Source organism: Hemicordylus capensis, chromosome 3, assembly GCF_027244095.1.
Source record: "Hemicordylus capensis ecotype Gifberg chromosome 3, rHemCap1.1.pri, whole genome shotgun sequence".
NCBI classification, from domain to species: Eukaryota; Metazoa; Chordata; class Lepidosauria; order Squamata; family Cordylidae; genus Hemicordylus; species Hemicordylus capensis.
Genome location: NC_069659.1, coordinates 347,103,750 through 347,247,928, shown reverse-complemented (window position 1 = coordinate 347,247,928; position 144,179 = coordinate 347,103,750). Strand labels below are relative to the sequence as shown.

At 46.1% G+C, this 144,179-nt stretch overlaps 1 protein-coding gene across 1 annotated transcript; it reads right to left on the bottom strand.

Moving 5' to 3' along the window:
- Nucleotides 1–63,657: 63,657 nt before the first annotated feature.
- On the bottom strand, nucleotides 63,658–116,960 carry SENP5 (SUMO specific peptidase 5). Its single transcript, XM_053307332.1, has 9 exons — nucleotides 116,936–116,960; nucleotides 95,153–95,258; nucleotides 94,865–95,012; nucleotides 82,464–82,511; nucleotides 81,707–81,784; nucleotides 70,167–70,304; nucleotides 69,151–69,234; nucleotides 64,608–64,658; nucleotides 63,658–64,508 (listed from the first exon to the last, which is right to left on the bottom strand). Exons 2-9 carry the CDS (start codon nucleotides 95,239–95,241, stop codon nucleotides 64,398–64,400), a joined length of 747 nt encoding a protein of 248 aa, XP_053163307.1. The 5' UTR covers nucleotides 95,242–95,258; nucleotides 116,936–116,960; the 3' UTR covers nucleotides 63,658–64,397.
- Between the last annotated feature and the right edge of the window lie 27,219 nt (nucleotides 116,961–144,179).

The following is a 144,179-nucleotide window of genomic DNA, read 5'->3' as shown; positions in this document are numbered from 1 at the left end:
CTCCTGACCCAATGAATGAGTAGCCTGCATAGCACAAGTTAAATCCAGGACTCTGCACTTCTTAGCTGGCAGTCAGGGGCAGAGCCACCACTAAGTGGACGGGTTCAAAGAACCCGGGCCACCACCCCACAGGGGCCACACCAGGCACCCCAGACAGATACCCTGCATCTGATGTCAGACGTGGGGTGTGTGATTTAACTCCCAAACAAGACCAAGCGGCAGGGAGAGCCATTCCTGGCCATGTGGCAAATGCAGTGCTGGCCGATTTAGCTAAAAAATGGGGCTGTGCGACCCCATTTGGGAGCTAAACCATGTCCCTGCATCAGACGTCAGATGCGGGTGTGTGGCTAAATGCCCCCTGTGTGGGCGGGGCTAGGAGACCATGGCAGCGGCAGAATCTGGGCCGCTGCTGGCCTCCCTCCACCCCTGCTGGCAGTGTGAGTGTGTGTGTGTGTGTGTGTGTGTGTGTGTGTGTGTGTGTGAGTGTTTGTGTGTCCATGTGTGCCAAGCCCCTAGGGCCGGTCCTGCATGGTCATGTGCGATAGGGCCTTTTCCGAGTGTCCCCTTCCTGCTGGAACTTCCTACCTAGGGAGATGCAGTTGGCTCACACCCTCCTTTGTTTTAGAGACCTTCTGTGGACAGTCCTGTTCAATCAAGCTTCTAATCTGGTGGGTTGCCTGTTTCAATTTTATCTCTCAGGGATCTGGGGGGATTTTGTCTTTGTGTTGTTTATCAGAATTTGTAGATGTTTTAAAGAAATGTCAATATTGGCTGGCATGATATGCAGCCTACCGCCGCTGCAGCACTCTGCTCTGGGACTGCCGTGGACTCATCAGCCACCCCAACGTTGTCCAGAAGCAGCAGCTGCACAAGCAGCACAGCCACAGTCCCACCCCCACCCCCATGTGTCTGAAGGAAGGAAGCCGTGGCAACGCTGCTTGCACAACCATGCTTGTTTGAACAGGACTTTGCAGCCTGTGTTAGGAGGGGGGCATTCGAACCAACAGCCCCCTCAAGCTATGGAAGGATGGCCCTGCAGCATGAAGACATCTTTCAGTGACGCAGGGGTGGGTGCACTCTCAGCACCATTCTAACGTGCCATGGCAGGTCAGCAGCAAGAGTGAGGGCAGCCCGCCACAGTGAGAAAGCAAGCCGGTGCTCCCCATCCCTGTCACCCATCTCTTGCTCTCCTTGCTGTGATGGGCCACACACACACACACACACACACACACACACACACACACCCGCCACAACGCATTATAACAGGATGTGGCAGGCCTGCCAAGGAGAGGAGAGCAAGGGGCGGTCGGTAGGGATGGGGGGTACCCGCTCAATTAGTCCATCACATCCCCGCCCGCTCACTTGCCCCCACTGGCCATGGGGGCAACATGTGACCCGGGCTGTCGTCACCCCTCCTTGTTTTGCACCCAAGGCAACTGCCTTGGGCCCATTGTCTGAATAGGGCTTATGTTGTACCTACATACAGACGCCTGTATGTGTTGGAATGAATGGCTGTATATGCACGCACTTCAAAAGTGAACCTGGGTACAGGCCCCCTCAAATGCAGGGTGCAGACAGGAAGCGTACAACTGTATGGGCATTGAACATAATACGAATATGGCCAATATTTATATACTGCTTTTCATCAAAAGTTCCCAAAGCGGTTTACATAGATTTAAAGAAAGAAATAAAAGGGCTCCCTGTCTCCAGAGGGCTCACAGTCTAAAAAAAACACATAAGCTAGACACCAGCCACAGTCCCTGCTGGAGGTACTGTCCTGGGGATGGATAAGGCCTGTTGCTCTCCTCCTGCTTAATTAGGAGAATCCCCACTTTTAAAAGGTGCCTCTTTGCTCAGTTAGCAGGAGTTAACTGAACATAATGTGTGACTAACTCTGCGTGCGTACAGATCTGTACATGTGAACACTGTAAACAGATTTCATGTGTGTTGAACATTTTTCATCATGTCTGAATAGGGCTAAAATCTAGCAGTTCCTCAGACCTGTCTCTAGTACTAAGCAGAATGTGCAGGTCTCTTGGGAGACAGCACAGAAGCAAAGAGCAACATGGTAGCCTTTAGATTAGCAAAGCCGGAAACTAATTTTAGGTAGTGCCGCAGGTAAAGAATCAAACTGGGTAATTTCCAGACTTGGTTTCCTCCACACAAATCTAACCTCTCTCTCCAAGATAAGGGCCAGACACCCTCTAAAGCACTCTGGATAACAAACTTGACCAGCTGCAACAGACACCTTCTCTGTGGTGCCATCAAACTAGCCAGCCCAGGCGGAGACGATGAGGTCACTTGGACTCTGGTGTCACTTAGCAACCTGAACTTTTCCCCACTTCCACAGCTGTGGGGAATCGTAACTCACAGCGCTTCGTCATGCACAAGTATCTCTGGTAAATCGAAGAGATTTGCGGTGGAATTTATTAGCCACTGAAGATGGCAAAAGTGCAGCACTCTCTGGCTAGGCCATAATGTGTGCAAAGGGAACGTCGTTTAGCCACAGACACACTACGTTTTGCAAATCCCAAAGAGGGCAATTTAGGATGCTACCCTGACCCTGTGAGTTGACCTGTGATTAAAATAAAGCCTAGGAAATAACGGATAATATTTTAATAAAATAAAATTTGGCACATGTGCCTTTAGAATACTCAGAAGTGATGGCCTGATATTTACTTGGTCACCGCTTCTGATGTTCCTGATGAACAACAGGCAGAAGGGGAAGGGGAGGTTAAGGTATTTTCCTGTGTGTTTAAGTAAATGCATCTGTCTGCTTGCTTGTTGTTGGGAGGATGTACATGTGTTTTAAGGAAAAGGGGGGAAAGCCAGGGAAAATACATCCTGGGAAATGGCCGTAGCTCATTGGTAGAGCATCTGCTTTGCATGAAGAAAGTCCCATCTCCAGGGAGGAGGTTCCATCTTCAATCCCTGGCAGCATCTCCAGGTTGGGCTGGAAAAGACCCCAATCTCTGGAGAGCTCCTGCCACTCAAAGCGGACAATATTGAGCTAGATCATAGATTCTCAATGTTGGGTCCCCAGATGTTATTGGACTTCAACTCCCATAATCCCCAGCCCCAGTGGCCTTTGGTTGGGGATTATGGGAGTTAAAGTCCAATAACATCTGGGGACCCAACACTGAGAATCCCTGAGCTAGATGGACTTATTCTGTGATTCGGTAAAAGAGAGCTTCTAATGCTCCTATGCCTTTAACAGGTTTAATATGCAGAAGATAGCATGTGTAATTTTTCATGCCATAGGACGGAACACAATTGCCTGCTCATTGCTGCAGATCAAAGTGACTAGTCCCTTCTGTCAAAGGGACTAGTTCAATTGTTGGAAATCTGTGCGTGTATGTGTGTGTACACGTGCACGTGCATGTATACCTGCTTAAGAACATAACAGTGGCAGCCCTGCTAGATCAGGCCCAGGAAGGCCCATCTAGTCCAGCATCCTGTTTCACACAGTGGCCCACCAGATGCCTCTGGGAAGCTCACAGGCAGGAGACGAGGACATGCCATCTCTCCTGCTGTTATTCCCCTGCAACTGGGATTGAGTGGCATCTTGCCTCTGAGGATGAAGTTGGCCAATAGCTACCAGACTAGTACCCATCAATAGACCTGCCCTCCACGAATTGCCACTCCCTGCTGCCGTACCTGAGGTGTGTGTGTGTGCTCCCAGCTCCACAGACAGACGCAGGGGGCCGCCTGGCATGTGATTTGGGCCGGCCAATTAAACTGTTATCTGGTCACCCCATGCATGAGCGGCCGGCAAATGAGGAGCGGGCAGTGCCTGTATAAGCAGCAGGTTTTAGTAATGCCTGTCATTTGTTCTTGTGCACGTCACCAACCCGCTTGCCCCATTCCCATTGAGGGTTATCTGGTCACCATCTGGGACAAAGTGGGATTTTTTTGGGTCGCTCCTTATTGGCACTAGGTGCGGCCTTGTTTCGCCAACTTCTCACTGAGTTTGATTATCAAGGTTCCACCGGATTTAAGATCTTTGGTCACTTGGCAGGAGAGTGAGGGTTTGGGGTAGGTTGGGGTAGGACTGGAGGACCATTTAAGGCTGGAAGGGGCCGCGGAACAGCCACTCTGGGTTTTGCAAGAGTGCAAGATCCCATTTGGCTGAGATCCGCCCCAACTCAGAGGGTGAATTGGCTTCACCATTAAGAGTTTTGCGGCCTGGGTGGGGGTGGGTAGGGATGTGTGGACCGGTTTGGAGGTTCGGGGGTTCGGTCCAGAGGTTCAGGGATTTGAGATCGAACCGAACCCCACCCCGGTTCTGTCCGGACCAGAACCAAACCTCCAAACAAGTCCACAAATTTTTTTGGATTTTTTTAAAAATTAAAATAGTTTAAAAATTACCTCCAGCCACTTCGGGGGGCTTCCTGTAGCCGTGTGTGTGTGTGTGTTTTCCGCGAAGGTTTCCCCTCCCTCCGCCAGCCTTTTAAATCACTGCCACAGCTGGGTAAAATGACTCTTTTTGGCCCATTCAGGCCTCCGTAATTACATGCGGCAGCCATTTTGGCCACCACTGCGCATGCATAAATGGCCTCTGTGAGGCCTGAAATGGCCCATGGCCTCACAGAGGTCATTTGCGCATGTGCAGTGGCCATTTTGTTTTTTCTCTCCTGAGGGAGAGAAAGGAGAACGCTGCCTGAAAAAGATGGACAAGTGCTTGCTGGTTCCCAGTAGCCCAGGCAGTGGGGTCATTCGGGGCGCACGGGATGTCAGCAGAGGTGCCGCCGGGCGGGGCTGGACCCAGGCCGCCGCTTGGCTGGTTCCCCACCTGGTCCTCTTCTTCTCTTTCTTTCAACTTTTCCCAGCATTATAGACTTCTCAAGGGAGCTGGATCCTCACATAATGTGTCCAAAGTATGATAGTTTGAACCTGGTCATTTGGGACAATACATGCTCCCTATCACAAGACCAGCTCTATTCCCCCAGACCAGCTCTCCTCCCCTTTAATTTTGTCCATTAAAGTTAGCCATGGGCAGAAATGATTCTGCCCCTTAAAGTTAGATGCAAGCTCTTGCTGACATGAAAGACTGAGGGAACCATGCACCAGGAAACCTTTCCTGAAGTTGGGACCTGCAAAAAAGCTGCCTTTTCCTCCCACAGCCTCTCAAATCTGGGCAATCCTAGGAGCATCCTTAAGCTTAAAAACCATGCTTATACTTTTAACTTGCTAGACCTTTACATGCTCCTTCCTGCTCCTCGTGGTACAGAATGAAATGAAGTTGAGTTTCCTGGAAACCGAACTCACACATACACACACTCACACACGCACAGCAATTGAAGTGGCATCTCAGAAATGAGGCATATGTTTTGAATACATTTTCCATGCAATTTGGGGCTTTTGGAGGAGAGGTTCACTAGCTCAGCAGTTATTTTTGGGAGAGTGGAGTCTTTACAACACGTAGAAAAATAACTCTGGATTTGGCACAGTCTGTCATAGGTCCTCCTCAGCACCCAAATAGAGATCCAGAGTTCACAGCTCTCCCAATCCCAGGTTTAGATCCAGGATCCCACCTCCCTCATTTTTTGTTGAGTTGAGGGTGTCACATGATTGTCAGGCAGAAGGTCATCAGGGGCACCATCACTAAGAAAAGCATGGTTATATGCTGAAAGTCCAGTACCTAGTGCAGAGGGCTCTTCAGTGGCTCGACTTATAAGAACTGGAATTGTGACAAACTGTAGCCCGATTCAGACAATATGCTGTGCGAGTGTACAGATGTCTGTACACTTGTTCTTGTGTTTGTGTGAATGACTGTATTGTGTTCATTTTAAAAGTGAACCTGGGTACAGACCCTTCAAATGCATGGTACAGATGGGAAGTGTACTGCTGTACCTGTGTTCAACATAACATGTGAATGACTGTACCTGTGTACAGATCTGTACCTGTGTGCACTTTACAGTCGTTGTACAAGTGCTGAACATAACATATGAATGGGCCTTGTATGTTATGTTCTACCAGGGGTTTCCAACCTTGGGCACACAGATGTTCTTGGACTACACATCCCATCATCCACAGCCACAAGAAGGCAGCTTCCTATGTGCCTATGTATCACATTGCCCCCCGCACCCAGTTTTGTGAAGCAAGAGCCACTTCCAGGATTAAGTCCATCACTAAATAAGGAGCCAAATGTAATGGGTAGTTTGACCCAACGTTTCAGCAATATATCTAGCCACAAGCCAAACAGGAGAGTCAACACAGAATCACCATCACATCATCCCCACTTAATGCAATATTTAAATCATTGGGGTGCAAGCAAACATCCAGAATCATAGATGTAACTTCTGTGGGGAGAAAAGGACAGAAGACTCCCTCCACTCAGCAACCCACCCAGTTTTTGAAACAAGTTATATCTCCCCCAATGCAAGCTGCCTTACTATACAGTTCAACTTGCTTGGTCACAACATGCCACTGCTAGCCCGCCTCAGCAGCCCAGGTTGTTTTTGTTGAATCCACAGCACAATCATAGGAACATAAGAACATAAGAACAGCCCTGCTGGATCAGGCCCAATGACCATCTAGTCCAGCATCCTGTTTCACTCCGTGGCCCACCAGATGCCTCTGGGGAGACCACAGGCAAGAGGTATGTGCATGCCCTCTCTCCTGCTGCTGTTGCTTCCCTGCAACTGGGATTTAGAGGCATCTTGCCTCTGAGGCTGGAGGTGGCCTACAGCCACCAGACAAGAAGCTATCATTCAGCAGCTGCATGTTTTAGCTGTCATTCAGTAGCTTCATGTTTTCAGCATCCTGGCAAACAGCATGTTTGTATTCCCATGATAGTTTCCTGCTGTCCCGCCAAATTGTCTCTTCCAAGATCAGCTTACTCTATAATACCAGCTTTTGCATGACAATGAGAAATGTAGCTTCAAGACTGAAAATAATAACATGCTATGCTCACCCAAAACAATGTATAGGCAAACAAAACTCTTCAATTAAAGGAACCCATTGATAAAAGTATCAAGGAAAGAAAGCACAACTGGAGCTTGGGCAAACTTGAAGTGACCAACCAATTCTTTTTTTTTAATGCAAGTCCACTGCATGAGGCCAGGAAAACAAAAATTAGGAATGGAACTGCTCCTGCTGGTTCTGCACCACACAGTGCCACTTAATGAAGGTTTATCACAGACTACCAATTGTTTCTAGACCGAAACTTTGGAAACAGGCATTTATGGCCAAATGCAAACAGTCAAGAGCAAAATCTGACATCTGGAAAGCTGATCACAAAGCTAAGATTTGTGCCCTAGGGATGGTAATTCCAAAACTTATGTGTAAAATGCCAGCATCGTTTCAAAGAATACCAGTGTGAGAAGGGACAGGAAATGGAGGCCAAGGTGTATTACCTCAGAAACATCCCTAGACCTGCTGAGGTACCAGACACCAACATCCTCCAGGTTTTTTTGGAACAGAGCCTATTCCCTTTTGCTTTATTACTGAAGTGACACATGAGCCTTAATTGCCTCAGAAGCTGCTCTATTCTGCTCTCCTCACGCAGAGCTGGTAATGGAGCCTTTTGTAGCTCTTGGCAATGGAAAATAAAGTTTACTCATGGAGCAAAAATTTCTGCACGCTGTTAAGCGCCGAGAAATCAGCTCGCAATTAATCAGCTAATGTTTTCACAGTCCTTTTCTTCTTCGTTTTTTCTGAAGATATGAAGCATGATACGAGTGATAAGTGTTTTTTATGTTTAATTATTTTCTTATTTATGGTGTGAAAGTACATGGGGCTGCTGTCTGGCTGGTCACATGACATCACTAATTGGCCGTTCCAGGAGTCATGGTAGAGTGCCTCATGAATGGAATGGAATGGAATGGAATGGAATGGGAAGGTCCCAGAGATTCTGTGTTCCTCATATCAAGGATGATTTTTTTCTCCTCGGAGTAAAAAAAAAAAAAGACATTCTCCAACAAGCAAAAACTAACCGGTTATTGCAGTCCTGGTGAAAGCTATCAGTATGATGTCACAGGCTGAAATACAGGGCAAGGATGCACCAGTGCAGCAACAGAGCAGTTTGGCCCTCAAAACTTCCCCTCTAACTGTGTGGGACAGTTGGGACATGGCAATTTTTGACACATGGCAGTTTTGTGGTCCCTGGTGGACCGCGAAGTAGGAATGGCTCCCCTGCCCTGAAACTGGAAGTTGCCAGGCTACAGCTGGATGAACATATGTGATGCGATTCACGGTTACAAAAATTAACCTCAGGTTCATCTACCTGTGGTTTGTTGTTACTTGTGAATCCAGCCATAGTGTGAACTTAAGATGGAGCACTATTAGGGGTGACAAACAAACTTCATTTACCTAGATTACACATCTAGGTTTCCTGCCCTGAGGGAGCATGCAGTTTCTGCCATAGGGTAGGTTCACAGTGTCAGAATTTAATTGATCAGTTTAGGTGGTTCTCTCTGGGCTTGGCACAAGCCTCAGCAGAAACACCCAAGTTCAGAAGTCAGATTCTTCTCAGGCTAGTTACCACTTTGGTTCCCAAGGTAATAATCCAATCTCACTAGATTTACAAACATTTATTGAGAAACCCACCACAAATCCAGAATAGGAAGTAGCAAAACAGTATAATTGCTTATTCAACCAGCTGAGGGACCACTCAGACATCCAGTGAAGATCTTAAGAAGAACCCCTCACAATCTAATACAATTATTTTCATACCCCTCTGTGGTCATAGCTGTTTATTCCAATTTCAGGTATTTTGATAGGATTGTTTCTGGGTTCCCTTAATTTATTCCTTTCTCATTGGTCCTCTTACCTGATTACAAGCACCTTACATGACCAGCCCCAAGAATTTCCCCAGGTGTGTTATGTTCCACTACATTAACTTTGCAGGATATCTGTATCTATGTTCAAATTCCCCAGTCTTCAGCTATGAGGAGCTATGTTGTAAGCCTTCTTACTTCATTACCTGTTTCCTCTTACTTATGAAACTTCCTAGCATAGACAGCTTCTGACTCAAAAATTTCTGTAAGGTTACTTTTAAGGACAGAGTCCTACACCTCTGTTCAAAGCTATACAAAAGTTTGGTCAAGCCAAGGCTTTCCTTATCAGTAGCTATTGCTAATGCACTACTGACAAAAGAAATTATGCAATCAAAACTTCTTAAAACACAATCATGGACAACTAGGCAACCGAGATCAAAAGCAGGTTCCACATGATGTCTGAAGAACCCGCCCATTGAGTGGATACCCTCTTTGAACCATAACAGAAGGGATGGGTAGAATGTTTAAGAAAATATATAAATAGTTGTGTGAACTTTGGGGATCGTTGGGCCAGAAAACACCATTTAAAATGTGATTGATCCGTATTGGTAAAGCGAGGCATCTACATGCATGTTTGAACCAAGTTCAGAAGAGAGCATAGAATCTATAGCAAGTTTTTAAAAGGGCACAATTCGTAAAGTTGGTGAGATACTAGGCTGAAGTAATCATTGGCCGCATTCCTAAGAACATGCATTATGAGGCAAATCCCACTGAATTCAGTGGAACTTATTTCCAAGTAAACGTGCTTGGAGATCGGGCTGTGGACTCTCATTATTGAAGTATGCAATTATGCGCCTACTGCATTTCTTAATTAGCATTCTATAAAGGGTGTAAGTGAGGGGGGGGTTACAGTGGAAAGCATCTTCCAAGTGAACATGAGAGACAGTCTCTGTGGAATGGAGAAAGAGGGGGTGTCCGCTGCTCCCTGTGAAAATTTTGAAAGGCTTAAAAATAAACACCAGAGTGAAAAAGCTAAAAAACATTTTTCGGATGCCTGCCTGCCTCCTTCCCTCCCTGAAGAGTGATAAAGACCTCTTGACAGGGTGAGGTTCTGTTTATTTTGGTTTGTGTTGTGTTTGCTGCTTTGACCCCCTCAGCTGTTGGAAGGATGCCTTGACAGCCTGCTTGTTTTTACTGGACTCTCTACGAGTTTTTAGCATTGCCGGACCGATCTGGGAGCAGTTCTGGCTGATTGCAGCCGAGGGCTCAGCCTGGCTCACTCCGAACTCTCTCCCTTTTATTGTAGTCTAACTTTGGGCCTTGTAGGCCCCGGAATTGGGAATGCTGCCATGGCTCACAGCTGTTTTAAATCTCCACTTTCTCTTCATTTCACCACACAAAGGCAGGGCTTAGACATTTTTCTTTTCTTCTGCTGCTGAAATGTGAGTCTAATTAAATGATAACGAGGCTCTGACATTTTCTAATTGTAATCCAAGCCCAGGGAAGGCATCATTCTGAAAATGATGTGAGCTATCGATAAGGGAGAGGGAAATATATATGTTCTCTCCCAAGGACCCTGGTGTGCTTAGGCCCTGAGCTCAGGAGGGAAGTCAGGATGGTAGGCCTGACAGGTCCCCTCAGGTTACAGGACTAGTTTGGCATCTTCCAGGGACAGGCACATGAACGAGGACCTTTCCTGTGCACAAGCTCCTCGGTACTCTAATTACATTTGCATTTCCATCTTCAAACAAGTTTCTCAAGAACAAGCTTTTCCATGCAACACATGGTTCTTGCAAGGACGGTACGTCTGCACAGGAATTAACGTGAAACTACAACAGAGCCCCAAGGGTCCCCCCCCCCAGGATTTTAACAATTAAAAGTGGGGGCTCCAGTAGAGAGTGGAAAGTTTTGTGAAACCAGAGGTGGTCCTTTCATGAGGCCAGGTGAGGCAATTGCCTCAGCCAGCAGATTTTCGAGGAGGAGCCAGCAGGGCAGCAAGATCTTCCCCCTACTGACATTGGAGCAGCTCTTTGGGATCAGCCTGACCCTTACAAGTTTTGCAAGGAGCACAAAGAGAGAGGAGGAGGCTGCTGGCAACCTTCCCTCCTCCCTGCCCTCCCTGCCCTTTCAAAGCTTGCAAGCGTCAGTTGTGAAAGAGGGCTGGTCCCATCGGGGGTGCTGGGCAAGGCAATATTGGGCACCTCCGTCAGGCACTGCAATCCCTTGGGCTGCCACTGCACAAGAGTGCTCCCACCACAGCTGACCACATTTTATTCATCTGTCTGCCAATCAATCATATTTTTATGCTGCTAGATATGTACGTCTCTAGGCGGCACACAACATTTAAGAGACAAAAGTTTGGGCGGTACAGAAGTTTCATAAATAAATAAATTTAAAACACAATATAAAACAGAGTTAAAACAGTTAAAATTCCACAAAATTCAGTAATTACAGTCTGATGAAATGAAAACAAACAGTTTAAAATTAATTTGAGTTAGAAGCTTGCGAAAACAGGTGCATCTTGGGGGGTCTTCCTAAAAGCAAACAGAGGAAACTGCCATATACTGAGTCAGACCATTGGTCTATTTAGCTCAATATTGTCTTCACAGACTGGCAGCGGCTTCTCCAACGTGGCAGGCAGGAGTCTCTCTCAGCCCTATCTTGGAGATGCCCTTCTGCTCTTCCCAGACTGGCTTCATCCCCTGAGGGGAATATCTTGCAGTGCTCACACATCAAGTCTCCCATTCAGATGCAACCAGGGCAGACCCTGCTTAGCTATGGGGACAAGTCATGCTTGCTACCACAAGACCAGCTCTCCTCTCCTCGAAGGCCGAGCCCCGAGTCACCACCAAACAAGCCAACAGCAACCATAACTTGAACACTCCAGAAGATAGTAATAGGCAACAGGGTTCATGGCAAAGAAGGCAGTCTCTTAAATATGCTAGGTCCAAGCCATAAAGGGCTTTATAGGTAATTATCAGCACTTTGTATTTTGCCCAGAAACATATTGGCAGCCAGTGCGGTTCTTTTAAAATTAGTGTTATATTAAATTTCTGAATTCCCTTCCCCTGTAATGTCCTGCCAACCTACACATGCTATATCTTCGTCAATTCCCCATCTCCACTGGAATAGCTCTCCCATTGCCATCCCCCACCTCCCCATCTCTGGACAGCCCAAGACACATACCTGTACCAGGCCCAGCCAATTGCTAGGCAACAACAGTGTAGAGAGCAGGAGAGTAACAGAGTTGTAGAGCAGGAGAGCAGTAGAACATGTAGAGAACAACAATATGTTGGCCCCAGCCCTCAGTCCCACCTCCGAGGGCCTCCACCAAAGGCTGGCCCCCTTTGGCGGCTGGCTTCAGTGGCCACCTGCAGATGGCCTGCACAATGGCAGCTGTACCCCTGGTGCAGCTCACCTTTATATTGGTCCAGAGTTCAAAAGCCAACAAGTGCAGCTCTCACCCACCCAATCCGGCAAACTCATCCCAGGTGCAAAATATTACAACAAATATGAAAACAAACTCCTACCCCAGAGCATTTCTTCCAGTCACCTTTGGAGCTGACTGCCCAGTGCTGCTCGCCTTTGTAAGGGCCAAGAGTTCAAAAGCCAACCTCTCACCCAGCCCATCCAGCAAACTCAGCCCAGGTGCAAGATATTACAACAATTAAAGTGAGCAAAGACACCAGATAACAGCCAGCCAAGAGAGAAGCGCACAGAAGCCACAGCCAAGCTAAGGTCCTCCTTCCAATCCAGAAGGTGGATGTGGGGAAGACAGATGAAAACAAACTTCTATCCCACAGCTTCTCTTCCATGCACCTTTGAAGTCTGGGCAGCGGAAGTGAGCATGATTCCCACAGTTTCCACTGTGATGATAGGAAGCATCGTGTAGTGTCACTGTGGAGAAATCAGAATGAGGGCATAGCTTCCTGCCCTCACTCTGGCAAAAATGGCACCCAACAGCAACCAGGATCATGATTGCTGCTGGTCATTTCATCCCTCACTTGGCCCCTGTTTAATGGGTGGAGAGCTGGTTTTATGGTAGTAAGCATGAATTGTCCCCTTTGCTAAGCAGGGTCAACCCTGGTTTGCATTTGAATGGGAGACTACATATGTGAGCACTATAAAATAATCCCTTTAGGGGATGGGACCATTCTGGGAAGAGCACTTGCATGCAGAAGGTTCCAAGTTCCCTTTCTGGCATCTCCAAGATAGGGCTGTAAGAGACTCCTGCCTGCCACGTTGGAGAAGCCGCTGCCAGTCTGTGCAGACAATACTGAGCTAGATGGACCAATGGTCTGACTCAGTATAAGGCAGCTTCCTATGTTCCTGTGTTCCCTTGCACTCAACGCTGGCAAGAATCCTTTGCATCCAAACAGTGTGATAATGTTTGAGGGTAGCGTTTTGGCTCCGTCCTATGCAAAGCTGACATGATGACTGGAAGATTTGCTATCCACTATCCAGGTTGCACAGGTGCGATGCTTGCGCAAGGAGACAAAGACTGCAAGAGACTGTGCAACTTCGAGCATCCACTCCGCTACGCAACCTTCTTGCGTGCATGCATCTTTGTCCATTGTACAAGTGTGGCGTCAGTCTAGACGTAATAGGAGGGTGCTTCATCTGAAATGAAAACAGCATTTGGGAATTTGCAGTCGTTTTGTAACTCCATGAGGCATCGTATGCTTTGACTTACTGTGCACAATCCAGCCCTTTTGTGTGGGTGCCCAGCAGTGTGAGGTATGTACCTTTATGCCAGTTCTTGCCCTAGAGAGGGAACAGCAGGCACACCAAAAATGATGGGTTCCATACAGAATCCACTCTACCTACCAAACAAGGGCCAGCGCAGTGGTAGTCAGGGGCAGAACACTGACTTAGTGTGCAGATGTACCAGGTTCAATCCCCAATTTTACCCAGATAGGGCTGGAAAATGCCCCTGGCTGATAACCTAGAGCGCCAGGGACAACAATTGTGCCAAAAATACTAAGCTAGGTGGACCAGTGGTCTGACTCTGTATAAGGCAGCTTCCTATGTTCCTAGGAGAGGGAGAAAGCTCTAGAACAGGAGGTGGAACACATACCTTGCATGCAGAGAGTCCCGAGTGCTACCTCCAGCTCCAGCTGAAACAGCACAACCAGGAAAGTTCTTCGAGTAATAGACTAAGCAGATCAACAATCTGATTTAGTAAAAGGGCTTCTCCAGATGGCAATGAAGTCATCTTCTTCATAGTATTCTTCAGGATTCATAGTATTCCGAAAGCTTCTGCACAAACTCCAAATACTGTCTTACTCTTAGTCCACGTGCTCATATAGGTTCTCCGCTTTCCACACTTCTTCCTAGTGTGCTCTTATTCTCTGCCCTAGTGCTGAGCAGGGATCTCATGCATTTTTCACAGGGCCGCCTACTGGTCAGCTCTAGCATTCTGAAAAGAACTCACCCACTACCTTTTGGGCAATTGGGGAAAGGGATGGATTGTTCACAGAATGCAAGAGCTGGCCAGCAGGTGGCACTGCAAGAACCACATGTGGCCAAAGAATAAGATTGCCCTAGGGAGGAGGAGCATGGAAGCATCTGGACTGTGAGCAAGATGCTGTTTGGAGCTTTTATGGAAGCTCTCAAAATCCCACAATTTATTGCCATTTGGGGAAAGCCCAAAGACACCTAACTAGGCTTGGAAAGAAGCCAGCCAGGTTGCCACATTCTGGCTGCTCTAGATCCTGCTGAAATTTATTTACTTTGTAGGCTTTAATCCCGCTTTCCCCCAAAGCGTCCCCAAAGTAGCATACAATAATGACAAAAAGCAATAAAATACATTATAAAAATACATTAAACTAGCTGGGCCGGGCGCAGAGCATCTGCGTCTCTGACGGCCCGCCCGGCCCGCTTCTCCCTGCCCCCCGCCACGGTTTGTGGCTGGCTTTCCAGCCGACCCGTCCCCTCCTCCTGCTGCCGCCTCTTCATCCCAGCGGATCCTGCCGCATCCTCCTGGCAGCTGGGCTGGGCCTGCTCGCCCACCACTGCCTCCTTCTCCTGGCAGCCAGGCCAGGCCCACACGCCACTGCTGCCTCTTCATCCCAGTGGCCGGGCCCGCCCGCCGCCACCACCACTACCTCATCCTGGCGGCCGGGCCAGGCCCGCCACCGCCTCCTCATCCCAGCCACCGCCTCCTTATCCTGGCAGCCAAGCCAGGCCAGGCCCACTACCATCGCCTCCTCATGCCGGCGGCCATTTTCTCCCCGTCGCGTTGCTAGTCCAGCAGCTTCTCGCGAGAGCTGCCACGCATGGGATTAGCGAAGGGTACGCCTAGGAGAAATAAATATATAGATTTCCCTGCTGACAGAAGAGAGCAGCAGAACTAGTCCAGCTCCTGCATGGCACAGGGAGGGCCTAGGTGGCCCATGTTCAAGTTAGAAATGGGCACACACACACACCCAGCCCTCGCCCCCGGTGGCAGCATGCTGGCCACCACCTCACTGGTCCCTTCTCTTCCCTGCAGCTCACCACCATGGGCACCTGACACCCCACCTTAGGGCAGCAGCAGTGGCAGCAGCAGCGGCAGCCTCCTTCCTGACCCAGCAGGCCACAGAGAGGTTGCTGTGCCCCTGCCGCTCCGCTGGCCACTGCACACGTGTGAGTGCCATGCTGACCACTCCGCTGGCCCTCATGCATGCACTGCAGCCGGCTGAGCAGCCAGGGCAGGGCAACCTAGCCCAGGCTACTGAGTCAGGGAGGTTGCTGCCATTGCCCGGTGCCCCTGATAGGGAGGGAAGGGGCGAGCAAGGTGGCCCCAAAAGGACCCAGAGGGGGGCCCCCAAGGCAGCTCAGCACAGGTTCTTTGAACTCATGTGCACAATTACAGCTCCCTCATAGGGCAGTTGCTGTGAAGTGGGAGAGCAGACAGGCCAGTCGAAGGGAAAGAGGTACCTGACTTTTCCTGCCTTCTCTCTCTTCCTTTTCCTCTCTCATAGGACAGTTGGTGTTAAATGGTCTGTGAGCCGGGTGGGGAAGGGACAACCCAGCCGGAACAGAATTTCATTTATGTTATTCAGTCAATTTCCAGGTTTTCTAGATTATTATTATTCCAGATTGCTGAATTTCCAGATGTATACACAGGTTTTTATTTCACTCATTTACTTAACGGCACTATTTTATATACTAAATACCAGGTTCTTCCATACAAATAAAAAAAGCAAATGTTTAGATTTGATAAGCATTACATACATTCACAATTGGCTTTTTCTACTAAGTGCTGGGATTAAGGAAGCACTTTTTGTTACTGTTTCTTCTTATAAATTGTTATCTTGCCTGATTTTGCTTTATACCTTTTGTAAGCTACCTTATATTTCTATATGGAAATTCTTTTTTAAAATCATAATTTCTATTGTAGCAACAACAAAAATTATGCAAGTGAAAACAAGGAATATGGATAAATGTTATATTCCAATGGGCAGTAAACAAAATCCTTCTCTTAATACATTTGTTTGCATCCTCATTGTCTTCTGCACATCTAAAATAAGTCAATTTAGTAAGCAATGCAACATCCCAAACTACATCAAAACCAGTCTAGTAATGAGGGACCATGTGAAGATTTCCAATGGGAACTATATGGAATTGCTAAATAGAAAGAGACGATAACAATCTTGGAAATGAATAAATAACCATTTCCCCCTCCCACATGTGTTTGATTAAAAATAAATAGAGAAAAGGACCATTCTGCACCCATATCCACTGCTTTAGAATTTCCAGCAATTGTAACGTTTCTGCCCAGGAGGTAATAAGCTAGGCGAGAAGGTGGCTGGATGATCCTTGCATTTCCACACCTGTATCTGTTAATGCACAAGTCCCCGGGCAAACGTTAGCACTTCTCACTGTATGGACTTCAGACATGCCTTCTGGAAGGTTTTCATTCCACAGAAGAAAACGACCGTCCTGGGACAGCTATTCTCCTCACGATTCCGTTTTTGCACAATATTTAAAGGGAACCTTATGCCTTTTGACACGAGGCCAGCTGACATTGTTAAACCTGAGAGCCTTTCTGCCTGGGGAACCGTGAAAAAGGGATGGTAAACCATTTTGTTCTCACCCACCGGGGGCCTGAGGCTGTGGAATAGTTTCTCATGACTGGTTTTGATGGGTCCCCCTTGACCTAACCCAGAAGAAATGCTTCAGCATGGCTGCCTCATCTCGGTTATTTATCGATCACGGTGCGATTCTCCCTGGCAGTTACCTCAGATTGGTGAGGAAGAAGAGGTTGCTTATCTGGAAATGATGTCCTTTGAGTGGTCGTTTGTGCAGCCACAGTTGTGGGATCTGCACCTGCGCAGAGCCTCATTCAGAGTCTTCTAGCGCTCAGCCTCAAAAACTTTAGTACACCTCATGCCCTCAGTGTGGCATGCCTCTGCCACTAGGCCCAAGGCTTCCCAGCTGGCTGCAGAATCAATTACATTGGGAACAAATTGAGTTGTGTTGCAAAGAAATTTATGATGGCATGCCCCAGGCTTGAAGATAGGGCAAAGAAATGGAAAGGAAATTGTGGGAGAGAAGGGAGGGAGGGAGAGGCCTGCTCTGCATGACTGCAAGAGTGTGCAGAGTATTGTAAATGATGCACCAGTTCCAGAGGAGGAGGGAAAGGAAGGGCATGAAATCCCAAGCCTTGAGGGCACCTTTTTGGGTGGCTACATGCAATCTGCCTCTGACCGCTCCCCTTACACAAAAACCAAGCTACATATTCAAAACAATGTGGCTTTCGTTCAATTATTCAATTAAAAACCTGTTGAGCCATTAAAAACTGGCCCTGATTAGCTGGGCAGAAGCTTTTAATTTACATGATTGTAATCAAAGTCATTAAAAATGGCACAATCCACCTGGGAAGAGGCACTCCGCTTTTTCCTGCCCACACAGGAGGGAAAGCCTCTTCTCTGCTGATTAGGGTTGCCACATTTGTCAGAGATAATTCCTGGGCACAGCTGTCAAAAGTGTCTGTGTGTACAAATTTTAAACACTCCTTTTTTGACTACCTAGTAATAATCAGGTTCGAGGGAGGACTAGACCTCAATTAGAGTCACCGCTTAGAGGGTGGGCTTCTCCAAACAAGGAAGAAAACCCGGGAGAATCAAATCCCTGTGGCCCAATCCAGAGTGAGGGGCAGGGTTTACTGAACAACAGCCTATAGACAAGTAGGAGAGAGGGGTGTGGAGAGAGACGTTCTTCTCTGCAGGCCTCGGGAGGAGGTCTGAGTGCCAACTACTGCATGGAATAAGGGGAGACTAACAAGCTATGATTGGGAAAAGTGTTTGAAGTGGTGCATGGGGGGTTATTTCATGCATTTTCATCTATAGCATTCTTTGCACAGGAAAGTGTTAGGAGTCTTTCTCCTCAATAAGCCCAATCACATTTGCAAAATAAATATGATAGAAATCAAATAAATAATAACAATGCTGGTTACACAAGTGCAGGTGAAAAATGAAAGAAACCTGTATAGAGTGTTTACGTTGTTTAATAACAGTTTATAAAATGACTGTTGTGAGCATGAATGGCCCCCCTTTGCTAAGCAGGGTTTGCCTTGGTTTGCATTCAGATGAGTGACTGCATGTGAGCACTGTCTGCTGTAAGATATTCCCCTCAGGGATGGGTATGTAGTTTAATGGTAGAGCATCTGCTTTGCATGCAGAAGGCGCCAGGTTCAATCCCTGGCGGCATCTCCAGGTAGGGCTGGGAAAGATTCCTTCCTGAAATCATGGAGAGCAGCTGCCAGTCAGTGTAGACAATACTGAGCCAGATGGACCAAGGGCCTGACTCAATAATATAAGGCAGCTTCCTATGTTCTCTGAAAGTCTCCCTCCCATTTGTCTTCTACACCTGAAACCCATTGCCCAGCAATGTGGCCACATATTGGGTCTGATTTGGTACAGGGCAGCTTCCTAGGTTCCTAAATACAGTTAGACTTAGAAGATTTTATTGTTTTTCTTCTATACTTGGTGGCCCCTGTTGCTGACTTCAGCAGACCCTCACTAACTAGTGATGATCCATAAATTATGTATGTGTGTATGTATGTATTTAGTACATTTATATTCTGCCCCATACAAAAGAGTCCCTGAATGATTCACACTTTAAAACCAATTTAAACATTAACATAATTAAAACAATTTAGAATACAATAAAACTCTAAAACCGAAGCTTTAAAACTATAAACTAAAAGCCTGACTAAACAGGTATGTTTTTTTATTTATTGAAGAAAGGAAGGGAAGGGATTTATTGAGCCATACAGAGAGAACTAAACAAGTCTATCAGCAGCACTGGTGCCAGAATACGGGGCTTTAAATCGCTGATACCATGCAGCTATAATGCCTGCAGAGACTGATTGATTGATTGATTGAGAGCCGTCAAGTTGGTGTCAACTCTTAGCAACCACACAGATAGATTCTCTCCAGGATGATCTGTCTTCAACTTGGCCTTTAAAGTCTCTCAGTGGTGCATTCATTTGCTGTCGTAATCGAGTTCACCCACCTTGCTGCTAGTCATTCTCTTCTTCTCTTTCCTTCAGCTTTCCCCTGCATTATGGACTTCTCAAGGGAGCTGGATCTTCGCATAATGTGTCCAAAGTATGATAGTTTGAGCCTGGTCATTTGTGCCTCGAGTGAAAATTCTGGATTGATTTGTTCTATGACCCATTTGTTTGTTTGTTTTCCTGGCTGGGCATGATATCCTCAAAAGTCTTCTCTAGCACCAAAGTTCAAAAGCGTCAATACTTTTTCTATCTTGCTTCTTCCAAGTCCAGCTTTCACATCCATAGAGTGTCATGGGGAAAACCTTGTTCGAACGATTCTAATCTTTGTAAGTATAGACACATCACGGCATCTAAATAGCACCAGGATTATGGGCAAAACCCATTAAAGAAATATTTTTGCTCAAATTCCTGGACGTTTTATATCCAGGATCATACTTTTCTTACATCCTCGGTCAAGACATCCAGTTCCTGGACTGTCCGGGCCAATCCTGGACCTGTGGCAACCTTAGCTGGGAGACATGTGTCTTCGGAACACAAGGGATGCTTTTTGTTCTTTCGGCCAATTATTTTTACTCCTAAGCAAAGCTATGCAGATTGAATCAACGATTAATTCAGACCCATGCAATTAATCTGCTACAATCTCTTTCATCGAGAGGCTGCCCCAATGGAGATCTCTGGAGCTTCCACCACCACCATTTCGTCTCTTTAACGGTCTACAGTTATTCATGCTAACTCCACACACAACGACTCGCTGATGTAAATCACGGGAAAGGGACCTGTTTCAAGCTGTGTGCTGGCGCAGCCGGCTACTCCCATGCGAAGGTGAGCTGCCAAAGTATATAGTAGCTAAGATCTCCCTTGGTTGGGGCTGGTGTGGGTGGCCCTGCCACCAAGGCAGGAAGCCTTTAAAGAAGCCAAACCAGCTGTGACCAGCCCCTCTACCTGAGGCAGTGAGTTACGTTCTGTGGACAATTTATCCCCCATGCTGAGACCTGCCTCCAGGCCTTTTGCTCACGAATCGATCACGGCTCCCGTGGATTCTAGTCGGTTTGCTGGTTTAAGCAAATATTGCAGCCTGTCAGGGTATTTGCAGACGGTGTGCTGGCAGCCCTGTGCAGAGCATGGAGGATATATGTTTACTCTTTGAAGCATGAGTTGTTCAGATTTCTACAGAGAGCTACTTCTGGGGTAGAGTTACCATTCTTGGAAGTGAGTTGCCCCATTCAGAGGCTTATGTTCTGGTATCCAGGGAGCTCAGGTTCCATGTGAAGCTCGATGTCTACGCCATGCTGCTATGAACCAGGAACATGGCCAGCCCATGCACTAAGCAGACCAAGGCACTCACCTAGGGCACCAAATCTTGTGGGGGGGGGTGACACCACCCCCCGCTGTGGCTCCCAGTGGCAGCTGGAGCAGTGGGGAGCTGGTTTTGGAAGAGTGTTCTTTCTCTCAGAAATAAGAACAGTCCCTAACATATTTTTATACTGCCCAAAACGTACGTCTCTGGACTGTTTACAACAAAACACAGAAAAGTTAAAACATTAGTTAAAACAAATAAATGACAACAAAAATTAAAACATTGGTTAAAATAAATGACAGCAAAGAGTTAAAATATTACAACAATTTAAAATTGTAAAACAATATTTTAAAACAATGGTAAAACTATTAGATTAGTATTTAATTAAAAGCCTGGGTGAACAGATGTGTCTTTAAAGATTTTTTTTTAAGTGTCAGAGATGGGGAGGCTCTTATTTCAGCAGGGAGTGCATTCCAAAGCTTTGGGGCAGCAGCGGAGAAGGCCCGTCCCCGAGTAGCCACTAGACGAGCTGGTGGAAACTGCAGACGGACCTCTCCTGATGATCTCAAGGAGCCAGCGTGGTGTAGTGGTTAGAGTGCTGGACTAGGAGCGGGGAGACCCGAGTTCAAATCCCCATTCAGCCATGAGACTTGCTGGGTGACTCTGGACCAGTCACTTCTCTCTCAGCCTAACGTACTTCACAGTAGTGTTGTGAGGAGAAACTTAAGTATGTAGTACACCACTCTGGGCTCCTTGGAGGAAGAGCGGGATATAAAATGTAAATAAAATAAAATAAAATAAAATAATCTCAATGGGCAGTGGGGTTCATAATGAAGAAGACTTTCTCTTAAATACCCAGGGCCCAAGCCGTTTAGGGCTTCATAGGTTATAAACAGCACCTTGTATTTTGCCCGGAAACTTTTCGGCAGCCAGTGTAGCTCCTTCAATACAGGAGTAATATGGTCTCTCCGAGATGACCCAGAGACCAACTGGGCTGCCAGAGACCAATCTTGCTGCATTATGGCCATACCCTGTTTGTGATGCTGCTCTGTTGGCGTTTTCCCCCTCCTTTCCTTTAAAAAGATATGATAAACTGATTAATAAAAACTAGAACTGTAAAATGTCCCACTCTCTACCCCACCGGCTGGGGTGGACTCCATGCAGAGCCGAGCAGTGGCAGTGGGCAGCCCTGCTGGGCCATCTTATGGATTTCTAAAGGTATCATCTGCTGCCTCATTGACCCCTCTGCCCCAGCCAGCACCAGCTGTCAAGTAAAACTTTGGTGCCACCCACCTCCCCCACCACCACATTCAGTTAAAATCATATTCCACACAGTACTGAGGGTGGTTTTAACAGAATGGGGTGGTGGCAAAGTCATGCTTCTCCTAGGGCACCTAAAGAGCTAGGGCTGGCCTCATCTCTGCCATGATTTTGTTGGAGATGCAGTTCCAGTGCATCGACATTTTGCACCAACTATCCTAGTGACCACTAGGGGCTTTGGGAGTTGAGATAGTGAGTGAGGGTCTCCTTAACTGTTCTACCTGTCTCTACTCTATGATCCCTGATCTGACTCTTCCGCACTTCCTGTGCTGAGTCACAATCCTTCCTTTCCTCTTAGAAAGTAGATGGAAACATCTCTCTCCCTCTTTACCTATTCATTATGTAGTCCTTTAGATTAGGATTAGGTCTTTCCTATCCAAGTGTACTTAACCAACAAATACAGTGAACTCCTTGTGTTTTCTCTAAATAGCTGCAACAACGAAACCATCCTCTGCTACCTGTAACTGGAGTGTTCGCTCATTCCTTAGTGCTCTGCTGTTTTACTTACTGGGGGTAAAAATTTAACAACCCACAACAGATTTCACTAGGATAGGAGTCCCCGATTTTGGGTCCTCAGATGTTGTTGGGCTGAAACTCCCATCATTCCCAGTTGCAGTTAAAAGTCAGGTGACAGCAAAACCAACAGGATAAAACCAATCCATGACACCAGTGATGGTCCCTGAGCATTGTCGGGGGCTCATATAGTTGTGCCTTCAGGCGTCCTGAACACAAGGCTTTGTTTGTCTGACACACCAAATGAGCTGAATTCATCGATGTTTTGTGACAGCAAGCATTTAATGCTACAAAGGCTTAGTGGGGAAAGGACAAGTCTTAACCAACCTCTGTACAATCACCAGCACCCTGGCCTGACAGGACATCATAGGCAGAGACTTACAAAATGGGGGCCACCATGGACAAGGCCCCATTTAATCTTGTCACCTCCCTAATTTCAGTCCAACAATATCTCAGGATCCAAGTTTCAAAACCTTGGCATAAGATGGTTCCAAAAATCTGTCATGACTAACTTTTACACTCTTAAGCAGTTAGGTTCCAACCTTGGCTTCCCAGATGTTGTTGAACTAAAACTCCCATCATGCTCAGACACATTATGTCTGGGGATGATGGGAGTTGTAGTCCAACAACATTTGGGAAGTCAAGGTTGGGAACCTGTGACCTAGGTGGCCTTAGGTCAGTTGCTACTATGTCAGTACACACACACACACACACACATTGGGGGGCGGGCTGCATTCACATGTAACATGAAGGGAGCTCCGATTTCAGAAATGGTACATATGAAGGCGGGCAACTGCAGTCTTGTTAAAAAATGGACCTGAATTTTCCCTCCCTGAACTGTGTTTTGTAACTTTGGTTTGTAGTAAGGTCCACTGCCAGGACCTCCGGTTCTGCACTGCCAGCATTATGTCTGAACACTGGCACCACAGTCTCCCCCTTCTGCAACCAGAGTTGAGGGAGGAAGCTCCTCCCTTGCTCTGGCTGCTATTGGCTGCTGGGGCTGTCCATTAAAGAAAGAAGCCCCAGTAACCAGTTCCCCTTCCTCTCTGCAGTCAGTGAGATTGCAGAGACGGAGCTCTTTGTTTTGTCCGAATTCAGACAGGAGAGTGAGGGGATAGGCATGGAACCGTGGGACCACTGGATCTGTGGTTCCACGTTATCTCTGAAGGCTGACACACACACACACACACACACACACACACACACACACACACACACACTTCCCAATATACAGATAATAGTTCTGACCTAACTTACAGGGTCATTGATAAGATGACTATGATCATGTTTATAGAATGCTTTAAATTCTCTAGAGAAGAGAGAAGTAAAAAGCACTATGTTTATTTTATTGTTACAACAAACTTGCAAGGGAGGCTAGACAGAGAGAGGGTGACTTGGCAAGGTCTGTTGAGTGAGTTTCATTACTGCAGCGGTGGGGGGGGGCATAGCTCAGTGGCAGAGCATCTGCTTTGCATTCAGAAGGTTCCCTGTTCAGTCCCTGGCATCTCTAGGAAGAGCTGGGAAGGATCCTTGTCTAGAACCCTGGGATGCTGCTGCTAGTCAGGGTAGACAATACTGAGCTAGATGGACCAGTGGTCTGACTCAGTACAAGGCAGCTTCATTTGGGGTGATGGGGCTGTAGCTCAGTGGTAGAGTACCTGCTTTCTTTGCATAAAGAAGGTCTCAGGTATCAGGCCTTCTTAGATTTTTTTTTAAAGGTCTGTGAACCCCCCAAACAGTCGGGGTGGGTGGGTTTCAGTCTGGGGTCGGACCGAACAGGGGATGGTTCGGTTTGACCCTGCACCATCGAACCGAACCGACTTAACATCAAATCTGTTAAACGTCGAGCCAAATTGCACATCCCGAGTCAGTACTGAGCTAGATGGGCCAATGGCCTGACTTGGCATAAGGCAGCTTCCTATGTTCAATTTAAATCCAGATCTCTCAACTCCCACACAGATCCATCCCTCTTCTTCACACTCGCTTTCTTGCTGGTTATCTTAAAGCCTTTCCAGCAGAGAGGTATGGAAAACGTGAATCTGTTAATGTTGGTGCAAAGAGCCCAGATGTCTTCCCTTGATAACGTGCATCTGTTGTAGGAGAATTACATCTTCCTACTGCTTGGACTAAAATATTTTGTTCCTGGGAATTTATTTATTTATTTATGAGGTAGGTTAGGCTGAGAGATACATGACGGGCCCAGAGTCACCCAGTGAGTTTTACGGTTGAATAAGGATTCAAACTCGGGTCTTCCTGGTCCTAGTCCAACACTCTAACCACTATGCTATACAGCACATGCGCCTATAATGACAATCTGTGGGCTTTGGATTCCCTTGGAGACCTATTGGGTTGCAGATCATGTGTGTGTGTTTTGCAGGAATGGTGCCTACAGTTCTAAAGAGGTGTAGCATAGCCAGAATAGTAGGCCTGTGCATGAAGTGTAATATCGGATCCAATCCGAGAGGATCTGATACCAAAAATATTGAATTGGGATCTATAGACTCCTTCAAAATATCGGAGCCAGAGTCAGGTTTTCTGACTACCAATCCAATATTTAACAAGGTCAGGAGCAAGCTTGAAGACGCATGTGGTCTTCAAGCTTGCCCCAGACCCTGATGAAGTGCTGCACTCACAAAATTGCAGGGGGAAGGCAAGGTAACCCCACAGAAAGTACCCACTGCCCCAAGACTTCCCTATATTGGGTCGGAATTATATCCAATAGCAGGGATATCAGACAGGATCCAATATTCCCGATCCAATATTGCACAGGCCTACAAAATAACACCCAATCCTGGGCAGCTGACTTTCTAATGGCATTGGCTGACATGATGTGCAACCTTCTGTTGCCCAAATGCTCCACCCCAGGAACACTGCAGAGTCCCAAGTTTGGTTAAGACTCTCTTTTTTTTTTCCCCAGCCAGGCCTTTGCTGCATTAAATGCTTGCTGTCATGAGACATAAATTAGTTCAGCTCATCTGGTGTTTCAGACAAATGAAACTCTGTTCAGGGCATCTGAAGGAACATTTACCCCAATATATGCCCCGCTTCAATGCTCAGGGTTCATCACTGGTGTCATGGGTTGGTTTTACCCTGTTGTTTTTGCTGTTGTCTGACTTTTAATTGATATTATTTGTGTTTTAATCATATGGAAGCCTCCTTGAGAGCCCGTGCTATCAGCCAGAAAGTATATTTTAAAATGAATAAAATAAAATATATATCCAGGTGCAGAAAATGGGAAGTTCCAACACTTCCTCTGTCCATAACTACATTTTTTTTCTGTTATGTTTCCCGTGCCTTTTCAATATGTTTTCCATTTACAGCAACATTTCTGCCAGTAAGCGTGTTTGAATTGCTACAGAAAGGAAATACAAAAGGTTAAAGAAAACAAATTCACTTGAAAATTGGAACAAATAATGCAGTTTTTAAAAGCTGGAAGAGGTGGGTAGAGAGCGACACCTTTTCTGATCCCCCCCCCTGTCTTTTTATAATTTAATTTTTATTTTGTCATATGGTGAGTGTATGCTTACTCTGGTGTTTGCTAGGAGCAACTCAGTGCAGCGGGGAGCGATTAACCTCCCTCTCCCTACAGCATAGCCCTAATCCAAATTGTACCCCCTTCAGATCCCTTTGTAAAAGAAAAGAAAAAAGATGTTGGAATATCAATTCATGCATCTCCCACATCACATCTGGTTTGGCCCAGAGTACAATGCCAAATACAATGTTTCTTCATAGGTGGAGAAGGAGGTGAGGAGTTGGAAGGAAAGCCTAGGAGAAAAAAAATTGGGAAACATAGCTTCCTTCTATGTTAGGGGTTCCCAGCCTTGGTTTCCAGATATTATCAGACTACAGCTCCCATCATTCCTAGCCACAATAGACTGTGGCAGAGAATGATGGAAGTTGTAGTCCAACAGCTTCTGGGGACCCAAGCTTGAGAACTCCTGCTAGAGTGGATGTGGCTAAGTTCAAATCACCTGGACCAACCAGTTGGGTGACAACTCATTCTTCATCCACCACAAGCATTGCTTATATTCATACATGAGGCGACTGTAATAGGTAGAGATTTCAAAACTATTTCTGAAAATGTCTGTGTGCATGAGTAATGCATTTGCATAGGAGTGAGAGAAAAGGTGCACCTTGTTTTTTACCATATCCTTCCCGTTCTTCTGCAGCAAAGACACAGCAGGGGTGGCGGAGGAGGAGAAGGTAAGGGGCCCATTTTCACTTTCTGTCCCAGGGCCCACTTCAACCTTGCTATCCTGTGGAGCTTTCCCAGATGGGCAGTTTTACAGCATCAGGGCGTGCCTTCAGTTAAGACATTTGGAGCACTGCGCCAAAGCACTACTGTTTAAGGATTTATTTGTTTTTATTTATTTAAAACATTTGTACCCCACCCCTCCAGTACATTACTGCTCGGAGCAGCTCACAACATTTATAACAACAGTTACAATATAAAATCAGACTAATAAAATGAACCAAATTAAACAAGTTAAAAATCCGAGCTAAAACCACAATCAAAATTAGCTTTTAAAATTCCAAATTAAAATCTTGAAGCTAAAAACTAAGCATTATAAACACTAAAAACTAAAGAACCTACCAGATATACACGACAGGTGAAACATTAAGAAGGAGGCATATAATGCGCAGTAACTGTGAATCGTCAGGAGCAATGCTGAAAAATGCCACCATTGGCTGTATGAGCTGCACTTTCTGTCGCCGTCCTGATGTCGCCGTAAATTGTTCCCTCATATGAATTCTCCCCTGCACACATGTAACCAAGTTGCATTCAATCGCCTTTGGGGGAAGCTCCTGGGAAAGAACGCTAGTGTTTCTCGGGTCGTGTTTCTATGGCCACTGTCGCACATAACACCAAACCGTGGGTCCAACAGCCCTGCGGTTTGCCCCCATTCCTCCCAGACAATCCCAAACTGGAGTTTGGTAGCCTGGAAAGGGGGAGAAACTGACTGTGTGGGCTTCCTCCTCCTTATGAAGGACAGCCGCGGCAGCCAATTGGAGACGGAGAGAGGGAGAAGCTTCCTGCCCTCAATTCTGGTTCCAAAGATCCGCAGCCTTCAGAAGACACAGTGCTGCTTTCTGACTGGAGGTTCTGGTGGCCAAACCGAAGAGGAACCCAGGATACAAATTCCAGTTGGTGGTCAGAAACCTTGGGTCGCTTTCCCCACAGAACTGCGGTTTCCCACATTTGGACGACCACAAACCCGAACCTCTGGCATGGTTGCCTCTGGTCTGGCATGATGCCTGAAAGCAGCTAATGACTTCCCCCTCTCTCTTCCTCCTTGTCTCTTTCCCTGCTTCCTTGCTATACAATAGAACTGGAGTGCCACTCACTTTTCTCTCCCCTCCTGCTGCTCTATGCTGCTCCTTCCTATAAAATCCAAAATTTTACAGTGCTAAGCTATGGCATATAGAATGAAGTATGCAAATTGAGCAATTTTATGCAAGTGCACATTTGCATAAAGTATTTGATTTGCATAATTAATGCTGAGTGCATAATTTGAGCTCCCTAAGTGCAAAATGGGGAAGATCCCCCTTCCTTTCTTTCTCCTTCTGTTCCCCTTCTTCATATTGTGCTCAAGCATAATATTGCCAGCCATTCCCTGGATGCCTCTTTCAGAGTTGGATGTCCAATCAGAGTTGCAGGGAGCAGAGTGTGACCTTATTACAGGCCTTTGCAACTTCAAGCAGCTCATGTCTTGCTCTGGCGAAAGAGACGCCTTTGTGAATTACATAGGGAGACAGGCTGGTGGCTTCAGAAGCTCCCTCTCCTGAAAAGCATCTGACGGGGCCTATCAGTAGAGATTTGTAGGCATGTTATCCACAGCAATATCTAACTGCCAGCGGGGGAAAGAGGCCTATTCGGGATGCATTTATATAAGCAGCAGTTCCAAGCCATTCAACTACTACGGAAAATTGTGTTCAGTCATAGCTGGACGCCCTTCATTTCTGGGCACCACATTTTACAGGATTGGCAACTGCCTACTGTTTTACTGGTCCAACCAGTAAAATTGCATTCTGGTTGGGAAAGCAGCATCACGTTCTCCAACTGTCTCTTTTTATCAGGGACAAATTCTATTTTTTTGGTGCCTGTTACATAGGAAGCTGCCTTATGTCAAGTCTGACCATTTGTCCATCTAGCTCAATAATGTCTACAGCAGGCCTGCACAACATAAGGCCCGGGGGCCGGATCTGGCCCACAGGGACTTTTTTAGTGGCCCCCAGGGAGGACTATCCTGCAGTATCAATGGGGCTGGAAACTGCCTTATAGCATCACCTTATGCATGTTAACTCAGAAATCCGTCCCACGGTGTACCCTGTGAAGCTTACTCCCAAAGCATGACTAGGATTGCAACAGGAAAGTGGTAGTGGTTTAGGAAGAGGAGAGACCATTTATTTGGGGCTGGCATGCACTCCAGATTCTCCACTGACTCGACAGGGATAAGGCCTATTCTCTGCCCAATCTCCTTGGAAAGGATATTTTAAATAATATCTTAAATAATAATTTTAATGTAATCATGCGCTGGAAATTGACTTTGGCATCCATGCACTAAGTCATGGATGGTTCTGGCCCACAGGGGCATTTGAATTGTGCAGCTCTGGTCCAGACTGACTGGCAGTGGGTCTCCAAGGTTTCCAGCATGACTCTTTCCCAGTCCTACCGGCTGATGTCGGGGAGTGAACCTGGGACCTTCGGCAGGCAAGGCAAATGCTCGAGCACTCTGTTCCAGCCCCATTCCGGTAACTCTAGGCTTGGGTTAACCAAGTATGTTTACCTACCTGGATCTAACTACAAGAAAAGGTGGTAGCAGCTACCCTCAGTGAAGGATCAGTAGGAGAGCTGATGAACCTACTTGTGGTCTTGAACATTAAAATGCACTGCGGGACTGCATATTCAAGCTAAAGACATTGGCTACTCCAACAACATCGGACTCCAGATCTATCATTATGGGTCACTACTCCTTCTAATCCAGTCCACATCTTATTTATTTATTTATTTATTTATTTATTTATTTATTTAAAATATGTATACCCCGTCCCTCCAGTACACTGCTGCTTAGGATGGCTTACAACATTAATAAAATAGATGCAATGGAGAACAATAGAAAATAATAAAAGTTAAAAGACTGGACTAAAACCACACTCAAAAGTTACAAATTCTAAAAGTTTCAAATTAAAAGTTACAAGTGAAAAGCTAAAAACTAAGAAACCTACCAGATATAAGCAGCAGATACAATATTAAAAAGCCTCTCTAGAAAGATGTGTCTTCAATTGTTCCTAAAAACACTGAGGGAGAGAGCATGGCAGAGCTCTTCCAGGAGGGTGTTCCAAAGTTGAGAGGCCACAACTGAAAAGGCCCTGTCTCTAGTCTCCACCAGCAGGATCTCTGTTAGTGGCGGGGCCATGAGCAGGGCCCAAGATAACAAATGGAGGGCCCTGAAAGGTTCATATGGGCAAGGACCCATCTTATGGGCCAGTAGTAGCTTCTGTCTGAAATTAAATAAGAATTGCCTTATTAACTAAGGAAAACCACCTAGCCCTTCCATGCCTGCTTCTGTGAAAGACAGGAGGACCCTAAATGGAGGGCCAGCATTTGGATCTTCATGGAATTCTCTACGGAATAATGCACACTCTGCATGTTAATTATCTCTGGGCGGTTTCTTTTACTTCTCATCTCAGTCTGGGTAGCAGACCTGCTGAGCTTCACACTGAAAGCAAAAGTTTCAAAAGCATCCGATAATAATATGTGTGCTCTGCTTTATTGGGCGTGCTTTCTGAAATTGCACCATTTTCCTGTTTGACGTCCACACTGAAAGATTACGTGATTGACACAGCACTCCTACGACTAGAGAGCTGTCCATATCCATTCAAAGGTTCATTAGAAACTTTCCTCCCGCTTCCTCCCATGAAAGCAATTAAATGACAAAATTGTCATAACATGATGGTTTGAAGAGCAATGAACATTGAGTAGGGCTGCTAATGGAGAGCGCTCCATCACTAAATCTTAAACTAGAGTTGTCTTCACATCTATTGAAACACAGAACAGCTGCAGAGGGATGTTAACCGAGTATTTATTGCTTAATGCCTTCTCAGGAGGGCTCCAGCTCAAATCACTTTATTGTCTGGAAGTTGTTCTTGTCAATAAAAGAATACGCCACTCGTGGGTCAAAAGAACCAACAGGGAAGCAAAGCAGAGCTGCAATGAATGAGTTATTTGGATAACGGAGAAATGCAATGAAAGCAGTTAAGCTAACTGGGTGAATACTGCTGTTTAATAGATCAAGCAAACAAAAACATTAATAGGCAACATGCACTGGGTGCCATTATATAACATGAATAGCCGGTGCAGAATTCTCCATGTTGTTGGCCAGCGTCCAGCCCTGTAGCACTTCTGAACAAATGAAGCTGCCTTGTGAAGAGTCAGCTCTGTACAATATTCTCTGTGAAATATTCTTTGTTAGGCCTGCGCAGTTGTGTTGGCCCAACAGGCACGTCAGACCCGATATTCCCACTGCCGGGCATTATCGGAATGAGATCAGACATGACAGCAGGGAGCCCTAATGGTTTGCACCTCTGACTAAGCTCCCTGTTGTCGTGTCTAAACTTTGTCGGAGTTCCAACATTCCTGCCAGGCGCAAGTAAAATGGCCAGCCCAGTACCTCCCAGCTGCTAAGTGCCAGGCTAACCTTTTGATTTCTATTTTTTTATTATTATTTATTTATTTATTTAGTACATTTATATATTGTCCTATACAAAAAAGTCTCTGGGCAGTTCACAATATAAAACCGTTAAAAAATCAACATAATGAAAACAATTTAAAATACAATAAAATCTCTAAAACCAAAGCTTTAAAACTATGAACTAAAAGTCTGGCATTTTTAAATGGCCCATGTGGTGTCTCTAAGCTGAGAGGTGTTACGCTGGCCATTTTACTTTCAAATGGCCTGCATAGTGTCTTTGGTGTCTCCCTGGCCTCTTAACTGGAGTCCCACAGAAATGTCGGGCAATGTTGTTGTGTCGTGCCGATCCGACACGACACAACCATTTGAGAGGGCCGTTTTCAGCCTCCCAAAAATTTCTCAGCCAGGTAGGATCAGATCAGAGCCAACGTCTTTTAGGGTGCACAGGCCTATTGTCTATACTGACAACAACAACAACAACAACAACAACATTTATATACCGCCTTTCAACAAAAGTTTCCAAAGTGGTTTACACGGATAAATAATAAATAAATAAAATGGATCCCTGTCCCCAAAGGGCTCGCAATCGAAAAAGAAACATCAGATAGACACCAGCAACAGTCTCCGGAGGTACTACGCTGGGGGTGGATAAGGCCAGTTACTCTCACCTGCTAAATAAAGAGAATCACCATATTAAAAAGGTGTCTCTTTGCCCAGTTAGCAGGGGTAACAGATGGCAGCTCTCCAGGATTTCAGGCACGAGTCGTCCAACTCTTTCTGGAGATGTCAGAGACTGAAGCTGGGATCTCTCAAGTGTGCTCACCTGAGCTTTGGTCCCTCACCAGATTTATCTGTCATATTTAACCTTCACTATCTCCGCTTTGATCTGACATATAAAGGCTCTTGGATTGAGCATATATAAATTTAGGAAGCTGCCTTATATTGAGTTAGATAATTTGTCCATCCAACAATTTAATGTTGTTGGATTCAATATGGTTTACAGTGATTGGCAGTGGCTTTCCAGGGTTGCAGATGGGCATCTTTCTGAGCTCGACCTGGAGATGCCAGGGATTGAACCTGGGACCTTTTGCATGCAAAACCTGGGACCTTCTGCATGCACCACTGAGCTACAGCCCCATCAGCTAAATTCACTAAATTCCACTGCCTCGATCTCTGAACCTTCCAAGAAATCCACTTTAAAAACCCATGTAATCACCTCTGGTTAAACCCTATTTCTCTGCTGAGGACTGGTTCATATATGCAGGCACATCATTCTGTATCCTATAAAAATACTTAGCTTTAATATTGCACTTCCAGAGTGCTTTAGACACATTATCTCAGTCTGGGACTGGACATTATATCATGTATGCAGCTAAGGTAAAGTGTGCCATTGAGTCGATTTTGACTCCTGGTGCCCACAGAGCCCTGTGGTTGTCTTTGGTAGAATACAGGAGGAGTTTACCATTGCCTCCTCCTGTGCAAATATGAGATGATGCCTTTCAGCACCTTCCTATATCACTGCTGCCTGATATAGGTGTTTCCCATAGTCTGGGAAACATACCAGCCGGGATTCGAACCGGCAACCTCTGGCTTGTTAGTCAAGTCATTTTTCCCTGCTGCGCCACTTAAGGTGGCACTTGCAGCTGCTGCCCCCAAAATGGCAGCCACATGTCTAGTTCAGAGGTTCCCAGCCTGTGGTATTCCAAGATGCTGCTGAACTACAACTCCCATCATCCCCAGCTCCAATTTATGGTGGCTGGGGATTATGGTAGTTGCCATTCAGCAACAGCTGAAGCATCACCGGTTGGGAACCCCAGGTCTAGTTCTTTCTCACATGCTTAGTACAGCTGCTCTCATAAAACTAACCCACATTCTGATGTTTCAGTGTTGTGTGTTCCTGCCCGCTCCCAGCTGATGAGGTGAAACAAAGGTAGGGGAAGAAATGCAGTTTAGTCTTGGAATATATACAGAGGAGAGCTTTTAAAACTTGCTGGAAACCTTGTCCCTCCCACTGAAATCTGAAAGGGTACCTCTGCCTCTTTTCGTTGTTTTCCCCTGTCTTGATCTTGACATAGCTCTATGCTGTCAAAACCTCTTGAACAAGATGCAAAGATAAAACCAAGAGAGCCAGGGCTGGTATGGTAATCACTGAATTCACTCAAAGTAAGTTAATAGCAAAAATATCAAGATGCTTCATATTGCCATGAACTGAGGCTGGGGTTTTTTTTAGAATTAAGCCCTCCAATCTGCAACTTTTGAGCAACAAGGCGTCACTTTCAAGGTCTACTTGACAGATCTTATATCTCAGGGCCAAGTTAGGCACAATGCAGAAGTTCTTTGATGGTAGCACCCAATATCTTTTGCTTTTTCAAAAAAATAGCTGGGTCGGGGGGGACGGGACTGTGGCACAGGGAGCAGTGGCGTAGACACTCATGGGGCAAGGGTAGAGGACAAATGTTCCTGGGCCACTAGGGCCAGGGGAAATTCAGGGTGCCCCCTAATCCCTTCCCCAGGGCACTGTAATTGCCTGGGGGCAATTACAAACTTTTTAGCTTATACTTTAAAATCTGGTTTTATTAGAGTCTTGTTTTTAGAGAATTTCTATTACTTGTATTAGTTTTATATTGTTTTTACATTATATCTGTTTTGTGAGCTGCCCTCCTGAACAGTAGCATGCTGGAGGGATGAGGTATGAATATTTTAAATGGTGGTAGCAAGCATGAGTTGTCCCCTTAGCTAAGCAGGATCCGCCCTGGTTGCATATGAATGGGAGCCTAGAAGGGTGAGCACCGTAAGAGATTCCCCTCAGGGGATAGAGCCGCTCTGGGAAGAGCAGAAGGTTCCAAATTCCCTCCCTGGCAGCATCTCCAAGATAAGGCTGAGAGGGACTCCTGCCTGCAACCTTCGAGAAGATGCTGCCAGTTTTTGTAGGCAATACTGAGCTAGATGGACCAATGGTCTGACTCAGTATCTGGCAGCTTCCTATGTCCCTCGCTCCCATCACCCCCAGCACAATGGCCTTTGTGGCTGGGGATGATGGGCATTGTAGTCCAAAAACATCTGGGGACTCAAGTTTAGGAGCTTCTTACATAGAACAAGTGCCTTCTATCTGTTGTACTTCATCCTACAGCTCCACAGTATTCACGCCACTGACTTATGGGACTGCGAGACGGAGAACGCACCCTCCCAGCCTAGATTCTGGCAGGGCTGCCCACGTCTCCAGCCTCCTTTCAACAGCAAACGCGAATGCCAGAAGCTTTTTCTTTCTTTCTTTTAGAAAGGGACTGAAAGTCTTTCAAACTCAAGAAATATCTTGGCCACCCAGAAAAGGCTTTCAGCCATGCAGGGTGTCCGGGTGACAGGGTACTTGCAGGCCTAGACGAAAGATGACATCATGTGAAGAGCTGTCTCCAGGAGCTGGAAAGGCAGAGTCGGAAAGGGACCATTTGCACTGATAAGTATGGAGAAATCTCCACTCACTGGGGTGCCCCCCACCCCACCCACCGCTTTCATTTCTCCCCAAAGCTGCATGGCAAAACTTACTGATTTTTGTTGCTTTGTTTTATCTCAACAAAGCCAAGCTGCCTTCGTCTGGCATGGTTTGTTCTTTATCAAGCCATTCTGTTTATTGTCACTGCTCTACTTACGTTGCTCTGCCTGCTTTTTATGTCAAGATACCCTTGAGTGGTACGGGGATAACAAACAGCTGCTGGTATGACTACCAGACAACTCTTTATTTCAGGCTGCCACAGCTGCAGAGCGGGCTGCAGCAGCTTCCCTTTATGTTGTGGTAGGCAGCCACAGTTGGAAAGGCCAGAAATCTGGACGGCTTTTCTTGGGCCGCTGGAAGGCAGAATCTCACCTCTGAATCTCACACAGAACCCTAAAAGCCTAAACTAATACTTTCTAAGTCCGTGTTTTAAAAGAGTAAAGGAGAGAGAGAGAGACAGAGAGAGAGAGAGCAAACTCCTGTTTCTGGCAGAGACGACTCTCAAAAGCCAGCTCTGTGAATCTTCACTTGAAATCCTCATCCTTTATAGGCAGCCCTGTGTGTGCCCTCAGCATAATTTGCATTCTGTACGCTAGAAAGCAGAATTCTGTAACCTGCACACGGGAGTGGGATGGGGCCTTAGCTCAGTGGTAGAGAGCACATCTTCCCCATGCAGGAAGTCCAAGTCCAGACTCTGGAGTGCTTAGGTATGATGAAGATCAGGTAATCGGTCTTGGGAAGGACTTCTCTCTGCTTGAGACTTTGCCACTCCACACCAGAGCAGACAAATACAGAGCCGTATGAAGCTGTACTTTGGTGCTGGAGAAGACTTCTGAGGATATCATGGACAGCCATGAAAATAAACAAATGGATCATAGAACAGATCAATCCAGAATTTTCACTCGAGGCACAAATGACCAGGCTCAAACTATTCTACTTCGGACACATTATGCAAGACCCAGCTCCCTTGAGAAGTCCATAATGCTGGGAAAAGTTGAAGGAACAAGAAGAAGAGGACGACCAGCAGCAAGGTCTCGATTACAACAGCAATGAATGCACCACTGAAAGACCTTAAAGGCCAAGTTGAAGACAGATCATCCTGGAGAGAATCTATTTATCTATATGGTTGCTAAGAGTCGACACTGACTTGACATCACTTAATCAATCAACCAATCAATGGACCGATAATCTAGGAACATAGGGAGCTGCTTTATACTGACTCAGCCCATTAGTCCCTATAGCTCAGTATTGTCTACACTGACTGGCAGCAGCCCTCCAAGGTTTCAGACAGGAATTTTTCTCCGCCTGACCTGGAGAGATGTTGCCAGGGATTGAACCTGGGACCTTCTGCATGCAAAGCAGGTGCTCTGCCTTTGAGCTACAGCCCCATCCTCTCTGTCTTAGACTAAGGCAGCTTCATATCTTCATAGTGCTGAGTCAAAGTCCCCTCCTGCATTGTGCCACCTTGGTTCACAGGCTGTGAATTAGAGGGCATGGACGGGGCAAACTTACCAGTGGCAGCATTCATGCTCCCTGCTGCTGATGGGCACCATTTTCCTCCCATACAAGTTCAGCTTGCTAACTGGAAGACAGCAGAGTGAGGACCAGAAGGAATTGTTTCACAACACCACACGATGTCATCATGAAGCCAAATCAGAGTGAAGGCAGGAGGAGGAGGAGCCATTGTTTCCTTCCCTCACTCTGGTGGTCCTCTGGGTGGACAGTTGAGCTTGTGCTGAAGAAAAATAGCATCTGGCAGCAGCAGGATGTGTGATCAGTGCCATGCAAGCAGGTGGTACTCACAGCAAAAAGGGTGTGTAGGGAGGGTGCAGTTTCATGAAGGTTTTCCTGACTCCCGAGCCAAAGGATTTGAAAAAGAACGTTCAGCTCTAATCACATTGTGCAAAGGAAGAAAAATGCAGGGGTGTAGCAAGGTTGGAGTGGCCCTGGGATTTAAAGTGAAGATGGTCCCTTGGGCTCCTTTGGACCCGCTGCTTTCTCCCCCCAGCCCCGCTCCGGTCTTTGCTGCAGAAGAGCAAGCTACCATGCAGCCAGAAGCCCCTGCTCAAGGGTCCAGGGACATTTTCTGCCCTCCTGGGCGCTTTCCAGACTAGACCCTACAACGGGGTCAGGCCGAATCTCAGAAGTGTGCTTCCACACTTCCTGCCTTGTGACACCGCAGTCCCCACGCTGACTGCAGGGTGCTGTTCACATTGCCAATGCCTTGTCTCAAATTTAATCACTGCAATATAGAGCTAGGACGGCGTCTATCCGGCGTAAGGAAGTTGCTGTTTTTTTCAGGTTGTTAGTTGTTGCAAGACTGCTCCCTCTGCTGATTACATTCCGAATGTGACTTACCCGAACGGAGGCATGTTGCTGCTGCTGAGCAGCTAGTCTGGAAAGCACCCTGCTCAGATATAGCTACACGCCTGGGAAAACACCATCATTTCTCTTATTTTGCATTCATTTATTGTGGTTTTGCTAGACATAGGAGGAGAAAGGGCACTCTGCCCCTGATCTCTGAACCTCTTTGCGTCTAACTGGATGTTGGGTTGGACTCTATGCATTTCTTCTGCCCATGGAAGACACTTCCGTTCGTGCCAGGGGATAAATTTTTGCCAATCCTCTTTTCTTCTGCATTTCCCTGAAAACCTGCTCTTGAGGGTTGACCCACAGAGAGCTGCAGCAGAAAGGCGGATTGGCAGAAACTACCCCTACTCCTTAGGCCATTGGAAGTGCCTTCTGTTCACAGAAGGGACACTTGGGATCCACCCAATCGAGAGGTGCAGGATTTCTGCCGCTTTGGCTCTCTTGCTGCCACGGGATGTGGTGGGGGCCACTAACTTAGATGGCTTTAGAGGGGCATTAGACAGATTCACGGAGGACAAGCCAATCCATGGTCATTACTCCTCCTCCTGTTCTTCATTGACCTGCCGTTGTGGCTAGGAATGTGCATGAAGGGTTTTGTGCAGCCGTGGGGGTGGGGAGCGGCAGCTTTAAAGGGAGGCATGCCGGTCTTACCTGCTCCACCACCACCCCCTGCTGCCATATGCGCGCCAGCACCATGAGCGGGCTGCTGGGAGCAGCACTGCAGCCGTGCAGTGCAGCTTTTTAGAACCAACAGTGACTCAGCGGGGTGGGGGGGAGGAGCAGGTAAGACCTATGTGCCTCCTTTTAAAGCTACGGCTCATCCCCCACTGAAATGATTCGGCTGTAGCAGCTCGAATAGTTTCAGCACCTCTGGAATGAGGTGCTAAAACGATTCGGGCACATCCCTAATCGTGGCAGTCATCAAGGGGAGTCCTGTGCAGGGGGCAATGTGTTTCTGGGTGAGGAGAGACAGATTGCCTCACCCACCAGAGGCCCCTGCCCTATGCAGGCTCTTCTTCCTTACATTTCCTGCCTATCCAGAATAAGAAGAATTTTGCCCCAACAACAATTTACATACCCCATTTCAACCACAAGTTCTCAAAACAGAAATACATAGCATTTCTACAAAGCCATTGTGTTCTAAGCCCACCACCAGGGCCAGCTCCAGGCTTCAGGGGACTCTCAGCAAACTGCTCCCGTGCCTGCCCTCCACATCTGGGTGGGCCTCAAAAGAGGCACTCCAGCAGTACCACACAAAGGCTGTGGGTACAGAGGTGGTCTCCGACAGGTGTGGCCAGCCTGAAGCTCTCCAGGTGTGGTTGGGCTTGAACTCCCCTCAACTCCAGCCACATGTCCCCAGGGATGATGGGAGTTGTTTTCCATCATGTCACAGGGTGATGGGAGTTATAGTCCAACATCTCACCAGGGATGATGGGAGTTGTAGTCCAACAGGTGTAAAGCCTCCAGTTCACCACCCCTGGTCTCAAGGATCAGGAGGGAGCCCTTGGAAGATATCTAATAGGGCTGACCTCTAAACTGACAGCAGTCCTACTTATTGCATGCATTCTCCCAGTGATCCTACAACAGCCCTGTAAGATAGGCCAGTGCTGCGCCCATATGTGATCCAGTGTGCCCTCCAATTGGACTGATTATGTAAGTTTCCTTATTGAGTGCATTCATTCCTGGTGCACCACCAATTCACAGCTAAAAACTTCCAATGTATTTGAATGGTAGAAAAGCTGTGTTGTGGTATCAGGTCTGACAGCTTGGCTACTGCACTGACCACTGAATATATATAGCACCATAGCACACAGCAGTCTTATTCTCAGTTATTTATTACTAACAACTCTCTGGAAAAAGCCAGGGCATAAAACTTAGATTGCTTGAGTGGGGTGTGGGGAGCACAAGCGATCTGAGTCACTGTCTGTAGTTTCTAGTTCAAATAGGCCCAGAAGTCTTTAGGGCCTTGAGGGGATTATCCAGACCCAACCACTCACACAGGCCTCTGCTGCAAATTTCCCCTGGTTCACTCTGAGGCTCACGAAGCTTGCCTCTTAAAAGAGGCAATGCCCAACACAAGTTTTGACATTCTGAAAATATTGTTGTGAATATTAGAGTACTGGGAGGAAGCAGTGTTTCTAAAACATGGTGGAATACACACAGATTCAGGGTAATGAAATGCAAGGAATGGGTGCTTCCTAAGCAATGAGAAAATATTCTAAACATATGCACTGCCTTAGAGAAGAGTCAGACTATTGATTTCTCTTGGCCAATCTGTCTGCTCAGACGACCCGCACTCTAAGATCTCAGCACACTCTGGTATCTAAGATCCTTTTACACAGGAGAGTGACTCAGAAGCCTTCCACCTGCAAAAGATGTGTTCTCCCACTGAGTTATGGCCCCTTTATTTTTGAATCCACTCTTTTATTTTTCCTGGAGGGAGGGAAACCGATAGAAAAACTCAGGAAAATGTTCAGCTGATGTACCCTCCAAAGCTAATTTGCTATTTTCACAACATGTTTATATCTCAGAGTTTCCAAAACCTTGCTCTGCTGATAACAAAACGTCTTGAATTCCCTGGTACCTGAGATAAGAAGGCGAAGTTTTCTGGCAAGCCAAGAATGTGTTTAAAGCAGAAGCAGGAGGAACCTGAACGATTTAAAGGGGCACACACACCCACTATCTGCACTTCACTTACTGTCCACTATGTGGCAGTATGTTAATATGAAAGCACCTGTGCATGGCAGGTGGAGTTCAAGCGAGGCAACAGCGCCACCATGTGAATTGCAGCAGGACTGCAGCCAGATGCTTCAAGTATGCTTGCTACAGCTGCGGCTGTGCAGGGAGTTGAAAATGGATAGACTTACCAGCATTGCCCAAATAAGCTCAGGATGGGGGTGGGGTGGGGGGTGCTATAGGAGGAAGGAAATGTGAATAAAATTTGCATAAGTGTCAAGCTGAGAACCCTTCTCCTTAATCCCCTTTCCTACACTTGTCAGTTACACTCACGCTGGAGAGTTCAAAGATGTTTTAACGGATGAATAATTTACAGGAAAATGTGTTTTGTGTAATTCTTGAATTTCGCTTCACCTTCAAGGAACATGTGGGGTGTATTTACTAATTCAAGACAAGACAGGTGGCTTTCAGATGCCACGCAGCATCTGACCGGAATCCTGTGTTCTTGAGAGAGTGCAGGGCTGCTGTGCACATTGCAGACCCTGTTTCTGCACCCAGCTGGGCTGCTGCAGCACGGCATTTACTCCTGCCATTTTTGGAAGAGAGAGGAACACCACCACCACCACCACCACAGGAAGCTGCCTTCTACCGAGTCAGACCCTTGGCCCATCTAGCTCCGTATTGTCAAGCATGAATGGTCCCCTTTGCCAAGGAGGGTCCATCCTGATTTGCATTTGCATGGGAGACAGAGGCCCTCTTACCCCCTGGACTTTGGGGCCAAAGTCCAGGGCCCCCAAATTCTCTTTAGTCTGTCCTGGGTGGTGTGGTCACTGCCCCGCCAGCCATGCTGCACCAGGTGGCCGAGTGTGATTGGGACCTGTGCCGGGTGCTTTAGAGGCGGGGGGGGGGAGAAATATGTGGGAAGAACATGCTAAGTTGTGTGTTGAAAGGTTTCTGCTAATGCATATTTGCATACCTGTTTTATATGCTTACATTATTGTGAGTTCAGTTGCTGTTTGTGCCCTCAAAAACCCACGTGTTAAAAATACTGCGTGTGTGTCTGTCTGTGTGTGTGTGTGTGTGTGTGTGTGTGTGTGTGTGTGTGTGTGCATGTGTGTGCTTGTGTGCACTTATAGGGGGATAATGCTTAAGTTGAGAGCGGGGTTTTTCCCAAAAAAATTACCTAGGTGCACCACTGATTGGAGACATGTGTGAGCACGATAAGATATTCCCCTAAGGGGATGGGGCCACTCTAGGAAGAGCACCTTCATGCTTGCATCATGCAGAAGGCCCCAAGTTCCCTCCCTGGCAGCATTCCCAGATAGGGCTGAGAGAGACACCTACCTGCAACCTGGGAGAAGCCACTGCCAGTCTGGGTAGACAATACTGAGCTAGATAGATCAATGATCGGACTCAGTATATGGCAGCTTCCTATGTTCCTATGACTGGCAGTGGGTCTCCAAGGTTTCAGGCAGGAGTCTCTCTCAGCCCTACCTAGAGATGCTGCCAGGGATTTTACCTGGAGCTTTCTGCATGCCAAGCAGATGCTCTGCCACTGAGCTATGGCCCCATCCCTTTAAGGGGAATATCTTACAGCAGACAGTGCTCACATGTAGCCATCAATCCAAATGCAAACCAGAGTGGACCCTGCTTAGAAAAAGGATCTATTCAGACTTGCTTCTGCAAGGCCAGCTCTCCTCCCCAAACAGAGCTGATGTTTTAGGAATGGGTAACCAGAAGTCAAGGGGCTCAGTTGGAGCCCACAAGCTTCCCAGCTGCCCTGGGGCAAAGCAAGGTTAGAGTGGGCCCTGGGACAACCAGTGAAACTGGGCCCTGTGGGGTCCCACCTTTCTCTCCCTGCTTTGCTCCAGAAGAATAGTAAGGACATGGTGTTTAAAAGAAGAAGCATGCCCTTCCTCAGCATTCTCTCTCTCTCTCTCTCTCTCTCTCTCTCTCTCTCTCTCCCTCTCTCGTGCTCCTATGCACATCATATCACACACTCTCAATGCAGTGGGAGTTCTTTCCCTCAGGGTCTGGGGACATTGGTCCCATCTTCTTCCATTAGAGGTACACCTCAGCAGCAGCTCCACAGCACAGCCCCAGATCCTACGGAGTCCCTCCACATCATGCACCACTCTCTGCCCTCTGTGAGCTGAAACACACAAGGCTGATATGGACAATACCACCCACTCCAGCTCATGCCATGAGAAAGAGGGCGCTCCAAGAGCAGGGCCATCAGGATGACGTCTACAGCCATTCTGGTGACGCCCTGCCAGAACACCCCATTATTGTGAGGGGTGGAGCAGTTCAAGCAGCTGTCTCGGACATTGTGGATGGGGATGGTGGGAGGTGTAGTCCAACAATACCTGGGGACCCCAGGTTGGGAACCCCTGCTCCATTAAATCTCATTTGAGAAGATCAGTAAGGTATAAGACCACACATCAACTCCTGCTATGGCTGCCCTCTCTCCAAACATGCTGCAATTTTTAAAAAAAAAATCAGAGAAGTAACAGGCAATGCCCGCCCATGTCTGAAGCAGAGCCCTAGACGGCACCTTCCTTCCATGGGTGTCCTTCACAGTGTTCCCTGTAACAGGTAATCCCAGATGCTGCTGACTACAACCCCGCCCAAGAGAACTGGCCCACGACTGGCTGACTGAATCAGCCTGCTTCACTGTAGGGCCGGCCCTCTTTACAGAGAGAAATGATTTAACACAGTTCCTGTTCTGTAAGGCGGAAAAGCAGCAAGCGGGCACAGGGACAGGCAGTGATCCCCAAAGCTTGATGGATTCAGTTTTGAAATGTGGTCATTCAAGAGGGAGTCCTTTCTCATAGCTCAGGGACAGGACTCCTGGAGAAGGCCGCCCTAGCCCGCTTTCTATCGACCGTGGGAATAGCTTCAATATGTCTCCACTATACGACGTTTAACTCTGGTCTCACTTTAAATGCACACTTGTCTTTTTGAACCACGAATGAAATTTAAACATCACAAAATGAGTTATGAAGTGCACAGGATTTTCATGCAACTGAATCTCATCACATAAGCCAACAATATGCATTAGCTTAATTATTTGATTCATTCCTATTTCTAACCTATTCCATTTCCATGGCTTGGGCTGTGCATGAAGACTTAAATATCCAATCATTGCCTGATAAAACCAAGATAATATTCCTATTAAAATATATGCACAAAACTAATTAAGACCTCTGGACTGTTAAATTCTGGCCATTAAATGCAGAAGTATATATTATGCTTGACAGAGGCAATACCATTGAAAAAAGAAGCCCTGTATTCAAGTTCTATTTCTTTCATTCCCCATAATATAACATTCCCCATAAATATTTGCCTGTGTCATGATGTCATATATTATGATGTCATAATATTATGTATGATGGCACATATTGGATGTTCTTTTACCCCCTGCAGGCAGGGCAGGGAAACACAACACACAATGAAAAAGATAAGGAACTAACTCAGGGATGCTGGCTGACATGTGGGAAATCATTCTGCTGCTATGGCTGCAGAGGTTGGAAAGGGCCAGTACACCAAAGTTCTATAAAGTGGTTTTATAGAAAGAGACAATAACAAGGAGAAGATGGTTGGCTCCCCCAAAGGGCTCCCGGCCTAAAAAGAAAGACAAGGTCAACACCAGCAACAAACACTGAAAGGATGCTGGGCAGGGGTTGGAGAGATCCAGTTGCTCTCCTCCTACTTAATGTAAAGAGGGTCACCACTTAGAAAGGCACCTATTTACCCATTTAGCAGGGGGTGCTCAAAGTACAACAGAACATAACAGCCCTGCTGTATCAGGCCCAAGGCCCATCTAGTCCAGCATCCTCTTTCACACAGTGGCCCACCAGATGCCTCTGAGAAGCCCACAGGCAAGAGGTGAGGGCATGCCCTCTCTCCCTCTTGCTGTTGCTCCCCTGCAATTGGTATTGAGAGGCATCATGCCTCTGAGGCTGGAGGTGCCCCACAGCCACCAGACTAATAGCCATTGATAGACCTGTCCTCCATAAACGTGTCTAAGCCCCTTTTAAAGCCATCCTAGCTGGTGGCCATCACCACATCCCATGGCAAGGAATTCCATAAATTAGCAATAGCAATAGCACTTACATTTATATACCGCTCTATAGCCGGAGCTCTCTAAGCGGTTTACAATGATTTAGCATATTGCCCCCCAACATTCTGGGTACTCATTTTACCGACCTCGGAAGGATGGAAGGCTGAGTCAACCTTGAGCCCCTGGTCAGGATCGAACTTGTAACCTTTTGGTTACAGGGTGGCAGTTTTACCACTGCGCCACCAGGGGCTCTGTGCGCTGTGTGAAACAGTACTTCCTCTTGTCAGTCCTTAATTTCCCAACTGTCAGTTTCATGGGGTGACCCCTGGTTCTAGTGTTGTGAGAGAGGGAGAAGAATTTCTCTGACATTACAATGTACTGGCATTAAAAGGACAAGTTAGGCTTTGCCTTTTAATTTCGATGGGACTACTTTGAGAAATTGCCCTCATCATGCCAGCCATCATTTTTAGGGATGTGCAAACAGGTTTGGGGGTTTGCGGTTTTGGTTCAATGGTTTGAGGGTCAAACCAACCCCCCCCCCAGTTCTGTCGGGACCAAACCTCGGGGGTTCGCGGACCAAACTGGCCAGGTTGGGTTCAAGGCCGGTTCCAAACCGGGCCAGCCGGTTTTGTGCACACCCCTAATCGTTTTCAGCAGCAGGACCATGTGAAGTCCAATGTCTAGATAGCCCTGCGGCAGTCCGTACACAGAGAGCTTGCAACCCTTTTGTTAGCAACAGGGGGATGCTCAGGCTCAGACTTTGCTGCATCACCTGGAGAAAAGGCATTGCAAACACCCATGGTTTCCCTGCCCCATGCATGCACACAGAGGCGCACTAACCCCCAGACCTTGGGGACCCGGTCTGGTCCTCCATGGTCCGGGTGGGGGAGCCTCCAAATGGCCCGGAGGCCTCGGCAGCCACCCCACACCCACCCTGCCAAACCTCTGGTTTTTTGGTGGTGTTTCTTTTTTAAAAACTTGTTTTTCCCTTACTGCAGGTGAGGGGTGCCTGTGGTGGAGAGCGGAGCAGTTCGTCTCCCGGTTTGCGATGATCTCTAAACTGTGCAGGCGCGCTTGGCCCGAATCCTGGCCCAAATGGACGCGGCCAGCGTCCCTCCAGTCTCTCTGCCGCCATGGGAGGGGGGCAAAAGGGAGAAGGACTGCTCCACCCGCCCCCAGCAGGCATGTCTCGACCACGGTAAGGGGGGGGAGTTAAAAACCCACAAAAAACTGGAGGTTTGGTGGGGCGGGCCCCCCAAAAGAGGTTTCGGAGGGCTCGCAACTGGGGGGGGGGTGTCCAGGCACCCAGACCATCTTGGTGCGTCCATGCAGGCACACTCAGGATTATCAGCATTGAAAATGTTGCCATCCTTTGCCAAGAGTTCTCCTATTTGTAGAAACAATGCAGATCAATCACATTTGCAAATCCTCATTCACGGGGCAGAAGTTCGGCTTCAGCTAGTCATAGCTGCATTATACTAAACCAGATCTTTAGTCCATCTCTAGCCCGATCTGGTCTACTCTGACAAGCTGCCACTCTACAAGGTTGCAGCCTATGTGAGGCTCTGTATGTGAGGATGCTAGGGAGAGAAACTGGGACCTTTGGCATGTATGCTACATTCCTCCAGCACTGAGCTGGATTCCATTTCCAGAAGAAAAAGGAAGGAGCTACCTGGGATATTAAAGTCAGCCCCTCCTGCTAAGACATCTTGTTCACCACCATGTCTGGCTTGCAAGATTCCTCTCTGCAGAGCCACATGGACTAGAACCTTGCTTCTGCTTTTTTTTTTTTTTTTTTTAAAGAGCAGAAACAAGAAAGCTACTGAATTCTGCAGTCAGTCCAAAACGGTACGCTTGCAGGGCATTGCAGCACCCCCAGAGTCCTGCTCAAATCGGACAAAGAGTTAGCATGAACGAAACCAACAAAAGAAGAACTGCATTTGGGGTGTTTTTGCGTGGGGTGGAGAGCAGTTAATAACACAAGGCATGCAACTCTGGAATAGTTCTAGAAAAATCAAGCGGCTTTTTGTATTTTTAAGACAAAGGGCTGTTTGGTGGATTTGACAGATGGCAAGAGGCTTTTAAAAACAGACTTGCATATTTCAGATTTCCTGAGCGAACATACTGGTTACTAATATGACAGGTTACAACATCAGAAGGTTTTGCTGTTAATTAGCCATTTGACAAATACCACATCTCCGAAATCTCATTCAAAAGATTTTTAGCACTTGAGCACCACCTTGTGGCCGTGTCAGGTTTCCCCTTTGTCTGAGTGCGTTGATAAAATAATTTTAAATCTAGATAGATAGATAGATAGATAGATAGATAGATAGATAGATAGATACCCCAAGATGAAGATTTAGGGCCGAATCTTAAAGTAGGAGGATCTGCATGCATAGACCACTAAAGGTACAATCCATTAAAAAAAATTCCCGAGCAAATGCCACAGAAATGGGGGGGGGGGGCAGTTTTCCAGTCCAGAATACCAAAAGGAAGTTTCTGTGGTCCAAAGGTTAAACACTATGGCCGAAATCTAGCCTAATGCTGCATATGTGCAAAAATGTTGCACTAATGCAAAGAGCTTGTGCTAGTCAGTTGCACTAAGTTGAGAGCTTGTATTCCAGAGTAGTGTGGTGTTACTCGGACGGGTAGGCAACCTTGGCTCTCCAGCTGTTGTTGAACTACAACTCCCATCATCCCCGGCTGCAATTGCAACTGAGGCTGCAAACTTGTTCTAGGGCAACACTATTTGCATATTATTTGCACATCTGTATCAAAGAGTGCAACCTGTGGTACAGCTCCTGCTGTGAAACCTCTTCCTCATGTGGTTTATGGTCAACTTTGGCACAAGGGTGCAAGTGCACAATTTCAAGCATCCCCGTGACTTTGCACAGCTACGTGGACTTCTTTCACTAACACAACTTTGTTGCGCAAGTGCAGCGTTAGCCTGTAAGTTGGCCACTGATATGCAAAGGGTTCCAGGACACGCACTTTGTTTCCCGGCTGCCCTTCATGTGTCCTCCGGTTTCGGAGGCAGGACTCGGAATTAATGAGCACCAGAACACAAGTCTTGAAGCCACCTCCACTCAGCTTCTCCTCTGCTGGGAGAGGGCTCTACCTCAGTGGCAGAGCTTAGGTGCAGAAGGTTCTGCTTAGGTGCAGAAGGTTCCAAGTTCCCTCCTTGGCAGCATCTCCAAGATAGGGCAGAGAGAGACTCCTGCCTGCAACCTTGGAGAAGCTGCTGCCAGTCTGGGTAGGCAACATTGAGCTAGATAGACCAATGGTCTGACAATGTATGGCAGCTTCCGATGTTCCTACTTACTTTGCCTTCTCCAATGCAGGATGAAGTAGGATGGAGTTTTGCCTCTACAGGTTCCTGTACAGCTCCCGACAGGATCTTCTAGACCAGGGATTCTCAACGTTGGGTCCCCAGGTGTTATCGGACTTCAACTCCCATAATCCCCAGCCCCAGTGTCCTTTGTTTGGGGATTATGGGAGCTGAAGTCGAATAATATATGGGAACCCAAGGTTGAGAATCCTTGTTCTAGACCAAAAGGTGGAGTGGCTACAGTGGTAGACCACATGCTTTGCATGCAGAAGATTCCCGGTTCAATCTCTGGCATATTGTATAAACAGATGAAGCTGCCTTTTACAGAGTCAGATGTTGGTTCATCTAGGTCAGTGATGCCTACACTGACCAGCAACGTCCCCCAAGGTTTTAGGCAGGGGGCCGGATGGGGGAGGGGCTGCAGCTCAGTGTTCGAACATCTGCTCTGCATGCAGAAGCTTCCAGGTTCAATTGCTGATATCCTCACGCAGGCGTGGCGGGGGGGGGGATGCCTCCCTAAAACCATGGAGAGCTGCTTCCAGTCATGGTAGGCAATCCTGGACTAGAAGGACCAATGCATGAGACAACTTCCTATATGCCACAGGCATTTATTCCTCCCAGGCATCTCTGATTTCAGGTGACTCATCTCAGCTTTGTGGGGAAAGGGGGCACCTAACAGATCACTTCACACTTTTGTGTAGCTCTGAACTCCCATCCCTTCTCTTGTGGGTGGGCGAGAAAGGTGGCAAAGGAGGAAAACTACGATTAGTCTTTATTAGACCTGTGTGGTCACATACTTCCAACAGGCATCTCTGACCCGATAGTACTCATATCAGGGCTATCAGCCTTAGTTCGGCAACCAATAAGAGGGAGCTCCAACCATTGGAACTCCAACTAAGTTCCTTCCTTTTGGTGTGGAATTAGTCATGGTATGCCTATTGGAACTACCCCCTGCTGTTTCCCTGCCCTCCTTCCACACTTAACTTCAAAGCGTGGTGATGGTGATGGTGATGGAGGAGGAGGAGGAGGAGGAGATGGAAATGATGGAGGAGGAGGAGGAGGAGGAGGAGGAGGAGGATGCCTTGCTGGTGGGCTGCTGGCCCTCTGGTGCTGGCACTGCTGTTGGATAGAGGCCCAGTGGTGCAACTCAGCACTCTCTGATGGAGGCCCAGCAGTGGTAGTAGTGACCTAGAGCAGCAGAGGTGACTCTTAAAGCTTTAACAGTAAAGGTAGAGGGAGGGGGGGAATCCAAGAGAAATGGCAGTCAAGTTTCGGGTCAGAACTCCAATGGTGTTTGAAAGACCATGTACACCTCCCCAAGATTTTTTTTTGGGGGGTGGGGTTGTGGGTTGGAGTGGGTCAGCATTGATGTTGTTGGACTACAACTCCCATCATCCCCAAGCATTAACAGCCCCTCTGTTAATGTCTGGCAGCTCACAAGAACTTAGTTATTTCAGCAGGCCATCTCACCTTTTATGATCTGTTTATTGTTCACATTCTCCATTAATGTTCTGAGGCTTAATTTTAGTAATATTAGCTGATGAGGGAAATTATTCCAAGCAGTCACATTGAAATTAAGAGGGCAGGTCAGTCAGTGCCTAAGTTGTCCTTTTAATTCGAATGGGACTACTTTGAGTAATTTTCCTCATCGGCCATTAGGGGTGTGCAAGCCCTTTGGCTCGATGAGGTTCGGGTCATGCCGAACCGAGCCCGGTTCGGCTTGAACAGGCTTGGAACGTACTGGTAAAGGGCGGATCTGGTAATGATTCAAATTTACCAGTAAAAAGGTGTGTGTGTGCGTGCGTGCGTGCGTGCGTGTGTGTGTGTGACCAGGGGGTTAGCTAAAAAGAGTTGGGGCTGGAGAAGAGTTAAATTTTATATTAAGGTTGCTGGGCAACCACAGTAGTGGTGGTGATGGCGGGGACATCCCCCTACCCCACCAGAGCAAGCAGGCCCATTTTGGGCCTCTGCACGTGCATGGAGGTCAATACAACAGCCTCTGTGTATGTGTGGAGGCCATTTTATTGACCTCCATGCTTGTGTTTGGGCTCCAAATGGGCCTAAGCCAGGCCTGCCTGCCCCGGTAGGGGAGTTTCCTCCACTGCTATCAAGGCAAAATTTAACTCCCCTCCCACCCCAAATCTCTTTAGCTTAGCCTCCTGGTCCCCTTCCCCTTTTCCAGTATGGCTTCAAACCACCCTGAACCAGGCCTAGTTCAAGTGTGCACAAAACTGGATTGGACCCAGTTCAGCTTGAGTCCAGTTTGATTAGAGCTGAACTGGGTTTTCCGGTTTTGTCCACACCCCTATCACCCATTGTTTGAGATGTTGCCTAAGCTTTATTATGGTTTTGCTTTTAGCAATTCCATGATGGAGAAAGGGGTCATTTTTTTTTTTAACAAATACATTTCCTGGGCATCAAAACTGTAGGAAAATTTTTACGCAATACTTTACCAAGGGAAGCAGGCAGCAAAATATTGCTTTAGGGCTAGAAGAGAACCACAGGATGCTTGGTCAGTCCTGAATGACAGAAGATACTTTTAACCAGTGAAAAATCATTACAACTCCATTTCATTTCTCTTTCAGAAAGAGCCAACAATTTATATACAATACAGCCCACTGAAGGAGAAGACAGCAAATCTCCAGGATCAAATGGTGTTTCAATTAATATGTATTTCTGTAGTTCTGCTTTGCCTGTGAAAATGGCATTTGACTCCCCCCGCCAATACTAGAGAGAAAACCGATAAGATCTTGATTCCACACACCCCACCCTTTGTATTGACGGAAGCAAAGCCCTCAGATTAGTTTGAGAACTTGATTTGATACTATATAGATGCATTTTTAAAAAATTACTGTGGGTTTTTTTTAATCTGCAAGGTCTTACAAGCCTTCTGTTTGATATGTAAATTATATCTGCATTTGTCTTAACCTCTCTTTTTTATCATCTTCCTCCTCCCTTTATTTATTTATTTATTCATTCGATTTCTATACCACCCTTCCAAAAATGGCTCAGGGCGGTTTACAGAGAGAAATAACAAATAAATAAGATGGCTCCCTGTCCCCAAAGGGCTCACAATCTAAAAAGAAACATAAGAAAGACACCAGCAACAGCCACTGGAGGGATGCTGTGCTGGGGGTGGATAGGGCCAGTTACTCTCCCCCTGCTAAATAAAAGAGAATCACCACGTTAAAAGGTGCCTCTTTGCCAAGTTAGCAGGGGTTAACTACACATGCTGAAGGTTTGGTCAGCACGCCCGTACACAGCACCCTACGTATTAAGAATTCAAAGCAGCTGTTGGTACATTTGTACTTAAAAGAAGTCACACATCAGGGGCTCCATTTGTGTGTTACATAGTGCAGGCCTGCCGAACTTGCATGGCAGAACGCCCAGGTCGGCAGAAGCCAGGGCTGGAGGGAGACTTGAGTGCCTGGCAGAGTACAGAACAGGGCTGATGAAGTCACAAGCTGCTGGCCTGCATGACAGGCGTGGAAGCAAACACAGGTTCTTGTGAAGTTTGCCCAATTCCACCTGTGCCAGCAGAAAGTGTTTTTTGTTGTTTTTGCTCCAAGGACATGCAGCCAGAGATTTTGACTTTGGCTCACTTCAAACAGCTTCCCACCGAGAACAGAACGCAGCTTTGATATTCAAGTTCTCCTGCTTGTAAGGGAACTTCTGGTTCAAGCCATAAATGGAGGAAGAGAACAGGCACCATTTGATTCTCCTGAAACAGATTGTTGAAATAAGTGTCAATGAGCTACACAGGTCTTCCATGTCCTGTGTGCTTCCCGTTCCTGTCAATGCAGAGATTGGTCCCAGCTCTCTAGACTTGTTTCCATGATCCTAGCCAGGGTGAAAAGAGTGCTCAGCTCGGGTAGAGTCATCCTGTCCTAGCTGGGCACTCCAGCAACTTGGTTTAGGGTTACGTGGACCAAATGGATGCGAGGGAACTTGCTTAGGAAAATTGGGGCAGCTTGGTCAAACAATACAATGTAGGTTGTGATTATTTTTAAAAGGGGCCAATATTCAGACCCGAGATGCAAGCCCTATGCGACCATTTCTCATGGGATTCCACGCCACAGTAATAGGGGAATGTATTGCACCGGTGTGAAATTACTGATAATCACATCTTTAAAAGGGAAAGAGTTCCCAGCTATGTTGTGGAGACATACTTAAAAAGCAGTGAGTAATGCCTGCCGATATGGAATTAGCCAGAGAGAGACCAAAGATAGGAACATAGGAAACTGCCATATACTGAGTCACACCATTGGTCTATCTAGCTCAGTATTGTCTTCACAGACTGGCAGCGGCTTCTCCAAGGTTGCAGGCAGGAATCTCTCTCAGCCCTATCTTGGAGATGCTGCCAGGGAGGGAACTTGAAACCTTCTGCTCTTCCCAGAGCGGCTCCATCCCCTGAGGGGAATATCTTCCAGTGCTCACACATCAAGTCTCCCATTCAGATGCAACCAGGGCAGACCCTGCTTAGCTATGGGGACAAGTCATGCTTGCTACCACAAGACCAGCTCTCCTCTGGATAGATGTCAGGCTCCCCTATTAGCTCCTTTCTCCTCCCCATGATTAGCAAAAAATCAGCATTGTGCACACAGTAAGAATTGCAAATACATTAGGCAATGCAAGAGAAAGCATGGCTACTTGCCAGGTTTGCATGAAGCATGTATAGGTTGCAAAATGTGGCTTTTCTTGGCACAGCATTTGGACTGCCTGGGAAGAGAATTAACAGAGGACACCCTAGCCCCAGCTATACTGATGTCTGTGTTATATGGGTTAACTCAGGGGTTCTGAACCTTGGGACCCCCAGATATTGCTGTACTACAACTCCCTTCATCCTTTGGCCCTTGTCACGGGGGATCATGGGACTTGTGCTCCAACAGCATCTGGGAACTCAAGTTTGAGAATCTTGTGTTAACCAGAAAGGGGGTGGGTTGATATGCAGATCAGGCTGGGATAGGGGCCAAGCACTGATCTCCTGATCCCTGCCTATGACTGTTCCAACAGCCTCATTTCTACAAGCTACATTTTCCCTACACTTTACACTTTAGAAACAAATCGTTTCTGCCCCTAGCCCAATGAAGCTCCCTTCCCACCCCCCCACCCCCATTAAATTTGGCACCAAACTAAGTGCTGTATGGGATGCAGAAGTGAAACGATCACTCGATTCTGCCCCCTACCACCACCCACGTGCAAGAGTCCAGCAAGGTATTACTTTGGCCAACACGTAGAGGCCCCTTAGGCAGGCAAGGCTGTTGTGGCATGTTCCAAGAGGCATGCATAAAAGAATGTCTAGATACCAGCTTAGAGTGCTTTTATTTTTTGTAAAGGGAAGGTAGTCAAATTCATCAGGATTAGGTTTAGCATCAGGTATTAGCTATGACAAGTCAATGGAATCCCATGTTCAGAAACAGTATGTCTGAGTACCAAATGCCAGAGGTGTAGCTACAAATGGATGAAGGGGAAAGATGTCCCCGAGCCCCTGAAGAAGGGGGGGGCACTCTGGCTGGGTGACAGCTTGCCCTTTGCTCTCTCCCACCCCAGCACATCTCTGAATGAGAGGGGGACAGAGGCCCATCTTCAACTTTTGCCCCAGGACCCACTGCAAACATGCTATTGCCCCTGCCAAATGCTCCAGGTAAACAGAGGAAGGAGGGTCTCTCAAGTAGGGCATATGAGGTCAGCACGCAAAGGTTTCTCACCAGAGCAAAGAGGGGATGCTGGAGGAGATGGGCCCTATTCTGCTCAAGCAAAGTAATGATTGTTCTGCCCATAACTTTAGACAGCAGGCCACCACCCCACAAGATAAAAGTGTAATTTTTAGCAAGCTTCACAAAATTAGCAGCAAATATTTTAGTTCAAGCTGCTGTTCTTTATTTGAAATATTATTAAAACAATTTCATTATACACCACTATGGAAGATTATAGCAATCAGGAAGTGGGGTTCAACAGGTTTAAAGTAAGTTCAAATGGTAAATCTCTCCCCCCCCCCCACCTTCCTTGCTATTCTCTGTGAGCAGAATTAGGTAGCACACTTAAGTTCTATAATGCATAGAACATTGAGAATTACTTTCTAGTTCAAAACTAATTAGCACACCTAGTTAGGGGAGCAGGGAAGAGATGACAGCCACATGAAAGCTCAATTTAGAGAAGGCCTAGATCACATTTTGGAAGTCCGGCTCTTAAGCTCTTGCCTCTTCTAGTTAAAGTGAGGATATTCCGTATGAAATTGTCACGTATGTTGCTCATTGCAATGCTGGGGGATTGCATTCCAACTTCCAAGCAGGAGCCATTACCTCTTCCCAGGGTCTGTGCTTCAAATAAGGCAGGCAAGAGATCTCCACCCAAAGACAGAAGGGCATGCAAGATTGGCAGGAGGGCACCAGTTAATGGCAACAGTTTGCTCTGAAATCGATTGCCGTCAATGCCTCTGAGCACTTGAAAGAAGCATTGCTTGGGGAATTCTAGGATTCTTCAGCCAACAATCAAAGCTCACCTATGATTTCCCCTGAGCGAGTGTCCAAATTGCTCCAAATGATGAAGAGATGGTAAGTAAAATAGTTCCAGTAAACAAGCTGCCGTGACCGATCAGGAAAGATGAGGGCAGAGCAGATGGCTCAACTAACCAGTATGCTGCTATGAAGGAAGGGCTCGGTGTCAGCTTCAAGGATGGATCTGCAGCCACAGTAGCATTGACTATTCCACAATCTCAATAAAAGCACAGGGTATGGCGCTGTGTGCAGAATTCAGCATCCCAAGAAGCAATTTTTTAAAAGCCAAGTTTTTAGCTCTTGCAACCACATAAATATTCTTTAAAAGGATCCTCAACGCTGGGCCCCCAGATGTTCTTGGACTTCAACTCCCATAATCCCCAGGCCCAGTGGCCTTTGGCTGGGGATTATGGGAGTTGAAGTCCAAGAACATCTGGGGGCCCAACGTTGAGGATCCCTGCTTTAAAGGATGCAGTGCATCTCAAAAATTAGCTAAGGAACTACAGTATTTCTGTAGCCAAGAACAGGTGCTTCAGTTCGTAATTTATCATTTACATCAGTTGCAAAATTGTCTTTTCCTGGCAATGCGCACATAAAGGTAAAATTGTGCCGTCGAGTCAGTGTCGACTCCTGGTGACCACAGAACCATGTAGATATGCTTATATTGCTGGTGTCATGGGAACTTAAGTCGCCTTGGTCAACAGGCAGAGCTTGCTTCGGACAACCCAGTGTATAGAGACTGCACTTACATACCAATTCATATTACAATCAGTCTAGAAGAAAATTTAAAGTCCCTTTAGGCTTCTCCAACTTGGATCCCCAGATGTTTGATTAGAGCTCCAATCATCCCCAGGCTCTACCAACTGAGCTAATAACTTCTCCACAGCACTACTAATGTGGTGTAGTGGTTAAAGCACTGAACTAAGACCAGAAGGGGTTATGTTGAATTCCCTACTCACTCATAAAATTGGGCAAAGTTGGCCAAACTGCTCTCTCAGCCTAAATCTCCCTTGTGTTGTTGGGAAGAAGAGAACTCACCAGTGTGCATAATTCCAAGCCTCCTGGAAGAACTATGGTATAAATATACTTTTCTAGAAACCTCTTAACTTTTTATCATTTTCTCGAGAAGGCAGATCTGGCCACTGTTACCCACGAATTAGTCACACCACAGCTGGATTACTGTAACACACTCTACATGGGGCTGCCCTTGAAGATCACATTACCCCCCATTTTGAAAGAGCTACACTGGCTACTAATCTGTTTCCAGGTCCAATTCAAGGTGCTGGTTTTGACCTTTAAAGCCCTAAAGAGTTTGGGCCCTGGATACCTGAGGGATCGTCTGCTCCCAAGGGTTTCTGCCCATGCAATGAGGTCATGAGAGTGGGCCCTGCTTCATGTGCCAACAATGAGGAAGCTCACCTGTTGTGTATGGCACAGGGCCTTCTCAATCATCACCCTCAGTCTTTAGAATGTTCTCCCGGTTGGCCTCCACTCCCCAGTCTCCATCACAGTTTTTAGAAAGCAAGTAAAATCTTGACTTTTTAACCAGGCTTTTAAATGAGCATCCTGTTTGCTGCTGCTTTGTATCCTATGGTTGTACCTGTTTTAAAACGTTTAAATTTGATTTATATTTTTATATTCAGTTTGAGTTCTTATTGTGTAGTTTTTTCATGGTTTTATATTGGTTTTAAAATGTTTTGTAAACTGCCTTCAGATTTTAATGAAGGGCAGTATAAAAATTTAATAAAAATAAATAAAGTTGCACAGATATGTATGGGCCAGATACTGCCAGGTTTTCAGAAGAACACAGCAAGATTGTTTATAACAAAAAAGCATTGTGCTCAGACCTCAGAGGGCTTCCCCCACCCCCCAAACTATAGTGCTACAAATTCAGATGATGACAGTCAAGGCCAAGATTCTTCTAGGCCACTGCCTGCAAAATCCATTAATCTTCGGCACAATCAAACACAACTCGTCTCTTTCACTGCCGATTGCCATTACACATAAATAGCAATTATTTTTCCTGGCAGACTTGAATTGTGCCTTTACAATTTTGTATTTTAATCATCTGGTTTCTTAGAGCTCATCCACTGTAAGAAAAATTTAACAAGCGCTCACTGTTTCCCCTTCTACAACAGGTTTTTTTTTTTTTTAAATGTAATAAAGACGCACATGGGTGTTGCTAGTCAGAGACTGACATGATGAATAGCCTAAAGGCAATCAGGATGGGATCTTCATTTTGCCAAAGGTTTGCAAACCCTTGTGTATTTAAGAATGATGTTGAGCAAGTGACATGTTAAAAACCCTAGATACACACCACTTAAAGAAGTTTTTTAAAAAATACTCTAATTGAAGAAATTCCATGTCTTCATAGCTTTGTGCATTGTTAGCAACTACAACTGCACAGACTGCTGAGAAACGACAGGTTCTTCTAGTAGTGATTTGTGCTATTACACGAATGGGCTTTGTGCCTGTACAGAGACCTCAGAGTTATCTCCAAGCTAAATGTCTCTCCAACATTTGGGCAGTAGCCCCGCCTCCTTTGTTACTATGTGTACGGGGTCCCTCCTTCAGTCACTGAGTCTGTCGACCTAAAGAACTAGAGAGAGGAGGTTGGGTGAGCATATAAGAGCACAGATGGCCCATTGAAGAACCCAAATTACAGGTATACAACCTGTCTTTTGACACAATCTCTGTGCTTTACATGAATGGGAGCATACCAACCTGCACCCTGTGCATTCTTTACCTGGAGGCGGGAAGTACAGCAAAGAGCGACTGTAGAACTGCAGTAGTAAAGGCAACAATTCTACAGGAACAAACATCCAAGGCATAGTGCTGCATAAAGGAATGAGGAGACGTCTACATTGCAGCTTGGCAGATGTCTGGTGAGATCACCTTGTCGAGGGTGGTGGAGGTTGCCACAGCTCTGGAGCAATGTGCCTTTGGAGATGTAGGCAAGTCAGTTTTTGCAATCCGATAACATAGAGAAATGGTCTTGACCACCCAATGCGAGATAGTCCAAGAGGAGACTTGTATGCCTCTATGTGAGCCTGTGTGAGCGAGAAAAAGGGACTTTGAGGGGCGCCATGCAGAAGTCTGGTGAACAAGAATCCAAGTGCCCCATGGACATCTAGAGAGTGGAGGAGCCTGGGCGTTATCCATATTATTAGGAAAGAACACCAGTAAAGTAAGGCATTGGGAAGGGTGAAAAGAGGAAACAACTTTAGGCAGGAAGGAGACATCCGGGCAGAGGACTACTTTGTCTTTGTGAAAAGTGAGGTATGGGGAAGTCCACACAGAGTGCCCCGAGTTCGCTGACATGTCTGACAGAGGCAACAAGGAAAGCCACTTTACAGGAGATGAGATCTAGAGAGATGGACGCCATGGGGCCCTTAAGAGAGCCCTAAAAACTTGTTTGGCCTAGACTCCCAAGGTTTGTAAAGTGTTTTAAAGTATTTTAAATGGTTTTGTTTTTGAATTGTTTTTATATTGTTTTTAGCACTGTGTTTTGAAATATGTGTTATGTCTTCTTAAAGTTGTTGTACACCGCCCAGAGCCTTTGGATGGGGCGGCTTATAAATATAATACATAAATGGTCTAAAACAGCACTCGTGTGACATGTACGCAGGCACATCAAATACTGCTGCTTACTTCCAGTAAAGGGGGCAGGGAGGTATGCTGCCACCCCAATGGACTTTGAGAAAACCAAGCGCTGACAAGGTGGGAAAGTGGAGGAAGGGAGGGAGGGAGGGAGGGAAATATGGGAAGAGCTGTAAACCTTGTTGCTGGAGGAATGCCACCAAGAGGGACATGCATTTTGTGAAAACCCTTTGTGCTGAGGCCAGGCCAAAGGGTAGAGATTTTAACTGGCAGGTGTGGTCTATCTTGAAGCGGAGAAAACAACATGGTGAGGTGAGAGAACACGTCCTTGAGGTCCAGAGCAGTTCCCTCTCTCATTCTTATCATCAGTGAGCAGAAAGAGTTTTGTTCTGGGTGGCAGTATCAAGGCTTAGAGGGAATAGTAGTTGCCTGTGCAATGCATATACATATTTAACTAGAAACATTTCTGTAGTGCCCTCCCATCCTGGTGTTTCTACATGTACTTCTCGTTTGTTGAACGACAGCCCCTTCTAAGTCAGAATGCAGCAGGCAAGCCAACATCAACAACAAAAGTGAAAACACACCTCGTAAACTGAAGGGAAAAGGGAGGAGAGAAACACCCTTGCGCCCAATCACCAGCATCTCTTCCGGCTGCAACGGATTCAGAACAGGGTGGCAGCCAAAATGCTTAGGGCAGGCTTCACAGGCCATTATTGGCCAGGCCGGGGGAAGGGAGGGAGGGAGCTGAAAGAAATGCAATCCCTTTGCTGTCATGACTGAAGTGCCAAAAGAAAGAAAGGCCCAGCATGTGCTTGTGGCAACCATAGCTCCTTTAAAGAAACAGTGTGCCTCCCCTCCCTACTCAGAGGATGTGTGTTATTATTGGGATGCCAGGGCTGGGCAATTAAAATGGAATCAACGGCAGAGCACAAAGGGAGATGTTGAGCAGCATATTAAGCACAAGGAAAGAAGTAGCAGGTCTCTTTTCCCTTTGTGCGATTGTGAGGCTGTGCTGGGCCTTGGAGAGCTGGGCAACAGCAAAATATTTGGGCTGCGGGGTGGGGGCTGCTGTCACTGCCCCCCACCCTCCCCTCTGTCTCCACTGTCGGGGGGGAGCTGCCAGGAGGAGCCACTGCCGCCTCCCATAGTGCTCCCTCCGCCCTCCTCTGTCTCTGTCTCCAGATCTCGAAGCCTCACGAGATCTGCAGCTGGAATTGGAGGAGGCCTGGTGTGTGTGTGGGGAGGGGGGCGGCCCAGCCAGGGAGGGGGAAACAGGGTGTCAGGCAGTTGGGGGGGGGTGGCAGGCGCAGCAGAGACCGTGTGCCCGCCAGAAACTGCTGTGCAGGGGCCTAGGGGTTTGTGCGAGTGCACACACGCCTTAGAGGAAACAGTGGTTCAGAGAGAACCACATGCCCTTTTGAAGGAGAGTGAAGATGGCAGGAATGGTGACCATGCAAAAGCGTTGACAGCTGACGCAACGGTTGCAGTCGCAAAGATAGAGGCTGGGACAGAGACCCTCTGCATGCTTTGGGACGGTGAAGAAAGTGGAATGGAAAACCTGCGAGGATGGGTTGTGGACGATTTCTATGGCTTGCTTGTTGAGTAGTCTGTCGAGGCCACTTCTGCTAGCAGGACAGGGGTGGCCCTGGTGGAAATGAGAGGGTTGAGTGGGGGTAGACAGGAACATTCCAGTGTGTATCCAATGCTTATAAGCACGAGGACCCACAAATCTGATGTAATGTGCTCCCAAGTGGAGAGATAATGTGATAAATGGGCCCCCAGTCTGCACTGGAAGAAGGAGTCGCTGTTTTAGGAGAAAGGTGCTGTGAGGCCTGCATTTAGAGGTTGGTGGGCAATGGGTGGTGTAGGAGGGGCATTTCCCATATGGCCGATATCGAGGCATACAAAAGGAGCGGTTGCCGTGTTGCTACTGCATGCAAGAATGCTGGTGTGGGCTGCGGGTCCACTTAGTAGGCTTGTATGGCTTATATTAGGAGAACTAATAGCTCATAGAGTGAGCTGTATTGAGGCGGCATTGGACCTTTTGTCAAGTCCCATCAGTCTTTTCCCAAAAAAGGGCCTTGCCCTCCAAGGGTAAATCCTTTATGCAGGAGCGGGCATCAAAGGCTAACCTAGAGGAGTGGAGCAAAAGGATAGAGAGGTGGCCATGACCTTGGAGGCACATTCTGTAGAGTGTCTAGTCGAATAGAGTTCTTTTTTGGCCATATGTGCTACTTCCCTGAGGAAAGCTTTAGCAGCCCCTTCTTGTCTGGAGGGAGATGTTCTAGGAATGCTGCTAGGCATTCCCACAAGGAGTGGTTGTAGCAAGCATTATAGGCCTAGTAACTGACAATCTTAAGGTGCAAGGCGAAGATGGAATAAATCTACCTGCCAAAGGTGGCTAACGCCCTGCCCTCTTTATCTGGTGGCATAGAAGCACCTCAGTAAGACTAAAGAGAGGATTGGTGTCAGATTTATTCTGTTGAACCAACTATGTGCCTAGGGATGAAGCCACACAAGATATATAATCTGCATTATATGGTTTGGGATCAGCAAGGAGATCAGGCGGAGATGAACCTAAAGCTGTCAGGTTAGAGAGAGATGACTGGCCACCTGGGTCTTCGAATTCAGATTCTTGATCACAAGTGTCATCCCCTCTGTTGTCTAAGGGAGGGTCCAGAGGGTCTTCCATGGTCTTGCCATCCTGTGGCATGGGAGGTTTGGCAAGTATTGGTTGCTGAGGTTGGGAAAGTGAAGCTGAAACAAAGCAGGAAGGCAGAAGAGAAGTCCCCCTGGGTGGTGGAAGAGGAGGTTCCTGGGGCTGGGGATTATGGGAGTTGGTTCAATAACATCAGGTTCAATAACATCTGGGGACCCAACGTTGAGAATCCCTGGTCTAGACTGGAACACGTTGTGGGAAACGAGACCTGTCTCTAGAAGACCTCCTGTAGTCCCACTGGTCCAGCTGGGAATGATAATCAAGTTGGTCCAGGTCTCTCGTGTCAGGGTGCTGTGAAGAAAGAACAATAAAGGTCCCATTCCCTGGGGTGGTAGGTCTTTGGAGTAGGATCTATAAGCAGGGAGCTTATCCCAACTAGAACGCTGGTCAGTGTAAGCAGGCCGATTCTGGTGAAGAAAAGCATAAGGACAAGAGTGGCAAAACTGACTACAATTTGGTTTAGGAGCGACCTTCAAGTTCAGGATGGAAGTCGGAAGTAGGTTTGGGATCACACTGGTGCTGAGGATGTTCTGCATCTGGATCCGAGTGGCTGAGTTAGTAGGCATGGCCTTCCGCCTTGGAGTGAGGGTACTGCTCGTCCTTAGGATCAATTGCATCATTGGGATTAAGCTGGCGGTCCTGATTGGGTTCAAAAGCCGGGTTGTGATCCTGCACAGGATCGACGACTCACTGAGCAGTTTTTGTAGGTGGTGACTCAAACCCAAGGGAGCAGCAGGTTTATACTTTTTCTTAGGTTTGGACGTAGTGTCCTTAGGTGGGTTAGAGAGCTTGCATTTTGCTAGTTTGGCAGCAGTAGATGCAAAGGGAAATAGAAGAGCATCAGATAGGCACTGCTTCTTTTTCACCTGCAAGGTAGAGGTTGAACTTGACTGCAGTGTTGAAGACATGAGTGGAGCCGAGTTGATAGCAATCAGTGCAAAAGCACACTGTACCGAAGGTAGTGGAGCATGAGCTGCAGGTCTGAGAGCAGACTTAGATGAATCTGCCGGGCGGTGGGGGGGCGGTCAACTGGCCGAGAGGGAAGAGAGGGCTGTGAGCCTGAGGGTGGCAAGGAACTCTTGGTTGTAGTCTGCATAAAGGCAGGGGTAGAGGCTGCCTGCTAGGATTTCAGACCCTGTTACTAGAGCCAGGATCTAAGATGCTACGCCCAGTTCTTCTTGGCCTGCTTAGTAAACTTGGCACAATGCAAGCAAGCGTCCACCTTATGAGCCTCTCCGAGGCAAAAGAGGCAGCCGCTGTGCCCGTCCGTAGAGGGGAGTCTGGCCCTACAACAGGCACAGAATTTAAATGTGACCTTGCTAAGGCAGCAACAAGGCCAAAAGAAAAATGCTGACCCCTGGGAGGGGGTGTGTGTCATGGGTAGAAACAAACATGCTGACAGACAGATGAACAAATAGTAATGGAAGAAGAAATAAGGATAGAGTAAGAAGGCTCTTTTCTTCTAATTTAGTTCAGAGCAACTCACAGAAAATGTCAATCAGTTGGCAGATGAAGACAGACTGAAGGAGGGAGGCCGCACACATGTGCATACTACCAGAAGGGGTGAGGCTATCACACAAATGGAGATTAGTAACTGTAATGAGGTCTTTGCACAAATTTATTTATTTATTTATTTATTTATTTGGACCCAAAGCCCATTAGTAGTGTAAAGCACAGAGAACACGTTGAACTAAATTATGCTTTCACAGCAGCCGGAGCAGAGCTATGAAGGAAACAGAATTATGCCTGCATTGTATAAGCCAAGGGTTCCCAAACCTGGGCCCCCAGATGTTGCTGGACTTTGTTGTTCGACAAAGAATGGCCTTTGACCATTGTGACTGGATTATGGGAGTTAAAGTCCAAAAACATCTGGGGATCCAAGTTCGCGAACCCCTGGTATAAGGAGTTCCATAGCCATCTTGAATATTTTTTTAAAAAATGGTATTAGTTTTGGCTGTTAGAGCAAGCACCACAGTCAAGTGAATCTGTGCTAATGAGGAGCCACTATATAACCAGACTGCCCATTGCAGCTAGGAAACTCTTGTTCCAAAACCAAGAGTATTAAATAGCTTATATGAGGGGAATTCAGGGGTTCTGTGGAAGACATGTAAGCTTTTCTCAAAGAAGAATGGCTGTGGAAAGGATTCCCTGAAGTTATGAAAGTTGGAATGCTACTCTTCTAGCTAATGCCAGGATACCTGACAAATCCCTCTCAAACTCTTACAGCATCGCTCGCAAAAGGGCACTCCTCTACAAAAGTTCAATCAGGAGGCTTCACAACTGGGAAGGTTATAGTTGTGCCAAGTAACATGAGGTCATGCCTCTAACACATAATTAGGTAGTTAATGCATGATCCTACACATCTCACTTTCATTCAACACAAATTTCAGAGCTGCAAAGCTTGATTTATTGGTTGAAAACAGGGGTTCACAAAGGCCATTGTGGCTGGGGATGATGGGAGTTGTAGTCCAACATCTGACAACCCAAGTTTGCAAGCCCTTGGATTAATAGATTAAAAAACATTTAACTAAAAAGGTGCTCTATTACATTTGTTAGGAATACAAATACTTATGAACAGTGTTCCCTTTAACAGAGATTTCCAGATGTTGACTACAACTCCCAGAATCCCCAGCTGCAATGGCCTTTGCTTGGGGATTAATGGGAATTGTAGTCAACAGCACTTGGGAATCCCTGTTAGAGGGGAAACTGCTTATGAATAATGCAAGTGGAAAGAATCATTTTGAGAGTTGTTCTCCCTTCTCACACAGGAATTAATGCTTCGTTTGCTACTGTCTACCTACAAACAAAGAAAATATGCCTTCTACTTCAAAATCATCATTTTACTTGTATGCAAATTTGATTAGGACTCCCTGGTCAAACAGAGAAGATTGCTTTAATTGGCAAACAGCCCGAAAAGGTTTTTAAGCTAAAACTTCTAGATCTTGGAGCTCAATGAGTAAGAATATGGTGGGACCTAAATTTTGTGGCCATTCAGGGCAGTGCCGGCATGAGGCCACTTGCCTGGACTAGTGCACATCTTCCAGCCTCAGAGACAGGATGCCTCCGAGTCCCAGTTGCAGGGGAGCCACAGCAGGAGAGAGGGCATGCCCTCACTTCTTTCCTGTGGGCTTCCCAGAGGCATCTGGTGGGTCATTGTGGGAAACAGGATGCTGGGCCTGATCCAGCAGGGCTGTTCTTGTGTTCTTTTGAAGGCAGCCCTAGTGGTGTTGCACAAGAGTCCTCTTGCACCCTAACCACCTTATCTTACCATATTGGACCAGTACTGAGTTGGGCCAATTAAAAGCCTGCTTTAAAAAGGAGAACACAACGTGGCAAGGGCAGAGAAGCGATACATCTCATTCTCCCCCTTCCCTTGCTCCTTTTGGCATTCATAGAGTCACACCATTAAAGGTTTGACACACACTGTTGTCCCAAGTATCTAGTTTAGCCCTTAGAGCTTGACCAACACAATACACACTTGAGCAGAAGATCACACTGTTATCCAAGGGCACAATGTAACTTTATCCACACATGCTTGATTCCAAGGTTTGGTCCAAGCACAGAATTCCACCTAGGAAAAGTGAGCATGCTGGTCCTAAGCCTGGGGACAAGCAAACCACATGAAGAAGGGGCAGGACCAAACTGCCCAGTGGGTTTTAAGGTTCCCTGAAGGACAGACTCCAGAAAGCAAAAAATCTTGCAGATCGCTGCCCTTTTGACCCTGTCACCGACTTTATCAATGAAACATACGCAAGGGCAACAGAAGGAGGAGAAGGAACAAGGCAGAAGAGTGAATCTGATGGAGCTTGCAAGTCACCCCAAAAAGGTTTCCAGAGCAGGCCTCTGAGCAATACCACCAAATCCAAATGAACGAGCATCTCCATGTTTTATTAGTACTGAAGTGTCTGTTTTACAAGGGATTGCTTCTCAGTCATAGAAGATGGTGATCTAGTAGCCACCTAATAAAAAACACTTGAAAAACTGCAATGAACTCAGCTTACTTCACTGGGATTCTCACAAACTAAAATATATAAACCAGTTTCCAGCACATCCCCTCTTCTTCCAAACTTAATAGAAATGTAGCAACAAAAAACCACAATACGGGGCGGGGGAGGAGAAGTCCAACTTTCAAAAAAGTATTCTAGCTGCTCTTGTTATGGCATTGGGGTTTCTCTTTTGTACATTCAAAGCATTATTGCATCAGGAAAAAATGGATCATGCATGTTTATGTTTTCAGACAAAAATGTTTAACCTGTATTATTCTCGTCATTTCTAGCTACGTTTCAAAGGTGCACCAATTCTACAGTTTTATACTTCTCTTTTAGTCGCATGCTTTGCCTATGCGCATGCGTTAGATAATAAATATTAAATACAGGAAAGAACGTTAGAAAAAAAAGAAGACGACTGACATTGGGAATATTTTGTGGCAGGTCCGCCGGTTAAGGAGCATGTCAGAAAAAAGTGAGGTAATTACGTTGACCACACCACCGCTCAGCCAAAACATGTTTGAAATTCATGGAAGTTTCTCAGAAAAATTCAAGTACGCAGATACCAGCTGGGGCTTTTCAAAGATGCCAGAAGGAGTAGCTTCCCTCCCGTCTTTTTTATTAGTCTATTAGCCGGCATTCACAGAGCTCCTTGTAAATCCTTTTTCGCACTCTAGGCATATCTTCCTGGGAGAACTGAAAAGGCTGGTCTAAGGCGAGGCACTTGCAGTACTGAGGAAAAAAGTTAAAGACAACAAATCTTAGTAAGTGGAAGTTGTACGAAAGGCAGGGAGGGAGAAGCAAGCTCTGTTTTTAAAAATGTGCACTTACCTGGAGCACAAACACTCCACAGTCACTGTCATTTTTCTGTTGTGGAATGCACTAGAAGGAAATATACACTCACAGTTAACAGGCATGGGCATTGCTTGCCCCCCGCCCCCCAATTCAAGACTCAAACCCAAGAGCACGCTGGAAGACTCGACTATTTCTCCTTCAGCAAAGCATACGTGGCACAAAGGTATTGAGGCTTGGAGTAGAAACATTGGGTAAGAATCCCCACCCAGCCAAGTTCCCCTGCTTGCCAAGAGATGTAACCCTGGAAGCATACCACCGCCACTCTCTTCTTGGACAGTTCCAAAGGTAACAGAATCAGGCACGTAACCACTTCAATGACAGTGGCCATAAGCAAATTTTCAAGTTGGTATATATACCCACTGGGCAAGAGAATATTCCCTACTAGAAAGCCCTATTTTTACAAAACCCCTAAATATTAGTGTCCGAAACATGCAAAATGCATTGGTAATGGAATAGAAAAGATGTTCCAAATTCTGATTCTGCTACCAATGTATTTTGCACATTTCAGACACCATCTATAATATTTAAGGGTTTTGTAAAGATATGGCCTTCTAGGAGATGTTCTCTTGTTTATAGAATACCCATTGCTTATGTTTACCAACAACATTGGGAAAGTGGTAACATGCCTGATTCCGTTACCACTGGAATTGTCTCTTCATTAGACTTATCTGAAACCTGTTCCAGGGTGTGCACTGCCTATGACCCACTGACTTTTCCATGCCATTTCCACTCTCAGAATCGACTGTTTCCTTCTAAACAAAAGTTTTACACTGTTTCAGAAACAGGGACTACGGACATATTAAAAGGCAACAAACTATTTCAGAGGGATGCTTTTCCTTCTACTGAGAAACAAGAACCATTGTGCGACTGGGCACAGCCACTGCAGGGCAGACAGACTGTATACTCAAGAGGCACTCAGATCCTTGTAAGGATCGGGCCAAGCAATTTAAATGCCAATGCATATTTTATAATAGAAAACAAATCACATCTCCCAATCCAGTACCAACACATTTAATGACCTCGGCAGGATAGTTTCTCCTCAATTATTTTAAGTAAATATTTGAGCATTGCTATCTGCTTTACACAGGGAACCATTTATTTTGTGCCTGCACACAAGCATGTGTGCACACACACTCAAGACGTGCCAGCCTAGGGAAACATTTGCTTCTAGGCTTCATCCTCTGGAATGCAGATTTCTACTGCTCACCTCCACAACAGATCTCGAAAGCTACAAAAGACATCCTATTGGAGCATCGCAAACAAGTGTATAGCTCCCCCCACTCCCGTCCTGAGGCTAGCTTTCCAGACACACTGGAAAGACTTTGATTGCCAATTGGAAAATATGTGCATACCACCACCCAGGAAAGAGTGTCTTTCAAAGCTGTAGCTACTGCCCCAGAAAGCAGTTCAACATTATGAGCCTTAACAAAGCTCCAGCATTGCTGCCAGAAGCCCTCTAGGGCAGGCAGCGGCACTGGATTAAGGAGGAAGCAGCACTCTGGCAGTCCTAGGGACACATATTCCAACTCCAAGTTGAAGGGAGAATGTGGGAAAAGCTACACAACCCTCAGGAGAATTTGGTCCACGGAGACTACTTGACAGCTGGCTCGTGTGTGTGTGCCCCTGCACCAAGTCAAGTCAATTTCAAATCCTGGCACCCACAGAGCCCTGTGGTTTTCTTTGGTAGAATACAGGAGTGGTTTACCATTGCCTCCTCCCACATAGTATGAGATGATGCCTTTCAGCATCTTCCTAGATCACTGCTGCCCAATATAGTACCAGCGGGGATTTGAACCGGCAACCTTCTGCTTGTTAGTCAAGCATTTCCCCACTGTGCCACTTAAGGTGACTGGTTCTCACGTTAGGTAGCAGCAAATTGAGGCCAGTGCACTCCACAAGGAGTTGCAGTCCATTCCATCTCCCCAGTGGGTGTCTATTTGGCTCACCTATCTCCCAGAACAGTATCCAACTGTTGATCCACTGAGCTGCAGCAGAGGGACAGGTGAGAAAGTGAGGCTCACTCCTCCATGGGACTGGCTAGGGCCAACCGCCACTTGGCTTCTCCCCTCTCTTAGCTGCAACGCTTGTACAAACTTCTGGCCATTCCCCAGGACTATCCCAGTAGCTGATGCTATTTCAAAACTAATGGTGGTGTTGTCATGGTCCAGGACTTTGATCCTACCCCCAATCCCAAGAACCTGCTAACTAAAGCAGTGCAGAAAGCAGCCAGTAATGTGGTCAAACCACTCCAGTTCAAGAGGTAGTCACCCTGGCTTTTCTTCAATGGATTCTCCTTCCCCGCCCCCCCCCCCCAGTGTACCTTAAGGGATGTGCACGGACCGTGGAGGCGCAGTCCGACGCCGGTGGGGGGTGTTGCTCTTACCCCTCCCACCGCTTTTCCCCCTCCAGTGCTCCAGTTTTTAGGGAAATCTTTGGGGCGGCAGTGTTCCTCCCTACCGTCCCTGCCCCCTTGTTGCCTGCTAAAAGCTGAAGTAACTTCCGCGCATGTGCCCGCTGCTGCCACCGCCACACACTCCCAACATACGCACACACACGGCGGCGAGCGCATGCATGGAAGTTACTTCTGCTTTTAGCAGGCAACAGGGGGCAGGGAGGAATGCTGCCGCCCCAAAGATTTTCCTAAAAACTGGAGCACTGGAGGGAGAAAAGCGGCGGGAGGGGTAAGTACAACCCCCCCCCCCGCCCTTAAAGCAACACACACACACTCCCAGCATCGGACCGGGCCACCTGCGAACTGGTTCACAGGCCTCTAACATGGCCTGAGAAGTGGTTCGTGCACATCCCTATGTACCTTGACTTTATCCTTCGATCGTGAGAGCAAGGCATTTTTTAAAAAAATAAAAATTGTATAGTGTCTAGTAGTTTTAGGTACTTTAATATTAAACTGCTTAAAATGCAGATATTTATAAGCATGCATGCTGTATTCACACCATTACAATTTTAGGTGTGCACCTGAAGAGCCACAATGGCCTGATCCTCGGGTGCAGGGGCTACAGAGACCTATTCTTTCCAAAGAATCCCAGCACTGTCAAGCTGGCTCTGTTTGATAAAGCTCAGTCCAGCTTTCTCAGCACATCTTCCAGATTCCCTTTATTAAATGAGAACGGCCAGTTATTTCCATGCTGAGATCAGATTATGTCTTGAACTTCAAAATGCCTCCCACCCGGCTCCAACTTAAGAACATGGATCAGGCCCTGCTGGATCAGGCCCAAGGCCCTCACAGTGGCCCACTAGATGCCACTGGAAGCTTACAGGCAGGTGTTGAGGGCATGTCCTCTCTCCTGCTGATACTCCCCTGCAACTGGTACTCAAAGGCATCCTGCCTTTGAGGCTGGAGGTGGCCTATAACCCTCATAGAGCCCACCTTGGGCTCCACACATATAGCAACGTCACTTATCCGAGGGAGGGGGAAGAAAAGAAAGAGATCATCCTCATAGGGCAATAAAGTTTCAAGACATCTCTCACTGAGAGCAGGAAGCTGTTGGGAGACTGTCTAATGTTCAATGACCCATTTTATATCTTCGGAGCTATTACAGGATATGGTTATGCAAGTCACAAATTCCCTCGTTTGCACTTCACACAAGTTGTTCCCTTTTATCACTGCCAGAATACATTTGGTTGCAAGTGGCTGTCATACTGAAGTAATGCGCCGGTCTTGATAGCCCTGGAGGAAGAGAGACATCTTTCCCTACCTTTAAAGCATCTGCTCAAAGCAGAATTCTCCACCCTCCACAATAAGATGCACTATTGGTCATGTTGCACACTGTTGCTGACACACACATAAGTGAATCCTAGTCGAGGCATGGATTCACAGAGAAGTTTTGATGTGCCATTCAGCCTCTTACTTCTTCCACCCTTACATTTATAGGTAAATGTATGAAGAGTTTTTATGGGGCTGTGACAGCCAAGTCATTTTCGCCCCACATTCTGGACCACTTTTTCCTCCTTTTAGAAGTCTGGCATTATATTGCACTCTGATTTCGTGATGATTCAGTCTTTGGCAGTCAACAGATTTATTAGTGGCAGCCAGTGACTTTATAGCATCCTGGTGAAGAGGTTTGCTTTAATTAGATTTCAAATCTCCCCATTAACACTGTCCTCTTGTCAGCCAACAATCACCTCTCAATTATTTTCCTTGGGATTGCTGACAAGTTTGCATAAGGATGACAACGCACCATGATTCACTAAAAGTGCTATAAAAAGCAACAGTAATGGATTAGTTGTTTCAATTAGCAGGCAGTCCTTGCCAACAACATGCTCTCCCTATCCACACTCAATACAACAAATTAGCACAATTGCATCTGGTACCGGACTTGGGCGATATATTGCCTCCCAAAGCTTACTACAAGCTTCTTACAGCAAAGGATGCCATCATGCCCTTCAAAAGCTCCCAGGGATCCCTTGGGAAATGGGTGAAGGGCTCAACAGGAAAGCCTAGTGGACATAAACAGTGCAGTATCTTTATTTTAGCTTATAAAACCACCATCAAAAAGCTCACCTTTGTCACAGCTGTCTGCCAACCCTGAAGGAACTCGGGATTATTCTTCTCTCTAGCTTCTGTCAGCAAGTATTTCCGTATGTTCTGAGGAAGAAGAGAAAGAATCAGAGTTGCTTGGATTCTTCCATGGAAAAATTCTTACCCAAGAGCTTCCCAGCAGACAATGCTTCATGAGAGCCAGTGTAGTGTAATGGATAAAGCTTGGCTTGGACTCGGGAAATCTGGAATTAAATCCCTATCTGGCCATGGCTTAAACCGAGATTCATAACACACATTAGTCCTCTGCCTAATCTACCCAATAGGACTGTTACAAAAATGGGTTAGATGCTCAAGTACAACACTTTGGGCCCTTTACAAAAAGAGTGGGCTACAAATATGATAGAGGGCACCAGCAGTATGGTAGCCATTTAGAATTAATATACAGAGAGTGGACAGGAAGTATCCCTCTCGTGGATATAAAATATGAATCAGAACAAGATCGGCTGCTGGGGGAGGGTGAAGAGAGAATATACTTCTGAACAAGAGCTTGGGCGGGCAGGCAGGTAGAAAGTGGATAAAGCATGACCATATGTTCTATACGGAAAGGAGTGGCATTAATCCTATGTGTCTAGGCTTGTGGTTGCAGCTGCAAAAAAAGGTATTAGTAGAGTCAATGGAGCAGGTGACCTTGTTCAAATTTAGTTGGGTTCAGGACAAGAAAACCATCGTCAATGGCGTGGTATCTTGTCTAGGAATGCAAAGGTCAGAAAAGTGATAAGTCATTGCCAAGATTCAGCCCAAGATCTAATCCATCCTACAGCTTGAAACAAATGCTGGGCCATGAGTTCCATACCAACCAAGATGAGACAATGAATCATTTCTTTTTGTAACCCTTCTCCCTCCCCGTGAAATTACAGATTAGAAAGTATGAAAAATTACTGAAAACTAGCACAGTCCTATAAGATGAGGGACCAAGTATTATTTTAGGGAAACTTGAAGCAGTTTATGATGAGAGCAGTTGTAACTATTTCTCTTACCTCTACACAGAACTTAAAATGAATGCCTTGAGAGTCATAAAATGAAATAATTCGGTTAGGGAGATTCACAGTAATGAGGGACCAGTGGACTTCCAAATGAATCGGAATTAACAGGAGGGTCTTTTTGAAGAGGTCCACCTGACAAAGAGAAAATAATATTCACCACTGGAAGAGGGCATAGCTATGTGGATCATATGCAAGTAAGTTATATTCTGCCAATATTCAATACAGAAATGTCTTGCCTAATCCTGAGAATGATACTTTAGTCCCTCCTTTACAGAGGCCTGAAAAAGTTTCTCCCTACATGCATTTAAGCTGGGTACATGTGTCTGGTACAAGTCCCTGCCAATACCCCATGAGTCCTATTCATCTTCCTCTTCCATCAGTATTAGAAGAGTAGGAGGATTTGGACAGACCTGTGTTATGATTTCCCTTGGCAGGTGACTGCTAAATTAAGTTCAATTTATTTGGTCAGCTACAGGAGTGCACAAACCAATAGCATATTCCACTTGTAGTCAACTTGCAAGAGCAGTTAGAGACTTGGTTCAAATCCCCCCTCAGCCATGAAGCCCATTGGATGAACTTGGGCCAATCATCTGCTTATGAGGATTAAATGAAATACAGGCACTCCCCAAGTTACCAACATCCAACTTACATATGAACAAAGCTACAAAGCATGTTACATTAAGGAAGTCCCCAACTCACCAATGCCAACTCACATATAGGGAAAAGTCATTGTTCTTGGGTACTATGTGCATTCCAAGTTACAAACATCTGACTTACACAACAAAACAGTAAGCTAGGGACTTCCTACAGCCCTTCCTACCCCACCCTGAGCTCCTTGGAGAAAGGGTAAAATATAAAAAATGAATGAAATAAGGACTGTAATATGGGCTGGGTTTCTGGCAAAGCAAGTTATGATCCCTGCCCTAGCCCCCAAGATAATGGTAGCAGCAAGTCAAATGCTACATATATTTTGGGAATGGTTCCAATGTAATCTACCCCCCTTCCCACCCAGATTGGAAGAACCACGATCTGCCATCATGAATGAAGAGTTAAATGCAGGGGTGGGGAAAGGTTTTATCAATAACAACAGGTGCAGAAGAGGGCAACCAAGATGATCAGGGGCCTGGAGCACCTTCCTTATGAGGCTAGGCTACAGTATCTGGGGCTCTATACCTTGGAAAAGAGGCGACTGAGGGGAGACATGATCCAAGTGCATAAAATTATGCATGGAGTGGAGAGGGTAGACAGAGAAATTTTTTCTCCCTCTCTCACAACACTAGAACCAGGGGTCACCCCATGAAACTGAAGGTTGGGAAATTTAGGACCAACAAGCGGGAGTATTTTTTCACACAGTGCATAATTAATCTATGGAAATCCTTGCTATGGGATGTGGTGATGGCCACCAGCTTGGATAACTTGAAAAGGGCTTAAACAGATTCATGGTGGACAGGTCTATCAATGGCTACTAATCTGGTGGCTGTGGGCCATCTCCAGCCTCAGAGGCATGATGCCTCTCAATACCAGTTGTAGGGGAGCAACAGCAGGAGTGAGGGAATGCACATACCTCTTGCCTGTGGTCTCCCCAGAGGCATCTGGTGGGTCACTGTATGAAACAGGATGCTGGACTAGAAGGGCCTTGTGCCTGATCCAGCAGGGCTGTTCTTATGTTATGTTCTTAATCATGCACCTTAACAACTTCTACAAATACAGTTGTATTTTAGGATGTCGTTATTTTATTTTTACATATTTGTACACAGTGCTATTTTTCTAAACTTTTACTGTTCCAGCTGATTTTGTATTTAACTATGAAATCCCTCTATTGCTGCAAGTACCCCTGAACTACAAATTCAGCTGTTGGTAGAATATCGTGTGCTAAATAAAGGACAGTGTCTAGAAGCAGCAGGGCACCTGGCCAGAGAGCAGACACTCTACAGCAGATCAACAGCACAGGGAAGGGTTACAGATGGTTACAATGGATAATCCAGTAGTGGGGCTGAATAGTTCCACCACTCAAGGAAAATAAGAAACTGCCACCTACTGAGTCACACCATTGGTCCAGCCAGCTCAATACTGTCCACTGACTAGCAGCAGCTCTCCTGTGGTGCAGTCAGGAGTCTCCCAGCCCTACCTAGAGATGCTTCCAGGGACTGAACCTGGGACCTTCTGCCACTGTTCTCTCTTAATTTTTCTCGTGTGTGTGTGGAATGAGTTTTGTTCTGGGTGGCAGGATCAAGGCAGTGTGTGTGCACGTGCATTCAGAGTGGGGTCTTCCTGCTTCATCCTGAGTGGGATCTAAAATTAACTGAGCAGACATCAACAAATTTGTGAGTGCGTGCACATGTGCACACCTTAGAAGGAACACTGCCTTCTGCATGCTAAATAGATGCTCTGCCACTGAGCTTCAGCCCCATCTCCCCCTCCACACAGACACACACACTTCAACCATGCAAACAGAACAAACATTAGCCAGCTGAATCAGAAGGTCAACAACAAGAGAGATACATTTGACACACTCAACTGGGGGCAGGGGGTGCGGGCGCGAACAAGAACACTGCAGACCTTGAGATCACCCCAGTTTCGGAGCAATCACAACAAAGCCTTCATATCAACAGTTTATGGAAACCTAAAGCAGAGCCCAAGAAAAAGATCTTGGGGGGAGGGGGCACAAGAAGAGAGCTGCTCTCCAAGACGCGGGACCCGAACCAAATGCCTGGTGGCTGGGGGGCAGTGGGTAAGCACCAGCACCTTGAACTGAGGCTGGAGGCAAACTGCCAGACCATGCAGCTAGAAGAAGAATTAGTCAATAAGTTTGCACTGCCTCACATCTGGGACACAACAGATGATTTGCATGTTGTACTAGTTGGTGCTTTTGAGTTTTCTTGAAGGGCAGCCCCACAGAGAGAGCATCACAGTAGTCAGGCCTGGCGGTTATAAAATCATGGATTAACGTTATAAGACACTATCTGAGGTGGTGGAGCCTATAAGTTAGTGACGGTATAGCTGAGGCAGTTCATCTTAAAAGCAGACCTCGCAACTGTTCCAGGCACACACATCAGCCTAGCTGAAGATCCAAAAATGGGAGTGATACATCAGACCAAAAGGAGGGAGCTGGTAATCACTATAGCAAGGCTGCACAACTCTGGCCCTCCAGCTGTGTTGACTACAACTCCCATCATCCCCAGACACAATGGCCAATAGTCAAGGATAATGGGAACAGTACTCCAACTATTACTGGAGGGTCAAAGTTGCGCAGCCCTGCACAAGAGAGGATGAGCTTATGCAGAACAAAGAAGAGGATAAAAGCTAGGTAGCCCCACTAGGTGCTTAACTAGCACAGGCATGGCCAACCTAAACCCAATTGCGCCCCCCTAAGTTGTTATTAATACTTAGCATTTGTATAGTGCTTTTCAGTGTGCAAAACAGTTTACATGAATTACATCCTTACAACCACACTGCAAGTTCAGCAAGTATTGTCCTCACATTCTAGTTGGGGAGCTGAGGCTGAGTGGGGAGTAGTCCACCTCATTGGCTCATAGCAGAGGAGGGATTCCAACCAGGGAAGTCCTGATTCACAGCTCAGACTTAGCCACAGCAGTATACTAGTTCCAGCATAAGTAGGACTGTGCGTCCTCCTCCTGCTGTACTTTAGCGCTACAGATGGTAAAAACGAAGGGCAAAGACCAAGGCCGAACACAAACCCAGCACACATTGGTGCTGGAAGATCTTTAGCTGCTCCACACAGTTACTATATTTATAACAGAATTACCCATCTTCCTAAGAATACTTTGCTCAAGGTGGCTCACAAGGAAGTGTGACATCCTGACACCACCGCAGAACACAAAGTACAAGTATCATTAAAAATCCATTTGCGGCAAAGCAGAGGTTGCAGAGAAGTGACTCTTAGCCAGTATGTGAGCAGAGGTGAAACTGAAGCAAGGATTCTCCGGATCTCTCAAGTATGGGAGTTCAAATGGACAGCATGCTGGTTATCTCCGAAGATAACCAAGCTGTTTAGTGGTCCCCTGCCTGCAATCTAAAGTGGGACAGTCCAATCTATCACCTCATTTTCACCTCTGTTTGCTGCTTGCATAGTCCAAGCCTCAATCACTCTGGGCTCCGTTTTCCTTCTCAGATGCAATTTATTTTATGCTGTTTGCTTATTTAAGCAGATGCTTCAATTTATTTTCAAACACACACCACGGCAAGTGCCCTACATCCCTTCATGCTGAATTATTCAAAATCAATCTTTTGGGCGGTGTGCTACGAGACGGTTTTGGGTTTTAAGCATAAAATTAGCATCTCAAGAAGACAGCCTTCGACATGCAAACCAACAAGTTCAGTCAGAAGCCAATGGAACAGTGCTGCTTGCATTTAGCTAAATGGTGAAGAACTGGAGGGCATATGGAGAGGTGGAGACAGCCTGAGGCAAGAGATGAGGCCTGCAGCTTAATGGCTAGGACAAACATTTCTGCAAGGCGGGCAGCACGTGTTTAATATTTAATGCAGTGTGCAGAACTGCCACAGAATTTAGAGTAGATTCTTTGGGACCAGTAATCTGTGTTACATTTGAGTGCAAAAGGAGGCAATCATACCTGGCCTAATGCCATGTTCAGCCACACACACACAGCCCAAACCACAGTCTGATGTTAGGCAAGGAATCTGGTACTCTTTGGACTTCTCGATAACAGTTTCTACCACTGTTCCCTCAAAGGTGTGTTCATGTGCGCATGCTCAAAAGTTTTCTGATGTCCATTCAGTTAATTTTAGATCCCACTCAGGTTGAATTAGGAAGGCCCCACTCTGAATGCATCTGCGCACACAGTGCCTTGATACTGCCGCCCAGGAAAAAACTCATTCCGCACAAAGATGAAAAAAATTAGAGGTACCACTGGTTTCTACCCCTCATGACGAGACAAAGCAGCCCAAAAGATCTAATGCTATTTTACTTTGTGGGCTGCAAGAGAACTGTTATGAGGCAGCTATATAAATAAAGCTATTGTTTAATGAAGGCTAAACCCCAGCCCTAAACCCAATTTTTAGTTTTTATTGTACTTGAGTGTTGATGAATGGGGCCATCGGCCAGTGGTAGAGCATTGGCTTTGAATGCAGAAGGTCCCAAGTTCAACCCCTGGCACCTCCAGATAGGACTAGGGAAAACGCCTTGCCTGAAAACCTTGGAAAACCAATGCCAGTCAGTGTAGACCAATAGTGTCAAACTGTGCCCCCCTAGTTGTGGGCCTACAACTCCCATCATCCCTGGCTACTGGTCACTATGACTGGGGATGATGGGAGTTGTTGGCTAACAACAGTTGGAGGGCTGCAGTTTGACAGCCCTGATGTGGACAATATGGAACCAGATGGACCAATGGTCAATAGAGTATAATGCAGCTCCCTATGAATAGTTGTAAGCTAACAAGTGGGGCATAAAATTGTCAACTGAGTAATCCATACATTTTCAGGTTATTTGTGTGGTAGAGCAGAACAGCAAGCCTCCCCCGCAGTGCATGTAGCATCCCAAGCAGGACAGGCCCTTCATTCAGCAGCACATATGAACTAATCTGCACAGTTCTCCCTCCAAAAAAAAGAAGAGGAAATGCTCCCCGAATGAGGCCACCGGGGGATAGTCACTTCACATCTGATGTTGGGGTGGGTGGGTGTGTGTGCTTATCTACCACCCAAACTGCACCACCAGCAAATGTATAAAGTTGTGGAGGGTCAAGACCCAAGAGATGGTTTAGATCTGCCTATTCTGGATGGGGTTACATTCCCCACTGGGAATGTAAGTAGCCTGGGAGTGCTGCTGGATCCAAAACTTTCTGGTTTCTCAGGCTGTGGCCAGGAGCACTTTTTATCCGCTTTGGCCGATATGTCAGCTCCACCCATTCCTGGAGGAAAAGGACCTTAAAACAGTAGCACACATGCTGGTAATCTCCAGGCTTGACTACTGTCATGCACTCTACATGGGACTGCCTTTGTGCATAGTCCACAAACTACAACTTGTACATAATACGGCAGTCAGGTTGGTCTCCGAGAAAACCCGAAGGGATCATATACACCAATTTTTTTAAAGAATTGCACAGGCTGCCGAAATGTTTCTGAGCAAAATACAAAGTGCTGGTTATTACCTATAAAGCCTTGCATATCCAGGATGCTTAAGAGAGAGCCTCCTTTGTCATGAACCCTGCCACCTATCAAGATTATCTGGGGAGGTCCAGTTACAGTTGCCACCAGCTCATCTGGTGGCAACTCAGGGCCAGGCCTTCTCTGTAGCTGCCTCAGGGCTATGGAATGCACTCCCTGTCAAAGTAAGAGCTTCTCCATCTCCGACTGCTTTTTAAAGGACCCTTAAGACACATCTGCTTTCTTAGGCTTTTAATTAAAATTTTAAACTATTTAATTGTTTTAGGCTGTGAAAGTGTTTTATATTGTAACTTGGATTATGTACACCACCTAGATATATTTATATTTATGGCCATCTTATTTACCCCTGCTAACTTGGCAAAGAGGCACCTTTTAACATAGTGATTCTATTTATTTAGCAGGGGGAGAGTAACTGGCCCTATCCACTCCCAGCACAGTACCTCCAGTGACTGTTGTTGGTGTCTATCTTATGTTTATTTTAGATTGTGAGCCCTTTGGGGACAGGGATCTATCTTATTTATTTATTATTTCTATGTGTAAACCACCCTGAGCCATTTTTGGAAGGGCGGTACGGAAATCGAACCACCACCACCACCACCGATAATAAAATTCAGCCATCCCGGGTCCTTGGGAAGGACTCAATGTCTGGATAAAACAAACCAGTCAATAACATCTGTCTGACTGTGTAAATAAATAATAATAATAATTTATGTATTATTTTTCTATGTAAACTGCCTTGAGAATTTTGGTTGTAGAATGGTATATAAATACCTGTAATAGTAGTATATCTATATTTTATATAGATATAAAATATATATCTATACACACACTCCAGAATTTTCACTCGAGGCACAAATGACCATGGCTCAAACTATCATACTTTGGACACATTATGCGAAGACCCAGCTCCCTTGAGGAGTCCATAATGCTGGGAAAAGATGAAGGAAAGAGAAGAAGAGGACGACCAACAGCAAGACGGATGGACTCGATTACAACAGGAATGAATGCACCACTGAGATACCTTAAAGGCCAAATTAAAGACAGATCATCCTGGAGAGAATTTACGTGGTTGCTAAGAGTCGACACTGACTTGATGGCACTTAATCAACAAACCAATCTCTCTCTCTCTCTCTGATAGATAAAAGCAAGCATAAGGAGTAGGACTTCAATGTATGGCAGAGCAATCCATCTCTCTCGAATGATGGCTCCACCTTCATTTCCCTAACCGACTGCCCACCTACCAAACTCTCGTTCTCACCTAGTACCCCGCTAATGCACTTCCAAGGTCTTTGAACATATAAATGCCGGAAGATATGTCTGCATATATTTGCATTGTGCAGCTTCTTCTTTTTTCTGCACACAGGATTTCCTAGCTAAATATCCAGGGTTCTGAGCACAGCCAGAGCAGCCTTCGATACAGACAGAATTCTTTATTAACATACACAGCAGTGACCATTTGGGGCAGTTGTGAAAGCTTCACACGGTACCAGAAATGATCATTAAGGAGTTGCAGCAACATAATTGTACTGGGCAAACTGTTTGCATTGGGCAGCCTATGTAAGTCTGCCTTTCTGAAAACCCTAGAAAGGAACACACACTTTCTGAAATACTCAGCAAGTGTTCCCATTTATCTCAGTGATGCTTCTGGGACATGAATCCCCAACCCTTAACTGATATTTCATTTTTCTGTTAGGGATGTGCACGAACCGGTCCGGCGGTCCAGCACCGAGGGGGGGTCTACCTTTAAGGGCGAGGGGGGGTAGAACTTACCCCTCCCGCCGCTCTTCCCCCTCCAGCGCTGTAGTTTATAGCGAAGTTTTTGGGGCAGCAACAGGCACGCACGCACCGCCACGCGCACATGCATGCTGCTATTACAAAGGCTTCCAGGCGACGACCGGGGCAGGGGCGGCAGTGAGGAACACTGCCGCCCCAAAAACTTCGCTATAAACTACAGCGCCAGAGGGGGAAGAGCGGCGGGAGGGGTAAGTTCTACCCCCCCGCCCTTAAAGGTAGACCCCCCCTCGGTGCCCGGCTGGACTGGTCCGGACCATGCACATCGCTATTTTCTGTACCTAAAAACAAGTTTAGGTGTTTTACACACCTTCAAGATTTTAAAACGTGACATTTTTATACAAATTTCTTGCAGTTGCATACAACTTGACAGTGCAAAAGCTACTTGAGCATCGTCATTACCAAGGCAACTATACAGCAAAGTGTGTTTAAAATGAACGCAAATTAGAATTAAAGTGATAGCATGTCAGAACTGGGTCTGAAAGACATGGGTTCAAGTTCTTGCTCAGCCACCAATTCAGGCTCAACTAGACACTACGGCAGGTGCAGGGCTGTAGCTCTACATCTTCCCTGAAACATCTAGCGCAGGGCTGCACAACCTGGGCATTCTAGCTGTTTTGAACTACAACTCCCTTTATCCTCAGCCACAGTGGCCAATCGTTAGGGATGTTGTAGACCAATACCTGCAGGACAGCTGAAGTTGTGTGGACCTGATCTGGGGACACAACCTGAGACACGACATTGCCAGGTTTCCCTGCCCCATTACAGTGGTGGCTTGCAACACAACCATCTCATGTCCTACGTTTAGCATCCCTCAATTTTACAAGGGAGGACAAGTTACAGCACCAGTTCCATAGTGGATGGGGATGATGGGAGCGGTGTCAACATATGTTCCTAGACTCCAAGGTTGGGAAGCCTGGCTGTAGGGCATCAGTACTATCCCTGGATGGCCAATGGGAGGGCTAGGCCTGAGAAGTGGAGCTTGCCTAAGGCTGCCTACTGAGTTTGTGATTTGAGATTCAAACTGGGAGCTGATCCATAGCTTCACTTTTCAAACTGCTGCACTTCAAAAGCTCTGAAATCACACTGCAGAAGTTAACCAATGCTAGCAAGGAAGCAAAAGCAACCTTGGTCACAAAAAAAGATTCTTATTCTAGGGTAAGTGGCAGCAGGAACACACATCCCAAGTTTAATTAAAATCCAGTCAGGTGAAACAGATGTTTGCAGCTGAATTCAAACTACTACACACAAAGCAGGAACAAGAACAGAACCAAGTTCTAGTATGCAAGCTAAGAAACAAAATCCAATTTAAGTTTCCCATTCCAAGTAGCAGAACGGTACATTTCAATTTATGAAGCCCTGCTTTAATGAATACTTACAAAAGAGGATTAGCTTTTTTTATCTCAAAGAAGTTGAAGAGGGTTGTTGGACTATGTAAGTTACTGAGGTGATCAGAGTTGGTTTTTCTTTGAAGGAACGGAGATACTGAAGGGCAGCTGAAACTCAAACGTTTTAAGAGGACAATCATAAGAGCATTGCTCCTAAAATTTCCAAAGTGTGGCTTTAATCCAATTACTTTGTATGGCTTTAAGATACACCTCAGCCTCCTTCATGGCCTCTCTGAAAACAAAGGCTAGTTCTGTGCACATTTGAGGCTTAACACCACACTTGAAATATTGGCAAATTTGAACCCAGATGTGTTCCTGCATGGCTCTGAACATTAAAAGTGCCAGTGTCTGGTCTACAAAATACACAACAGCTGGAAATATTCATTCTTAAGAAACTATGAATACAATGGATATTTATATATCACTTTTCAACAAAAGTTCCCAAAGAGATTTACATAGAAAAATAAAATGGCTCCCTGTCCCCAAAGGGCTCATAATCAAAAAAAGAAGCAGACAGCAGCAGCCACCACTGGAGAGAAATGTGCTGGGGATGGATTGGGCCAGTTGCTCTCCCCCTGCTAAATAAAGAGAATCGCCACTTTTAAAAAGTGCCTCTTTGCTCAGTTACCACTGCCCTCTCTATGTGGGCTATGCTACATCCTGTCACACACAGTCTACAATTTTGATTGGCTAATCTAACCGAGATAAGTACCGTAAATCTTTCTCCTCACCCAGAGATCTTAAGAAATTTTCAACTTACCTATTAGGAGATCAGAATTGCTACGGCATGTAAAAGAGACCACTAAGTACAGAGCTAAGAATGTTCTCTCTGGCAAAGGCTCAGTAGCTAAGCTTTTATTTGGCCTCAGGCCATTTCATTTAGGCTGGGATGGAATTTTATTACACATCACTGATGCTTGGAAGGGTGCATGCAGGCATTTGCCCCCCGTGGTGTGTAACACTGCTTAAGATTAACACTCCAACTCAGGTGCTGCAGCCCTCCAGTGGCTGCTGGTGTCTACCCTTTGTGATTCTTTTTAGACTGCTAGCTTCTTTGGGGACAGGGAACCATTTTATTTTGTTTTTCTAGGTAAACTGTTCTGAAAACCTTTTGTTGAAAAGCAGTATATAAATAGTAGTATAGTAGATTCTTGAACCACTGTGCAGTCAGCACACACACACACCCTGGGTCATCCTGTTCTTGGCATGGGGTTAATGTCTATCCTACAAGATCACAATTGTATGACACTGATCAATCAATTCTCTCAGTACCAAAAACCAGAAACATTCTAGAAGAGTAGCTATATTAATCTCTAAAAGTAAATGCAACAATTTTGCTGGGCCAGGGATTTGGAATATGCTCCCTGTTGAAATAAAAGCATCGCCACCCCTGATTGCTTTTTAAAAGGCCCTCAAGACACACCTGTTTTCTCAGGCTTTTAGCTGAAATTTTAAACTGTTTAATTGTTTTTACCCCATGAAATTGTTTTAACATTTTTATTCTGTGAAATTGTTTTTATACTGTTTTATATTTGTTGCATTTTTAATTGTGTACAGCACCTAGACACACTGTTCAGCTGGTATATAAATATGATAAACACATTTTTAAAAAGAGTAACAATTCTGCATCTTCAGCAAAGCCATATGTACAGAGTACTAGCCTACGATTATCTACTCCCATTGGTAGCTGCTCTCTGGCGTCTTGGGTAGAAGTCTTTTCCAACCCTGCTATTGGGAAGTCCTTTACGCAGAGGTACTGGGTACCTTTTGAGTGGAGCTACAAGTTTTACCAAACAAACAAACAGAACTCACTTTCCACAATTTATTCAGGGACAAAACTCCACTGATGATGCCAATGAGTGGAGGTTAAGCCTGTAGCAGAGGACACAGATGTATTGTGTGGTGAAAATGCACTGTGTATTTACAAGTGCTTCCTTTCAGACCTTGACTGAACTAGTGCTTTGATGCTTCCTAGCCTCTCTACCATTCTGAATGAGAATGTTGAGCTGTCCATGAAGCAATGGACTGCCATTCACCCAAAGTAGTTCTCAGCACCACACAGCCACCAAGCTTTCATAGAAGCAACCACTACACATTTGACATCTCATTCAAAACATCAAGTCTAACCCATTAAGAGGGCATTCATTCCAAAGTCATGCTTTAAGAACGATTCACTCTCTCACCAGCTAAGAGTTTTACATGAGGGAGGCCTACCTTTTTAGTCCATCGTTTTACCCCGTTATATCCTTTGGTTACCAGCTGTCTATGAAAAAAGCTGTTGAAGAAGTGAACCTACGAAGACAAGACGGTCAAACTCAATCAATGCCTTCAGTACTAACACTGAAACTGGAAGAATTCCAGAAGAGTTAGTTGATGCATTAGTGCAGAGAAGGAAAACACAGGTTCTTCTGGTACCTTAAGTATGTTGTCTTTTATTGTGTGTACATGAAGTTAAACACCCACAGCCAGCAAAAGAGAATGAGAGGGATCTTCTCTTGGGCTACTTTTCCCACTCAGCCCCCAAAAGAGTACATGTATACACAGCGACTCAATACTTTAGAGCAGATTTGCACAACTCTGGCCCTCCAGCTTTTTTGGACTACAATTCCCATAAGAGAAGAGCCAGCATGGTGAAGTGGCTAGAGTGCTGGACTAGGACTGAGGAGACCCGAGTTCAAATCCCCATTCAGCCATGAAACTAGCTGGGTGATTCTGGGCCAGCCACTTCTCTCTCAGCCTAACCTACTTCACAGGGTTGTTGTGAGGAGAAACCTAAGTATGTAGTACACTGCTCTGGGATCCTTGGAGGAAGAGCGGGATATAAAATGTAAAAATAAATAAATAAATAAAATAATCCCTAGCCACAACAGCCAACAGTCAGGGATCATGGGAGTAGTAGGACACCATCTGCGTTACGCCACATTCCCTACCCCACTTAGCGATTATTTGCACAATACAAAAGCATGTTTACCTTGTCAGGGACTGCATCCATTATTAGTTCGCCGTACATGTTGATAATCTGTGAAGAGGTACAGAAGTAAGTTTTGAGGGGAGGAGGGACACCAAGACATAAGCAAACTTGCACTACAAATGCTCATCAGCAGCAAGGGACTCAGAACTGAATGTTTCCAGAGCGTGTTCTCTGTGCGAACAAGTAGTCTGACCAATCCAACATACATTGAGTAAAGCTAGACTCCGCAATGTGCAACCATTAGAACCAACTATGCTACCCAGTTTCTTTTTGCATACTTTATTCTGATTCTGCTAGTCACAAGGCAGGGCATGCAGCACTGAGACTCTGCCCCCAGGCACTGGAAGCCTCAGCCATACCCTGTCAGCTTCTGAGATCTTCGTAAGCACCGCCCACACACTTCCAAGGCCTAACCAGACAGCAGAGACATGGAAGCAACACACTTCCCCCTAGACTAGAAAATGGTATAAGCAGATATGGGAACTGCTCATTACTGATAAACTTTCCTTCCTGTTTAAGGGCATGAGAAGCCCATGTATAAAAGCTACTCTTGGAAAAATGCTCAGCTTTTCCTCACTTCACTAAAGCATTTTTGTAGAAGACCAGCAAGACTGAATCCTATTAGTATATCAGACCAACTCACTTGGGGATTGGGCGGGGAGAGAGAAATGGAAATCATTTACACTCTTTGTAAACTGTTCCTATTGTTCTTTCAAACATTACATCTTTAATTGCACTGTAGGAAGATATTTGCTACTTTTTTCTTTCCTTACTATCTTTTGGCACTTTTTGGTTCCCTAGTTCTTTCTGGTTATGTTAATTTTGTTCTTGTATTCTGTAAATTGAAAAAAGTGACAATACATCAAAGTGTTAAGAACATGAATATTTGCAGCCATAAGAACTAGAAACTTCGATCCCCTCCAAAAGAGTCAAACTTCTTCAGAAAATGAATTCTGCATTCAGTGCCACATTAAGCATTTTGCCTGCTTACCCCTAAAGAATACTAGTCACAAGAGGAAGAGGCATGCACTGCCTGCACAAAAAACACGCAAAGTTCTGCACCAAGAGGAAATGAGAAATTAACTATAACGGAACGGCACTGGTGCCAAATGTGTTCAGAAGTGCTGCTAGAGTCCAACAGAGAGAGATACAGAACAGGAAGAGCAAGTGCCTCACAGCTTCTGCTTCTCCGTATGCTTCATCCAAAAATAGAACCCAGGCATCCCCTTCACCAAGAAGATTTGGAAGCTCCCAGTGTGCAGAGATGCAAGCAAATAACTCTACCGCAGAGGAGACGGTAAAATAACTCTACCGCAGAGGAGATGGGGAAAGTGCCAGCCAGGCCCTGTGATGCTTGTTCCCTATTGCATATGTCACATATGAAACTGCTATGTTTCTCTGTATCCTTAAGTCTGTTTCTAGAGTTTTCTGAATTACTCTTTGCTGTAGAATCTGTGCAAGTTTTGTACTACTGTAAGCATTCTAGCGTGTTACCTGTTTAAGCAGTGGGCTATCTTGTTAGATGCCGTATCTGATAGCAGTTATGACTTGAAGCAGAGCTGCCCCTAAATAATGTTTATAAAGTTAGGAAGACTGTATGACTCAAGTCACACAAAGTTATAGGCAAGATCACTTAGGGAAACATCAGCCCTTCCCAATTAATTACTCTGCTTCTATCTTTTAGGGAGTCATTACTATTACCCCATTAGTAAGGGTTAGAATATTGACAGGCATCACATACAATGATATGTATGCGATGCTACCAGGACAGTGTTTCCTTCTTACTAGCTTGCCTGGGAGCAGCTACAACTGTCCTATGTGAATACCAAGAGCTATGGCACAGTATTACGACAGCTCAGTATAGAGCACGTCCTCCCTCTTTTAGCACAAAAAGGCTATTCAGGCTTGATGCAATGGGGGCACATGCAGAAAACTCAACAATACTTCAAGTTTAAACACAGGGCCACCTTAAGTCAGCAATACCTGGAGCTCTGCTTCTTCCCAAATAGACAATACCTCACAGGGATTTTGCAAGGAGAAAATGGGGTAGCCTTCATTTATGGGAAGATCTTAAGGGTAGGCAGAAACTTGATCTCAGATATCAGGACTTGAATAAGCTGTGACCCAACTGGATCCCCTTACTGACGTCAGACCCTACAGTTAAAAGCTTAGCATATCAGTCTGTACACAAGAAGATTCAAAACTTCAATCTGTAGTTAAACTCAGATAGGCAGAGTCACCCATTGTGCATTTAATGCAGCAGCTGCCCTACTAAGAACAGCCCTGCTGGATCAGGCCTAAGGCCTATCTAGTCCCACCAGATGCTCCTGAGAAACCCACAGGCAAGAGCTGAGGGCATGCCCTTTCTCCTGCTGCCACTTCCCTGCAACTGGGATATAGAGGCACCCAAAGTGCAAAGTGACCAAATAATATGCCCCAACAACTGATGCAGAAGAAGAGGATGTTGATGAGTTTTATGCTCAAGTTCAATCTGAAATTGGCAGAACATGCAAGCAAGATGTGCTGCTGGTGGCTGGAGACTGGAATGCCAAAATTGGAAAAGGTAAAGAGAAAAACACAGTAGGACTATATGGCCTAGGAAACCGAAATGAAATGGGAGAACAACTTCTTAGTTTCTGCCAAGCCAATAATCTTCTTAACTGCTAACACATGCTTCAGACAACCAAAGTAGTGCCTATACACATGGACATCAACAGATGGAGTACGCAGAAATAAAATTGATTACATTATTGGTGCAAGGAGGTGGAAGAGCTCAGTTATAACAGCAAAGACATGGCCAGGGGCCGATTGTGGAACAGATCACGAACTGCTCATGTGCAAGTTCCAAGTCAAGCTAATGCAGACAAACAAAGCTATCCAGCTTCCATGATATGATCTTGAGAATGTACCCACCATTTTCAAGGAGAACATCAGGAACTACTTTGAAGTTCTGAACCTCAGTGATAGGGAACCAGAGAAGCTGTGGAATGAAATCAAAGAAGTTGTTAAGGATGAATGTGAAGAGACTTCCAAAGACCAAGAAACAGAAGAAAGCAAAGTGGATGCCAGAACAGATGGTGGAAATTGCCAAGAGGAGAGAAGCCAAAGTCAAGAAAGATAAAGACTTCAGAAAGGAACTTAATAGGGAATTTCAGAAACCAGTTAGAAGAGTCAAGGAGCAGTACTACAATGACATCTGTGAAGACCTTGAGGATGGAAAGAGACATGGAAAAACAAGGCAAGTTTTCCAAAAGATCTCTGAACTCAGAGGGAGGTTCCAACCTCAAATTGGTATGTTAAGGGATGCCAAAGGACAGATAGTAACTGATTCAGAGAAGATCAAACAGAGATAGAAGGAGTATACTGAAAATCTGTACAGCAGAGATATCAACATCCAAGCTACTCTAGAAGATATTCCCTACTTGCAAGAACCTCTAGTACAGGAAGATGAAGTTAGATCAGCACTCTGGTCATTACCAAATCAGAAGGCTACAGGAATTGATGGAATAGCTACAGAAATATGGCAGACAACAGAAGAAGAATCAATCAAGGCTCTAACCAGACTTTGCCAACAAATTTGGAGAACACCACCATGGCCAAGAGATTGGAAGAAGTCAGTCTACATACCCATACCAAAGAAAGGAGATTTTACAGATTGCGTAAACTATCACACAATATCCTTAATTTCACATGCTAGCAAAATAATGCTCAGGATCATCCAATAAAGATTAGAGCCCTACATGGAAAGGGAAATGCCGGATGTTCAAGCTGGTTTCAGAAGAGGCCAAGGAACAAGAGACATCATTGCTGATGCACACTGGATAATTGAGAAAGCCAAATAATACCAGAAAGAAGTCAATATGTGCTTTATTGACCACAGAAAAGCCTTCGATTGCATCGACCATGTCAAGTTGTAGAATGTCCTTAAGAAAATGGGTGTCCCAGAACATCTCATTGTTCTCATGAGAAACTTACACACAGGACGGGAAGCCACAGTCCAGATGGAACATGGTGAAACAGACTGGCTCAAGATCAGCAAAGGAGTATACTTTCTCCTTTATTAAATTTATATGCTGAACATATACTGAGAGAAGCTGGATTGGAAGAAGATGAGCATGGTTTTAAAGTTGGAGGAAGAAAAATCAATAACCTGTGCTACGCTGATGACATCACTATGTAAGCTGAGAATGCAGATGATCTGCAAGCTCTAGTAATGGAAGTCAAGGATCACAGTGAAAAAATGGGACTACGACTAAATGTAAAGAAGACTAAACTAATGACAACGGGTACAGCAACCAGCCTCAGAATAGACAATGAAGTGTAGATAGCTTCTGCCTTTTAGGATCGACCGTCAACAGTAAAAGATCCAGCAGTCAAGAAATACACCACAGACTAGCACTTGGTAGGGTTACAATGGAGGCCTTGGAGAGGGTATTTAGATGCCGTGACATGTCAATACCTATAAAGATTAGAATAGTTCAGACAATGGTTTTTCCCATGACACTCTATGGATGCGAAAGCTGGACTCTGTAGTAAGAGGTTAGCTTGAATAACTGTAGACCTTTAAAAAGACGAAATGGTGGTGGAAACTCCAGAGATCTCCATTGGGGCAGCCTCCCGATGAAAGAGATTGTAGCAGATTAATTGCATGGGTCTGAATTCATCATTATTCAATCTGCATTGATTTGATTAGGAGCAAAAACAGTTGGCTAAAGGAACAAAAAGCATCCCTTGTGTTCCGAAGACACATGTCTCCCAGCTAAGGTTGCCACAGGTCCAGGATTGGCCTGGACAGTCCAGGAACTGAATGTCTTGTTCAAGGATGTAAGAAGAGTATCCTGGATATAAAATGTCCAGGAATTTAAGTGAGAAGATTTCTTTAACGGGTTTTACCCTTATTCCTGGTGCTATTTAGATTCTGGGATGAGTCTATACCTACAAAGATTAGAATCGTTTGGACAATGGTTTTTCCGGTGACACTCTATGGATGCGAAAGCTGGACTTGGAAGAAGCAAGATAGAGTATTGACACTTTTGAACTTTGGTGCTGGAGAAGACTTTTGTGGATACCATGGACAGCCAGGAAAACAAACAAATGGATCATCGAACAAATCAATCCAGAATTTTCACTCGAGGCACAAATGACCAGGCTCAAACTATCACACTTTGGACATATTATATGAAAACCCAGCTCCATTGAGAAGTCCATAATGCTGGGGAAAGTTGAAGGAAAGAGAAAAAGAGGACGACCAGCAGCAAGATGTTTGGACTCGATTACGACAGCAATGAATGCACCACTGAGAGACATTAAGGGCCAAGTTGAAGACACATCATCCTGGAGAGAATCTATCTATGTGGTCACTAAGCATCGACACTGACTTGATGGCACTTAATCAATCAGTGCGGGAAGGTGGTCTATAGCCCTTAGACTAGTAGCCATTGATAGACTGGTCCTCCATGAATTCAATGAGTGCCTCATGTAATAGATCTATTACACCCCATTTAAAACTAATATTCTGGCAGAGTCTTCACATGCTGCAGAATAAAGTGGCAAAATGGACCCACTTTGAGCTACAGGTGCAAGATGCCATTTTTAAAATGCTCCTCCCACAGAGTAGTAGATTTCCCTGCAAATATGTGGAAAATCAGTGGGTAAAGGTTCTAGTCCACCACATTTATTGCTATGCTGGTTTTCTATTTACAAGGAGGGTGGTTTTTTTTAAATAAAGGGAAACATTAAGAATGATCTCTTCTACAAATCCTCTTGAAGTGGTACCATCCATTCCACCTACTTCATGATGCTATGTGCATCAAGCATGCATCTTTTCTCTGTCTAAGAAGGGCTAGAATTTTGCACAATACACCAGAATTTCATTAGTGATCAAGGCAATTGATCCAATAAGGGCTTGGGCTAGCAAGCACCAAAAAAAAAGATGTATTCACCGCCACCACCACCAGCAGACGAACACAGCAAGTTCCAAGCTACTATCTTCCAAGCATTTTCGCTTCTCATTTTTATGCAGTGATGCAGATACAGACTGCTACTTGAGCACAGAAGACAAGCATGTGAAAAGAACTATTCAAGTTATTTGCTTTTGAGTTTTGTCTTAATGTTATCATTTTAATTGTCTTCTTATTTTTACAAGCTTCATTTTCTCATCCCACCGAGTCAGAATATTGACTTAAAATATGCACTAATCCCAACATGATTACACTTTTTAGTTCTAGGATTTTGATTTTCACCATCTTGTTTGCCATCTAATTAAGAGATGCAGTTCTGTAAGTTGTCATGGTGTGAAGGCAGCTTGGTAGATATTTTGAACCTAGAATTAAAAGGGGCCAGCGCAATGAACTAGTGACATTCATCTTTACTTTTTTTAAAGTCAGTTACATGGTGAAAACCTAAACTGCTAATTAACTCCAGAAATGGCATTTTGGGGGATGTAAAAATCCCAGGTTTTTAGAGGAAGTAGTAAATCTCTTGCATACCGTGACTAAGTTTACATGTTTCGCAGAACTAACAGAACTGGGCGGGATTATCCTTCCTACAGCTATTAAAGCTTTCTGAACTAGTTTTGCCTCTGAAGCAACGGGGAAGTATAACCCACAAGTTGTCCTCTTTCAGCAGCAGGGAATACAAGTTTGAGTAATCTCAATGGTGAAAAGCAAAAGAAGAATAGCCAGCCAACTTTATTTCCAGTTCTCATAACTTCAAGGGCACATATTAAGACTGTTACAAAGCATATCTCTGGGCAATGGAAGTACCATAGGATGAAGTGCAACCTATACAACTATCACTAGCATGTCTGATGTTCACGATGGGGAAATACAATATGGTTAACCATCAATTATGCAGTATCATTCTGTTGTATCTCATTGGTTCTATCGCAAGGAGATGGGGAAACAGACACAAAGACACCCCTATTAAGTAAGGCTACAACTGTTAAGCAATCAATCGTTCTGATTAATTTTGAGAACAACTGAAGATGCCAGAGTTAACCCAGAAAAGTATTATAAGTGACTAGTAGGGGAGGTCCATCACTGACCAGGCAAAGTAATTAGGTAACATACAGATTGGACTACTGCAATGCGCTCTACTTGAGACTGCCCTTGAAGACATTTTGGAAGCTTCAGCTGGTCCAGAATGCTGCTGAAAGGATGCTTGTGGGTGCAAGTCACTTCATGAGTGTCACACCTATCCTGCGGCAGCTTGAATCTAATCCACTTCCAGGCTAGATTCAAGTTGCTGGTCTTGACCTTTAAAGCTCTACACGGCTTGGGGCCAGGGTAACTGTCAGACCACATTCGCCCTGCTCATGGCACCACCACTAACAGAGATCCGGCTGGCGAAGACTAGAGATAGAGCCTTTTCGGTTATGGCCACTCGGCTTTGGAACGCCCTCCCTGAAGAGATTCACCATGCTCCCTCCAACAGTTTTTTTAAAAAACAAGTTTAAAAACAGCCTTTTTAATGTTCTATCTTTGGATATATCTGGTAGGTTCTTTAATTTTTATAATTCTCAAGTTTTAGCTTTTAAAGTAACTTATAATTTGAAACTCAATTCTGATTTTAGCCTGATTTTTAACTTGTTTACTTAATTTGGTTAATTTTATTAGTTTTATTTTACATTCTATCTATTTTATTGTTGTGAGCCGCCTCAAGCAGTAGTGTATTGGAGAGGTGGGGTACAAATATTTAAAATAAATAATTTTATATAGATTATAAGTTCAAGAAATTATATATGTAACAGTGTGTTTTGTTAATGTGCTGGGGAGAGGGAAGTAAAAGAACATCTTGAAATTTGCACAATTTCAACTTTAAACATTCATTTTATTGTCTAATTATCATAGATGGTAACATGGCTGAGGGTATCCAAAAATGATGCCTGATGAGTGAAAAAATCCTGATGGATAATGTACCAACATCATTTGAGGTCTGGCACTCTCCCCCTGACACTCCTGCTCCTTTTTGGTCTCCTTGGAGTAGCAACACTCAAGACATCCTCAAGGAATGAGAGCCCAAATAGCCGTGATTAGCAGCTACTCCAGCTAATGGAACATGTGGAGGAAGCAAAGCGGGGCAGGGGGGCACTGGAAGAAACTCCCCGCTTCACAAGAGGAGGCACAGCTGCTTGCTTTGAGTTCGTGCATTGTTTTTATGCTGGCTCTGGCAGTCAGCAGTAAGTTTTGTCTTTGGCAGATGTTCTCCCCTCACCCTTGGGGGGGGGGGGCTACTACCCTTATCCCCTTTACTGACTAGCTACCCAGCGATCAGAACAGGCAGGCTGTCCCTGGCCAGCAAAGAGAGTGGCAGCCAGCAGCTTCCAAGCGCATTTGTGGGTCCCCCTCCCTTGAAATATGTTGGTTTGGCACCCTCGGCCATGTTGTGTTCACAAAACTTCAGAAGGGCAAAGTGGAGCTAATTGCGGGAAGGCTGAGGCTGGAGAGCACAAGCTCCCTACAGAACACATATTAGCATAGTCTGGAGTATAAACTAGTGGATTCAGCTCGTGGCAGGATTGCCCATGAAGATCTTGGTATTTGCAGTTCAGTGGCAAGTGTGTTATTCAGAATTTTTTCTTTAAAAAACCCCTGCCCAAATCAACCTTTCCCTGTGAATATTCTGAAGAAGTGCATTCAGCTAATTTAAAGTGGCAGGATGGCCATGCAAAACTTGGTATCTGCAGCTCTGTGGGAAGCATTTTATTTAATGTACTGCCATACCCCGAGGCATCATCTGACTAGTAAATTTTCTGTCAGACTGGTGAACTGAGTCAACATTTCTTCATCCCTGGATGGTAAATGTGAATCCTAGTAAATCTGAATCTAAGAAAGATCTTCTGCTTCTCTTGGGTATGATGTTTTTGAATTATTGATGTTTTTGAATTATAAAATCTGTTCAGAACAGTTAAAATTTGAGGATTCTATTCAGAATTTCTGCTACAAAATACAATTTCTAAACCTTTCCCCACCAGAATACTGTGGTATAAAAGTAGTTCATTCAGCTAATTTCAGTGGCAAGACAGTGTGTGCAAAATTTGGTATCTGTAGGTATGACTTTCTTTCGCACACACCCACACAACCAAGAACTCCTAAATAAATAAATATTAATTAATTAACAGATTAATGCAGAGTACCTATAAAGACTGCAGATGTCTAGTTCCACCCTAAGAGGCATTCTGCCTTCCCTTTCACACCGGAGGAAGTGCCCCTCCAAAAAGGACGCCTGCTACCATACATCGATGCATCATCTAAAAACAGATTATGCTCTTTTTCTTCAGAATTGTATTGATCCATGTGCAAGTTCATGCCAATTTAAGTCAATTGGTAATCATGATCATGCTGAACTGCATTTAATCAAGCGACAACTCCAGTATGTACACAAAGATGGACCACCAGCAGGACCAAATGAGTAGGTCTTTCCACCTAAACCTACACACCACTAGACAGGGAAGTGCTGTCTGGTATAGACTGCCAAGTGACCAGCTCTATTGATATGGTTGTTCTATTGTCACAAGCCCAGACCCCACAAACATGGAACAGAACTCTGGAGAAGTAGCTCCCACATGGTTTGACACATGTGTGCATGCATGATATGGGCCATAAAAACAGGAGAAAACTATAAGCCATATTTTGAGTATATTAAGGCAACTGTTCTTCTCAAATAAATAGAAAGTGTTGCCAAAAATAGAATATCCTACAGACATGGTGTGGATTGTGAATAGCTCAGAGACACACCAACTAGACAGATAGGTACTCCAGGAAGACCTCTTCCCCCACCGTCTCCAAATGGTGATTTTTAAAAGATACTCATTGAGGTTTATCCAGGCAGGGATAATTTTGAAACACAGGAAACTGCTTTTTCAAAAGTCAGAACACTGGACCGTCTAACTCAGCATGGTCTACACAGACCTGGCAGTGGTTTCTCCAAGCAGGAGCCTCTCTCAGCCCTATTTTGGAGATGCCAGCGTGAGAATCTGGGATCTTCTGCATGCACATACTCTTCCCAGAGCAGCCCCATCCCCTTAGAGGAATATCTTGCAGTGCTCACATGTAATCTCCCATGCAAACACAAACCAGTGCAGACTCTGCTTAGCAGAGGGGACAATCCATACTTGTTACCACAAGACCAGTTCTTCTCTTTCAGTCCTGGGAATATTCACATTGCAAAGGACTGTGCTACAAAAGCTTTGGATTCCTTTTCAAAATTCTTAAGATTTGTTTTATGGTAAGGATTCTCAAACCTGGGGTCCCAGGTCAGGATGGACTACAGCTCCCATCATCCCTAGACACAATGGTTAAAGGCCTTCTGAGGACCCAAGTCTGAGAATCCCTGCCATAAGCAGTGAACAGGGTAAGAACATAAGAATAGCCGTGCTGGATAAGGCCCATGGCCCATCTAGTCCAGCATCCTGTTTCCCACAGTGGCCCACCAGATGTTAGTTAGTTGTTTATTTACAATCTTAGATCAAACACACCCAACAGATGCCACTGGAAGCCTACAGGCAGGAGCTGAGGGCATGCCCTCTCTTCTGCAGTTACTCCCCTGCAACTGGTACTCAGAGGCATCCTGCATTTGAGCCTAGAGGTGGCCTACAGCCCTCCAGCTAGTAGCTGATCATAGACCTCTCCTCCATGAAGTTATCCAAACCCTTCTTAAAGCCATCCAGCTTGCTGGCTGTCACCACATCTTGTGGCAGAGAATTCCACAAATTGATTATGCACTGTGTGAAAAAGTACTTCTCTCTCTCCACTTTCTCCACACCATGCATGAGTTTATGGACCTCTATCATCTCTCCCCCACAGTCATCTTTTTTCTAAACTATATAGCCTCCAGTGTTGTAGCCTTGCCTCATAAGAAAGGTGCTCTAGGCCCCTGATCATCTTGGTTGCCCTCTTCTGCACCTTTTCCAGTTCTACCATGTCCTTTTTTAGATGTGGTGACCAGAATTGTACACAATACTCCAGGTGTGGCCGCACCATACAGGTAAAACTCGGAAAATTAGAATATCGTGCAAAAGTCCATTAATTTCAGTAATGCAAATTAAAAGGTGAAACTGATATATGAGACAGACGCATTACATGCAAAGCGAGATAAGTCAAGCCTTAATTTGTTATAATTGTGATGATCATGGCGTACAGCTCATGAAAACCCCAAATCCACAATCCCAGACAATTAGAATATTACATGGAACCAAGAAGACAAGGATTGTAGAATAGAACAATATCGGACCTCTGAAAAGTATACAGTGTACTGTGCTTGATTGGCCAGCAAACTCGCCTGACCTGACCCCACAGAGAATCTATGGGGCATTGCCAAGAGAAGGATGAGAGACATGAGACCAAACAATGCAGAAGAGCTGAAGGCTGCTAATGAAGCATCCTGGTCTTCCATAACACCTCATCAGTGCCACAGGCTGATACCATCCATGCCACGCCGCATTGAGGCAGTAATTGCTGCAAAAGGGGCCCAAACCAAGTACTGAATACATATGCATGCTTATACTTTTCAGAGGTCTGATATTGTTCTATTCTACAACCCTTGTCTTCTTGGTTCCATGTAATATTCTAATTTTCTGGGATTGTGGATTTGGGGTTTTCATGAGCTGTACGCCATGATCATCACAATTATAACAAATTAAGGCTTGACTTATCTCGCTTTGCATGTAATGCGTCTGTCTCATATATCAGTTTCACCTTTTAATTTGCATTACTGAAATTAATGGACTTTTGCACGATATTCTAATTTTCTGAGTTTCACCTGTAGTTTTGTATAAGGGCATTATAATATTAGCAGTTTTATTTTCAGTCCCCTTCCTAATGATCCCTAGCATGGAAGAGGCCTTTTTCACAGCTGCCGCACATTGAGTCAACACTTTCAAAAAGCTGTCCACCACTACCCCAAGATCCCTCTCCTGGTCAGTCATAGACAGCTCAGATCCTATCAGCATATATTTGAAGTTTGAGTTTTTCGTCCCAAGGTGCATCACTTTACACTTGCCAACACTGAACCGCATCTGCCACTTTGTCGCCCACTCACCTAGTTTCGCGAGATCCTTTTGGAGCTCCTCACAATCAGTTTTGGATTTCACTAGCCAAAAGAGTTTGGTATCAACTGCAAATCTGGCCACCTCGCTGCTTACCCCTACTTCTAGAACATTTATGAATAAATTAAAAAGCACCGATCCCAGTACCCTGGGGAACCGCACTTTTTACTTCCCTCCATATGTACATTCCTTACCTATGGAAATGTACATTCCTTTCCATAGAAACCACATTCCATGAAATGGCCCTGCCTATAAGGTTGGAGTATCACAAAAGTAGGATTCAAAAACAAGCAGTGTTAAACACAGGTGCATGCACGTGCACATGCGCACAGACACAGCCTCAAATTGCTCTCACCTGGTCATTTAGCCAGTTCTGACCATCCAGTGTCGTCAGATCATCCATATCCAGCATGTGCTTATTATAGAGGACCCGGAAATTGCAAGTGGAAGATTTGGGATGCCTTGTCTGGTACTTCATGATTTCCTTGGTGATGAATGGCTTTCTGGAACAGAATGAAGGCAGCTGAGACACACACAGACAATACAAAGTTATCACAGCATGTTGGAGATGTAGCTGTGTACAGCAAAAAGAGTCTGGAGTTTGAATGAGCACAGCTAAATATAATACACACAAGCTACCAACCTATGGGAAAAATCTTCATTGAAGACTTCCTTTAATCTTCCCATCACATCCTTTTCACAGAGTGGAACTAAACTGCCATATTTCTTCATTACTTCATCTAGGAATCCTTTAAAATACAGCAAAGTTTTAAACATACACAGACATGTCAACTTGTTTCCAGCTGACATTTTTACAGATAAAATTTTCACAATTCACTTTCCCATGGCAGGAAAAGAACACAAAGTTAACCTAAGCAAGGTTAACATTAGATAATAGCCAGAGTTGTGCAGCACAGAAACGGATCTGGGTTTAAATGAGCTTCAACAAAGTCTTGCTTGATGTAAGAACTCATGAGGGGCTAAGCACCAACCCTAGACCCTCTAGGACAGGGGTGTCAAACTGTGGGCCTCCAGCTGTTGTTGGCCTACAACTAACATCATCCCTGGCTACTGGCCACAGTGGCTGGGGATGATGGGAGCTGTAGGCCAGAAACAGCTGGAGGGCCACAGTTTGACACCCTTGCATATAGGATATGGAAAGCCAGACATGCACAGAGGACACAGACAGGATGCTCTGAGCAGGTTTGGTTTTAAAATGGGGGTCCATGAACCCCCTGGGAGTCCATGGGGTAGCTCCAGGTGGTGGTTTTCTCCATGGGAAATCTCTGATGGACTGAATTTAATTTGCTGCTGGAGAGTCAGAATAACTTTCTAGAACAGGGCTGCTCAACTTCGCCCCACCTAAAGATATTGGCTTACAACTCCCATGATCGCCAGCTATTGGCCACTGTGGCTGGGGATTATGGGATTTGTAGTCCAAAAACCGCTGGGGGGGGGCTTAGATTGCACAGGCCTGTTTTAGTAAATAACTATTCTGGGTACTTTCCCCCACGCCTAACTTTTACTGGAGCCTTAAGAAAATATTTTATAGATGGGGGTCCATAGGTAATACTGGATGATCTTGGGGTCTGTAGGTGCAAAGAGGTTAAGAACCCCTGGACTACAACTTGAGTAAGAGGAAGGCTGTAGTCTTAACTGGAAGCTTGCAATCTAAATCCAGAGATCTAGATCTAGAATGATATATAGCCCCAATGAAATGGATTTAGGTTATCCAGCTGCAATGTTTGATTAATTGCACCTTTGCTGTGCAGCATTTTCAGGCAGCTGTAGGAGATTCCAATCAGCACATAATCATTCATATGGCTTGGGAGGCAAGACTTGCAACTCTAACATCTGAATAAAATGGTGGCTCTATTCAGCTGCCATTACAACTAATGCAGAGATGGAGGTAGATGCACTGAATTGACTTCACTTAAACAGGCACTTCAGATGATTGCAAATGTAACTGCATTTCCTTCCAAAAAAAAAAAAAGAAGAAGCATCTTATTTTGAAGAGACTGAATGGGGATAATGGCAGAGGCATGAGTGGGAAGCACAAGTAGTAATTAAGTGCTAAAATGACACTTCCCGTATCCAAATGCAGTATTTCTAAGTGCAGCATACTGGTCAAACCTGTCAATTCAACCCAGCTTGATATTCAAAGAGGAGACAAGTGGGAACATATACCAAGATCACTGGAGACACTCTTCAGAAATATTTGTCCACATTTTAACACTGAAAAAGCATTTTAAAACATTGATGGTGATGTATGTAATTCACTGGTTTACACCATTCTTTCCAGTTAACACCACAGAATGTTTCTACCATGAAATGCTACAAAGTAAAGGCTGGATCACTCCCAGCATTTTAGAATCTAGTTCAGTCACCAGTTGGCATAGACCAAGCAGAACCCGATGGTTTATCTGTAGAATTCACAAATCCCAAATGGCTTTCTGCTATTGGTTTCCTTGTGCAGAGTGTGGCTACAGTCACACACCCCACCCCAGTCAATGTTTGCTTTAAACCATGCACCAATGTTAGCTAAATATGTTAGTGTCACAAGCAATCTCTACCAGTGTTTTAATTTCACTCATCTGTGTGTGGAATGAGTTTTGTTCTGGGCAGCAGTATCAAGGCAGTGTGTGCAGACATGCATTCAGAATGGGACCATCCTGATTCAACCTGAGAGGGATCTAAAGTTAACTGAGCGGACATCAAAAAACCATATGAGTGCATGCACACATGCACATCTTAGAGGGAACATTGATTTCTACATCATGAATATATGAACAATCCTGGAGTGGTTCAATACAGTTTTTAAAACTAGAAGGCTGAACCAAGCATCTGTCATCAAAGAAGATTCTTGGAATCCAGACTGCCAGTTCTCTGCTGCCAAGTGGCAAAGAGGTAGGATATTAGGAGAAGTGGTGATGAGGAGCTTGTTCTCTCAGCCCACTTCTTTGTACAAGCTGATACATGGCAAACACATTTGGGAATAAAATAATTTGGGGAGGGGGAGGAGAGAAGAAAAGCAGGAGGAGGGTAATTATTAAACATTTCTCACCCATCTTCAGCTTCTCCCCTGCAAGCTCTTGCCCTTCCATTTTCAGCAGAATACCTTCACCTGTGTTTCCACAGCCTTGTTTGTTGCCCAACACTTAGGAAAGTGCTACATGTTGTGCTGATGACTTCCACAGATACAGGAAGTGTGAAAATGCATATGCATCCTTAAATACTGTGTACATGATGTCCCTGAGAAGCTTGAGCCAATTATGTTTTCCAAGAATGATGTATACAGGTGTTTAGAGATGCATGCTGCACATGAATAATTTTACTTGTGCACTACATGTGGAACCCCTGCTAACTGAGCAAAGAGGCATCTTTTAAAGTGGCAATTCTCTTATATTTAGTAAGGGGAGATCAACTGTCACTATCCATCCCAAGCACAGCATCCTTCCGTGGTTGCTGCTGGTGTCTAACTTTTACTTCCTTTTCAACAGCGACTGCGAGCCCTTTTTGGGTCTGGGAAACATCTATTTTTTCCTATGTAATCTGCCAACCTTTTCCGAGTAGGGAGCAAAGGCTGCAATCCTGGATCTACTTTTTAGAAATAAGCCCCGTTGAATTCAATGGGACTGGCTCAATTCAGAAAGCTCCCCCCTCCCCGCAACACCCATATAAAAAAACTTTGAGAACTTTTGCTGAAATGTGATGATGAAGCAGCAGTATATGGGTTAGATCCTAACCCTGCTCCAAGAACAAATTTTTCATGGAGAGAAATGGAAATTTTTTGAAAAATTTGAAATACACAAAGCTTTTTTGTACTGTATTTCAAACTTGCCTTACTGTTTAAAAAACAAAATGAGTTATGTATAGTTTAACAATGTACCTTTTAAAAAGTAAAACTAAGACATCAATACTTTTAAACTGTCTAAGTATACTCAATAATTACATTATGTAATGCTGAAATCAATCTGCAAACTGCTGCAACCCGAGATACTTGGACAATTCTGATATTTTACTAGTTGAAAGTTAGGGAGGGGGAGTTGAAAACTTTGATTTATTAAAGTTAACATACAAAATTAGCAAGTCTTCCTCAGTCAACATTATCTAGTCTAGAAACTAGAACTTGGGTTTTGAGCTCTGCTATTAATATTGCTAATATTGTTCTATTAATAACGTCCCTATAAACCAGAGCTGCTCAGCTTTGGCCCTCCTGCAGATGTTGGCCTACAACTCTCATAATCCCTAACTATGGACCACTGTGGCTGGGGATTGTGGGAGTTCTAGACCAGAAATAGCTGGAGGGCCAAAGTTGAGCAGGCGTGCTAAAAAAAAAACGATAGAAGTAAGAAAGTCATTTTTAAGAAAATGAAGTAGTTTGAAGCATTGCATTCCTTCTAATGGTATATTAATTATATCTTGCTTCCTTCTGGTCAAATTGCTTCTAAGACCTTCAAAACCTTGGTCGGCCTGATAGATGACCTTTACTGGGGAATCGACAGAGGGAGTGTGATTCTGCTGGTTCTTCTAGATCTCTCGGTGGCGTTCGATACCATTGACCATGGTATCCTTCTGGATCACCTGGGGGAGAAGGGGATAGGGGGCACTGCCTTGCAGTGGTTCCATTCCTATCTCTCAGGTAGATTCCAGATGGTGGAGCTTGGTGACAGTTGCTCCTCAAAACAGGAGCTGTTATATGGAGTCCCTCTGGGTGAGGTCATCAGGAGGTTTGGTGCTGGGTGTTATCAGTATGCTGATGACACCCAAATCTACTTCTCCTTCTCATCTTCAGGAAATGGCACTCATTCTCTAAATGCCTGCCTACAGGCAGTAATGGGCTGGATGAGGGATAAATTGAAGCTGAATCCAAGCAAGACGTAGGTGTTCATGGTGGGGGCTCAGAATCTGAGGGGTGAGTTAGATCTTCCTGTGCTGGAAGGGGTTACACTCTCCCAGAAGGAGCAGGTGCACAGCTTGGGAGTATTCCTGGACCCAGGCCTCATCCTGGTATCTCAGGTGGAGGCCATGGCCAGGAGTGCTTTCTACCAGCTTTGGCTGATTCGACAGCTGCAGCCATTCCATGAAGAGGATGACCACAAAACAGTGGTGCATCAGCTGGTAACCTCCCGGCTTGACTACTGCAATGCACTCTACATGGGGCTGCCTTTGTACATAGTTCGGAAACTTCAGTTAGTTCAGAATGCAGCAGCCAGACTGGTCTCTGGGACAACCCGGAGAGAGCATATTATGCCTGTCTTGAAACAATTACACTGGCTGCCGATATGTTTCCGGGCAAAACACAAAGTGCTGGTTATTACCTTTAAAGCCCTGAACGGCTTGGGTCTGAGATATCTTAGACAACACTTTCTTGTACATGATCCCCACAGCACGTTAAGGTCATCTGAGGAGGTCCGTCTCCAGTTACCACCGTTTCGTTTGGTGGCGACCCAGAGGTGGACCTTCTCTGTGGCTGCTCCCGGGCTGTGGAATGCACTCCCAGCAGAAATTCATAATCTTAATTCTTTACTGACCTTCAAGAGGGCCCTAAAAACCCATCTGTTTGGCCTGGCCTTTCAGGGTTTTTAATTAGTTTTAATTGTTTTAATGCTAACCTGATTTTCAAGGTTTTAATTGTTATGATAGTTTAATTGTTTTTTAAGATGTTTTTTAATTGCTGTTAATATTTATATCTGTTTTAATTGTTATTGGTTTTAATGGTTTCTGTTTTTAGTTGTAAACCGCCCTGAGCCTTTTCAGAAGGGCGGTATAAAAAAATGAATTAATTAAATAAACAAACAAACAAACAAACAAACCTAATAATGAAAAAAACCCTAAAATTTACCTGAAGCACATAGTGGGGTGATGGTGCATACTACAGCAGCAATCCCGCTTCAAACTTTTTTCAGTTCTCTAAAAAACCTTGTTATATCAGGCTAACAGACTGTAGTATTAACTAGTAGCAACCGTAAGTAAATGTGGATATTTATTCAATTAACATTTACCACATGAACTAAGGTGAAAGAATATATCTGATTATATATTATTAACTGATTTTAATGGTGTTTTAATGTAAACCACCCTGAGCCTTTTGGAAGGACGGTATAAAAGTTTTAATAATAAATAAATATCCTAGATGAACCAGGCCCAAGTCAAGATAACAGTGATTTCTACCATTTTCCACATCCATGAGGAAAGCAGGCAACAATTGACCAACGAAGAAGGGCCCGAGGCCTGTATGTGGCTCTAAGATAGATGAGAATGTGCCTTCTAAAGGTAGAAAAGCATCTGGGATTTGAGAGCTCTACACAACTCTACAGTAAACACGACTGGAATTGGAATTATCAAACATTTTCATCTTACATAAAAGATAGTCAAGTTTACATAGACAGTATTCTAAAAGACCAATGGGCAAGAATAATTTTCTTCAAACCATGGCTTGTAAACCATTACACCCATTATTCTAAGAGAACATTTTATAATGTTTTGTTTCCTTAAATTTTCCCAAAATTTCCAATTTTTCTATCTCTGGTCTTCGGCTGGCGGGGTATATATGGAAAATCCTGAATTTCTTGTTTTTTATCCCTTAACTTCTAACTATGGAAACAACAAATTAGATAATTCTGGGACTCCTTGAATGTAACCACCACCAGAACAAGTTTCCTTGAATTTCTAGAACTGTAAGCAGCAGATAAAATTTTCTGAAGTGTATCAGCCTTTTGAGTTTGCTCTCAATTTCTCCCCATGTTGAGCATGTCAACAAAAGCACTAAATACTGATGAGTTATCACATAAATATCACAAATTCTGAGAAGTCAAGAGAGGAGAGACCTGTGCAACTTGTAATCCATCAAGCTGCCATATCATGTCAAACAGCAGAATCATTCCCCAGTTTTTGCAGTCCCAGGCAGGCAAACCAGAGGCTTATTAAGCTTCCGACAGGCTCAGAAGGCTTTATGGACTACAAGCTGTTTCCCTAGGACAGGCCAGTTGAACTGTCCATTTGCAAATCCCAGGGTCACCCTGCCCCATCCATGTGCAACCTCCTAACTAGAGATACAGCAAGAAACAATAGTTGCAAGCAACAAAATGTTGAGAACAAAATTCATTGGATATTCAAGCAAAATCTGTAATAGAAATGAAATCAGTATATGTATATACCACATAGCCACGTAGTCAACTGCTCATCACTGACACAAGAAGCTCTCTGATTGCTTCTCTTGCCACTCTTTTGGGTCCCTGATTTTTGTCCTGTGCTTCCCCTCAGAGGCTCATCAAGAGGGCTTTTACAGTACAGATGATCCAAGAGTTCTGCACTAAAGACGTCCATGCTTATGGGCCCTTCTACTTCCATCTGGCTACAACCATCATCTTTTTGTGCCAGCTCAACAGAAACAGGCCCATTAGCAAAGTCAACATTTGTGCCCAAATCCACTTTGGAGGGCTCCAGCACTACCTCATCAGCACCCATAACTTGATTGGATTCTCCATCATCTTGACCTGAAACAGAGATTTCTTTTTCCATTATAGAGATGAAAACATCGTTGGCGCAACCGTCCAGTGTGGGTGCCTCCCCCATCTCCTCCTTGTGCACAACCTCCACCCTGCAAGAAGGTGCTCCATGCAACCCAGGCAAGCAGATTTCAGCAATGCCATTTTGGTCACCGGCTGCAAGGTCCTTATAATGGTGCTCCCTGCGCTGCAACAGAGCATCCTGGGTAAGGCAGGCATCCGGTAGATGCATTCGACTCTCTTCTACCAATGGTCCTGGCATGTGATTGTTCATATCTGACAAACTGAGCCGTTTCCAGGGACAGTTACTTTTTGATTTCCAAAAGGGAAATGAGGTCCCAGAACCACCTATGAAGGCCCCTCGGTGGAAGTCCTCTTGCCTATCTCTGGTTACCTTCTCCACCCAGCTCTGTTTGCTTTTGCTTAACTTGCAGGTTTTGCCTCTCCAAAACTTAGGACGAGATTTTGCAATTCTAATCCGAAACTTAACCATAGAAAGTTTTTTATACATCATAAATAGAGATCTGCTTTTTAAAGTACACCGTTTAAATTTACGTCTTCTCTTTGAACTCAAGGAGTCCCAAGTTCCATTTTGCTTCAGACCTTGGCAGCAGCACTTCCTTCTAGAATTATTTAGAATTATGATTTCATTGCTTTTACCATTATTGCTCTCTCCCTCCCGAGAGAGACCATCCTCTTTTACTGGTAAGGCTAAATTGCTGACCTCAGTGCAGTATTGCTTGCCTTGATGAACCTTTGAGTCTGCCTCCAAATCACTGTGTTTACTCAGTTCTTTGCCCTGAAAAGAGTAACTGGCCAGCTCCTCTACTACCGTAAATGGTCCTCTGGTTGTGCACCTAGCAAAAGAACTTTTGAGTATCTTTTCTGGGAAGGTGCTGTTTTCAACAGATGCCAGCTGCTGCGTTTTTGTATTTAGCAACTCTTCAGGAGCCTGCTTCCTCTGAAGATGGAGAGCCTTCCTTCTGCATGGTTTAGTTTGTTTTAGGCTTACAGATGTCTGGGTGCTTTGCCCCCCTCTTTTAACTAGAGAAAGACGCTTCCTTTGGAAGCAGTATTGCCTCAGCCCCCAAAATCCCTTGGTCCATTTTCGACAACAGGACAGCAACAGACTTCTCCACTTTAAGTTTTTTCTATGTTCTTTCATGTTTCTGCTGCATTATGATCTTGAAGAGCAGCTGCAGCAACAAAAGAAAAAACAAATTACATTTCACAAAATGCTCAAATTTCATATCAAGTCAATAAGCTATCCTACCTCTGAGGAAGAATGGAGAAGCACAACAGTAAACGGGATAGGTGCATCAGATGTCACTACGCAGCCTTAGGCAAGCTACCATGCTCAGCAACGTTGCCATATGCAACATGGGAACACCACAAGACTACTTTATAGGGTCATAAGGATTAATGAAATACTACACATAAATCATTGAAACGAATCTCATTCCAGGTCAGTTTGAATAGTAATTTTCTTAGGTTTAAATGAAAAATTAATTTACTTTGGCTCCATTAAACACTACAATTGTATGTTGGAGAATTAGGAAATAGTGACTAAAGAGTAAGGGATATGAGTGGAATTTAGAAAAGACTTAAGTAGTCTGAAATGGGGGTGGGGGTGTTAAAGTGTGTTTAAGACAACACCACAGGTTTATAGATACCAGTATCCAACTGTTACTTTATTTATCAGCTGCCTTTTCTGGCTTTGGTCATACAAGAGATGCACAACAGGACACTGTGAAACGTTTCACAATTTCCAAATGTCTCAGGGTTTGTTTAATAGAAGGCAGCAAAAACAGTTTTCTACTCCTGCATTAGCAGATGTTCAGTTAGAACTATGCTTCCTGATCTGCCCTAGTAAAAAAGTAGTTCAGCCAGTCACACAAAGTGCAGTTTTAACTATGATTAACCCACAATATTCCTTTTTATATTCTTCTCTCCCGAGGACCAACTGAACCAGGGTAATACTACTGTACTATTTATCTGAATAGAAAGCTACTCTGAATTTAAGACATGCCCTAAAAAAGAGAGGTTAAATATAAGTTACTCCTGTATTTACCCCCAAATGAAGAGGAATCTGATTTTGAGAAGACTCCCCAATTTCTAACATTAAAGAACTTCAGGAAACAACCTAGTCTTAGATTCAGGTAAATGTAGTAATACTAGGTCAGGGTCCAATGCAAAATACGATGTCCCCCTTCTGCATAGAAGAAACTAGCTGAATTCAGATTAGCAGCAACCAACTCATGAAAAAGGCATCCACCAATCAAACTGTACACCTGAGTTGCATTTGGCCTAGCCTTCTTGCCATACCAGTCTAATACTCAGTGCCTGAGTAATAGTAAAGTAAAGTTGTGAAATCAAGTCAGTGTAGACTCCTAGCAACCACAGAGCCATGTAGTTTTCTTTGGTAGAATACAGGAAGGGCCATTGCCATCTCTCATGCAGTACAAGATGCCTTTCAGCATCTTCCTATATTGCTTGCTGCCCGATATATGTGTTTCCCATAGTCTGGGAAACATAGTCTGAAACATAGACTATGTTTCCCATAGTCTGGGAAACATACCAGCGGGCCTCTAACCAGCAACCTCTTGCTCCCTAGGCAAGTTACTTCCTTGCTTCACCATTAGGTACAAACCATTAATTAAATCAAAGCTGTGGGCTACAGCATGAATCACATGAATCACTCCAAACCCCTCAAATGAGTTGAGATAAACTATACCTACCACAGGCATTTTGAGGAAGGCACCACAAGAAAACTCTAAACATAATGAGCAGGACTGGGAAAAACTAACTCAACACAGTAGATTCACTAAAGTATTCTGGTGGGAGGAAATCCGCTTGCTCAGGGTACTAAAGATCTTAGGCCACATTTTCCAGGCTTGGTGCTGAGCTTTAGAGGACAATGTCATACTTGGTCCATCATCAGGAAAGGGATCCCAGTCAGAATGCAGAGGATTTAAAGTGGTTTATGTTGCCCATCTGAGCACAGGAAAAAGATGAGGAACTAATGTGAAGCCAAGGACAGAACAAGTGATGCTCAGCTGCTCACTTGTCCTTCAGACTACAATAGAAATTCCTTGCTGGAACCTTGTAACCAGAGATATTTGCCCAGGCCCAACAGGTCAGTTACTTTAAACAGGTGCTATCAAACTGATTCTATATTCTACACTCTGAAAAGTCACGTATGTGAAATAAAGATCTCTTATAAGGTTGCTGCTGTGGCCAAAATAAGGAGCATAAAGCACAGTGCATACTATATATTTTTCTGAACAAGGCTTAAGGCAAGTTATGTGTTAGACACAAAGGTCAGGTTCACATATAACAAGGAAGCAGTGGTTCAGCAAAGCTGCCAGATCCCTGAGAGTGCATGCAAGCCCTACTTCTGGTCTTGGGAAGGCTATGCTGAGATTAGTGGGTTAATAAGACATGCCCAGTCTCAGCAGTCTTCACCTTACTTGGGATACAGAACCCAACCAGTGTTCCCCTAAGGCATGACAAGATTTTAAGTGTCTGCTCAGTTATTTTTATATCCCTCTCAGATTGAATCAGGAAGGTCCCACTCTGAATATATGTATGCACACTGCCATGATACTGCAACCCAGAACAAAATTCATTCCACACACAGATGAAAAAAATGAGAGAGAACACTGAACCCAGCTAAGATTTGAAATGAGGAACAGATGTTATGTTACAGAACCTGACTAGGCTAGTATATGGTTTGTACAGTACAACACACCCAATCTCAGCATATACGCCCCAAGACCAGAAGTTCACACGCTTGATCAGGGTCTCAAGTGAACCCCTACATATGAACCAGGCCACAGTGTCCAACTAAACTGAAACTGAAATAGTGGGAACGAGTGGTAAATAAGCAGGACAATACCCCTTCTAGAGGTCCTGATTGGGAAGCAAATCAGAAGAGGAACAAAATAAACTAGTTGCAGCAGATAGTAGAAAAATGCACTGCTTTTGCACAGTAAGAGTCGGCATCTTCAACCCTCAAGTTGAAAACTTTTCAAGCCGTTCTGTTCTAGACAGCGACCATTTTAATAGCAGAAACATCCCTTTATAACCACACTACCAGCCCCCCAAAATCAGTCTTGTTACATATGTTTCCATAGCAGAGACAGCCGGCTCCATAAAGCATGGTCTAGTAAAGCAGGGATCAAGAATGTTGGAGCTGTTCACCAGCCAGACAAAAAAGTTATACTCATTGAGCTATGCTGGTACATTACTTGTCAGGATTTTGCTTCATTCGTCACAGACAACTAGTGGATTTCCTTTCCCTGTAGTAAAGTATTTTAATACAAGTGAATTCAAAGATGAGTGGTCATTTCCAAGCAAGTCCCTGGACTAGTCAGCCCAGTTTTTAAAAGTTATATTTCTATTAATTTAATATAGCACATTAATATACCACACTACCCTAGCCCATTTACCCATTTAGCCAGTGCCTTCATCTTGGTTGACTATGTAATCACCAGACAAGGGTTTGCCATGTCTTGTCTTCCAGTGTTCTGAACAGCCAGGTACAACAGAAGGATGAAGATAAAGATCAGCTCTTCTCCTTTTACAGGTTTTTTAATCATTTCCAGCTATCCACAAGTTCCATCTTTCTTGCAATAACCCAAACGGCCAGGAGGCAGGCAACATATGGTTCACATGACACCCATGGCCTATGAAGATTCAGTTCATCACAGACAACAGCTAGATATAGCAACACGGAACTCTCTCCCCAGAGAGTTCTGCTGACAATTACCTGGTCATCTTTTCAGCTACAGGTAAAAGTCTATTTTCCCAGTCCTTTTAATGTTACATAACATTTAGGATTTGTGATTCTAGTCCTTGCTTTTTATGCTGCCTTAATCATACCTGTATAATTTAGTTTATATTGTCAATTGTTTTAAATTGGATTCCATTTTTGTTCCGAGATTATAGTGTTAATTGTTAACTAAGTCACCTTGGGGGCCCTTTTGAGAGCTGAAAGGCAGATTCTCTTAGTAAGAAAGACACTGCAGGGAGAATATGCTACAGTTTGTCCAGGGGCAAGGTACTTTGAAACTAAGATTTGGCTTATAAAACACACAGAGGCTGGCAATGTTGAGAGTTTAGCTCTGCCCAGCTCACACTGCTCATGTCAACATCAAGTAGTACATCAAAGTTACAAACATGGTGGCACAAATAGAACAGAAGATTCAACTCATTAACTTGTTTTCATTGTCCAGAAAACACAGAGCAGCAAAACTGAAAATCCTCATGCATGGAATCTTTTGCACATTCCACAGGCTGCTGCAGCCTCACACACTTTGAAAATGTAACAAAACAGTGGATACTTTTCTGAAGGTGCAAAGCATCAGGAACTCTAAACAATACCACCAGTTGTAGATATTCTGTCAATTTAACAGTTCATGAGTTAAAGCTATATTACAGAAGTCTTCTAAAAACAAATCACTAGATAGTACATTTTGCAAACTAGAAATTTCATTCCAGTACCAACAAATGCTAACTGACCACATCATTGGCAAGTAACAGAAGCTACTTAGGCAAACTCTAAAACAGGTCTGCTCAACTTAGGCCTTCCAGCTATTTTGGGACTACAGTTCCCATAATCCCCAGCCACAGTGGCTAATAGCCAGGGATTATGGGAATTGTAGGCCAACATCTGCAGGAGGACCAAAATTGAGCAACCATGTTCTAAAAGCAGAAGTGGGCAACTTACTCAGTACTAAGTGTCATACTGGCCACATTTTCCAGAGGACTGGAGCTCATCTCAGAATTTTTGCAGCATGAAGCAACACTTGTGCAAACCTGACAGACTGAGGGAGATATGCTGTCCTCCTAGTGAGAGCATCCAGAATGTGATGGAAAGGCTACCAAGGCCTGTCAAACCCAACCACCCCCTCCCTGCTGATCCACATGGGAATGAATGATACTGCTGGAAGAAACCCAAAACTGATCTACAAAGCACTGAGTGGGAATCTGAAGGAGCTGGGAGCACAAGTGGTGCTTTCTTCTACCGTTCTCATTGAAGGTCAAGATGCAATAAGAACACAGGATCCTAAACGGCCAACAAGAAGATGGTTTAATCAGGAAAAGTTTAGATTACTGGACCCATGCTGCATACATGAAGAACTCCTGGAACAAAACGGGGTGAAGCGCATGAGAACTGGGGAGGACATGTTTGGCAGAAGCCTCACAAATCTCATGAGGAGGACTTTAAACTGAACCCAATTGGGGAGACAGGCAGAAGCCCGGTACCAATGACAAGAAAACATTAGAATATAGCACTTGTGGGGCACTTGTTCAAAAGGAATAGACACAACAGGAAGTGGGAGGCACAGTTGCATTATATGTAAAGAACACATACATCTGTACAGAAATTCACGAATCTAAGCATGGGAGCCCAGTCAACAGTATTTGTGGGTTTAAAAAAGAATAGAGGGAAACAATACCATCATGGGAGCTCACTATGAACCACATGGTCAACTGCTGCTAACTTGGCAAAGCGGCACCTTTTATTTTTTATTTTTTTCTTGTTAACACAGTCAGACAGGTGTTATTAACTGGTTTGTTTTATCCAGACATCATCATCATAATTTTGATTTCTATACCGCCCTTCCAAAAATGGCTCAGGGCGGTTTACACAGAGAAATAATAAACAAATAAGATGGAACCGTGTCCCCAAAGGGCTCACAATCTTAAAGAAACATAAGATAGACACCAGCAACAGTCACTGGAGGTACTGTGCTGGGGGTGGATAGGGCCAGTTACTCTCCCCCTGTTATATAAAGAGAATCACCACATAAAAGGTGCCTCTTTGCTCAGTTAGCCAGGGTTAATAACATGGTGATTCTCTTAATTTAGCAGGGGGAGAGTAACTGGCCCTATCCACCCCCAGCACAGTACCTCCAGTGACTGTTGCTGGTGTCTATCTTATGTTTCTTTAAGATTGTGAGCCCTTTGGGGACAGGATTCCATCTTATTCATTATTTCTCTGTGTAAACCACCCTGAGCCATTTTTGGAAGGGCGGTATAGAAATACTGATAATACTGATAATACTGATAATATTAAGGAGGAGTAGAACAAGGACACGGATGCTATTTTCCTTAGATTACCAAATTTTCAAAAGAGGCAGGTAGTAACCAAGTGACCATACCATTTTACCAAAAAATAAAAAAGGAATGATACTGAAGTCCTCACCAGATGTTGTTCAAAAAAAGAGAGGAGCTCGCGAACAGAGCTCCTCTCTCTGCAAAGTCTCGGCCCCAACTGGGGCCTTGGGCATGCCGCAAAGGACGCCTGGGAGTTCTGCCGGAGGCCCGGTCTACCCGCCGGCAGGGGACGAGGCCGGGTAGACCGGGCCTCCAGCGATCGGAGGCCCAGTCTACCCGGCCTCATCCCGGTGGGTAGACCGGGCCTCCGGCGGAACTCCCAGGCGTCCTTTGCAGCACGCCCAAGGCCCCAGTTGGGGCCGAGACTTTGCAGAGAGAGGAGCTCTGTTCGCGAGCTCCTCTCTTTTTTTGAACAACATCTGGTGAGGACTCGGGCGTGCGGCTGGGAGGGGGGAGGGCGGGCGGCGGCAGTAGTTTTGGCCCCTAATCCGCTCGCGGGGGGGCGGCAGGGGCGGCTGATTTCCAGTGCCCCAATTACTCCGTAAAATACGGGTGCTGGAGGGGGCAAAGCGGCGGGAGGGGTAAGTAAGCCCTCCCCACCCTTAAAGGAAGACCCCCACCTGGACCCGGACCGGCCAGGTCCAAACCGGTCCAGACAGTTCGGAGGCCTTTACAATGGCCTCCGGACTGGTTCGGACACACCCCTACTCTCCAAAATGCTGAGAAGCAAAACACATATAGGAAATGCAGGGATGGGAGTATAACCAAGGAAGATAACATGAAACAGCCAGAACATGTAGGGATAGTGTCGGGAAAGCATGGTGTAGTTGTTAGAGTACTGGACTAGGACCGGGGAGACCCAAGTTCAAATCCCTATTCAGCCATGATACTTGCTGGGTGACTCTGGGCCAGTCACTTCTTTCTCAGCCTAACCAAATTCACAGGGTTGTTGTGAGAAACCTAACTATGTACACCACTCTGGACTCCTTGGAGGAAAAGTGGAATATAAATGTTTTCAAAAGGCTTCAAATGAGCTGAGGCTTACAAGGGATGCAAAAAAGGGGGTAGTGATTATAGATATGTTTGAAGCAAGAGGAAGGTCAAAGTGACAGCAGGTCTGTTGCTTGGATAAGATGGTGAAATAGTATAAGTGGCAGAGAGAAAGTAGAGTTGCTTAATTCCTCTTTTGCATCTGTCTTCTCCCACAAGGCAAATGTGGCCCAGCAAGGCTACAGATGCATAAAAGGAGGGAATTGTGCCAAACGTTCAGTAAGGAGATGGCAAGGAAACACCTAGCTACCTTAAATGAGTTTAAGTGTCCAGGTCCAGATGAATTACATTATTGCTATCTGATCTTTGAGAATGCCTGGAGATGAACAAATGTTGTCTTATCTTGAAAAAGCAGGGTCTATGGGGGAGAGAAGCCATAAAACTACTGACCTGTCAGCTTGATGTCAATACCTGACAAAAAAATCAGCAAGCTGTGTGTGAGCACTTAGAAAAAGAATCTAGTGCTTAGTAGGTGTCAGCATGGATTTGATGAACTTAAGAAATCATGCCAGACTAATTTCATCTCCTTTTCTACACAGCTACAGGTTTGTTAGTTCATAGCAGTGCTGTGGACTATAGTGTATCTTGATTTAAAAGCATATGACAAAGCCTCCCATGATATCATTGTTGACAATTTGGTAAGGGGATTCTAGTATTAGGTGGGTTCACAACTGGTTGATGAAGCATATCCAGTGAATATTTATTAAGGTCTCCATGTAATCCTAAGAACAGCCCTGCTGAATCAGGCCCAAGGCCCATCTAGTCCAGCATCCTGTTTCACACAGTGGCCCACCAGATGCCTCTGGGGAGTAGGGGTGTGCACGGAACCGCAGAGCTGCGGTCCAGCACTGTGGGGTGGGTTCCTTTAAGGGCGGGGAGGATTTACTTACCCCCCTGACGCTTGCCCCCGTCCAGCGCGCGTATTTAATGTAATAATTGGGGCAGCAGGATACTTCCCTGCTGCCCCTTGTCCCTCTGCAATGCCGCCAGCCGCTTTGACTCACAGTTTTGAAAAGTTATTACTGCTGCCCAGTGCCAATAATGAAGTCGAAGAAGCCGGCCTCTCCGCCCGGCGGCTCCCAGCAGCCACTGAGAACAGCTCTGCTATGGAGGACGCGCCGACGCGCCGCGGCAACCCTCACTTCCGGCTACCATGCGACTTTCCCCCACATACAGAGTGGCTGCATTCTGCCACTCTGTATGCGGGGGGAAGTCGCATGGAATCCGGAAGTGAGGGTTGCCGCGGCGCGTCGCCGCGTCCTCCATGGCAGAGCCGTTCTCAGTGGCTGCTGGGAGGCGGCGGCGGCGGCTTCTTCGACTTCATTATTGGCACTGGGCAGCAGTAATAACTTTTCAAAACTGTGAGTCAAAGCGGCTGGCGGCATTGCAGAGGGACAAGGGGCAGCAGGGAAGTATCCTGCTGCCCCAATTATTACATTAAATACACGCGCTGGACAGGGGCAAGCGGCGGGGGGGGGGGGGTAAGTAAACCCTCCCCGCCCTTAAAGGAACCCACCCACCCGGACCCGAACCAGCCAGATCCGAACCGGTCTGGACAGTCCGGAGGCCTTTACAATGGCCTCCGGACCGGTTCGGACACACCCCTACTGGGGAGACCACAGGCAAGAGGTATGTGCATGCCCTCTCTCCTGCAGTTGCTCCCCTGCAACTGGGATTGAGAGGCATTGTGCCTCTGAGCCTGGAGGTGGCCTACAGCCACCAGACTAGTAACCATTGATAGACCTGTCCACCATGAATCTGTCTAAGCCCCTTTTAAAGCCATCCAAGCTGGTGTCCATCACAACATCCCATGGCAAGGAATTCCATAGATTAATTATGCACTGTGTGAAAAAGTACTTCCTCTTGTTGGTCCTAAATTTCCCAACCTTCAGTTTCATGGGGTGACCCCTGGTTTTAGTATTGTGAGAGAGGGAGAAAAATTTCTCTGTCCACCCTCTCCACTCCATGCATAATTTTATACACCTCAATCATGTCTCTCCTTAGTTGCCTCTTTTCTAAGGTAAAGAGTCCCAGATGCTATAACCTAGTCTCATAAGGAAGATGCTCCTGGAGAGAGGTACCGAGTGACATTTATGTCCTGAGCACTGTGCTGTTCATTTCGTAAATGACTTTGAGAAGGGAATAGAAGGGATGCTTATCAAATTTGCAGATAACACAAAGCAGTGGGTGAGAGAGGAGAGCAATAGCTAATACCTTATAAGACAGAATCAAGGGTCAATCTGATCTAGATAGGCTCCAATATTTGGCCAAAACCAAGATGAACTTCAGCAAAGAAAAAGTCCTTCATTTGGGCAAGAAAAACCAAATGCACAAGTACAGCATGCAACAGATCTGGCTTGACAGTGGTAGATGTGAAAAGGACCTAGGTATTTTAGTGGACAACACAATGAATATGAGCCAGCAGTGTGGTGCAGCTGCTAAAAAAGCTAATGTAATCTTAGGCTGCATTAGCAGAAGCATAGTGTCCAGATCACAAGTTGCAATCCTTCTGAATCCCACATTTTAAGAAGGATGCTGATAAACTGGAATAGGTTCAGAAGAGGATGACCAAGATGGTGAGAGCTCTTGCAACCAGGTACATTGAGGAACAGTTGAAGGACCAGAGGATGTTTAGCCTTGAGAAGAGATGATAGCCACCTTCAAACATCTGAAGGGCTGTTACATAGAAGATGGAGCAAACTTGTTCTTTGTTGTTCCTGAGGGCAAGACTAGAACTAATGGGTTAAAAATACAAGGAAGCAGATTTAGGCTAGACATTAGGAAGAATTTCCTCTCTGTAAGAACTATTTGACAACAGAACAGTCTGCCTCATTGAGTGATGGGCTCTCCTTCACTGGAGCTTTTCCATACAAAGCCTTGTAAGCCCACTGAGGGATACTAGAACAGTTTACTATACTTCATCGAGAGCAAAGTTCACACTCCTACAAAGTTCTGATTTGTCAGCTCTTAAATGTGGTGCAACCCAGACATTGTCCCAAGTAAAACGAGTCCAACGTGTAATGACATATCATACCTCAGAACTACCAAGGAAACACAACTTGCCTCAGAACTACCTCACAACTTGCCTCAGCTTTGTCTTCCTTCCACCCCCACCATACATGCAATTCACAGACATGGCATAAGCAATGTATGTGAACTTGAAATGTCTTAGGTTTTGATATCTACACTGATAAGGGGCTGAAAATCATTGTAGCTCTTTTAAAGAATACTGTAAGCAATTCTTTTTAAAACTATGAAGTTTGCTTTAAACATGAAGACAGAAGAAATGTTTGGCTGACAAATTTCTTCCAACAAGCGATATCAACAAGCCTTGTTACTCTCTTCTCAAATAAGTTATCCATACTTTAGCCCAGGGCTTCCCCTACTGTTCCCCACAATTGTATCCCTTCTGTTGCAAAGCCTTCAGCTCAGGTTACTCCATAAAGATTTGGAGAGAGAATACACAACTAACATTTAAATTTGTATGTATTTATATACACATAATCATACAACTTTAAGTGTTACAATTCAGGAGATAGGCTACTCCACTCACGGGCTCAAATCCACACTTACTCATTGACATTAATGGGACAGGTTTATGGGTCCTATTAGTTTCAATGGGAGTACTCTGTGATAATTTGCTGAAGCCTATCAATCAGGCTGAGGGGAAGGGTACACTGGGCTTCCAAACACAGACAGACAGACAGCTAGCTAATCAAGAGCAGAGGAGGAGGATCATCACCCTAGTCCCTCCCCTTCTACAGTGAACACCTAGCTGAGATTGTGTTGGCTTTAAGTCAGTGATCCTCGGATGGGGAAAATCTAGCAGCTGCACCATCGGGAGGCATGGAGGTTCTGAGTAGCTCCTGGGAAACCTTCAAGAAACCCTATGGGTATTAGCACCCCCTGTTGGGAACCCCTGCTTTAGCCAACAATATCCTAGAATTCAAGATCTTCCTATGTTGTATATCCTCCTACACCAAACTGTTCATTTTTTTCATCTTCTGAACAGCCCTAAAACCCAATCCTCTGCACACTCAGAAGCTGTCTCTCTAAATTCAACAAGTCTCACTTCAAGTATATCTATGATCAAAGAACTAATCACTTGAAATTAGTTGCCATCCTCCACTCCATTTTTATTCTTACTTCTCCACAATGTCTTGCAAATATTGTTTTGTGTCCCAGTTTGCTGCACTATTGTATTAAATCACATCACATCCATATCTTGCATAAGGCAAATAACAGCCAAAGCACATCTGAGCAACAACTACACACATTTTAACAATGTTTAAAAAGAAGCTTGAAGTTCAGCCTACAATACTGCTACTAAACAGTATCATATTGCTCAGTTTACAAAAGTGACAGCCAGCTTCTTTTAACACTCTTACCAACAAACTGCAAGTCAGCAATGCAAAGTAAAGGCATATATTACTGAAGAGATTATAAAGCTCATTATATACCTTGGGTTACCCAACAAAACCCTTCAGTTGAGCTAACAAGAACTTTTAGACAGGTTCTAAGCAAACATTATAATTCCTCCACAGAGTTTACCAATTTAGATGGGGTTTCTGGTGCTAAAGCTTAAATGCACTAAGACAGCCAAGTATACAATGTTTCAACTACTATAGCAAGCTTATTAGATCCCACTCTTCAGATAGTGTGAAACTCATAGTGGACAACAACCTCTTTAGCCACCCCATAACAAACTGTTCTCTAGGTGGGTTACATACAACACAACATTAAAACATGAAATAAAAACACCCAACAGGTTAAATCATAGACCAAAAGAAGGCGGTGTGCAAAATACAATGCAATTTAAAAGATTTGAAATTTTAAGAGGCCTGAACTTACAAAAAGGCCTTCACCTGGCATCTAAAAGAACAAAGTGATAAAGCCAAGCAAACCTCACTGGGGAGGCTATTCCATAAATGAAAAGGCCATCTCCCTAGCAGCCACCCGCCTCACCTCATTTGGAGGATATCTAATAAAATATGTAATTGCACAGAATTATAACCTTAACTACAGATTTCACTAAGTCTTCTAGCATTCTATCGAAATAAGGGGGTAGCTGATCCTTCTTGTCATTTGAATTTCTTCCTCAAAAACTCAAGTATACAAGTGTACACAATCCAAATAATCTGTGTCTACAGTGCGGATCATCAGTTCAGGTTCTTCATTTTGTGAAGAGTAGATGAGAAAAGCAGTGATATTCTATTGTGCCATAACAGGAAATGGGAGTTTCTGCATTCAGGTTTTCAGGCTGCATTCATTTTACTGAAATACAAACAAACTTAAGAACACATAACTAGTAGAATGCACTCATAAGTGGACACTCCAAATTTTGGGTGTGGATCTGGGCATTTTCTTGAGTACTGTATGAATATTACAAACATTTTGAGTAGCACAAGTACTAGAACAGAGTACAACAGTGGGCTGTCCATTACAGTGGGCTTTGAGGAAAGAGCAGAAATTTCTGCTCCAGTCTTGCCAAAATATAGAAGTCAAAGACACTTTATCCCAGCTACCTGAAACAGGTGTAAACTTCAGGACAGAAGAGAAGAGTTTAAGGTTTAAGATTTTAGTTACATTCACCTTCAACTCTTCGCTTAATTACTCTTCCAAAACACTACCCACAAAGCCCTTGATGGGCACCATGCAATATTTGATAGCCTAGAATGTTTTTACTGAATATGTACAGGGTGTCCCCTCTCTCCCCTGCAGATCTCTCCTCAAACCTCACCTTTTCCCTAAGCATGCACAACTGTATTAAAGCTAAAGTAAAGTTGTGCCTTCAAGTTGGTGTCGATTCCTGAAGACCACAGAGCCCTGTGGTTTTCTTTGGTAGAATACAAGAGGGGTTTACCATTGCCATCTCCCACACAGTATTGCCACACATTAATCCTAAACAAGTTACTTCCCCGCTGGGCAACTGTATTGCCTCACATTAATCCTAAACTTCTTTGCCATCTCCCTCTCCAACATTTTCATTGTAAAAGAAGGTAGGGATGGAGATTTTAAGTACATGGCTCTTGAGAGTCATTCCCACCCACCATTTACTCTCCCATCAGAAAGTGCACCAGCCCCTCCCAGCTCCTTCTGACCACCACCAATTCCAGGAGAACAGCCCTGCTGGATCAGGCCCAGCACCCTGTTTCTCACAGTGGCCCACAAGATGCCCCCGAGGAGCCCACAGACGAGAGGTGAGGGCATGCCCCCTCGCCTGCTGTGGCTCCCCTGCCACTGGCATTTAGGGGCACCTTGCCTCTGAGGCTGGAGGCGGCCTATAGCCCTCGGACTAGTAGCCATAGGTAGACCTGTCCTCCGTGGATGTATCAAGTCCATCCAAGGCCTCCACAGGCGCCTCGCCCCCAGGGGAAGCCAGGGCCTGGCGCACCCCCAGATCAGCCCACCTCCCCTGGCGGAAGGGAGGCCACCTACCCCTGCCGGCCTGGCCCAAGAGGCCAGCCCACAAGGCGCCGGACTGACCACCGGAGGAGACCGACACGGGCGCGCGCCCCACGGCCTCTCACGAAGCCCCATCCTCACGGCGACCTCGGAGGGCCTGCTACTGCTGCGGCTCGCTCCCTCCCCCGCCACGACCCCTCCAGAGCCGCCTCTGCCATGAGGCGAGAGGGAAGAAAGGAGAGGAGAGGAGACCGGCAGGCAGGCAGGCAGGGGCGCGCGCGCGCACACACACCCCGCCCCCCACCCCTTCCCCGCGCAAGCGAGCGCGCGCGTACCTTGGTCGCTGGGCGCATCCCGGCCGCCAGGAGGAGCCCCCCCGCCGCCTCCCCCGCCACCCACCCTCCGTCCGCCCGCGAGCGGCCGGCAGGCAGCCACTCAGCGACGCCTCACGTGGGCCAGGCCCCCAACCTCCTCCACGGCAAACACCGGCCCAGCGCGCTCTCGACGTCAGTCTCCGGCGACGGGGATCTCGGAGGCGATGGGCGGGGACAGGAATGGGAAAGAGGAGGAGGAGGAGGAAGAAGAAAGCGCCAGGGGCGGTCTTTTGCCAGGTATGGTGCGCATGCGCTTGTGGTTGGCAGTGGGCGGTGCTGTGCGGCGGTTGGGGAGGGGTTTGGTGGAAGCAGCCAGCTACGTGGGGCTGTGTCAGTGCAGGGAGCGGAGGGAACGAGAGAGGGTGGCCGGCTGGCATGGCGACGAGGAGGGAGCGTCAGGGCCAGAGAGGGTCCCAGGCTCCCAAGTGGCGCCCCTGCTCCCTCTGGGGGAGTGTAGTCCCATCCAGCACAGGAAGAGCTAACTCACCCCTCAGATTCTTAGCCCCCACAATGAGCACTCCGTCTTGCTTGGATTCAGCATGCTGATTGATTGATTGATTGATTGATTAGGTATCAGCAAGTCGGTGTCGACTCTTAGCGAGCACATAGATAGATTATCTCCAGGATGATCTGGCTGTCTTCAACTTGGCCTTCTAGGTCTCTCCGTGGTGCATTTATGGCTGTGATGGTCTGGTACTTAGCACCATTTGGGTCTTTCCTGATGCAGGAAGGAGATCATACAGAAAGCAGGCTGGCTACCTGCTGCGACAGAAAAGGTTCAAAATGGAGTTTAGCATGGGGGTGGGGGGAAGTGCTAGTATGTGATTTAAAGAAGCTTTTGGACTGCATGGAGGCTGGTTTCATGACACCTTCCCTTGTGTTTCTTTGTAGATTATGATCTCCTTTTGGGACATATTCTCCATCCTTATGCAATGTAAATGGCTTTGAGATTTTTTTGTTGTTGAAAGCCATACGAACATTGAATATAATGAGATCATCCACGCCAGGGATTCTCAACGTTGGGTTCCCAAATGTTATTGGACTTCAACTCCCATAATCCCCAACCAAAGGCCGCTGGGGTTTATGGGAGTTGAAGTCTAGTATCTGGGGACCCAACGTTGAGAATCCCTGATCCACACAACTAAAAACTGTGTTCTACTCATGGTGTCATGATGATTGATTGATTGATTGATTGATTAGTGCCATCAAGTCAGCTGCTGGACGGTCTTCTCTTTCCTCAGCTTTTCCCAGCATTATGGACTTTTCAAGGGAGCTGGGTCTTTGCATAACGTGTCTGAAGTATGATAGTCTGGTCATTTGTGCCTCGAGAGAAAATTCTGATTTGTTCTGTGATCCATTTGTTTGTTTTCCTGGCTGTCCATGGTATCCTCAAACCATGAACCTTAAACTGTACCCCTAGGCAGGATAGATAAGTTAAAATACAACAAATATAAAAACAACAATTATTTATATACCGCTTTCAACAAAAGTTTCCAGTGCTGTTTACATAGAGAAATAATAAGATGGACCGTATATAAAAACATGATGAAATGATTAAAGCCATTATGACATAAAACCAGTTAAAATTCATTAACAGCCTGAAAAAACAGGCACATCTTAAGGGTCTTTTTAAAAACAGCTAGCGATGGAGACACTCTGATCTTCACAGGGAGTGCGTTCCAAAGCCCCGGGGCAGCCACAGAGAAGGCCTGGTTCCAAGTCGACACCAGATGAGCCGGTGGCAGCTGTAACCGGACCTCCCCAGCAGATGATCTTAATAGGCGGCAGGGTTCATGACAGGCCAGAACCTCAGGGGTATACTTGTGAGTCAAATGGGCCGTAACCCAAAATTTGGCTTTTAAAAAGCCAAATCTGGCAACAGAGCAAAGGAGGTGCTCTCTTTACCCTAGACCCAAGCCATTCAGGGCTTTCTAGGTAATAACCTGCACTTTGTATTTTGCTCGGAAACATATTTTGGCAGCCTGTGCAGTTCTTTTAAAAGATAATATATGCTATCTTCAGGTTGTCGCAGAGACCGACCTGGCTGCCACGTTTTGCACCCACTGTAGTTTCTGATGTAGCCGATGTATCCACCAAAGCTGATAAAAAGCAACCCTGATTGTTGCCTCAACCTGAGAGGCCAAAGAGAATTTGGGATCCAGGAGCACTCCCAAGCTACGTACTTGTTAGCCTACTTTCCAATAGGCTTATGAGATCACCCAGTATTCCGTGTGTGTGTTCAGCCATGTGTCCATGTGTGTGCCCTCCCCCCATCAACTTTGCAATGCCTGGACCAATCTGAACCAAATCGGGTACAGTTGTAGGGACATATAGGGACACCTCAACACTAGAATTTGTGGTGATGTCATCCACCCCAATTCAAGATGATGGACATGTAAACATTTGAGGCACAAGTGGGCTAACTTGGGAACCGCCTAACTGATTTTCAAATGTGCTACAGGTGTAGGGACACATAGGCTCAAGGGCATAGTTTATAATTGTGTCATCCACCCTGATTCAAGATGGCGGATACATGAACATTTAAGGTGCAAATAGGAACTGATGATGTCATCCACCCCAATTGAAGATGGCGGACGATGGTGATTCTCTTTATTTAGCAGGGGGAGAGCAACTGGCCCTATATACCCTCAGCACAGTACCTCCAGTGACTGTTGCTGGCATCTATCTTATGTTTCTTTTAGATTGTGAGCCCTTTGGGGACAGGGATCCATCTTATTTATTTGTAATTTCTCTGTGTAAACCGCCCTGAGCCATTTTTGGAAGGGCGGTATAGAAGATGATGATGAAGAAGAAGAAGAAGAGCCCTGCTGGATCAGGCACAAGGCCCATCTAGTCCAGCTTCCTGTTTCTCACAGTGGCCCACCAGATGCCATGTCATGTTTTAACTTGGGAATGGATTCAGCCACCATTGCTTTTAAATGTAGGTGGGAGGCCTTGCAAAATTGATGTAAGTTTTGGTCAGGATATAAATATGTCGAATACATAAATAAAAATTGTAATATGGGAAGCAATCATTTTTCTATTCTTCTTTGTTTGTTTGACATACTTGTCATATTTGATTTTAGGAGCAGTATTGGCACTATACAACTTGGTTTGGCAAACTGGCCAACTCCCTAAGTCCTCAAACGGCGCCATCACAGTGCCAGTAGGAAAGCCGGGCAAATATTTTACTGATCCAGTGTCCTAAAGGCCAATTGTGTTTATGTCTAGTTTGTGTAAGATCATGGAGCGCATGATTAATATCTGCTTGGTGGGTTTTCTGGAGCACCATCATCTATTCTTGGAATTCCAGTGTGGATTCCGGAAGGGTCAAGGTACATTAGATCATATCCTTTGCTTGGAAAGAGATGTATGGACGGCCTTTTATGGAAGAAACTTCTTGGTGGTAGCATTCCTGGATATAGAAAAAGCCCATAATCTGGTGTGGTGGGAGGGATTAAGCTTTTTTTCCTTGGGGAACCAGGGTAAGATTCTAAGGTTCATCCATGGTTTTCTAACAGAAAGATGGATTAAGGTATGGATTGACTCAGCCTGCTCTGCTTTTCATATGATATATTATGGTATTCCCCAAGGCAGCATTTTGAGTCCAGCTTTGTTCAATATAATGATTAATGACCTCCCAGAGGTAATTCCAGGGGAAGTTATAATTAGCATGTATGCTGGTGATTGTGCAATTTGGATTCAGAGTAGGAATTTGGATTGGGCCAAAAAGAAAATCAGTGACCTTTTAAGAAAAGTGGAGAAATTGAGTTTTAAGTAGGGTTATCATTTTTCCCTCTCAAAATTGGTGAGAATTATTTTCTCAAGGAGGAAGGTTGAAGAGTCCTCCCGCTCCCAGTTGGTACTAATTGGATCTCCGATCTATATGGTATCGCGATTCAAGTTTTGGGGTGTATTTTTTGATACTAAGTTGAGATGGACCCTGCATATTCTCAGGGTCCATCTCAGCTGGTTTTCCTTAGTGTCCCAGGCCCTGGTGTAGTGCATGGTGCCTGGGCCCATAGGAGGGCCTTCTCTGTGGCCGCCTATCTTCTTTGGAACACTCTTCCCCCACAGATTTGTTCAGCCCCCTCCCTAGCTGCTTTCTTAAGACCTATCTGTTTCACCAGGCATTTGCCCTTTAACAATATTATTATGCTATTTACACACAGTCTACCAGATGTTATTGATTGGATTTGATACTTTAATTATCGGGCCCTTTCCAAGGGTCTAGGAAGGATAACTAAAGAAAAATTAAAGATAACGTCGTAGTAGTCGTGCTGTCCTGAGTAGTGTAGCCTTCTGTAGCTGATGTGTTGTCATTTTATCGATGCCCAAGGTGTCAAGATGATCAAGTTCTTTTGGTACTGCACCAAGGGCATTAGTAGTAGTAGTAGTAGTAGTAATAGTATTGATATTATTGGTATTGTTGTTGTCCACCACCTAGAGTCTTTGGAGGAGACGGTACATAAGAAAATTTAAATAAATAAATAAATATTGAACATATACTAAATAGATGTAAACCTTGACTGCAAACCCTTGATACGTCTTTTCATGCAGTTCCCTGCTTTCTTCCACATCCCAGATACAGAACTAAATGTTCCCATTCAGAGCCAGATATTCCTGCAAGGAATTTATGGGAGCACTTGGGGAGCAGACCAGAAAACAATGGTATTACTTTATCAGACTCTTATTCAACCAGTTGTAGAGTGTAGCAACCAAGCTTATTCCTCAGCATCCAAATCTGTTCTTCAGAAGTTAGATGTAATTCAGAATAAGGCTCTCTGTATCGTGTGTAGTGCATTTGTTACTACTCCTTGTAATATAGTCAAGGGAATTGCTGGAGTGTGGCCTGGGGATCTTTGTTGATTGGCTTTGGATCTTTTTGTATGGGATAGGCTACGCAGGAACCCCGCTGGTTCGGCAAGTTCTATTTCTGGGCCTCATTGGGAGTTAGAAACTTCCCGCAGGGCCAGTGATGGGAGATTACCACATATGCTGTGGGTAAAGCTATGGCTGACTTTGCACCCCCAGAGACTGGAGGTTGGTGAGGGGATGGGGGTGAAGCCCTACCCAACTTGGCTGTGGCACCCCCCCCCCCCCCGCCAGTGGTTTTGTTAAACAGCCCCAAGAGGCGACCCGGGGTTGAAAATACCTGCATAACTAAGGTTAGACTATTAGAACATCTCTTAGTGGAACAAGGATGGTGTAAGATATTTATGGATGGTTCCCAGAATAAACAAGGGGATAGAGTATCTGCTGATTTTGTTGATCCCAGTTTGGGTATTCAAAAGGGATTCAGATTAACTGATGGTCTATGTATTATGTCGGCTGAACCTATATCAATTCAGTTGGCCCTTGAATTGGCTAAGGATGAGAACTTGGAGAAAATTCTGGTTCTGTCTGATTCCCAGTCTTGCCTATTGGCATTGAGGAATGGAGGATTGGATTGTCCTTCCCCTCTGATTAATAAAATATGGGTACTCAATAATGAGCGAAGGCACATGGAAGTTTTGATTAAGTTTCAGGGGGTTCCTGACCATATAGCAGCTTCAGTAGCCAAAGAGGCTTTGAGAAGGGAGTGTGTGAACTAAAAGTTCCCAGTCTGAGGTAAAAAGCTAGACTGGAAGGTTTTTAAGGACCAAATGGCAGTGACAATGGGACACTGAACAAACCAGGCAAAGACTCTATGTGATCTGCCCAAGCCTCTCTGACCTAAGCCATCTATGTGTACCTAACAGAGCATGCCAAGTCTCTGTTTTGAGAATTATATCTGGCCTTTGCACCCTACACAAAGAACTTTATTTGCTTAGAAAAGTGGGCAGTGAACTATGTTCTGTATGTGGTCTCCCGGAAACAGCAGACCATGTATTATGGGATTGTGGAAAATACTGTTTGGAACGAGTCATGTTTCTCAGGCCTTGTGGCATTTGGGTACTTGGGAAATGGTGACCCATGCCATTTTTGGCAACCGGGAAGTCTGGGATCAGGCTCTCTGTCTCCTGTGGAATTTTCTCCGAGATTCCCACTTATATGAAAGGGGCTGAACAATAGTTCCACAACACTATGCAGTTCATGGTGATTATGGCTCACTTGTGAGCCTCTACACCAGTAATCCTCTAAAAGAAGGGAGGGGGAGACAGAGAGAGAGAGAGAGTTGTTCCACCATCTTTGGCCTAGATAAAGAGGAGTGTGTGTGCATCGGAAGAAGAGGCGGGCAGGGGGAAGAGCTCAGGTTGTTGCAGTCTTCTCCATTGCACTTGTGCACTGGGGTTTCAGTTGCTAGAAGGAGCAGTTTCCCTCATGGGGGTTTCTGCATGAGCCTTTTTGTGAGAAAGGGGGTAGGGTGGCGTTGGAGTTAAAGGGACCGTGGGCTAACTAGGAACATAGGAAGCTGCCATATACTGAGGCAGATCATTGGTCTATCTAGCTCAGTATCATCTTCACAGACTGGCAGTGGCTTCTCCAAGGTTGCAGGCAGGAATCTCTCTCAGCCCTATCTTGGAGATGCTGCCAGGGAGGGGACTTGGAACCTTCTGCTATCCCAAGAACAGCTCCATTCCCTGAGGGGAATATCTTACAGTGCTCACACATGTAGTCTCCCATCCATATGCAACCAGGGTGGACCCTGCTTAGCTAAGGGGACAAGTCATGCTTGCTACCACAAGACCAGCTCTTCTCTCTAACAGTGCATTTTAATATTTCATTTATTTATTTTAAGCATGCATATCCTGGTTTCCCATGACATGGTCAGTAGAAAAGCCAGTTGAAAAGAGAGGATTCAACCAGCTCTTGATGAGGTTTCACTCCTCTGGAAAGGACAGATGCACTAACTGGGGTACTGCAGAGCCCCACTCTGCTTTGGGATCCTCAGTTGGAGACTGTGGCCAGGAGTACCCTTGGAGACATTTGGCTGGTGTGCCAGCTACACTCCTTCCTTTAGAAGGCAGATCTGGCCATGGCTACCCATGCCTTAGTCGTGGCTGGATTACTCCAACACACTTTGCATGGGACTACCTTTGAAGGATGTTCAGAAATTGCAGCTGATGCTAAATGTGGCAGCTAGGGTTCTGTCTGGAATTGCTTACTAGGGGCAATTCCAGATTCTTGGGGTGGGGGGTCCACTTAGTTCCCTTCATCATAAGGGAAGTGGGCTGTTGCCTTCGTTCCTTGTTTGCAGGTTTCCCAGGAGCATCTGGTAAGCCACTGGTAGAAATAGGATACAGGGCTAGATGAAGCTTTGATCTGGTCTAGCTTGCATGCAGAAGGTTCCAAGTTTCCTCCCTGATATCTCCAAGATAGGGCTGAGAGAACCTTCTGCCTGCAGCCTTGGAGAAGCCACTGTCAGTTTGTGGAGACGATACTAAGCTAGATGGACCAATAGTCTGACTTGATATAAGGAGGCGGCTTCCTATGTTACTATCTTGAAAGAGATTCCCTAGCATCCCAATAGAGGGGAAAGTTGTAACCAATTCCACCATGAAGGCTGCCTGCTAGGGGTGTGCAATTCGGTATTTTCGGTGTTTCGGTTTGGACCCGAACTGAAACACCCCTGTTCTGTGCCCGAATTTTGCTCACCCGAATCACCCCCGATTCGGTTCGGATTCGGATTTACCCGAATCCGAATCGATTCAGGTAAGAAAAATGGGTCCTGGGGCCAAAATAGTGGGGTGGGGTGGTAGTGCCCAATGGGTGGAGGCTACCACCCAAATTTCAGGAGGATTGGGCAAGGGGCTGATTTTTGGTGATTTTTTGAAATTTTAGTGTCTTAGGGGCAGATCGAGGGCAGAAAGTGGGATCTGGGCCAGAAGAGTGGGGTGGGGTGGTAGTGCCTAATGGGTGGAGGCTACCACCCCAATTGCAGAGTGATTGGGCAGAGGGCTGATTTTTGGTGAATTTCTGAAGTTTACACGTTTTTAAGGTTTCTCCCCTTTAGGTAGAATGGGGGCTGTATCGCTTCACGTTGGGGGGAAAGAGGTGGCCTAGAGCGGTGTGGGGTTGGTGGTAGTGCCGGGTAGGGGCAAGGAAGCTACCTGAATTTTTTCAAAGGATTTGGGCAGAGGGCTGATTTTTGGTTAATTGTTGAAGTTCATATCTTTAAGGTTTAGATTCTATGATAACAAATTAGAGTGGATTTGTGGTGTCTCATTGAAAATCTCATTTGCTATCATAGAATCCACACTCAGAATACCTCAGAAACAACAAAACCCTGTACGCCATGGGTTAGAAACCCATGGGGGTGGTTGGCACCCTATGTGCACTACACCACCACTCGCTCTGGGCCACCCCAGCACCCCCCAAGTGCACTTATGGGGCTGCTGAAAGCTCCATTCTATTATAACTTATGAGGAAAAACCTTAAAGATGTGTAAACTTCAACAATTAACCAAAAATCAGCCCTCTGCCCAAATCCTTTGAAAAATTCAGGTAGCTTCCTTGCCCCTACCCGGCACTACCACCAACCCCTCACCACTCTAGGCCACCCCTTTCCCCCCAACATGAAGCGATACACCCTCCATTATACTTAATGGGGGGAAACCTTAAAGACGTGTAAACTTCAGAAAATCACCAAAAGTCAGCCCTCTGCCCAATCACTCTGCAATTGGGGTGGTAGCCTCCACCCATTAGGCACTACCACCCCACCCCACTCTTTTGGCCCAGATCCCACGTTATGCCCCCTATCTGCCCCAAAGACACTAAAACTTCAGAAATTCATCAAAAATCAGCCCTTTGCCCAATCCCTCTGCAATTGGGGTGGTAACCTCCACCCATTAGGCACTACCACCCCACCCCACTCTTTTGGCCCCAGGACCTTTTCAATTAAAGTAAAGGGAAAGCAATTTCTGCATTGAAATCAATGGAGGCAAAAAGGCGGGAAATTCAAAGAGACGTCAAACTGAAAACGGAGGGAGAAGAAGAAGACAAGGCTGGCACTTTTCTAGGGCACAAAAAGGAGACCCGAAACACCCGAAAAATTCGGACCCGAAACAGGGGTGATTCGTTTCGGGTCCAAAAATTATCGGGTCTCATCACCGGTGATTTGGTTCAGCTCCGAATCACCCGAAATTGGTCGTTTCAGACACAGATCGTTCTGTGCATGAAACGTTTTGCACATCCCTACTGCCTACTTCCCAACACATTTTTCACCTAAATTATTTCACTTGATATTACTTCTAATCCAGGGATACTCAATCTTGGATGCCCAGATGTTGATGGACTACAACTCCTATCATCCCTAGCCACATGGCCTTGTGGCTAGAGAAGATGGGAGTTGTAATCTGACAGCATCTGGGGATCCAAGGCTGAGAACCCCTGTTCTACCTGCTGGCATTGCTCAAACCCGTTGATGATCATTATATGGTGCCTATGAGAGTTTTCAGGATTCAGGAAACAGGCTGTAAAATATTTCAACAAAGGAATACAAGAAAGGGCCCATGTAGCACGGGGCAGGGAGAGGCCCAAGGCTACAAACACAGCAGCAGATTCAGTGCCAGGTTGAAGGTCTGTGGTGGTGTTTGTTTTCCCCCTACATCCTCTACAAAGCAGCAAATGCTCTGTAGGTGCCACAAACCTGAAAAACCTTCCATCCCTCTGCTATCACAGACACTGTAAACTTACATTTTAAAAGAATTGAAACTAACATTCCCTCTGCTTTTCTCAAGAATGCATCTTATATTGAAACTTGGGAGCAAGGGAGCAAGATTATGTTCTGGCAGATCTGAATACCAAGTTAGAATTTCTGGCTAGATCCCTACGATTAAACAAACTAAGATTGACTAATGTGTTTTTGTAAGTTGTTTAACTTCTGGCTTCCCCCAAGTCACTGGCTGTACGTGTTGCCTCAAACAGCAGATTTTGGGTGTTACTGAAGATCAGCAAATTGTTTTTTTTTTCATTTGATTTATTATGGGCTGGTCCACACGATGAAGGGAACGTGGACTTCACTGGGAATCCAGATTCTCAAGCCAAGCACGCTCTAGAGCAGGAGTGGGCAAACATGACTCTCCAGCTGTTGGACTACAACTCCCATTGTTCCTCACCATTGACCACGGTGACTGGGGATGTTGGAAGTTGCAGTTCAACAGCAGCTGGAGGGTCAGGTTTTCTCCTACTCCTGCTCTAGGGTTTCCCACCCTGCACACTTTCCCACAAAGCACGTCATGTGAACTTGGGAAAAGCAGTCTCCATTTGGAACAGTGCCAAACCAACATGAAGCCGAGATCATCAGTCTAACTTCAGATCTTAGATTACCATACTCAGCTTCATGTGGGTGTGCACAATGCCAGGCAGAGCCTGTCGACTTTTTCTAAGTTCACACATGTTCCATGGGAGCACAACACACGTTGAAAATCTCTAGATTCCTGATAAGCTGACATTGGAGCGATCATGAAAAGCAGCCCTTAGAAATCTTCCATCCTCCTCACAGAACTACATTTCCCAAGATTCCCAGGGAGAGAGAATGGCTATTAATCCAGGTTTAAGATAAAACAAGGGTGCATACATGTATTTGGGGGGCTTCAGAGCAGTGAAACAAGGAAGTGGAAAATGCATCTTGTGCTGATTTGTGAGTGAAGAAACCATGAAAGAAACTGCTGCTTAGGCACTGTAGCAAGAAAGCTTGCTTTCCCCCCAAAAAAATCACAAACGCTAATAGCCAGGCATGCAGAATGCATTTTAAAACACTTATCAGTGTGTTTTATTATCTCCCCGAACAGACAGATAGATTTGTTGAAAAGGTGCCCAACCTCTGCAGGTTCACTGCAATGCTAAGTCATTTAGAAAAGAAAAGAAACAGGGTCTCTTCTTTTCTGTCAGCTTTAAAAACTCACGCACAAGAGTTTTAACCGTCCACAGAGCACAAATGGTGGATTCTAGCAGCATCTGCTGGACATGTTGTATCATTGCTTTTTATTTATATTGTATCATTTGGCACTTAAAAGAAAAGGTGGAACAGATCTTTTTACAGTCCAACTACACATGATGTTGGAGTTTTGTGACTGGAACTCCAAAAACAATTTTGTTTTAGTGAAAGGAGCTGGGGGCAGTGGCGGTTGGTTCAGGGCCACAACATGTGATGTGGGGAGGGGTCTGACCTTCTCCAAACAAGCTGTGGCCCTGATCCAAATCAGCCCACCCCAAGCTGCTTTGAGCCATGGAGGGGAAAGTAAACATAAGTTTTCCCCTCTGCAGCTAATAACTGCTTCAGGGACGGGGTAGTTTAAGTCAGGAAATTAGAAGCAGGGGGAAGGGCTAGATACCCCCCTGCAACAAACTGCAGCCCTGATCCAAAGTGGAGGGCCCTGTGGCTGCCTTTACACGGAGAAAATTAGGTTGGGAATCCAGGTCACAGAACTCCAAACATAATGTTGCAGATTAGGCAATGACAACTTGGTGCTGTCTGTGTCAGTGCTGTCTAATATTTATTATTATTTAATTTATTTAACATATTTTTATACTGTACCACCCAAAACTCACGCCTCTGGCCGGTGTACAACAAAAAAACAGAATAGTGAACACATTGATTAAAACAAACAAATGGCAACAAAAATTAAAACATTGGTTAAAATAAATGACAGCAAAAAGTTAAAACATAACAACAATAGTCCAGATATTTCTGGACGGGCTGCCCTGAATGGAGGAAGCTATTTTTTAAAACTGGTCAAAGAGCCAGTGTGGTGTAATGGTTAGAGTGTTGGAATAGGACTGGGGAGTCCCACGTTCAAATCCCCATTCAGCCATGAAGCTCACTGAGGTGCTTCACATGATCGGTGTGAAGCACCTGAGGGGGTTCTGCGAGGAGAGCGGGCCGGCAGGGGCAGCAGGGATCGGGGGCCATGTGGCCCCCGGAAGTTCCAGGATGTCCCGCTTGAGTGTGCAGGGCATCTTGGAGAGACCTCCGAACCTGGGAGGCTGCTTGCAGTCTCCCAGCGGTGGGTCTCCTCATGTGTCGCCATGGCGCGGAGCCGCACTGTGGTGGCACACAACCCGGAAACCCGGGTTAGCAGAGTGCTCACTCTGCCAACCTGGGCTAAAGGGAGGGCTACTTTGGTGGGCTAGCCACCAGAGAACCACCAAGCTTGCCCACGAGCCCACTGGTTCTCATGATGGGGAGAAACCGGGCTGGGTTTCAGCCCAGTTTTTCCCATCATGAGAATAGCCACACTGAGTGTGACGCTGGGTCAGTCACTTCTCTCTCAGTCTAACTTGCCTCACAGGGTTGTTGTGAGGATAATTCATAAGCATGTAACCATTCTGGGCTCCTTGGAGGAAGAGCGGGATCTAATTTTTTTTTTTTTTAAAGGCACATACCCACATTTGATGCAAGGGGCTGATGTGAAAATGTAATGTGATCCATCTGTCCTCCTTCCCCCCGCTGTTCCAGCTAGGGGTGTGTAGGGGGTCTACAGTTTCCAGCCTTCCAGGATTGGCCTGAGATCTTCAGGAACTGACACAATCTTCAAGGGATATTGATTTGAAGGCAATCCAGGAGATTTTATTGGGTTGATACTGTAAAAAAAAAAAAAAAGCAGGGGTGGGGAGAGCTCCACGAATACCTTTGACTGAGTTGGCCACCCTAATTTGTTGCCAGTGAAAAGGAACAGCAGGTTTGGGGCCATTTTTGCATGAGACGGGCTGGTTCTGATGCTCTGATGATACAGTCCCTGGCACATATGATTAAAAGGGGCAGGCACACCATGAGCATGTCCCTTGGAATGTTCTCTGCAGAAATTCCAGCTCACTCCCTTGGCTTGTCCCTTTATAGCATTGGGGGACTGTTAATTTGGCCCTGCCTGTGTTCCAGATATTTGTTTAAACAAGGATCTTGTGTTTGTGTAGAGGGGCCATCCAGATGAACAGGGGCCCCACCCATGCAATAAAGGGATGTGCCAGGAGGGATTTGAGACATCTGCAGAGGATGTCCTGCCAGGCGCACTCTTGTGCATCCCTTGCTAATGGTGTGTGCCAGGGGCTGTATGTTCAGTTTCAGCCCAGAGAGAGGCACAAACTGAGTTTTCAAGAGGCTGGAATGGAGAAGCTGCGCAAAAAGCTAAAGCACTTTTGGGGTGCAAGGTTTGCTTTCTGGGGATCTGAGGTAGCCTGTTGCTGCTTGAAGGAATGCTCTGCCATTTCAGCTGTGCTCAACCTATATATTTGTAAATAAGTCTTCAGTGAACTCTCCTCCAGAGGAAGCTGGAATCCAAGTTGTGCAGAGCCCCTGGAACTTCTCACCACTTGAGGAAAGTAAGAAAAATGCATTGCAGTTTGGGCCTCAGATTGGGGGTGGGGACCCACATATGCTAAGCCTGTAAATCAGTGGAGAAACGAATTATTTATGCTGCAGAGCAAATTCTCAGTGGTAATAATAATGCTTTGCTTTCAGCTGAAAGATACCCCAGTATCAATAACAATATTGACAGTGAAACAGGAGATTTATCATTCCCTGGCACATTAATTCCATTCACTTTGAACCACTCTTGGCTTCCCTTTGGGGTGCTTCTTACATATACAGTCTGACCTTTCAAAATATTATTATTCTGAAGAGAAAACCCTAGTGGTATCCAGTTGATTTTTGCAGAAGTGCACAAGGGAGTCATTTCACAGATTTCATTTTATCAAGACTTTGCAGGCAAAGATCAGATTATTATTGTTCGCAGCAATCTAGGGCTGTCCCTCTGCCTCCATGGGGCACCAGTAAACAAGCAGACATAATGCTGCTTCTGCAGGTTGTGCTATATTTCCATTATATATGGACACACAGGTGAGTCTTCCGGGTAGATGTTTCACATAAGCAATGCTCCTTTCCCCCACTCTTGTTGAGGCTTCTGCCTAGGACAGAGTTTATTAACCTTGGGACCCCGGATGTTGTTGGACTACAACTCCCATCATCCTCAGCCACAAAGGCCATGTCAGGATGACGGGAGTTATAGCCCAACAACATCTGGGGGCCCAAGGTTAAGAAACCCTGGCCTAGGGCATGCCCAAGATCTCTAACTCTGATTCTCAGCGGGGGGGGGGGGGGGGGCTACTGCATAGGACTACTCTCTATCTACAGTTGCCAGAATTTCAGCCCAAGGCTTAGGTTTCAGTGGACTGTCTCTAGCCTTCTGGGTTAGCAACAACAGTAACACTTCTGGGTACCCCTGACTGTGACTGAGCCAGATCAGATCTTTAACAGGACAAGCTCTGGATGCAGAATGGGTGCAGGGAGGAAGCTCCCGGTCACACTCAAGATGACCTCATGCATATTTGATGGTCTGCTCAGTCATATATAGGAAAGTCATCTAATAACAGAAATAATGGCTATAGCCCCATTGAACCCCCTAGTTCTAATTCCAGGATACCTGGAGCAAACAGAAACCAGAGACTGACACTGCCTTTCATCTTTTAATGGAACTTTTAATTAAACAATATTGGGGAAATCCTGAAGCCCCGCCAGTTTACTCAGTGGAAGGTATATTATCAGGCCCTTATGAAATGTTTTCAACTTGCACTTTTACAAAAAGTATATTAGAAATGAGATAATTAATTTGTTGCAAGCTTAGAAGTGGCAAATAATGTTTTTTGATACTAGGTAGGCAAAAATCACCTGAATAAGTGAGTTGGTTTTATGACTGTTTAATGTCCAATAGTTATACTTTGAAATATCTTATTTGAATCTCATGAGGTCACTAGTCAGGTGGCCTTCAGGAAGATGCTCTTTCTCAACTCCCACCCGACTACCGGCAATAAGTACAATTCAGCCTTCATACTCCACCCCTCACAGTGCCCGTCATCTTATAGACTAGGAAAAATCTTGTGCAGGCCTGCCAGGCAGCAGTATATAAAGTGGTAAACCTGTGTCATGACCCCAGATCGAGGATCCCTCCCCAACTGGGAGACAAGGTGGAAAGTTCAAGGGATGAGGCAGGATGGGAGCCACCTAAGATCCAGACCCTAGGTGACCCCTTACCTCTGGGACCCTCCACACCAGGAAAACTAGGGGAACCTGACCCAGCATCCCCACCATGACCTGAGGAGGACCTGCCTTCAGAAGTCCCTGAGGACCTGCCACTTTTAGAAGAGGTTCTCCATCATTGCTGGACCTGGTGCTTAATTCATTGAGCAGGCCTCTCTGAGACGCAAAGCCTTTCTAAGGAAAGGGGTAGGGCCAATTCACCCTGCTCGGCAGCAGCTATGAGAACCAGCAGTCTGCTGCAAGTTGACACTGGAGCACCATTCTCCTATATCGTATTGCCCAGCTCCTGTTTCTCTGTTTGGTGCTGGCTGAGATTCTGGCTTTGGCCCTCAGAGCTGACCTTGGTCTGGTGCATTCTTGGATCCCTGCTTCTGGGGAGACCCTGGCTTGGCCTGGAACAGGATATATCGCTTGTTACACCGCAAATACCTATGTGGAGCCTGAACTCAATCTTCAAGACTCCCTGGACAACACATATATCATTTTAACTAACTGGTTATCTCCTGTTCTTGGGGACGCAGTGACTATGATCTATGGAGGCAATGGCTCGAACGTTTCCTGTTTAAGAAAAGGCCAATGCCTTAGATGCCGACTTCTAGCACTTCCTTATGTTAACTCTCCAGCTCTGTGCCAGCCCAGGAGGGTGGAGACAAGAGACGGACCAGAACAGCAGTAGTCACCAGGGGAGAACCAAAGGAGGCAGTTAGAGTTGCTCCTCTCAATCCCACCCCTGCCTGAGAGTCGCGCTGTCTGCAGGCTGGCCATTCATCAGGTAGAACTACGCAGCTCTTCCTGATGACTGGCCAGTCTGCAGACAGCACGACTCTCGGACTCAAGCAGGGGCAAGAGAGAGAGCAGCAACCTGATCTGCTAGGAAGTGTTGTGATGAACCAAGCCTGATTTGTACACTGCATATGCTCCAGAGCTAGTTAGTCTATGACCGTAAATAAACATGACTGCTCCAGAGCTAGCATAGGAAATTAGGCTTGTTTCACCAACGTCACAACGTGACCAGTTCCAGTGACCATGTATGTTCTGGGCTCAAAGGTGGAAAGAAGACCAAAACACTCTCACATGATTCAATGGGCTTTATTGAGTATAAAGGATTATCAGAGCAACGGCTCTATCTGAGCCGGAAACAAAACAATCAATCATAGCTACTAGTTAAAGCAAAGCAGTGTTCCTAACTATTGTGTGTGGGGATGCATGTCATCTCCGTAATTACTTCTAACTAGCAAGAGACAGAGAGACTGGAGAGGAGAAGGGCGGGGAGTTGCCTGGAAGGGGGAAAGGCAGGGGAGTTTCAGTAAAGGGGAGGGAAGTTGGAGGCCAAGGCTGATTTTTGAGTAGGGTTGTGCACGGAACTGCAGAGGTGCGGTCCAGCACCGGCGGAGGTCTCCTTTTAAGGGTGTGGGGGGGTTGCACTTAGTCCTCCCGCCACTTTTCCTCCACCGGTGCTCCATTTTGTCAAAAAGGGGGGGGGCAGCATTCCCGCCTGCCGCCCCTGCCACCATTGTTGTCCGGAAATACCGGAAGTAGCGATTGCGCATGCCCACCACCGCACCCGCGCACATCGCGTACACACGTCACTTGCGCATGCAGCGTGCGATGTGCGCGGCATCGCTACTTCTGGTATTTCCAGACAACAACAGGGGCAGGGGCGGCAGGGAGGAACGCTGCTGCCCCCAGATCTTTTCAACAAAATGGAGCGCCGGCAGGGGGAAAGCGGCGGGAGGGGTAAGTGCAAACCCTCCCACCCTTAAAGGGAGACACACACACCGCCGGCACCAGACCTCTGGACCGGCCCACATTCAAACCGGTTCGGAGGCTTATATAATGGCTTCTGGACCGGTCCATGCACATCCCTATTTCTGAGAGTGGCATATTACCGGATCTTGTCATGGCCAAATGGATGTGAGTGAGGCTAGTGTCCGTTGCTGGAGAGTGTTGCAGGCAAGGCTCCAGATGAAAAGCTGGTGCTGGCATTCACAGACAGAGATAGCTCCTGATTCCTTGCCCCACGGCAAGAATCACCAAACAGTCTCCTGTCCACAAGTCCCAGGCCTCTGCTAGATCTGCAGCTAAACAGCAGGCACTTAGGGTGCACGCATGAGCAAGTGTTGCTTGTTAGGCAAAGATTGCTGAAGCTATGCCCAGAGAGCTGACTTCTTATAGTTGTTTGGTCCTTTGATCTAGATGCAGAGATTTCTCAAGATATCAGCATCCTTCCTGAATCTCAAAGTGTTGATTGCTCATGACAGTGTCTATTTGTCTGTCAGAGGAAGGCTGAGGAGATGAGGCCCATCTCCTGCATAGTGTATCAGGAAACATTGTATTCTTGTGTTCTTAAAACAATCTGCATTTCTGAGCTTTGCAGATGAGCATTCTCTCTTGCCCGCAGACTTCTGGCGTCTTTGCCTCCAAGAGTCAAAAATTCAAAGGTGTTAAGAAGGAAGAAGCATACCTATGTGTGTGAGACAGCAATTAAATAACTTCTTTTGTAAATCTACCTAGTTTGTAATTCCAAAAACATTCCAAAGTAACAGCAATAGGATATATGTGTGAGACTAGTAATCGATGCGTCTGTTTAAAGCAAGCCATGTATCCTTCCATAGGAAATGCAGGATTATCTCCTGCCTTCCCAAGGCAATCATCAGAGAGCAAAGCACAAAAAATTTGGCTTGTTTCTCAGGAGTTAATCATTTCGCGCAGAATTCAGGCATCAATTGATTTCTTAATAAAGTAGAATCATATAATTTTGGATGTCCAATGAAGTAGCTAGGGTGGCCACAACAGAAGCAGAGGCAGCTGCACCTCCTTTGGTGCACCCCTCTGGTTCATTAGGGCCAGCCGCTACTGCAGAACAGGACAGCTGAGTGAGGATGTTTGGTCAGCCTCTGACCTATCCTTAGGAAGAGGATTTCTTGCTGTTCCAACTGGTTTCCCTGTAGCTCCCTTGTTTAGCCGGAGTTAGGTGAAGGCAAACAAGGCCTCAGATTCAAGATCTGCTGCAGCAGGGCTCCACAACCTCAGCCCTTCAACTGTTGTTGGACTACAACTCCCATCACCCCAGGCACTGTGTCCAATAGTAGGGGTATGCATGGAACTGGCTGACCCGTTCGGTCCAGCACCCCCTCAAACCACCCCTGGTTTGGTCCAAGTGGGGGATGTTTCATGAATTACTTTTTTTAAAATTAAAAAAATAATTTAAATTACCTCCTTTGGGGGAGTTGTTGGAGGTGGCAGGGGGGTCAACGGAGGTTCCCCCTCCCCCCACCGGCCTCTCTTTGTGCCACCACTGGCCAATCGGCCAGCTCTCCAGTGCGGTGGCCATTTTGGAGGCCACTGCGCCTGCAATTGGCCTCTGCATGACCCAGAGCCGGCTGAACGGCTTCAACAATTCCCCCGAAGGGGGTAATTAAATTTGTATTATTATTATTATTTTAAGTCCACAACCACCACCACCCGAACATTCGGGGGGCAGTGTTCGGTCTGGGGTTGTACCGAACGGGATGGTTCAGGGTTGGACTGAACAGGTCCAGGGTCGGACCGAACAGGGGATGGTTCGATTCAACCCTGAACCGTCAAATCAAGCAGGTTCGATGCCAAACACGTTTGCACATCTCTATCCAATAGTCCAAGATGAAGGAGTTACAGACCAATGTCAGCAGGAGGGCTGAAGTTCTGTAGGCCTGTGCAGGGTTCAACTTGGTTTGCATTTGAATGGATGATTGCCTGTGAGCACTGTCTGCTGTGAGATATTCCCTTTAGGGGATGGGGTCACAGCTCAGTGACAGAGCATCGGCTTTGCATGCAGAAGGTCCCAGGTTCTCTTTCAGGCAGCATCTCCAGGTAGGGCTGGTAGAGACTCCTGCCTGAAACCTTGGAGAAGCCGCTGCCAGTGTAGACAATACTGAGCTAGATAGATGGAACAATGGTCTGACTCAATATAAGGCAGCTTCCTGTGTCTCTACTAAAAAAATTCAAAATAAGAGCCGAAAGAGCCACACTTCCAATTCCTTGTAATATCTCAGAAGACAGAAAGCACTAAAAAAAACAACCTTAATTGGGAAAGAGTGTTCTTATTTTGGTCCCTCCACCACCAATTTTCTCCTCCAGACACAATCATTGCTCTCTGTCTTGGACTAGGATGGTAGTCATCACTCCACAATCCAAAAATTCTGGGAATTGTGTCACCTTCACTGAAATGTATTAATAGTAAGCTCTTGAGCCTGGGATTAAAAAGTGTGCTCCTAAAACTGGATTCTCCATTGCTTAATAAACCTCATTTCTTTCTCTCCCTCTCCCTCCCTCCCAACAGAAAGCTTCTGAAGTAGATGACTCATTCTCCAAGTGGGGACCCAAATGAACAGAGACTCTGTGATGTATGGCCTTGTTGCTGAGAGAGAATTATATGCACTCATCCTAAAGGACCACATCTGCCATCTTTAGCACAACTGCACATTTTATGGGGATGTTTTGGAATGTGCTATGTGGATCATGGGTCTCCCAGGGACAACTACCCTTTTCGATGCTGTTGGAAGGCACATATTAGCTTCCATTCCAGTTCAATAAGTGCTGCCTGTTGAGTAGCAAATATAAACCACAGTGAAAAGTACTCTGGGTACAACCTCACCTTATACAGAGTTATAAAATACGTACATGCACAAAACTGGCCAGGCCGTTTCAGTTTGAATCCAAACCCAGTTCGAACTGGTCTGGCACAGTTTTGGTTCCAGTCAGACAAGACCAGGACCAGATCGGAGGAGGGCAGGGGGGTTCCCTAAACCTAGAGGGGGCAGGAGGGGAGTCATTTAGTACTTACAACTACTCAGGGGTGTAGAGAGGCCCCTGGGGGTCAGAGAACAAAATCTGGGCAGGGGGCTCCACATCACATGCACACAATGCACGCCCCAGCACCCTAAGCCACACCCCCTGCATCTGATGTCAGATGCAAGGGGCAGGGCAACCAACATTTCACTGCCGTCGCTCCTACCTCCTTGGCCAGCGGCTCCTCCCACCGCTGCTGCCGCTGCCCCACTGCCACTTCTTAACTTGGCCTCTATGATGTGGGGGTTGAGCTGAGTGGGGCAGGCCACCCCCCAAGGCGGCAGCAGGCAATGCTGTGGCTGGTGGCCCTCTCCGGCTGCCCTGCGCACTTCTGCAGCTCGAATATGGACGTGGCATCCCCGTGACATCACGGGCATGCGACATCCATAGTCGAACTGCACAGGTGTGCAGTTTGGCCAAAGAAGCCCGCCAGCCATGGCGCCCACCACTGCCGCCATGTGGGGTGGTCTGCCCCACTCAGCTCACCCCCACCCCCCAGAGGCCAAGAAAAGAAGCGGCAGTGGGGCAGCGAGACAGGGGTGGTGATGGAGGCAGCAGGGTGGCCTGCTTGGTGGCCCCTTGGTGGCCCCCTGACCCTCTGGGCCCAGGGACATTTTCCTCTGCTTGTCCAATGGACATTATGCCCATGCAAGTACTAGTGGCAGAGGCCATGGCAGCGAACCACCCCCGCCGGCCTCCCCCAGAGTAGCCCAGGTTGGTGGCAGCCCAGTTCGGGCCTTCTTTGTACTGATTCAGGCCTCTGCACACACATGGGGGCCATTTTAATATGCTGCTAGTACTTGTCAGTACTCAGTGACTCCCTCCCGCCCCCTCTAGGTTTAGGAAACCCCAGTGCCCCTTTACTGGTAAAGGAGAATCCTCACTGAATTACCCTTTGCCAGTAGAGCTCCAAACCGTTTGGTTCGAACTGCACCTTGGCCGGTCCGGTTCAACCCCAAACCTGTCAAGCTGAGCCAGTTCAACGTCAAGCCCAACTCAAACAAAGCTGGCCCACACACCTCTATACACTACTGCCCATTTTGTCTTGCAAAATAGATCAATGGCTTGGAGGCCTTGTTCGCAAGCTCCAGTAAAGCAGGGTCTCTCAACATTGGGTCCCCAGTGCCTGTTGGACTACAACTACCAAAAGTCATTGTGGCTGGAGACGATGGGTGGTAGGAACATAGGAAGCTGCCTTGTATCGAGTCAGGCCATTGGTCCATCTAGCTCAGTATTGTCTAAACAGACTGGCAGTGACTTCTCCAAGGTTGCAGGCAGGAGTCTTTCCCAGACCTATAGGGATGTGCACAAAACCGGTTCGCCAGGTTCGGTTCGGATCTGAACCAGATCCGAACCGGGAGGGGGTGGTTCGGTTCTGTTTTTGTCCAAACCACCCCCTGGTTCGGTTCGGATCCGAACCAGTTCGATTCCAAACTGAACCGGTTCGGACTGATTCGGACATAAAAAGTAGCTAGGATTAAAGCTGACCTTGTGTTCCACCTACCAGCCAAACCTCAAATCGATTGGACCTTCCTCTGATTTTTTTTACAAATTTTAAAAATATTTTCAAGTTTTGCCCATAACTCCCTATGTGGAGCACTTAGGGGCAAAAAGCTGGGGTGGGTGGTAGGCACCCATGGGTGTCCTCCACGCCAACAATCCCAAGGCAATTGGTTGCTCCTAGTATTATTGGTGATTTTTTTTAAAAAAAAAATTCCCATTGGCTAGAATGGGGATTTTGGGCAGCCCCGTATCCACCTCTGTGGGGTGGCAGCACCCCCAAAGTGGGTCTGGGGCCATGGCAGAAATGGCCTCAGTCCCTCCCGGAAATCCCCGGATAGATAGGAGTGATGGTTTTTTTAAAATTAAGATTTCCTAAAGCATTAAATAACTGTCTGTCTCAGAGCTATGCTGGCTTTACCTTTCACCCACTGACACACATTCTATTATTTCCAATTAGATATTATTTAATGCTTTAGGAAATCTTAATTAAAAAAACCATCACTCCTATCTATCCGGGGATTGCCGGGAGGGACTGAGGCCATTTCTGCCATGGCCCCAGACCCACTTTGGAGGTGCTGCCGTCCCACAGAGGCCGGGTACGGGGCTGCCCGAAATCCCCATTCTAGTCAATAGGGTTTTTTCTTTTCTTTTCAAGAAATCCACCACCAATGCTAGGGGCACCCATCAATTGCCACCCCAGCTTTTTTGCCCCTCTCTCTGGGCGCCCTAACACGTAACACCCAGTCAGTCCACCTTAATACCTACCTACCTATCACCACCTACCCAAGCAACTGAGATGACACACACAGAGAGACAACACCAACTCTCTGATCTAACAAAAAGGCCACTGCTGCCACTGCCTGCCAGCAGCAGCAGTGGAGCAGCACAGCACAGCACACACACAGAGAAGAAGCAGGAGGCGGAGCAGAGCAGCAGACCTGCTGCTCTGCATGATGGATGATGTGATGCCCAAAGAAACCACTGCCTCACTCAGTGCCTGCCACTGAGGCCAGACAGACAGAAGCCAGCCAACCTGCTCTGCTCTGCTGCTCCTCCCCTCCATGGATGATGCACACACACCCTACACCTGCGTCCACCGATCCAAACCAGACCAAGCGCGCAGAGTCAGCACAGGCCAGCAGCCAGCCCAGCAACAACAACTACTACTACACCACAACCAGTTTGCTGCTACACCAACATTGCCAGTCATACGCGCCACAGCCTGAGCATAGCACACAGCCAACAGCTGCTGCCAGCCAGTGCCTAGCAAGCCAAGCCAACATGAGGACGAGAGCTAAGTAGACGGCGCACGCACGCCAACCCGTCACGATGCAACTGCAAGGGGAGAGGGCACAATTACAGGCAGGAGGAGGCGAGGCAATCCTAGCACATATTTGAAAGTTAAAATTCAGGACTTCTACCACCAGCTGTGGTGTCTAGTGAGTGCAGCTGAGCTGAGCTGCGTGTGAGGATGATAGTTAATTTAGTTACAGCAGACTGAGCATCGAGCATGGCAATGGCATTGGCAAGCAACACAACACAACACTCACCTGCTTCTGCTGGTTCTAGTAGTTGTCTCTTGTCTTCACCTCTTCTTCGTGTGTGCGCAGTGAGTGCATGCCTTTTGCCTTACTTGAAAGAAATGGTTCTCTGGTCCACCACATATTTGCTCAAGGACACAGAGATGCCCAAGGCAGGTGGTGGCACCAGTGTGAGTGCATGTGTGCTGGTGTTTGCCACCACAGGTGGTGTGTGTGTGTGTGTGTGTGTGTGTGTGTGTGTGTGTGTGTGTGTGTGTTGCTAGCTAGGAGGGAGGGAGGGAGGGAGGGAAGGGGGGAGGAGGGAGGAGGAAAGGGGAGGGGGAGGGGGAGGGGGAGAGGGATGTAGCAGAGGGGAATGAAGGGGGAGGAGGGTCCGGCTCAGAGTTGGTCAGCCACATATTATGCACACACGTGATCACGTGTGTGCTTTGGTGGGAGAGACCAGATTCCCATCATCTTGCCAGACTGGGCTGGGGTTTGGGGGAAGGTGAGGTGGTGGGCGTGGAAGGGAGGATGGAGGGTGATGAAGAGGAAGGAGGGAGGATGAGGGGAGGCATGGGGGGCAGTGAGTCTTGGAGGGGGGAAAGGAAAAAAAAATGTAGACACACACAGCACAGACAGACAGCACACACTACAGAAAGCATCCACACACAGTACAGACAGTGCTAGGCATCCATTCACACAGACAGACGGACACAACAGAAACAGCCTGCACCCCCCCCACACACAGACCCAATTCCCCCCTGCATAGTTATCAATCAATATGTTGTGTTGGCAGCCAGTTCATTCATTGCTATTCTGATGGTTTTTGTTTTTTCGCCATCAGCCAACATCAACAGTGACCACAATCAAGATGAACATAAGATGATAATTCATTCTTTTCATTTTAAAAAAAAAAATTAAATTCTTTTTTCCATGTAAACCACCACCACCACCACCCAACACATGATCTTTTGGTAACATTTTCAATAAAATCAATTCATTCAGCATTCGTTTTGTTATTCCTTCATTACCAATTTTTTTTCTTTTGCATAATTTTGTGGGTTGATTTTAACATGGGATTTTAAAGAAAAAATTATTTACATGTTTATTTACATACTGATATTTACACTGCAGAAGAACGTATACCCGCCGCTGCCGCTGAGTCTACTACTATTAGGTCTGTGTCCTACTTTGGGTGAGTGTGCCATGCCCATGCCAGGTCCCCAAATGCTGACAGGTGGAGATAAGGGCCTGTGCTGGTCAGCATCGGGTTTCTTTTTAGGTGGGCATGGGCGTTGAAAACGTTTGGCCAGTCGCAGCACTACTACTACTCCTACCACTGCATCTGTGTGGGCACTGCACACTCTGTGACCGGCTGGCATGGCTCAGCATCCGTCACATCAGCTCAGCTAGAGGTGGAATGGGGGAGTGTAAGGATGAGCACAGAGGTTGAGCCAGGCAGGTGACCAACCATGGGGCAACCACGGTAATCACTCACCCGTCTCAAAATCCAGCTTGGGGTAGCCCAGCAGGGGGAGGTTGACCTTGAGGAAGACCAACTGCTCCACCAGACCAGCATCCAAGCAGGAGCGAGAGGGTGTCACCACGTCCCTGGCACGTGAAAACACCCGCTTGCTCTGGACACTGGTTGGGGGACAGGAGAGGAGGCGCACAGCAACCACCGCCAGGTCCGGCCAGACTTGGCAGTGGGTCGCCCAGAACTGTGCACAGTCCACGCTGTCTTCCTCCACAGGCTCCTCCAAGTACTGCGCAACGCATTGCTCAGCACTGGAGGGGGGCCTGGCAGGTCGAGCCTCCCGTACACCAGGCAAGGTGCCAAAGCACACCCGCTGAAACCACTGGGCGGATTTCATGGTGGGAGCAACTGGCTGCTGCATTGACACTGCCTGGGATGCCACGCTGCTGGAGTGGGAAGAGGGAGGGGAAGGGGTAGCTGACGCCAGCTGGCCACCCACGCTGCTGCTGTGTGCGGGTTGGGTGGCGGTGGCTGCCCCCACACCACTACCAACATCCTGGTCTCTGCAGGTCCCAGCGGACTCCTCCCCCCTCACCTTCTCTACCAGGATGTCCCTCCACCTGGGCAATTCGTCGGCACTCACGGCATTGCCCTTGATGGCTGGGTTACAGAGACAAGCGAGGACATACTCCTCCCTGTCTTCCAGCGCACCAACGAGCCACTTTTCAACCCCAGACTTCAGCCTCCCAGCCAGAGCATGACCCTCTGGCATGGTCAGAGAAATCTGGAGTTCACCCATCAGCTTATCCAGACCCATAGCTGTGGGCAGCGCCTGGCTCAAGGGAGTGGTGTCGCCACACAAGCCCTTTGTGGCAAACTGGAAGGGCTCGAGTGCCAACACCGTCTCAGACAGCTGCTTCCACTCTGCATTCAAGAAGTCGCAGATGGCCAAGGACTCGTCCCTCGCCAGGGCGACAAGGGCTCTCTCCTGCTCCAACAGGCGCTGGAACAGGAGGAAGGTGGAGTTCCACCACGTCTCTACGTCCGTTGGGATGAGGTGGCGAGGAAGCCCAAGTTCATCCAGCTTCTGGAGAAGCAGTCTCCTGGACTTCTCACTGCGGTGGAAGTGGGCAGCCAGCTTGCGAGCCTTCTTGACAAGTGTGGCCGTGGCAGCAGCAGCACCTAGGTGCGGGTGGCCGTTCTCCTGGGACGCCTTCAGCTCCTTAAGGCCGAGGGCGTCCCTGACGGTCAGATGGAGCGTGTGTGCCATACACCGTATGTTCACACAGCCCATGACTGTCTCGACAGCGGTGGTAACATTGGATCCATTGTCGGTGACAGTGAATCCCCTGGAGAGGTGTGGACAATCCACTCCTCTATCTGGCGGTTGAGTACGGCCGCCACCTCCTCCATGGTGTGCCTTGTGTCCATCGTCTCCACGTGCAGAACGGCCCACCTGTGCCGTAGTGCAGCAGGAGCCACGCCGGACCCAGAAGCATCACCCAAGGAGGTCCCCTCACTCTCCGGTCCCCACCAGTGGGCAGTGAGGGCCAGGAAAGCAGCGTGCATCCCACTGACACTGATCCAGAGATAAGTCATGAAATGCACGCTGGTGCCCACCAGAGACGCATGCAGCCTGGCCGCCACGAGCTCCCTGCACTTGCAGTACAGGGAGGGGACCACGGTCTGGCTGAACGTGGTTCTTGATGGGGTTACATATTCGGGCACCAGGTACTGGAGTATCCGGTGGAAGCCAGAGTTCTCGACCACCTGAAACAGCTGGTCGTCGGTGGAAATCATCTCCCCTATGAGGCGGGTGAGGTGATGATGGTGCACACGAACAGTACGCTGGCTGCCTGACACCTGTGTCCACTGCTGGACTGGCAGTGCAGCCTGCCTTTTGGCTGGCACGGGCACACTTCCCCTGTCTACCCTAGTGGCAGATGCACAAGGCGCACTAGCGCTGCCAGCCTGTCCACAGAGACCTGGGTGGTGACGCTCCATGTGCTTCCACATGGGTGTCGTACCCAGGTGCCCCAGAACCTTTCCATGGCTGACTTGCATCCTGCAGTGGACACAACGGTCATGGTATGGGTCATCTTGAGAGAGCTCAAAATGCGCCCATACACCACTGCCCTTGGCCTCCTGTGCCCTGGGCACTGTCTTAGGCCTTTTCTCGCGGGGTGGCCACAGTCCGGGGGGGGGCGGCCGCCGCTGCTTGTCCACTGCTGCCACCCAACCTGCCCCTTCCGCCCTCCACACGAGAGGAAGGGCCCGGCTCCACTGGCAGAGGAGAGGCAGGCCTTTCCTCCACCACCTCGGCAGACCCTTCCCCAGAGTGGCGGGCTTCACGGGGGGGGACCCACTGAGCGGTGAAAGGTTAGGGGGAAGGGGCCCCAGAGGGAGGGAGAACCTGGCTGCATCGCTGCCAGCCGCACAGTCCTCACCGCCCTCCACCTGCTCTTCCACATCCACAGTCTCTTCCACCACAACCACTGGCGGTACCCCAGCAGCACCTGGTGCCGCCGAGGAGGGACCCGCCACAGCCCTACTAGTGCCTACACCCCTGCCGCGATTGCCGGCAGCAGGCGGGGGGAAATCAATCCTGTGGACCAAACTCGGAGCTGGGGCAAGGAATTGTCCAATGGGGAGGACCGGGGTATCCTCAGGCTCCCTGCGTCCTCTCCGCGCCACAGCCACCACAGGCATACCCCGCACCTGGCCTCTCCCTCTGTCTGCCAGTGCCCACCTTCTGCGAGTCCTGGCCGGAACATGGCGCTCGCGTTGGTCAGACATGTTAGTTTTTATCTAAAGGAGGGAGACTTGAAGAGGAAGGCCAGAAAGGGGCAGAAAAATAATTTGGAGGGGGTTGAAAGGGGCAAAAAAAGCCAATTGATTTGGAGCCAGCGGGGGGAAA

Bases quoted from the DNA above. Each gene is read 5' to 3' on its own strand.
- SENP5 (XM_053307332.1), bottom strand. From the start codon at position 95,241: ATGAAGAAATATGGCAGTTTAGTTCCACTCTGTGAAAAGGATGTGATG. The intron at 82,512-94,864 runs GTGAGAGCAATT...ACCTCTTCACAG, and splicing joins AGAACTGGCTAAATGACCAG to ATTATCAACATGTACGGCGA. The intron at 70,305-81,706 runs GTAGGCCTCCCT...TCTCTTTGTCAG, and splicing joins TAAAACGATGGACTAAAAAG to GTGGACCTCTTCAAAAAGAC.